Source organism: Drosophila sechellia, chromosome X (genome assembly GCF_004382195.2).
Source record: "Drosophila sechellia strain sech25 chromosome X, ASM438219v1, whole genome shotgun sequence".
NCBI lineage: Eukaryota > Metazoa > Arthropoda > Insecta > Diptera > Drosophilidae > Drosophila > Drosophila sechellia.
The window spans coordinates 6,999,599-7,138,173 of record NC_045954.1 but is presented as its reverse complement, the minus strand read 5'-3'; the positions used below and the strand labels follow the sequence as shown (position 1 = coordinate 7,138,173).

General features: G+C 40.8%; 20 protein-coding genes across 22 annotated transcripts; 8 read left to right on the top strand and 12 right to left on the bottom strand.

The window, feature by feature from the left end:
• Positions 1–8,456: 8,456 nt before the first annotated feature.
• LOC116802121 lies at positions 8,457–8,867 on the top strand. Its single transcript, XM_032725339.1, has 2 exons — positions 8,457–8,538; positions 8,605–8,867. Exons 1-2 carry the CDS (start codon positions 8,491–8,493, stop codon positions 8,737–8,739), a joined length of 183 nt encoding a protein of 60 aa, XP_032581230.1. The 5' UTR covers positions 8,457–8,490; the 3' UTR covers positions 8,740–8,867.
• A 525-nt stretch (positions 8,868–9,392) lies between these two features.
• On the top strand, positions 9,393–10,259 carry LOC6618988 (probable helicase DDB_G0274399). Its single transcript, XM_032725461.1, has one exon. It carries the CDS (start codon positions 9,413–9,415, stop codon positions 9,623–9,625), a length of 213 nt encoding a protein of 70 aa, XP_032581352.1. The 5' UTR covers positions 9,393–9,412; the 3' UTR covers positions 9,626–10,259.
• A 2,297-nt stretch (positions 10,260–12,556) lies between these two features.
• On the bottom strand, positions 12,557–15,622 carry LOC6618987 (sodium-coupled monocarboxylate transporter 1). Its single transcript, XM_002043196.2, has 5 exons — positions 15,250–15,622; positions 14,273–14,432; positions 14,149–14,214; positions 12,995–14,085; positions 12,557–12,924 (listed from the first exon to the last, which is right to left on the bottom strand). The coding sequence occupies exons 1-5, from the start codon at positions 15,486–15,488 to the stop codon at positions 12,675–12,677; spliced, it is 1,806 nt and encodes a 601-aa protein (XP_002043232.1). The 5' UTR covers positions 15,489–15,622; the 3' UTR covers positions 12,557–12,674.
• An 885-nt stretch (positions 15,623–16,507) lies between these two features.
• On the bottom strand, positions 16,508–16,917 carry LOC6618986. Its single transcript, XM_002043195.2, has 2 exons — positions 16,742–16,917; positions 16,508–16,682 (listed from the first exon to the last, which is right to left on the bottom strand). Exons 1-2 carry the CDS (start codon positions 16,905–16,907, stop codon positions 16,633–16,635), a joined length of 216 nt encoding a protein of 71 aa, XP_002043231.1. The 5' UTR covers positions 16,908–16,917; the 3' UTR covers positions 16,508–16,632.
• A 2,809-nt stretch (positions 16,918–19,726) lies between these two features.
• Positions 19,727–20,242, bottom strand: LOC116802152. The gene is made up of 2 exons (XM_032725477.1): positions 20,148–20,242; positions 19,727–20,094 (listed from the first exon to the last, which is right to left on the bottom strand). The coding sequence occupies exons 1-2, from the start codon at positions 20,217–20,219 to the stop codon at positions 19,870–19,872; spliced, it is 297 nt and encodes a 98-aa protein (XP_032581368.1). The 5' UTR covers positions 20,220–20,242; the 3' UTR covers positions 19,727–19,869.
• Positions 20,243–20,819: 577 nt separating this feature from the next.
• On the bottom strand, positions 20,820–21,480 carry LOC116802132. The gene is made up of 3 exons (XM_032725389.1): positions 21,373–21,480; positions 21,225–21,314; positions 20,820–21,155 (listed from the first exon to the last, which is right to left on the bottom strand). The coding sequence occupies exons 1-3, from the start codon at positions 21,442–21,444 to the stop codon at positions 20,958–20,960; spliced, it is 360 nt and encodes a 119-aa protein (XP_032581280.1). The 5' UTR covers positions 21,445–21,480; the 3' UTR covers positions 20,820–20,957.
• Positions 21,481–22,182: 702 nt separating this feature from the next.
• LOC6618985 lies at positions 22,183–22,866 on the top strand. Its single transcript, XM_002043194.2, has 2 exons — positions 22,183–22,330; positions 22,395–22,866. Exons 1-2 carry the CDS (start codon positions 22,271–22,273, stop codon positions 22,602–22,604), a joined length of 270 nt encoding a protein of 89 aa, XP_002043230.1. The 5' UTR covers positions 22,183–22,270; the 3' UTR covers positions 22,605–22,866.
• Positions 22,867–26,205: 3,339 nt separating this feature from the next.
• On the bottom strand, positions 26,206–26,849 carry LOC6618984 (mitochondrial import inner membrane translocase subunit TIM14-3). Its single transcript, XM_002043193.2, has 2 exons — positions 26,552–26,849; positions 26,206–26,492 (listed from the first exon to the last, which is right to left on the bottom strand). Exons 1-2 carry the CDS (start codon positions 26,744–26,746, stop codon positions 26,313–26,315), a joined length of 375 nt encoding a protein of 124 aa, XP_002043229.1. The 5' UTR covers positions 26,747–26,849; the 3' UTR covers positions 26,206–26,312.
• A 4,395-nt stretch (positions 26,850–31,244) lies between these two features.
• LOC6618983 (protein phosphatase PTC7 homolog) lies at positions 31,245–32,795 on the top strand. Its single transcript, XM_002043192.2, has one exon. It carries the CDS (start codon positions 31,362–31,364, stop codon positions 32,484–32,486), a length of 1,125 nt encoding a protein of 374 aa, XP_002043228.1. The 5' UTR covers positions 31,245–31,361; the 3' UTR covers positions 32,487–32,795.
• An 18,345-nt stretch (positions 32,796–51,140) lies between these two features.
• On the top strand, positions 51,141–51,473 carry LOC116802275. The gene has a single exon (XM_032726198.1). It carries the CDS (start codon positions 51,246–51,248, stop codon positions 51,363–51,365), a length of 120 nt encoding a protein of 39 aa, XP_032582089.1. The 5' UTR covers positions 51,141–51,245; the 3' UTR covers positions 51,366–51,473.
• Positions 51,474–55,170: 3,697 nt separating this feature from the next.
• On the bottom strand, positions 55,171–56,010 carry LOC6618982. Its single transcript, XM_002043191.2, has 2 exons — positions 55,756–56,010; positions 55,171–55,659 (listed from the first exon to the last, which is right to left on the bottom strand). Exons 1-2 carry the CDS (start codon positions 55,999–56,001, stop codon positions 55,348–55,350), a joined length of 558 nt encoding a protein of 185 aa, XP_002043227.1. The 5' UTR covers positions 56,002–56,010; the 3' UTR covers positions 55,171–55,347.
• A 17,863-nt stretch (positions 56,011–73,873) lies between these two features.
• LOC6618981 (ras-interacting protein RIP3) lies at positions 73,874–75,131 on the bottom strand. Its single transcript, XM_002043190.2, has 2 exons — positions 74,977–75,131; positions 73,874–74,796 (listed from the first exon to the last, which is right to left on the bottom strand). Exon 2 carries the CDS (start codon positions 74,790–74,792, stop codon positions 74,148–74,150), a length of 645 nt encoding a protein of 214 aa, XP_002043226.1. The 5' UTR covers positions 74,793–74,796; positions 74,977–75,131; the 3' UTR covers positions 73,874–74,147.
• Positions 75,132–86,544: 11,413 nt separating this feature from the next.
• On the top strand, positions 86,545–87,322 carry LOC6618980. The gene has a single exon (XM_002043189.2). It carries the CDS (start codon positions 86,732–86,734, stop codon positions 87,044–87,046), a length of 315 nt encoding a protein of 104 aa, XP_002043225.2. The 5' UTR covers positions 86,545–86,731; the 3' UTR covers positions 87,047–87,322.
• A 3,860-nt stretch (positions 87,323–91,182) lies between these two features.
• LOC6618978 (sarcoplasmic calcium-binding protein) lies at positions 91,183–96,392 on the bottom strand. 2 transcript variants are annotated; one of them, XM_002043187.2, is made up of 4 exons: positions 95,893–96,392; positions 93,377–93,589; positions 92,392–92,700; positions 91,183–92,325 (listed from the first exon to the last, which is right to left on the bottom strand). In XM_002043187.2, the coding sequence occupies exons 1-4, from the start codon at positions 96,031–96,033 to the stop codon at positions 92,092–92,094; spliced, it is 897 nt and encodes a 298-aa protein (XP_002043223.1). In that variant the 5' UTR covers positions 96,034–96,392; the 3' UTR covers positions 91,183–92,091. The 2 variants fall into 2 exon arrangements, with proteins under 2 accessions (XP_002043223.1, XP_032580203.1); XM_032724312.1 differs by lacking the exon at positions 95,893–96,392 and adding an exon at positions 93,720–93,896.
• Positions 91,339–91,914, bottom strand: LOC6618979. Its single transcript, XM_002043188.2, has one exon. It carries the CDS (start codon positions 91,912–91,914, stop codon positions 91,339–91,341), a length of 576 nt encoding a protein of 191 aa, XP_002043224.2.
• Positions 96,393–100,988: 4,596 nt separating the features above from the next.
• On the top strand, positions 100,989–102,285 carry LOC116801961 (antigen 5 like allergen Cul n 1). 2 transcript variants are annotated; one of them, XM_032724314.1, is made up of 3 exons: positions 100,989–101,513; positions 101,569–101,996; positions 102,054–102,285. In XM_032724314.1, exons 1-3 carry the CDS (start codon positions 101,403–101,405, stop codon positions 102,277–102,279), a joined length of 765 nt encoding a protein of 254 aa, XP_032580205.1. In that variant the 5' UTR covers positions 100,989–101,402; the 3' UTR covers positions 102,280–102,285. The 2 variants fall into 2 exon arrangements, with proteins under 2 accessions (XP_032580205.1, XP_032580204.1); XM_032724313.1 differs by having other exon boundaries at positions 100,992–101,513; positions 101,566–101,996.
• LOC6618977 (malonate--CoA ligase ACSF3, mitochondrial) lies at positions 102,105–104,458 on the bottom strand. The gene is made up of 3 exons (XM_002043186.2): positions 104,293–104,458; positions 104,037–104,226; positions 102,105–103,943 (listed from the first exon to the last, which is right to left on the bottom strand). The coding sequence occupies exons 1-3, from the start codon at positions 104,368–104,370 to the stop codon at positions 102,418–102,420; spliced, it is 1,794 nt and encodes a 597-aa protein (XP_002043222.2). The 5' UTR covers positions 104,371–104,458; the 3' UTR covers positions 102,105–102,417.
• A 96-nt stretch (positions 104,459–104,554) lies between these two features.
• LOC6618976 lies at positions 104,555–109,301 on the bottom strand. The gene is made up of 3 exons (XM_002043185.2): positions 108,863–109,301; positions 107,689–108,006; positions 104,555–107,397 (listed from the first exon to the last, which is right to left on the bottom strand). Exons 1-3 carry the CDS (start codon positions 108,944–108,946, stop codon positions 105,925–105,927), a joined length of 1,875 nt encoding a protein of 624 aa, XP_002043221.1. The 5' UTR covers positions 108,947–109,301; the 3' UTR covers positions 104,555–105,924.
• Positions 109,302–109,739: 438 nt separating this feature from the next.
• Positions 109,740–118,812, top strand: LOC6618975 (autophagy protein 5). Its single transcript, XM_002043184.2, has 6 exons — positions 109,740–109,982; positions 110,057–110,156; positions 110,233–110,338; positions 110,723–110,948; positions 111,033–111,138; positions 118,173–118,812. Exons 1-6 carry the CDS (start codon positions 109,830–109,832, stop codon positions 118,289–118,291), a joined length of 810 nt encoding a protein of 269 aa, XP_002043220.1. The 5' UTR covers positions 109,740–109,829; the 3' UTR covers positions 118,292–118,812.
• Positions 118,813–122,238: 3,426 nt separating this feature from the next.
• On the bottom strand, positions 122,239–125,417 carry LOC6618974 (la-related protein Larp4B). The gene has a single exon (XM_002043183.2). The coding sequence runs from the start codon at positions 124,873–124,875 to the stop codon at positions 122,797–122,799; it is 2,079 nt and encodes a 692-aa protein (XP_002043219.1). The 5' UTR covers positions 124,876–125,417; the 3' UTR covers positions 122,239–122,796.
• Between the last annotated feature and the right edge of the window lie 13,158 nt (positions 125,418–138,575).

Genomic DNA, 138,575 nt, shown 5'->3' with positions numbered 1-138,575 from the left:
AAATTATTGTAATACACACGCAATGCCCAGCAGTTGGTGGACACTTTGGTCTGGCCACGCCCACTGCCCCGCCGCCCCCTTCGGCGAGTCCAACTCATTCGAAAAAAAGCACCGCCGCCTGTCATGTGAACGGAATGGTTCGCTGAACAAATCAGGGCCACACTCGCAGTTGCAGAAAATCCAGGCAGGAAGCTGGAAAACGACGCTGCAAAAACTACTGAGAAAAATCTGGGAGTTTGAGGGAAAACCTACGACAAAAATTTCAGAAGGGGGAGGACGAGAAAGCGTCTGCTTGATGGCGGTAATTACAAGATAAGAACTATTTAAGTGGTTGGCCAACGAAATTCGGAGGAAATAAAAAGGCCTAAACGTTGTCAAGAGGTAAAAATAAATACTCAAGTATATCACTCTTTTTTTTCGGTGAAAAAGTTTTTATTAGTTTTATTGCCTTATCAAAATCCATTAATCAACAGCATCATTAACAGCATTACTCCTTCCTTAATTTTTCGTACGTTTCTTTTTCCTTTGATTTCGTTCAATAAATAAAAATAAAAAACTCTGGTTAAACAAAATAATTAAATCATATATTTAATTGATGGCGCGCAAGCGATTGCACAATATGTCGAATGTCGAATGCCCATTTGAGCAGCATCAAAGTGAAACCTCAAAAGGCGCCACCCTCCTCCGAGAACCCCCTACCAATACGCCCCTTTTGATACCCTGCAGCGGCACTTAAATTACGCACACATCGTTAAACGCGCGTTTGCAAATTGAACAATATTTGAAAAATTACACGAAAAAAAATGGAAATCGATGGGTGGGGTGAAAAAATGCCAGGGCCATGAAGTGCAAAGCAAAAAAAAAAAATTGCAAAAATTGTTGTATTCCTGCTTCCTTTTATTTTTATTAATGTTGCGCCAGCCGCCGATGGCAAGAAGCCGCGCACAGCTCGTTAGCAACTTAAGTCGAGCTGTTTGACGACGCCGATATGGAGCTGAATCTAAAGTTATATACGAGTATTTCGAGCAATGCTGAAAATCGCGGGGTGTTGTGGGGTGTGGCGGTACGTCGTGGGTGAGTCGTCAAACAAAAGGCAAACGTCAATGCGCCGCCGAATTGGCAACATATTTGCGAACAGCCGCGAGTCGAAAGCGCGAAACGCCCCCTCTCATAATCAGTTACCCCTCCTGTTTCTTTTTTTTTTTTTTTGCTACTCAAAAGCCTGTGGCATATGCGAAAAAAATAAAGAGAGAGCTCAGCGAGCTAAGCAGAGTGCTCTGATTTTGAAAAGTAATCGAAGTGACGACACCCTGGGAAAGAAGATTCAGGGGCCAAGGTTCCACAGAATCTTTTCATTTTGGTTTATTATAGTATGTGTTGCAACCTGAATTAGCCTAAAAACGGTAGTCTCATTATCAATACAAGTTCACGAATACCGTTCATGCTGCAATGCCTAACAACAAAGCATACCCTGAAACATCATTAAAGGGTACAACCTTGCTAGTCTGGAAAAAAATGAAAATAAAGGCGAACGAAAGCCGCGACATTGACGACGGCACGCCAAAGCCAAGGCTAAACCAGCAGCTACCCGCAGCACCACCGACCATCCACTTGCCCCATCCGTCCCCCTACCCCTTCCCCCTGCGCCCTTTGCCCTTGCCAACGAAATGCGGATAGCGGGACGCTCTGCGTGCTTGATTACCACGCGCGGTTACACGCAAAACAGCGCAATTTTCGGCATGCATGCCGCCGCAGCACCGCCCAAGCAACCACCCACCGCCAACCCCAACGCACTGCCAAGACAAGGTCGCGGGGTCGGGGGTGGTGGATTGGGCACCGTTCGATCCGGGGGTCGCGCTCGCTTACAAGAAAAATCGCACAAAATCCCACTTGACAGGCGTAGTTAGCGGGCATCATGCAAATATCAGTCATGATGCCAACAACTGGCGAGGGTTGACACAAAGATTGCTGTTCAGCAAGGACAAAGAGAAACTTTAAATTATACATATAAAAATTAAAGAAACAACTTTATTATAAATACTGAGTCAATGAGCAGTTTTCCAATTGCATATCAATGTGTCAATCAATTATTGCATGTATCGTATTAAATATATCAAGAATTATATTCTAAAAAATTTAAAACATAATCAACAGTAATTTTCGAAGAAACCCTCGGCACCATTTGAAACTGCTTGTGATATATTGAACATCGGCGACCGAGTAACAAGGACCCAAAAGGACAGGCGACGGGCGACTTTCGCCCCCTTGGCCCGACTGCGGTTAATGGCTTATTTAAATTTGCGGCGCTGGGCGCTGCTATTTTGAAAAATTGGCAAACCTCTGGCGAAATTGATACGCGGCAATCAGTGCCCGCAAAGTGGGCGGGGGGAGTGGCACCGCGGCTTTAAATCATAATCAGTAAAATGGAAAAAATATAAATAATGAAAATGACGCCAGAGACGAGCCAACGAGCAGCCAAATTGAAAGTAGAGCTCAGAGGGTTGCCAAAATTGTGAGTAGAAAGTAGAGACGGCAGGGGCGAAAAAACGAAAAATTTGCATAACCAAAAAATGGGGGGACGGGATTTTCGAGATGTTTTGAATCAACAGGATGAACGTACTGGCAAAAAATAAAACTCAAATGAAATTAATCTAATAAGGCAACTTTGTAGCGCGGTGAGGGCAACTTTGTTGCCTTGGCGGCTTTCTGTTGCTTTTTTTGTTGGGCCAAGTCAATTTTACAAACCATTGATGCAGAAGATCAAACTTCCGCACAAATGTTGTTAATGAAATATTAATGCGAAAAGGATATGCAATTGACAATTGTCGCTGCCCACTTCGTTCTTTCCCTCGATTTTTCCCATCCGCATTTCCCAACTCCCCAGCTTTTCCTGTACTTAGTCTCCAGCTTAAAACACAAAGCCGCTCATTTGCATAGGGCTCTTGTGGGTGGGCAGTTAGCTGCCTCTAAATTATATTACAATTCCAAAACTCCCGCAGATAATGTGAAAAAATCACAGCCATTAATCATGACATCCTCCTGTAAAACTGCAGCCTCAATTGACATTTTCCATTTGCCGGCTGAGGAAACGTCTTATGCAAATTATGTCGACCTCCCCATTGGGCTGCAGTTAAAAGCATTGATAAATCATAACCACAAAACGCTGAGGAGCAGATTTGTTCTTCAAGCGAATTCAAGCTAATTTACTGTTTTGTTTTTTAGAAAATGGTTACGCAAGAGGTTAGCTACAATGTCTGGTTCTCTCTTCGCTTGCGTTTTAAAACCACCTTTAATGATAGCATAAGTAGCTTCAATTTTAATGAAGCATAATTATTTTTTTTACAGTGTGCTCTTCAAATATCTCATTCAAAGGACTTTCAAGTAGAGAGCATTATGCAAAGTGCTCGGCAAGTGAGAATGCTTTGTGGTAACCGGACAAGAGCTTTAAATAATCCCTTTTCCACCATTCTATATACATATATAGCATATATGTATATGTACCACGAAACAGAGCAGAAATTTTCTATCACTCGATCGCAAAACACTTTCGTGATTTTCCCGAAACAACCGGCCGAAAACTAGAAACCACACACTCACGCGGCGGAAAATCGGGGAATGGGATCGATTGCGTGTGTGAGCTAAGCAAACTGTCAATATTTGATGTATGTTAACACCCAGGAGCAGGAAAACAAGGAGCAGGATTCGGGAGGCAGGGGCCATGTGTCAACATGGATGGATAGATGGATGGATGGATGGATGGATGGTTGCTTGGTTGGTTGGATGAATTTTGGCATATTTTTGCATGTGCACCATTTGGCAGCTGAATGCCAAAATGCCAGCCACAAACATGCGCGCCAGTGGAGCCGCAAAATTGAAGGGGGGAGGACTCCTCTCGATTCCGCAGCATCCCGAATCCTGCCAGACGTCTGTCATGTTGTCTGGCTGCCGCAGGAGGCCACATTTCACTGCTATTCAATATGTCAAAATCGTGTCGATAACGTTCAAACAAGCCAAAGTTAGTCGGAGGTCGAGGGTTAAAGGGTATTGGCCATAGGGTTAACAGGCAGAATGTGGCAGGCTGACGATGCCGCCATTTGTGGCTGCAAAATGCGGTTGTCGCCTGCCAAAAAGGAAGCCAGCAGCCAGGACATTTGGTCCGATCCAAGGACACTGGCGCAGGGTGTGTGAAAATTAGCAGGCTTCAATTTGCATACCCCAAATATTCATGCAGCCGATCTGCCATCAACGCTATTAATTTAATAAACTTTTTAGTTTGCCATGTACATTGAACTGTTGAACCACACAAGTCGTGCTCCGATTAATTATTTGCCCAGCTAAATAGCAATAAAATACACTTCCCTCTTTAAAGGGTTTCATTCTTTAAAAGTGAGACACCATAAATTCGATTGCCCAAAAGGCGGCACACCCCAATGGCACAGTCATCGTTTACGTTGCAGCCTAGAGGGGGAGAATTAATTAATCAATTTCAAATCAATTACCACAAATTTGTTACCAATATGCAAAGACATGAATCACGGGTATCCCAGACTTCCGGCAAGATAAGGACACATCTCTCAGACGCAGGCTAATGGGTTAAGAGTGGAGGTGGCTGTCGGGAGAGAAGGACTGCTGGTTTGGGCATAAACAAATCTTAGCTGTCAAAAGTGCTCAAAGCCATTGTGCTAATCTCAGAGTTTTGGGTTCTGGGCAGACAGCGAGGACATGGCCAAAAGCAATTGCAACAATGCGATTGCAATTGCAATTGCAGCAGTGGAGAAACAACGACAACTCTAACGGCATTCAATAAATCACTAAACACTTGAATGACGCTGCCAATGCAACTTGCAACACATTGCACACAGGCAGAAGCAGCAACAACAATAGCAAGACCAAAATCAGCACCAACACCAAATGCATAGCAGCAACATTGCGGGGGTTAAACGGAAACGGATGCCAGGATCCAAAAGGCAAGGCAGGCCTCATAATTCAAAATTGAAATTGCAACAATCAATTGCAACAACATGCAACAAATCGTTTGTAGCCTGGTAGCCTAATCACTGCACGTCCATTCAGGGGGACATTGGGGCAACGAGGGGCTAGGCCGCCCACCCTTTGGCTGACATATAAATCTCAGTTGGAGTCGCAGTTGGCAAAGACGATGGCCAGAAATGGCAGAGAAAGTGCGGAAGGACATGTGCCACTGGTGGGCTAAGGCGAACGGGGGTTAAGCGGACAGCGGGTGGCAAAGTTCAATTGTTTGAGTCTGCAGGTCCTCTGCTGGTTTGGAACTTCGAGCCTTGCAGAAGATGATGATGAAGGAGCTTCGCTTGGCTTAATTCTGTCGGTTTGCTGATATCTCAAAGATGCTCTACACCCTGTACGAAAAAAGTGCCAAATTAATGACAACCCATAGGTTGACTTAGGTTTATGCAAAGTCTGAGGTACCATAACCTAACCAATTAAAATTGCTCAATTTATAGGTTGACATTTTTGGCAATTTACATTTTAGAACCGAATAGTCACTTTGTTAGGCAGTACTGAAATGTGACAACAGAAGATGTCCTTTATTTTCTTTAAATTATTTTTTACGCAACTAAAACACATATACCAATGCCCTCTACTTAATCTCTTGTATGCAATTAGTACCGATTTACATGACAAAGTGCAAAGAAGTGCGGCATTTACCCAAAGGTATGAGAGCAGAATGAGTGTGTCGCAGGTGCTTTCCCAATCAGCCGTAGGGTATAATTAGTCCTGCTCTCGGCTGCTAATCTGTGATTTTCCAAATTGTTTCACAAGTGTCATAAATCAATGAAATACCAATAAGTCGTCGTCGTTGTCGTTGTCCTGCTGCTCTTCCTGCTGTTTTGCTCCCTCTGCTGCTACTGCCGTTGCTGCTGCCGTTTGCAATTGTTCGAAAATGCAAATTTTGCAAAAGGATATGCCCATGCATAAATGCTGGGCTGCCGGAGGGGGGTTCCAAGGGGCCAAAGAGGCTAAGAGGCTAAGGGGCTAAGGGGGCACACGGAAGGACTCTCAGGTCCTCCGGCAACGACAGCAGCCAGAAGCCAGACACGAAGCAAACATATTTCATGCAGTCTCAATTGGAATTCTAAATCAATCAGATTGAGACGACGCCGCCGTCTCCACTCAGCTAACAGCTAACCAGTTCAGTTCTGTGCCGTTGGGCACTGTTGTTACACAGCGGCAAAATTTGGGTAACTTTCATATATCAAAATATATGCAATATTTTATTTGCTATATCCATTGATCAGAATAACTCTTCTTAATATTATATTGAGCATACTTATTAGTATTTTAATGAAGAATTCCCACATTTAAATTTTGAAACTTTTCATTTCGCAAAGTGTTCAAAATTCGTAGGACTCTGTGCATTAAGTAAGACACAAATCATAATCGTATGCGTGGTGAGAGCGGGGGAATTCCGGGCGAAGGAATGGTTATATCTAGGTGCCAGCTGGGCAAGGATCTGTGGCCTCGGCCTCGTCCTCGTCCTCGTCCTCGTTTCCCGTCCTGTTAGGAAATGCAAAATTTCAAATATGAATTGAACTGATATATTAATGGCCACTTGAGTTGCACTCTCTTCAGATCCTGGGGACGTTTGTCAGCCAAAAGTAACTGCAGCTTCCTGGGGGAAATTTCGAAAATGCGGGAGGGATGAGGGGGCTGTTGCTGGTGGTACAACCTGCTCGGTGTTGGCATTTATAAATCAAAATGTTGGGCCAACAACCTGCAAACACACGCACACCGAAGGACATTCTGCATCCGTGTATCATTGTATCTGTGCTTGTGTAATTGCCAGGACCTGGACTGCATCCTGTTTTGGGGTGGGGGCTTGCGGATTGGGGATTGGGGTTTTGGGGTTCTGTTTTAAGGGGGTGCCACAATTGCAGCAACTTATCTCTCGCCTGCCCATATAAATAATGACAAGCACGACGACAAATAATAACCAAACGCACACAGGACATGCCGCAGGACAATAGGCCTGGGAGAAAAATAGGGTCGAGGTAAGGACGACTACTGTCTGTGAGTGAGTGTGCATAATATGAAAATTTATGTGCGGAAAGGATTGAAAATAAATTTATGAATTATATTGGTTAGAAAATTGCATCTACTCAAGGATATCCTTAATGTCTCCAGGATATGCATGTGTTCAGCTAGGCTTGCTCATTGTTTTTGGGGCTATCTGTTACATTCAACAATGTCCTGATTCAATTTATTGTTTGTTTGATTTGCATTCTGACCGGAGACACTCGCCAGATTTGTGCCTGTATATCCCTCTTTACTCGTATATATAAAGTCCTGCGTCCTTTGTGCCATTTGATTAGCGATAACAGCTGCAATTTGCGCCGAAAGTGCTTTTCGAATTATCATTGACAAAAATAAGAATCCTAAAAAGTAACACACGCAGCCAGGCTTATCGTAAAAATCCAATAAAAGTGGGCCACAGAATTCGGTTTGGGGGCTTTTATGATCTTTTCCCCTGTTCCTGCTGACATTTGGTAGTTTATGACTAGATTTGGTTTCGATACAGAGAGAACAAAATAAAATAATTCAGTTATACGTTTAAATTTCCTGTGGATATAATAATAATAATCACATTAGTATCTGCTAGTTTTATATCTTTTGAATATTTTAAAGGAATTTTATTGTTTTGATATAAAATCATTTAATATTGCTTGCTTGCTATGGAGAAAGTTGTTTTTTTTTTCAGTGTTGCAAATATGTCAAAGTTCAGTAGCCGTATTCGATGGGGGATTTTGAGTAAGGTAAAAGGAACTGGTCATAAAACTTTCCCGACACGTTTATGCCTATCTGGGTTGTGGATCTGAAATCTCAATGCCAATCCAAATATATCCACATTCTGTGGCAGTTCATCAAATGCTCGACGACAAGTCACGAGCGCTGCAATCTGGAGTGGCTTATGGCATTAGTTATTAGTCGGGGGTTGTTGGTATATCTTATAAGGAAGATACATTTCATTAGTCAGACATCACAAGGGCTTTTTATTGAGACGTGTTTCACTAAGGGACCATGTGAATAAAATGAATACGGTGTTGGTACTTTTGATTAAAAAAACAGGCATAAAAACAATCGCCAAGGGCAGGGCATAAATATTACATGTCTCTAGTTTCTGGAAGCTTTTAAAATAGTTCAATAAAATGCTATTCGCATTGGAATAAGCTATATAGCCTCGACCTAGACCGAAAGAATTGAGTACATTTGAACTACAACCGATACACAGTTGTGTGATCGAAAACGAGAGAGCTCCAGTGCACATGATAATTGCAGACGAGTTGAAATAATGTTATTAAAAAATCAACACCTCAATTAGATATTTAATGTGACATACCAATTACGTAAGCAATTACAGATGTACTCTTTATATTTTTGTTTGAAATCGTATAAACAATTGGGGGCCCATAAAAGCGAGGTTTTCGAGGCCAATGTCAACCATTCCACATCAAGATGCGTTTCTGTCTACTGTTCTTTTTGGCCCTGAGCTGCTGTCTGCTGGTAACTTAAATGGCCGATAACATTACAGATTGTGGATATTCGAAATATTCGTGCTCTTTATTCTAGCAATTCTCCGTGGCTGGAGTGAATTTGGTGCGCGGACTGGAGGCTGCCGGTCATCATCGCAACTCCACCGGCTCACCACCACCGCGTGGTGCTCCTCCACCACCTCGGACCACCACCGCCAGCTCTTCGGGTTAAATGGATTGAAAACAAAACATGAGAAATCTGGCAAAATTCCCATTGACGGACCATTTAAATGAAACCTACCATTATGTAATCCTTTAGCTTCAAAAAATATAGAAACACGATTCCAGCAAAAAAAAAAATAGTTCCAGTGTTTTAAACCACAGTTTTAGTAAATATTCGTTTTGGTGTATTTATTAACTTATTTCTTCGTAATTGGAAATATATCAATCTTATCTCGCTTAAAGATACTGAAATGAAAGCATTGAAATATAAAATTCTACATTTTGCACAATTTGCATTATTTATTATCTAAAATCTCTTCGCTTTTGTGAGACTTTCATTATTGATATCTAACGTCTATGACCATTTAACCGGACTTCCCGCCGCGAAGTGATTAAAATCGGCATTAATTTGACAAAAGTTCAACGACAAAAAATGACATTAAAGCTATCTGATGTTGGAGAGAAAATACGATATACATATATAGGCTGGGCCATACCACATCGCCCATGGTCAGAGGTGAGGCTGCAATTTGTGATCGTATTTGTTGATACAACGTATCCAATTGTCCGTCGCCATTGTGGCCAATTGAATGGAGTTGCAAGAAAAGCGAACTATAAAAATGAATGGAACCGCCGTTGAACACGATCAGTTGTTTGGGGGACTTCTCGGACCGAGGATCACGATGAGGCAATCCATAAAGTACATATTTGCACTGTTGTTTGCCCTGGAGTGTTTGAGCCTTGGCGACACGGCTCCCATCGGTGAGCATCCGGATCATGCCGGATGTATACGGATAACGATCATCAAGCGACCTTTGGCCACTACCACCACGACAACAACAACAACTACAACCACAACAACCACCACAACCAGAGCCACAACCATGGCTGGTTAAAAAGGAGTATACTACATTCAACACAAACAATGTGTAGAAATACACTTAGTCCTCTGGTCCACAACTATAGTGATCAACGGTTAAGAATAGTTTCGAAATTTTATAATCTCTGGTTTATCAGGATATAACAGCATATAACCATTTCTGCCGTATTAAATCAAATTGCTTAATATCCAATTAGTTTCTTGAATACCGTACTTTTTTCGAAATTCTACCTTTATCGCATGGTAATCTTCATTTAATCTGTTGAAAACGTTATAAGGCTCATTCCTTCCACTTTTCAAATGGAAAAGGCATCCGAAATCATTGCATACTTTGCGGCAGACACTCGAAATGCAATTTCAGCCACGCCCACTCCCCAAGGTGATGTAAAATGGGCTAAAAAGGCTGTGAAAGGCCACCGCACAATGCACAAACGAAGCTGCCGAATATAATTAAATATTTTATCGCATAAAAGTGCCAAAAATGAAACGACAACAAGAAAATAAGCAGCCGGCATGCGTTTTTCCATCTGGCTCCTCTGACCATTGTGCTTTGCGTACACTACAAAAAAATATATTTTTTATGAATAATATTCCGTATATTGCAATTTCGAATCACAGTATTCAAATAAACTTAATTGGATAATCCCTAACAGCATCAAAAATTGTTTTAGCCTTTAGTGATTTAAGCTTTAGTGGTAACTAGAATACAGTATGTCTAAAGTATGTAGATGGAACATTTTCTTCAGTGCTTTTGGCTATGTGTGTGGTGCACAGGTAGAGACCACCCCTTCTTTCCTCTGGACCTTCCCTTGTAACCCCTTTTGGAGCTCTTCTAATTCTGTAAGCTGACATTGTTTTGGCACGGAAAAGATTGAGGGAAACTCGAAGGGGAAGGGGATTGCTGGAGAAACACATGTTCTCCGCAAACAATAAACCCGCAGCTCGGCGTCCCTCTTTTTCGACCACTGCATTTCTTGGGTCTCTTTTAGATGAAATCTTTTGGTCAACAACAACATCAGCGGGCCATTGTTCTCGCCTTCCATTTTGTAGTGGCTGCTTTTTTCGACAATTTCCATATGAATTTTAATTATAATTTTTCTATGCTCATTTTCATGAAAACAATCAAAAATGACTTTTGTGCCGCTTGCCCTCTCCTCCCACCAAAAAGAAACGAATGTTGGTTGTGGGGTTAAGGAGCTTGAGGTGGGCCCGTTGCAAATTATAACTAGCATTTATATGGCCACCAGGCATCTGAAAATTAGGAAACGGAACTACATACGCGAAGGCTTTGTTTTTCGAAAATTATTGCATTGGGAAAAAGTCAAATAGTTTATATACCCTTTAATGTTGAAATATAGTTGAAAATTATAACATATACCAACATAAATAAATAATTGCTGACAGTCCTTAAGGCGAAAAACTGCTTGAAAAAAAATGTTATATATTTGCATAGAAATTAAACTTATTAATTTTAACCATTATATTTTTACACATTTTTTTATAAGTTAATATTTTGAATCTTAACTTAAGGTTCGATTTTAAATGATATGACATTACTCACAACCAAAGGGTAATGAGTGGGAGATTGGGATGAGGAGCAAGCAAATTATATTTGAGCATAAAAAGTAACACAAAAGCAACACGGCGACATAAACAAGTTAACAGAGCGAGGAGTTGTTGGCTTTTGTAGTTGGCAGTTTGGCACGTTAGCGCAGCCAGCTTCCGTTTCCTGCCGTGGCCAAAAAACAATCCACCCATATGACAACTGTCGCTGTGCCCCCTTTGCCTGGCCCCTGACCCTTAACCCCCTAACCCCTTAGCCCCTAGCCCCACAACCCTTAACCCCTGTCACTGGCCATGCATACAGCATAGTTTTTGAATATGCCGCGAGGTGGCGCACCTGTGTCATCTACGCTTTTGTCCAGATTTTCCAAAAACAAAAAAAAAACTAAAAACCCACACAGCCCGGAAACTGTCATTATGCATTCTGATGATATTTTCGCCGCCGTCTCTTCTTTGTGGAAAATTAATTTTGTAGTCGGCTAATTAAGAGACAAAAAACATGGGAGTGTGTTGTACCTGTATATGGCAACATGGCATATGTCGTCTTCATCATCGATAAAAGTTTTGGAGCAAGTAAGTAGATGAAGGAGTTGCACAGACTGAGGCAAAAACTAATTTCGCAAACATTTGTCAGCTCATTAACAATTCAATTTGCTGCATAAACGACCTAAACATACAAATAAAGATGGGGGGTTTTGTGACCCCAACGAAATAGTTGGGCCCACTCGGATGCAGACTGACCGACCACACATGAAAAGCAGTAAATATTCAATTAACGGCACAGGGTAAAACTAATGTGAAAACGGAACTCTTTGGGTTAGCCACACCCCTTGTTGGGCGCCCCCACCCAACCCACTTGACCTTGGCCAGACAGAGTTCACTGGCCAATCACTTGTGCCTGGCACTTGAAAGCGGAACGGAACCCTTACTTAAAACAGGGGTTTTCTAGTTCTGGTCATTTTAATAGCCGCTCGCTCGTAGAGTATTAAGGTATACTAAATTCGTTGATAAGTACGTATATAAACATTTAGAAGAAAGCGTTTTCGATCCTGAAAAATTTATATATTCTTGATTAGATGGGTGCGTGGTGCAGGGTCTCCGCCGGGTGCACGTTCTTCAGCAAATAAAAAAGAGTATAGAAATCTTCGACTTTGTAAGCAGCAATTTGTTACCCGTACTTTTTTCTTGTTTGTGATTTTCCGTCTATTTGGGCAGCCGGCGTTTTGATTTGTCGGGTTAGGTTATATGTACCCACACCCGCTCCTTTCTGCACTTGCTCATTTTTCGAAACCTGGGCCATAACTGCGGGCATTTTTCTAATTACAGAGAAAGCAGCACAGGAAACTGCTTTGAACCCATTTCGCACAGGACACAGGAGCCCAAATAATTATGAATTGTGTTTTATTTTAAATATTTGCTAAGCTACCGAAAGGAACTTTGCCAGGATGATGCCGGTCAGCCTTCTCCTTCTCCTTCCCCTTGAACCGCCATCCAAATCCCCTTCACGTTTTCGTCTCCTGTTTGTTGCTGGACTTTTGACCAGGATCTGGTATCTTTGATCGGCGATGGCGACGCCGCTCTAACCAGCGTCTCACAAATGGTGTGAGCAGACGTGTGTCCACTCCATCCAAATCCGTCTCCCGGAGCAGGAGACTTGTGACCAGTGCCACTACAATCGTCACCAGGGCTCCAAAAAGCGTGAAATAGAGATACGATATGCGATACAGCCGGAAGGGAGCACTTGGACCGGAACTGCACAAAATAATATAAAAAGGGCTTAAGGAAACGAAATTTACCGATTATATTGTAGATAAATGCTTACCTGATGGCACCATCTAGTGCCAGGCTGGCAAACTCCCGTGGTTCTCCTGCGAATGTATAATTGCAGCCCATTGTTGAATATGGTTTCCTCTTATAGACGAAATCGCCGGTGACCAGATCCCGCTGGGCACTTACGCACATCCAGGCCATAACAATAAGTGAACTGAATCCTCCGAGCAAAGCTCCCTTTGAATTAACCCATGGCAACATAACTCCGGCGGTAAATATACCCAAGAGTGGTCCATTTGCCACCGACGAAAGAGTGATGGTCAGTTGCAGAACGGCACCTAATTTCTCCACGGCAAACACGAGAGCTACGAATATAATGCCAAATACAACGACCACACTGCGCATCACAAAAGCGGTTTGCCCCTCGGTCAGTGGACTCTTTCTAAAGGTCTTTACAAAATCTTCCAGAACGACTGCAGATAGAGAGTTCAACCCTGTCGATAACGAAGACAATGCCGCACTGAAAACACCGGCTACAAATACTCCTGGTAGACCCGGATATGAGCCCAAAGTGTCCATTACCAGAAGTGGCAAAAGTTGATCGTTTCTCTGGGCCAATTTCGTTTCCAAAGGATCACATTGAGAATAGGTGGCATAGATCAAAAGTCCCGTATAGCCGCAAATCATTAAAAAGGCCAAAACACCAGCGATAAAAGTCCATATTGCTATCCGGGCATCTCGAAGCGTGGGTAGCGATAAATATCTCTGGATCATATTTTGACTAATTGCATTTGACTTCAGCCAATGAGCTACACCGCCCAAAACCAGGGAATAAAAGGTATACCGCTCACTTAGATCCGCACTAAAATTGGGTACTTCCAATCGAGCTGTTTCTTGGGCTTTCTGCCACACAACTCCAGGCCCGCCGATATCCAGTGTGCCCTTGATCAAAACCAAAGCCATCGCACCGAACATGATCAACGTTTGGATGACATCCGTCCAAACCACCGCCTTCAAACCTCCAATGCAAGTATAGAAAATGCAAACCACACACACAATGGGCGTCACTATATGGATGTTCACTCCAGTGGCCTGATTGAATGCTATAGCCGGTACATAAATCACAATTGGAAGCCAAAGTAGCTTGGAATGAAAAAGAAAAGCAAATTATAAAAGAGAGACTAGCTATAATTGAGATTAACTCACCGAAGCCACAATGAACATGACAGATCCGAAAAGCCTTAAACTTCTGTTATATCGCTGTTCCAAATACTGAAATAAAAGCCTCCATTTCAAATTGATTCGTAATTCAAACAATATGCAAGCTTACCTTATAGGTGGATATCAAATTGAGTTCGTGGAAGACTGGAAGGAAGAAATAGTACATGCAGAAGCCCATTAAAACCAGTGATCCCATAATATACATGTACTGAGCTCCATAAAGATAAACCTCTGTGGGTGTACCCAAAAGAGTAATTCCAGATATAAAGCTAAAAAACCAAAATTGATTTTAGTAAATACATCAAAACTTAAGACTAATTAAATGGAATTTCTTCCTGGGTAGTGTCGCCTTGACCTTCGACAAAGGCCGATCATCCATCATCTGTAAGAGATCAAAGTGCGTTTTATACAATTCAATTAGCACCAATGTCGTCGTAATTCTCTGGTGTCCAAGTCAAGTTGCCATACATTCTTAGTTGCCACTTGGAGATCGGGTATTTGGGCTTCGGGGAAGTGGAAGTGGAAGTGGACTCTCGCAGTCGTAGTCGCCAATTGACCGTCGCCAATTTGAATGCCCTGCATATGCGGGTAGCTCGAATTGCCCGCGAACGTGGAAGCCAATTATTAATTATGAAACATTTTGATTTGGTGCGTTGATAGGAGCGAGCTGTACAAGTATGCTAAAAATAAGCGACCGACTATAACGGGTCCAAACTACGGGAGCAAACTACGACCTACACTATGTCGGCTTTTTTCCTGTATGGCTGTATGAATCTTCAGACAAGCTCTCTAGTTGAGGACCAACGGGGTTTTCCGCGGTACTTTGATTAATTCTATCTTATCTCTGGCACATTAAGCACTTAACAGTGAGAAGAGAATGGGGCTTTCCATCTCGACTTTATAATATACTTAGCAATTGGCTATAGTGGAAAAAGCTGTTTTTAATTAAGTTGGCTTGTGTCAAGTTGTTTATAGTTTCCTTAAACGTTTTTATCAGATTTATTTTCTTATAATAGTTAGTGAAAATGAGTGTAGTAAAAGAAATCGGTTTAATGATTTATCGTAGAGTTCTAAGCTATTCCTCACCTGGATATCAGTGACATTGTGATGGGAAAAATCTTCATCTGCCTGCCTCCAACCAAATACGAGGCAGCACTACTCGCCGCCTCCTCTGAGCCATTGGCCTTTTGTTTCCTGGACTCTCGGCGCAGTTGCAGGCAGAAATATATGCCGATTACGGCACAGATGGCCAACATCAGGCAAAAGACCAAATAATCCAGCCATCCAAAGCTCTGCAGGCTGGCTCTCAGCTCCTCCACGTGCATTTTCCCGGCACTTCACTTGCTCACTCAAAAAAAAAGAGAGAAAAAAGGAGAAAAACTAAAAGAACCGCAGCGATCGCACCGCTCGGAGGCACGCATCAGAGGTGACTGGTGGGTTATGGTTCGGATTTCAGATCCCAGATTCCAGATCACAGTGAGATGGAAGTGCAATTGTGCTGTTGCCACACAGCGAAAACCACCACCACCACCGACTATTATTGTTTTATATTTTTATTAACGATATTATGACATACACACACTCAACTGACGGCGAGATCGTCGTCACTTTTCGCGTGCCAGCTGCGATGGCGACTAAAACTTTGCCTGGATCTGGAGCAACAGCTGACTGGCCAGCTGATTCTTCCGTAGAAGCACCACCGCATGCCTCCATGCCACCATGCACAACCACCCACCTCAAAGACCCGCAAAGCCACCAGTCCAAACACCCACCCACCCAGTGGGCTAATTGAGTCAGTGGTTGCAGTATAGCAAATTGAGTCGCCAGCGGGGCACTTAAGCCAACGCGTTGTCTTTGCCTTGGAGAATGCACAGATCGAGGGACAAATTGTAGAAGTCAAATTGGTTACACTTAAAAATAACTTACATTATTTCCCATTAAAATATATGCACAAATTACAACTAAAGCTCCAAACTATCAACACTCTTCGGTTGTTTTTTCATAGATATTTTAAGTCTCTTGAATAATTGATTGTAACTTCGCAAATAGACCTACTTTGAATATTTCCAAGTGTAGGAGGAATGGGGTGCGACTGTGTAAATTAACTTTATTAGATTAGATTTAGTCGGCAATTTGTGACCGCCCCTCCTGCGTCGCACTCCAATTTTCTATAAATGCGATCGGCACTTGGATTGCGGCCTCTCGGATTTGCTTATGTAAACTGCGGGTGTCAAACGAAGCAAAGACAATGAGATTTGGAACCATCAAGGGGAATTTCTTTTCGCCGGTGTACCTAAAAATACACAGGAAATAATACGATTTTGGAAGAAAAAATGAACGCATGTACGTTTAAGTTGTGCCTAATATTTTATTACCCAAAAGAAAAAAAAAATATTTTTGCTAAATATTAAACTGCAGAACTGCTAAATACGATTTAGTAGACCGAGCTGACTGATTTTTGGCCACAACTTAAGCATGAAGTTCTTCAGGCCAAACATTATTAGCACCGGGTCTAAAGCCTGCAAATAAAAGAAATAAAATAAATAATTCACTTGATAATGTATGGATGTTAACCTACCGGGGGTAGCTTCACTCAAGGCCAGGATTGAACTGGTCAGCTCCTTGATGGAACGTTCCATTTCATCAAATTTGGCCAAATCATCGGCCGAGGGAGCCGCCAAGCAACTCTGGCCCATAAATAGGATACAAGTCAGGGCCAGAAAAATAACAATATTGTATTCCATTGCTTTGATGGTGAACGAAGAACTGTGCTATGGATGTTTCAGAACTTGGAACTTTTATAGACCCGCTCTAATCAAAATAATATCACGGTCGATTACAGAACAGAAAATGCTTTGCTCGTTATGGCTCAATACTTGTCAAATGACCCATAACTAAACCCGATTTATATCTCACATTTAATTTTTTAAAAGCAAACGGTATTTAATGTATGTTATATAAAAATAGAAAATAATTACTGGTAGAAAGCTAATATTTCGTATAATTTTCAAACACCATTTTTCCAACTAAAAAATCGGATTCAAAATGCAGATGCCTTGAGCTGCAGTTTTACGTTTTCAGTTTTCAGCTTCAGCTGTGGCAAAAAACGTCTGCACTTTAGCGGTAATCGAAGCATAAAATGAGCAGCAAGTGCCACTACACACACAGCTGGAGACACACTCACACAAATGCGCCGGCTCACGCATACACACAAACACAGAAACACACAGGTGAATCAGAATCAAAAATTGTATGCGTTTTGCACCTTGAAAATGCGTTGCAGTGGGTGAAGTGAATTTTTATTCACGCCACTCTTCAAATGAATACTGCAAATACTCTGAATGCGCTACATTTTCTATGTTGGCTTCATCAACGCTTCAAACATTTCTAAATAGGGTATTAACAAAAATTCCTTGGGGATGTCGGATTGACCAATGGAATAAATAATAATGTTAAGAGTAATTTTTACTGCGTAAAAACATAGCCATAACTAGAACTAGAAAATATTATTTTTTAATCATTATAAAGATTTTATTCAATTCGTCTTTTACTCATTCATTTGAATGGGTGTGTATCGCCGTATATATCTTTCTTGTTATTTTTTTTTACTTTTTGATTTCGCTGGCTGATTTTCTCCTGCATTTCTTGTTTATTTGTGTTTTTTTTTTTGCTCTACAGCGTCAACGGCAAATTAATTAATTCCAGTGGAGCGATTTTTCAAGAAAAAGCCCTTTTCGCACACATGTACGTATGTATATATATATATATATATATATATATATATGTATATATCCGTCCCCACTTTTGGTGGGCCACTCAAAACCGTTTCGCAGGTGTTGTAATATTATTTGGAATTATGTTGGAATTTCTTGTTTTCGTTCCCGCTTGCGAGTGTTTTTTTTTTTTTGCTCCTGTGCTCGGAAAATGCCATGAAAATTATTTGCTTTTTAATTTTGTTTCAAGTTGCATATGTCTCTCTGCACGAGTGTGTGTGTGTTCGTTGTTTATAGCTAACTTTACAGTTGAGAAAGCATTTGTTAAGTGGTTTTAATTAGTTGCCCCTAAATTCCCGCACCTGATTTTTCCTAAGCCTCATTTTGCCGTCCTTGTAATTTCATATCCTTCTGCCGAATTCCATAGTGTAAAATAATAATAATAATACCATTTTTATGAAGAATAATACTTTTGTTATCGAACTCCATTTGAAAAGAGCTCCTTACAAAAACCGTACCAACGTATTTTCGTACTATGCCACTGCAGCAATTAGATTTGAAACCACACCCTGTCGCAATGACACTCTACATATGCAAATGTCCACCCCCGGCGCAACGCCTCCATAAAAATCCTACCCCCTTTTTAGCGAGCCACTGTCATTCACACTTCGGTCATCATCAGTGAGAATGGCATGTAATGGGTGCTGCCATTTACAATATTTATCAAGTGCGCGAAACACACCCAAAAACTGGGATAGCGATTAGCTGGTGGAACTGAAAATGGAAAGTGGAACTCAGGGAGCAGGACTCATATATTATGGGCTTTGGCATCGTCATCGTCATCGGGCCTATGCGTGGTCCCTAATTACATCGCATTGTCATAACAAAATTGAGCGCATTTGACACGCAATTGCCCCACAGTTGGTGATGTACTGAGAGAAAAATATACTACGCAACTCAGACAATCATTATGTATATGGAAACTTGAATTATGCCAATTGAGTTTCTAGCTATGGTTGTATAATATTGCCTATGAGAATTAAAATTAACTTATTTTTATTTAGGCTTAGTCGGTTTATGTGTGATTTTTCTAACAGTTCTCTTCACGATGACATGTGAGAAATGCCACCGAGGTCCGCACTCAGTACTCGAAAGTCAGCAGTCAGGGGTCAGGGGTCAAAAGTCGGAGGGACTGTTGCATCAGCCCAACTAGATAAGAATTAATTGTTCAATGGCACGCATTGCACTAAATATTTGAATATATACACCCGTTAGTTGGCTCTTCCCGTTAATCGGATAAAATTCATAATTATTGTTATTACTGTCATTTTTCTAATGACCCGACCGCGCACCCAAATTGCGTGTACTTTTCTATTAAGATGAGCTATCAAACGCACTTTTCCGACTGCGCTTGACTTGTTTGTTTTATTTTCGGCTCTTTAGCCTTTGGCTTTGACCAAGAATCTCCGATTCGGTGGCCTAATGTAACCATCCCCCGGATCTTCGATGGCCACGCAACGCACGCGTAAATTATGTAATTAAAATTCCGCACCTTAATTCGGGCAATTTATTACACGAGCTTTTGACTAATTGGATAACGATCTTTAACTATGTCCACTAAATACGGGGCACAGTGTGTAATAAGTTGATGTTGGAAAAAATGGAGGGCGCTGATGTGCTTATGAGTTCATAACCGATTGCATTCGCCGATAGAGCTCGCAATTAATTGAATTTTTACCGAAAGACTTCTGGAAGGTGTGTGGAATCCAGCGGAGTGATTAAGTAGACGGAAATGTTTGGCTTTGGTGGTTGAATGGAGAATTTGACTAATAAATCACTGATTAGTTAGGTGGCGGTTTTATCAAGCAAATAAGTTTTGATTCTCCACTTTGATTTGCAATGTTCGGAAATTTTTATTTTCAGAAATTGGCATGCCAGGGTGCAAAAACTAAGGATTATTAGATATAATAGGGAGCGAGACTGATAATTAACATTATCCATGCATCAGGTCAGAAAAAACTTCAAATGGTGGAGTCAAAGAACGGGGTATGCCCCCTGCTGGTGTAGTTCCATTGCTGGTTGAATTTCCAGGTGTTACAGGTGTTGCAGGTGATGTCGAGTTCCCCGATCCATCTGATCCTCCATTATTATTTTTGTCACAAAAAATAAAATTAGGGAAATATTTGCAGAAAATATCCGGTGGCGGTGGAACGAAAAACTGAAAAACATAATTATATTATATAATTAAAAAAGTGATCTTTGGGTTATTACAGCTGATGTTGGCGTTTGTGAACTGAAGAAGAAAGTCAAAAAGAGGCCAAGAACGACTAGGGAAATATTCATATTGCCTCGAAAAAATTCCAACTGATTCTCTAACTTCCAAACGTCGGCTTTTATGGACAAGAATTTCTTTAATTTTGCTGTTAAATTTTCTGGTGATAAGAACTTAACTAAAGTCGTGTCTTAATACCAATCGTGAGACGTAAGTCAACTATCTTAATGGAAAAGCTTTGCCTTGTAATTCGCCTACGAACGGTTTAAGATAAAAAACATTTTACTTCTTTCTTGCTTCATCTAAAGTAGTTTAGTATTTTATAGTAGTTTACATAATACCGCCTTACAAAAACAGAAAAATTAATACATTAATATGATAATATTTCTGAAGTCAGTTGCTCAAACACAATGTTTGCATTTCACTTAAACTTTTTTTTAAGATCCCTAACGTGCGATTTTAGTGTTTGGAAATGTTTTGAAAGTTATTTACAACAACCTTATAATATTCTTAGATGAAACAATTTATCGTTTTTTATGCCTAGGAACTTTAAATAAATATTACTTAAAGCTTTAGTTTATTTCATTTATTCTAGCCCATTTAGTACAGTTTACAGTTCTTGCAAGTATGCTTAAATCTTTTCTTTGTTTATTTAATAAAAAAACATTGAATATGTTGCAATGCTTGGGTAATTTATTTAACGGCTGGCATGCCAAAGTGCAAACAGAATATGGTTTTTAGTACAATCTTATAAATTCAATATCCTTTCCAGTACAATTTTCCAGTTGTTTTCCAGTACATATGTTTGTTTAACGTGTTAGATCAGAAAGCTTCAAAGTTCGGGTGGCGTCTGCAGTTGAATTTCCGCTTGAAATCTTAGCATTCTGATCATTTGAGACAATCGTCGAAAAATCGCAGACTTTGCAAATTTCAGCAAAAAATGGTATTGCACACAAGATCTGCCGTTGCGACTGGAGCGTCTGAATAAATTTCTCGTTGCTGACACCCTAAACGTTAGAGGTTGTTGTATAATTTAAATAATAATATTCAATATTAATGTTAACATTATATCTTACGTAAGACAAGCCGGTACACAAGAATATGTTCGCAAAGAAGTTGATTTCGCAGTACTTTATGGTTTGATTATAAACTGCTTGGATATCACACTAGCGAAAATAAAATTTTACTAAAGGATATGATTTGATAGTTATTTAAAGATCTTACTGCTGTGGTTGGCGATTGCTGGGTGCAGATAAATGCCACAAAAAGTCCTAGAATTGCAATGGTAATTTTCATCTTGGCGTAACTGTTAATAGAAACTGAGCTAAGAGAGCTCGAAAAAGAGGTATTTATGGGAAAAATACTACATCCTTCAAATATTAAATTACTGCAAAGAATATAAGAAATGAAGTCGTGGACTTAATATAAATCGTGTTACAGATACGTTTAGACTTGAAGTTGTCTGTTTACTCACGTTTTAAATTGGCACACTTGAGTGGGTGTATCATATAACTATAACTATTTTAGCTTAAACAGTAAACAATTTAAAGTAAATATTCAATATTTGGCTGCCATATTCTAGCGATTAATCCAATTCAGTCCCCAATGGTCATAATTTACAGCCAAACATGACAACTGACACTTTTTGCGCTCCATACATCGCAAACAAATTGCACATCGTGTTATCATTATCGTGTTTTTCAACCGCGTTCTGGTCAATAATTCGCAAAGCCATTGATGGAAATTAAAACACAAATCAAATGGCAACAGCGGTAGTGGCATAAAAAAGCAATTTCCATTATTAAAGCGGGCAATTGAATGAGTCAACAGAGCCGACAGGTGAATCGTAAAGGTGAGAAGTGGGCGGAGGGTATGACGCCGTGGGCTAAAAATAAACCCTATATACTGTACACCACATACTATATAGTGTTAGGCAGGGTCAACGGAGCTTTTTCGGTATGCGGCACACGTGGGGCCCCGATTATAATGCCTTTCAGCCGATTTGCTGGGCTCAATCCGCTACTGAATTCCGATTTCAGTTCTCATTCGTCGTTCAACGTAAAATGTTCTGCGAGGCGTTTTAACTCTGGCCTTTATTTCTGACGATTTTTCTATTCCGGTCATGGCTTTTCTTTTTAAACTACTTACCCTCTTGGCAGTGGCCGCCATTTTTATCCAAATGGTAAGTGGTAAATCAATACAAGAAGGGTGTTTTTTTTTTTAAGTTAACATCTTATTTTGTGCAGACACTTGCACTGGAGTTTATGGATGAAGACTTCCTGGCCAACGATGATGGTCATCACTTGGACGAAGAGTCCGCTGAAGTACCTGGAATTTTGACTGGTTATACCAGAGATACGATCGCTCACTTTAATCCTCGCAAAGTAGATGGGGGATTTCGACAATTGTGGGAACGTGTTCCTCTCCAAAAAGTCGATGATATTAAGCGAAGATAGGAACACTTACTCATTCCTTATACTCGATACTCCAAATGATGATTACGTACAATTTAAAAAATACCATTTTCATCAACTTTTTTTTGAATATGCTATTTATGATATTATTTTAAATGAAAATCTTAAGAAAACAATGTTTAATGTTTTCTTAAGCTTTTCATTTAAAATAATATCATAACTAACTAATATTTATTATATACATTTTAATCGTACTAGGTGGTTGGAATGCTTGAAGCCTATATTAAAAGAACTTTAATCCAAATTAATATTAAAAAATCTATATATTTATAAATATATTTCTACGTAATGAAAATGAGTTTTTGACTACTATAGAAATATTACAAGACACCATAGATGTGGTAAAAGAGCAATTCCTTCGAGGATTTTTGGGTCAAACCTTTTTGCTTCGAGCCCGAGGGCTAAACCGACTTACCACCAATAACCCAGCCACGGTTGTGGTTATCCCCACCAAACCAAAGCAACCTTCTGCCCAAGTAGTTCTTAGAAAAGTAATAAAAAAAAACCGTGGAAAAAGCGGCCCTCCTAGGAAAAACTTTTTTATTTGCATTTTGTTTTAAGCAATGGAAAGAGACTGAAAAAAGTGAGACCAACTCTGTTTCTGTTTCGGGTGTATTTTATCCATTTTTTTTTTCTTTTGCTGGTTGTTTCGTCTTTGTTTTGTAGAAAAATGCACAAGTTTTATGGTAGCATAAAAGTTTTTGTGGGGAAAACTTTGCACTTGTCTTGCCGAAAGGGTTTTACAATGATGCGCTATATGCGACACGCCCCCGAACTGTCCAAGTGGGCGTGTCGAGCACTTAATATTTCTGGCATATCATTAGGCGAACACAATATCCACGAAAACTGATTTGGGATGGGTGCTCTATAAACTTTTTTCGCTCTCTTGGACCAGAATGTGACACTCAGTCATTCAGTTAAACATCGCGGTTACTTAACCCTAGAAAGCAACTTTCGGCTGACCACTCTGAATGACTAGCATGCATTATCATTAAAATAAATTATTAGAGTCCAGTGTGGCCACAAACTAAAACGCATTTTGCACGTTTTGTGTGCGAGAATTTTTTACACGATTTTTACAACTTTTTTTGCGGTTCCGCTAAGTACACAAAAGCATTCTGTCTACAAAGAGGGGGCAACGGAAGAGGGGATATGGATGTGTATGGGGTGGTAGAAGATAAAAAGTCAAGTTGAATGCGTTTAGAGTTAGGATGTAGCATTTAGTTAACCCGCAAGACGCACACAAGAAATAACTTTGCATACTTTTAGGCAGCAGCAGCTCATGTTAAATACTAATGCAGGAAATGGGCCCTTCCACCATCGCCATCAAAAAAGACAATGAAAACGGGGTGGAAAGTGCGCTGAAAGCCACGTAATTTCTCAAGTAACCTAACCACGTAAAGCATAAAATATTTGCCTTTGAGTCGGGGTCCAAAGTATGTCCAAGAAGTTGCCCAGTTGCCGCAAAAACAAGTTGCAAGCCGCTCATTTGAATACCCGGCTACGAACTCGGACATGCAAACAACTTTGACCACGCATTTGTTGGAAGCTGTAGATGCAAATGTTAAACAAAATGCCGGCAGGTCGAACCTAATAATACTCTTGAAGATGATAACCATACATTCTTGGAGACTTTAGTGAATTATGGATATTATCATAGTTAAATAGTTTGGCTTATATTTTATACTACCTTTAAAAACGTAATACTTCCAATAGTTTGGAACGCTCATGTCTATAACTCTTGTCTATAGAATTAATATAGATGTCCTTCAGATTGATGAATACAGAATAATAAGTGCGTGAAGTACTATTCGTTTTATGTTGCAAAATTTGTCCCGAAAACAGTGGGACCCCCTGAACAAGCATTATAAATAGGCAAAAGGAGCTGGACGAAGGTGACGATGCCAAGTCAGGGACAGAAGAGCAACATTCTCGGCAGGAGTCAGCCAGTTGACTGGCCACATGCTTCATGCTGCCAGGCACATGCAATTTGTAAGCCAAAGCGCATAATTTACAACAGGGGGAGCCTCGTCTTCTAGGTCTTGAGACACAGTTAGAAACTGAAACCCATACCCATACTCAAACCGTAAAACCCGTATCCAGTGCCCCGTTTGCCGTCTTGGCCAATGAAGCGCCGGTTGCGGCCAGTTCATCTTGGGTACCCCAACGAGAACCATTCGAAGTTTTGACCCAAGGAGGCAACTAACACCGATTGTGGTTGCCCTCAAGAAAAACAGTGCTTATGTTGGTAGAAGAGCTATAATTAATAGTCCAGAATAACAAAAATATTTACTTAGTTTACCTAACGCCAATATCTGATTTGAATTTTATACTACATTGCTTATTATGTACATACTTACAACTAAACGATTTCTGATCGTGTAGACAAGAAAGCTACATGTAATATCAATATCAAATTAAAAAACTTAAAAACTCGTTATATGAAGATATTTGTTTAAATGAATAGTTTACTCCTTCAAAACTATCTGGAAATGGAAGTCTCGGAATCGCACTCATTTGCATGCCAGTGAATTGTCCCCCTGTCACAGGACTACTTACTAAGAGCTATCTACCGACTTAGTTTTTGAGTTTATTCTTTTTCGGGGGATCCTTCGACCCTCGTGTTTCGGTACAGCGAAAACTCTCGAAAATAAGAGGGCAGGATTCGCGTGGGCTTAAGTGTTCTGGCCGAAAGGAGTGGCGAGTCAAGTGGCCACGGTCATAAAAAGACAGTGGAAGTGGTAGTACGAGTAAGCGGTGTCCGCAAGAAAATAACTTGTAGCAAATTAAGTTTGTTAGTAATTAGAACACCACTAAGGACACCTGAGCGCCGGTAGAATTTATACTCGTGCCCGGGCCAAAAGGCAGGACAACACACAACAATTAAACTTGCCGCCTCTAATTCCACCTCCTTTTTCGGTTGCCGACTTGAGTCCTTCGCTCCTTTCTCAGGTAAAGGTAAAGTAACAAAAGTTCCACCAAGTCCAACCCTGCCTTGTCGAAAATTCCTCAACTCGAAAGTTGCCAACTTTGATGTACCAAGAAGACTGGAAAAGGAGATGCATTTTTTAGAGGCGGGGAGAGCAACCGTCAAGTGCATGCCTGGACATTGGCCAGTTGCCCCGTGCGCATTAACCCATTAATAACCAGAAGTCAGAAATGTCAACGATTGTTTACCCCTCAGTGTTCATAAGAAACAATATTATCTATATTATAAAGTTTAGTCTACGACAAAAGTTGAAATACAAATCCCAATAATGTTAAAAATAGATTCATGGACAATAATTTAGCAGATACAAGGGGTTAACCCTGCAAAGCCCGCCCTCACACACTCAACGAGCCATGTGGCCAAGTGGCAAAAGTTTGGCAGCTTAAGGAGCAGCAGAAAGCAGTTCAGTTGACCCAAGTACACAACGCTTCCAAAGCGAACAGGTACTTTGTGGCGTGCGTGGGACAGGAAAAAGGATCGGAAAAGTAGCAGGCGGAACTCGGAGAACAGGACATTAGCAGCAGTCTTTCATAGGTATACATACCACATACTTAGAAATGTTTACACACTTAGATGAAGCAAATAATACTCGTTGCTTAATAATTTAATAACCTGCCATGATGGGAATGATTTACATTTAATTTAGACCAACTGCCCACACTTTGTTGAACTTCAATTCCTGCCACCTAATCTTTCGATTTCTATCTGAACCGATTTCTTTCGTCCAACAGCCCATTCTTGGGCTTGTGGATTTTTCCTGCCAGATATGGTGAGCCGCTTCGATCCAGATCTTTAGCCAGCATGACTCGTCGGATCCATAGAGCTTTAGGACTAGTCTTAGTACCCAGCATTTTAGATACTTCACGGTGTGTCATCCGTTTCTGATGACATAATTATGTTAGGAAAATGAATTTGTTTGAACAAAAGGTGCAGCAATTACCTGAAAACATCCGCTATAAAAGCGTTCGGTTCCTAGATTTCCAAAACATAACCTCAGCAGACCAATCGTCTTGGTGCTGTTGGGCGATCTGTAGACCTGGACTGCAACGCAGCAGGTGGTCACGCCCATTGCCACAAACGTGCCCGCCAGAGGTAGATAGTCACTAAGAGACGGAGAGACTTTACTGGCTTGCATTTTGATTCTGTATAGTTTTCGCCCGAATCGAAATAAATATTTATGGTATGAAAAATTTTAAAAAGAATATTCAAGGTATGGTAAATGTTATGCTTGACGTTAAAACCTGATGTACATTGAGCATTTGTATTCAAACAAAAACTAACGAGCCTATCCAAGCCGTAAAACTTAAATTTAAACTTTTCTAAGTAGACCAATCCAAATGGGCTCTTTAATGTTTTAAGGGGCCAATCAATTTAAGCCTTCTTTAACTTAAAGTCTCCATAACACAGACAAAAGGCTGAAGCCTGGCCGCACTTTCACTTTATTAACACCAAATTAATTTTGTCTCGAAACAAACACCCAAGTATATGTACACACATACGTATAGTTTATATATATTTGTATGTAGAATTCAAAAACCCCCAAACTAATGTTACACACATGAATACATTTCTCGTGCACAGTTGAGTGCAGCGATTGAATTTTAAACAAGAACGAGAAATGCCGGCAATCAAGTCAAGTCAAGAAGGAAAATGAACTTGGAAAGGAAACTCCAAGGCGACGGGTGCTATAATCAATATGCAGCAGTCAATAAGAAGGAGCAACAATTACACAGGACCTGGGGAATAGATGGGAATTAAGGCTGGGGAATGGATGGGGTGGTGGTTCGGGCTTGCCCCATAGTTTTGCAATGTGCCTCGGTTAAATGATGTGTAATCGTCTTATGTGCACTCGAATGCCTTTTGGCTTCTAATATGGCTGGGCATCAAGGACCCAGGACAACAGGACTTCAACACACACACACACAGCAGGACAGCTGAGGACAAAGGCTGGACCCAAGGACCCAAGATCCCCACACGCCCACACACACAAAAGAAAACTTTGCCATAGGCTGACCTCAAAATGCACAACGACACAAACTTTAATTTACAATCAATTCAGGCGTGAATAATAAACCACAAGAAACCAAACAGAGAGTTTTCCCCGAGACGAAGTGAAAGTGTTGCCGTTGCCCTTTGTCCTCTCGAAAATTTAGTTACAACACACAACACCAAAAGTTTGCCAAGTTTTCGAGGCAAACAAACAAAACTCTGGAGTAGCAACTCACTCGTACCCCAATGAATTTACCCAAAAACCGCAACACTTCCGCATTTCGAGCATCTACTCCTGGACAGGAAATTCCGCCCAAGTGCTCCTCCTCGGCCATCAATATTGTTTTCCTATTAAATTGATCATTGGTCAGTCAACAATTGCGGCGAGCTGCTTTGTCCACTTGACCATGACAACCCATTCATCGTCTGGCATTTTCAAAGCACTGACGAAAATTCGGGAACATTTATTTCTTTTGTTTGTTGAGCAGTGTTACGAAGAGAACATTTCGAAGATCGATCGAACTTTTACCGTTTTCCTTGCGTGAGGTGTGGCGCTCTTCCACATTCTCTCCTTCACCTCCTTTCAGTTTTCATTTTCGCGAGCGTGAGTGAGGTGCGCAGTTGTTTGACAAAAACGGAAATAATCGAAATTTCGCGTGTTTTCGGCTCTAAAATTGTTTAAAACGCAATAAACATTAAGATTAAATGTGATCGCACAACTGCGTAGTGAATTCGGTAACAAATTTCAAGTTTAAATGGTATATTTCGCATATTTTTCGTGAGTGACGCTTCTTTTCACATGGCAGCAAACCTTCCAATGCAGGAACCGTTACTTTTCTTTTGTGCGCGTGCTTCGTAAGTGCGCACTTGTTCGATCTCTGTGCATTTGTTGTTTTAACCTAACGGTTAAAAGATAAATTGTTAATTTGTATACACATGTATATGTGTATATGTAGTGAAAGTTTACTATTTTGTATTCTTTGAGCCAGAAACTCTCGTTGCACAGGAAATGCAGATCCAAAATTCCTTTTGTGTTAAATATTAGTGGCAAACTGGCGGCAATGACAATAAATTGCGGACGAATCGAGAATGTGTGGTCCTCAAGTGGGTAAACAAAAACAATTGCCTGTAATATAAATAATCGAAATTCCGCGTGTTTTCGGCTATAAAATTGTTAAAAAAAAAAAAAATTTAAATTAAATGTAATCGAACAACTGCGTAGTGAATTCGGTAACAAATTTCAAGTTTAAATTGTAGATTTCTCATATTTTTCGTGAGTGACTTCTTCTTTTCCCATGGCAGCAAACCTTCCAATGCAGGAACCGTTACTTTTCTTTTGTGCGCGTGTTTCGTAAGTGCGCGTGTTTTGTAAGTGCGCGTGTTTCGATCTCTGTGGATTTGTTGTTTATCCTAACATATCTTTACCTAACGGTAAGTTAACTCCAAATTATATTTACATATATGTATACACAAAATGTTGCATTTTTAAATTGGGCATTTTACAGAATATCAATCATAAATATAGATTAATTATTAATTGGTATACACATGTACATATACATATATACACATATACGTATACATATATATGTGTGTAGTGAGCATATTTTTGGAAAGTGACGCTTCTTTTCACATGGCAGCAAACCTTCCAATGCAGGAACCGTTACTTTTCTTTTGTGCGCGTGTTTCGTAAGTGCGCGTGTTTCGATCTCTGTGGATTTGTTGTTTTAACCTAACCTATTTTTACATAACGTTAAGTTAACTCCATATTATATTTACATATGTACACGAAATGTAGCATTATTAAATTGGGAATTTCACAGAAAATCAATCATAAATAAAGATTAATTATTAATTGGTATACACTTAAATATGTATATATTTAGTGTGCGCTTACTTTTTTTACTGTAAGCCAGAAACTCTTGTTGCACAGGAAATACAGAAATGCAGATCCAAACATCCTTTTGTGTCAGATATTTGTGGCAAACCGGCAACGACAATCAATTGCGAACGAATCGATAATGTGGGGTCCTCAAGTGGGTAAACAAAAACAGTTGCCTACTTACCGGCATCAGGACACCAGACATCAGGATATCAGGACATCAGGACATCGAGTGGAGCAGTCAATCAGTCAGTTCCTGGTTCGCTGATCTGTGAGCCTCTGATTCCTGCGTGTCCTGAGGGTCCTAAGAGTTGCTCTACGAGTATTTGCCTCAACACTCACTGGAAATTAAATTCATTAGTCAACTTCCGGCTGGTAAATCTGGTATATGGGAAAACGAGAGTGAGAATAGTATGTGTTGCCATCTGCTGGCTGCTGTCAATTCAGACGGATTTGAAGTCAACTCAATTTGAAATCAATAGTGTGTGAATAATCCTTTCACACCGACACACCGACGCACATGGTTGGTGTGCATCTAATATTCCCATTCTCCAAGCCCCAGTGGAAAAGACACGTTTTTGGGGACTGGGAGTAAAATGCATCTGGTGCTGGGATTGTCTAGTCTGGATGGTTGGATAAATGGCTGGATGGATGGCTGACTAACTGACTAACTGGATGCTGGGCACTTGAAAACGTTTTTGCATTGATTGCACTTCATATCAGCCATCCAATCCAGTCGGTGATTCGTTCACTCATTCATTCATTCACTCGTTCAAGCAGGCCGTTTATTCATGCCACTCGCATATGTTGCATCGCCATTTTTTGGGTTGGAGCAATCCCAAACCCAAACTGAAACCGAAAACACGAACCCAAGTAGACATGGCAACCAAAAAAGGCAAGCCATTAAGCGATGACGACGATGAATGTATTTAAGCAATTCAATGGTATTTCAAAAACAGCACACAGTACAAAAAAAAATTAAAAAAAAAGAAAAATTTTTTAATTAAATTATTAATTTTAATTAGAAAAGTAATGTTGCATCATAAAAAGTGGATGAACTAATTTATAATGTTATGTATTTAGTGTACCCATATAATACTTTACATAGAACAACTACTTACAAAAAATCATACGAGGATTTATAAATATAAAAATTAATTAAAATGAATACAAATTTTTTTGAGTGCAGCGCCACCTGCACCACCCACATCGCAGCTGCCCCACTTCATCCCAGTCGAGTGGCAAGCAATGAGCTATGCATGCAATTCAAGTGCCACATCTGCAAGTGCAACTGGAAATGCAACTGCAATTGCAGTGACTGCCTTCCGATTCCCAGACAACAACCAAAAAAGTGCGCAGTCCACGGGGAAGCCCCAAAAATTTCGGTTGGTTTGATGGGGCTTGCAGGCTCCAGCTTCCATTCCCATGTGGCACCACTTGGTATCTGTTTGTGTCCGTAATTGTGCATAATTGAGTTGAGCCCTCCATTTTCAGAGGTATCTTTGTGGCACGGGCAAATGGTATAGAGGAATAAAGGCGGGTGGGCAAAGTGCTTTATATCTATGTTCCAAAATGATTATAGGCAGTTTAAATTCACTAAGTATTTAAATAGGTGGGATTCGATTGGATAAGCAAAATGGTTGAAATTATGAAGAAATACATAACAAAATAAAGGTTTATATAACAATACACTATGTTGGGTGGAATCTTAAACAACTTATACATTTTAGATGGCGTTGATTCAGTCCAAATATATGTCAGATTGATGTGACACACCTTCAATTTAGTTTTTTTTTGTGGCATTTGTTTGAATAGCACACAATCGCGGAGATTTCGTATTACATATACACATACTTTTGTATAAGGAAAAGCGCAGGCTATGGATGTCGAAACAAGTCTGGATATCGAAGGAACTCTCCGAACGATTCAGCAAGCCATCATCAGTTGCTGCGAGCAACTGCTTGAAATAGCCACGATTTTAACCAATAAAGGTGGCCAGATATTGCGCCGTTTGAGGGGAGCATCAGTCCCGGAGCCCTTCCAAAATAGTCAAAATATCGGTGATGGTTCAATGTCTGAAAATCCTTATCAAAGGCTCAATCCCATGATAGATGCACAATATAGTATATTAGGATCCGAAAACTTGGTTGGCGAGGGTGACTACTTGCGGCTGGAGAATAATATCAACAATCAACTTCCGCGTCTTGTAAGCGTGACTTGCGGCTTTGCCAAGGATCACATAAGATATCCGGAATATAATCGTGGAAAGTTTGGTGAGGATGCCTGGTTCATGTCCTCCAGTCCACAGGCGTATATAATGGGCGTGGCCGATGGAGTGGGCGGTTGGCGAAATTATGGCGTTGATCCCGGAAAATTCAGTATGTCCCTTATGCGATCCTGTGAACGAATATCACATGCTCCCGATTTTGAGCCGAAAAGACCGGAAATACTGCTGGAACGAGGCTATTGTGATCTCCTAGACCAAAAGTGTTCCATTGTTGGCAGCTGTACAGCATGTATTTTATCTTTTAATCGAGATAATAACACCTTATATGCAGCAAATATTGGAGACAGTGGTTTTTTGGTGGTGCGATCTGGTAAGGTGGTTTGCCGGTCCCAGGAACAGCAGCATCAATTTAACACCCCTTATCAATTGGCATCGCCGCCTCCGGGTTATGAATTCCATGTACTATCGGATGGACCCGAATCGGCGGATACCATTAAATTCCCGATGCAACAGGGCGACGTCATTCTGCTGGCCACCGATGGGGTCTACGATAATGTACTTGAAAGCGTTCTCGTGGAGGTTCTTACGGAAATGTCTGGCATATCGAATTCCGTACAGCTTCAAATGGCCGCCAATACGGTGGCTCTAATGGCGCGTACTTTGAGCTTCAATCGGAATCACGATTCTCCATTTAGTCAAAATGCCCGGAAACTCAACATCGATGCATGGGGTGGAAAACCGGATGACATTACGGTCCTATTGGCCATTGTCGTCTAGAATAGCCACCCGGAGAATCAAATAGGGAAACAAAGGAAGATCGGATATCCAAGGTTATATACAATCATTGAACGGCCTCTTCCAAGCAGATTTTACTGACGAAAACCCACAATTGTTTGTAGCAGGTATTCGGAGAAGTTGGCGCAAAAAAACTTACAGAAATAATCACTGGTAGTAGATAATTTATCATTTAAAACTACTTTTTTTCATTTCTGGCATCACAAACCAATTTTTTTGTACCTCTTTTCGTTTCAAGTTCGGCCTACAACTATGCCATTTATCGAACAAAATTGTTAAGGTGTAATAAAATTTTTGTTTTATCATATGCTACTGATGTTGGTATTATTAAGGTGCTTGCGCTGTTCATATTCTCTCCAAAATAAAGTGGTCAATAAACTATGAAAAAGTTGAGAAACAAAATCTGTGCAAAATGTCAAGTGTCGTGGCCCTGATAAACTTAATCAAATTTTTACCATCTCCGTGCACTGCTTGCACCGATGTCCTTTTTGCTTCCTTTTTTGGTCCTGCCAATGTGTGACGTGACATATGATATTTGAGTTTGGAGTTTTGTGGCTTTTAACTTGATTTTTTTTACTTCCTCACCCCCGCTTTTGTGTCTGCCATCTATGAGGTGTTAATGCTTTGTAAAGTTTGTAGAAAAAAAAAACAAAAAAAAAAGAAGCCAAAGTTGAAGAATTCCGAGCGTGAGTTTGGGGATGGGACACAAAAACCTTGCCATCAAACAATAAAAAAAAAAACAGCAAAAAAATAAAAGAGAAAAGAAATTCCAAACCACAAAGAATTTTTATGAGTTTCGTTGTGTGTGTGAGTAATTCGGTCTCTCACATTTCTCTTTCTTTTGGAATCACGACTGCACTTTTTTATTTTAAGTGGCTTTTTACTTAGTACGGCCACAACTTCGGATTTACTTTGGGAAAAAACTTAGTACTACGGTGAAAGAGTGTCGAACAAGAATTTGAAATTATTGGAAGGTTGATCTTCTAATCAGTTGATGCGACGGTGGCATTTACTTCTCAGGAAATCAAAACTAATACAAATTTCTAGTCCATCAGTTACAATCGCTACAAATATCTTGAAAACTGTGGTGTGTAGTATTTTAGTATTTATTATTTGGGTTCGTTCAAACTTTTGCAACCCCAAAACAAATGAAAAGTTTCTGCCTCAAAGCCCAAGTTGTTTAAGGGGTCAAAGGAGATGGAGTTGAAATAGTTTTATTTCAATTAACAAGAGAAATTCGATGAGTTTATTTGTTGTGCGTGCTGGAAATGTGGAAAAGTCGCTCGGCGTTTTATGCGACACAAGATAAGAGCGATGGCGACGGCCAAGAATTTAATGCCCGTTTCGGTTGACTGTGTGTGCGATAATGTTGACAGATAATAAACTGAGAAAATTACAAAATTACAATCAAACATGGAGAAGGGATGGCGGGGTGGAGGGACGGAAAAGCGTAACCCATATGAGAGGGACATTTGCAAAAATGTTTTACAGAGAAGGGGTTTTATAGAGGGGTTAATTTAGAGGACTTTATAGACCGGGGGTCCAAGGGGACGTTGAAATGGCACAGGGCGCCCTAGAAGAATAATGCTGCTAATGGCGGACCATTGTCGAGCGGAAATGCCGGTTGTACTCAGTCCACTGTTTTAACGGCCACAGAATTTCTCACCCGTTCTACGACGAACGTGAATTTGCCGCCACAAAACTATTCAATTGAAAGTTATTTACGTTTATTGTTTTATTCCAGCTGTTCGTATGGCATGCAAAGGATAGCCAGTCCCTTTAATTAATAAAAGGTTGGGTATCAATTGGGTAAAATTTTAAGTATGTCAAAAACTAATTACAAAATATCCTTTATCCTTAGTCTACAAAAATGTCTGAGATCTTTAACATATTTTCCCTTGTGCACCGCTAAGCAAACGTTTCTTTATTGCTGGACAATTAGTCGGCGATTTGATTTATGGCGAAATGCCATTAAGTGCTCTGCCAAGGCCATCGATTCGTCGTGCCTTCATCTTCATATCCATTCTCATTGCCAGTTCCTCATCCACAAAAATATATATTCCAGACTCGTAGGCCAAATCTATACTTCCGTTGTTAATCATTGGCATCACTTAATGGCCCCTTCCGACTTCCTTTCGAGGAATGCAATCAGCTAGACAAGCGCATGGATCCAGTTCCATTTTCATTTCCATTTCTATTTCTTTTTACACTCCCAACTCACCGCTCGGCGAGTGCTTTTCCTTTTTCGGGGAACAGCGAACACGCCCTTCAATTACAAATCACGGGATATACGCAGGACTCGCCTGCCCAGATAATCTGCTAAAGGACTTCCGACCGGTGCGTGGAAAAGCAAAGAAACGGGGAAAAATCTAGATACATATATATTATGCGAAGCAACTGGCACGGGACTCTGTAACTGAAATCGCAATGATATACGGCCGTGAAATCGAATCGCTACCGGATGAGGGGGACTACTGCACAAAAGGCTTTAAGTTTCACTACCAGGAATCCCGATCCTTGGGCTGCTCGACAAAATCAACAGACTATGGCCACGGACCGCCAGACTCGAAGGCTTCTCAGTTGGCATCGCCATTGTGCATTCGATGCACCGTGAAAAAATATTGGAACTGCACTTCAGCATTAGACCATACAAATTGTTGTATACTAAATTTTTTAAGAACTCATTTTATGGTGTCTTAAGCCCTTGATTCTGGTGAATTTTCGGACAGTGCTTGGATTTCTTGGCCGACGTACTCAGAAAGAATTTATTGTTCCTTGAGGCCGTGTAGCGTGTCCAAAGGACTCAGCGGGTTGCATGTTCCCCGCTCATTCGTTTCTTGTCTGGAAGTCCTGCGAACAGAGAGTTCGTCGTTCGTTGTCCTTTGGCCATTTTAGGCGTTGGCATTGCGTTTTCGGCGGCCGTGTTGAAATTGACAGCAAAATAATTGCTTGCTTATTTATGAGACGCAACTTTGGCCAGACAGAAGGCAACTTTGAAAGCGTTTGTCTTAGCAGAGGTACAAAACGCAACAGGATTTGTGGTGTGGTGTAGTTGCGATTGGGATTGTGATGTGTGCCCCATCCATTAGGCCTCATCATCTGCCTGTGATTCTTATCCAAATAGTTATTCAAGAAATTCAAATTGTGGTAATTAAAAATGGTTACACACATGCTGGCCGGAGCACTTGACATATGGGTAGTCATAGCCAGAAACAGAATCAGAATCCTCATCCGAATCAGGAGCAGAAAACAGGACTAGAAAACCGGTGACGTGGCCTGGGCAAAAACAGAGCTCTTTGGCTTCGCCTGCGGCTGGCTGTTATTATTTTTGTCACTGACAAAGCAAATCACCAGAAACCAACAAAGGGTCTCTGGTCCACCTCCTTTTGTAGCCCCGCAATCCCCAATCTCTGACCACCGAAACTCAGCCTCACTCTTGGCACGCAAAACCGGAGGCGTAACAAACGATGCCGCAGAAAAACCTCATAGGCCCGGGCTCAGTTTCAGGCCCCTAAAACTCCTAGCAACCCTGTGCATGCACTTGACAAAAATATGGCTCAACTAGAGTCAATTCAGACATTGATATAATATATTTCACCGATTATATTACACATATTAAATGTTGTATATTTAAAAATGTGCATTTAAATTCATTTTACGTCTAATAAAAAACGAATGATCCATTTGAATGTTTCTCGCCGAGTGCATCCTTCAGGGTCTGCCAACTGCGGGCAATTTTCCTGTTGAATTATGAGGATATTTGTTTCGTCATGAAAGATTGGCCCCGCTACCGGTACCAGTTTCCATTTCCTCTCACTCTAATCCTTTGGCCAACCAACGGGGCCAACTGTACATTTCTTTCCCCGGCTTTCATCTTCTTCAGATGGGAGGGGTGGCTTTCCACGTATCCACCTAAATGGGGGATGGAGAAATGGTGTTTTCAATTTGCATTGCCTGGTAGACCCAAGCCTGGCGACAAAAACAGAGCTGGAGGAGAATCGTCAACTTTGCCTTCGTCGTGAGCTTACCAAATGCACTGCAAGTGAAATGCACTCGACTGACTTTTGGGGTCGGTTGGGTTCGTGAACCATAACCCCAGCGGTAGAAGGGGGCTCTCCGAGGGCTTTTCCAAGGGGTTGGGTAAGGGGCTTCAGGCACACATGTAACACATGAGTCTTAGGCAGCACCCATGGCCTGGACGATTGCATCTACAATTCATAGAAATTTCAAACGATGCGTAAACGAAAACGGAAAATGCAACCCGGCAACGTCTGAGGAAGATGATTGTCCCTAGGAAAAACCCCAACGGGGGAGGCTTCCAGGAGGAAAAGTAGCAGTACCAGTAGTATTTGGGGAGTGGTGCTGCGAAAACCAAGAGAAGGACTACGGCTCCGACTGGGCATCCACTGCAGCCAGTAGTTGAAAGTAAACGAATTGTGGCCATGGCCAAAAATTGCGTTTACTGTTGCGTTTCTGAAATGCATGTGAAAAGACGGGGGCAAGTGTGGGTCAAGAGTGGGTTAAGGTGGCGGGGAAGCAGGCATCCAAAATCCGACTTTGGTTGATGATGAGTGTCGTTATCGTTTTGCGGAGTTTTGTTTTGTGTTGACCCTTAACCCACCCACTCAGCAGACTCCGCCTTAACCCCCCCACAGCCCCTAGGATATTCTAACTGCAAGTTGAATTTGCATTTCGATATGTGGCACTGGTCCAGCCAGCAGTAGCAGTACCAGTAGCTATACAGCTATACTTCAGCCCACAAAACAATCAAGAAAAGCAATTGGTGCACTCTGTTTTCGTTAGGGGTCTAGAACTGGGCTGAGTTAGGGGCCAAGGGTTAAGAGCGGACCTGAACAGAGCCGGAAATGCGTCGTCAGTCGGACGATGATGTAGCTGCACGGATTGATTTACGTTCGAAAAGATTTCTCAACTGTGCAAAACTCAACTTGGGCGCCACTTACCCCGTTCGTTTTTCTATATGTTTTCTAGGGCTTTCTAGTTTTTCGTCCCCCCTCCTAAAGCGACGACTGAGATTTATCAAAAGGTAATTTATATATGTGGGTGTGTAATTTATATATGCAACTAGCCGGCAAGGCTCCGAAATCCAAAATCCAAGCTGTTTGCCCTGCTGTCTGTTTGGCTTTCGGGTGCACTCACATCCTCACATCTTTTCAGACCCTTTGCATTGCATTTTGCATTTTATGTACGCAACATTTTTAAGAGTATTTCGTTGAGAATAAATCGCCTGCCCAAGCATGACATATGACCGAAAAGCTTTGAGTTAAAAGTGCTGAAGAAATGGAAGTGCAGGCAGGGAGAATACTTTCATATGGCATCTCTGAGCGATATCCTTTCGTACTCTGCACTACCCGGAAAAAGACAAAAGGATTGAATAACAATTAAAGCTATCGAAGGAAAAGATTTTCAGCCGAAAAGTAATATCAATTCAGCCAGAACATTCACCCGTTTTTGTTCTCTTGCACCGCACCCTAACCTTAAGAGGAAATGCATAAATTCAATTTGCCGAAAGCAAAAAAAAGCATAATTTACCGCTGACACTCCCTGAAATTCCCCAAAGGACAATGCCGCATATCTATGTGCATTTCGATGGTGGTCAGTGGAATGGGGATATTGTATAAAAAATTGCAAATCGAATTGGTAGCCAAACGAGAAGGGTGGCATACAAAAATGTGAACCGGGAATGGGAACTACATACCGAAACGTCAAGAGCACTCCGACGACAGTTACACGCCTAAGCCCTCGACAGGACCAAAAACGCAAGGACCAAGGTCCGAGGACCCTGCCGATGGTATAAACATTGTTGACATTTGCCAAACCTACTTTAATCACTTTTTAACCCCATTTGATACAGTGTCAACATGCATGGGGCGGCGGCTCATAAAATGGACAAACCCCCTTCGCCATTCTCCTCGAAAAAAAAAAAAATCCTTGCGATTTTCGCGACGTGGGGAAATATCGCAGCCAGAATGGCGAAAAAATGCCAATGACAAACGCAGAAAGAAAGCAAAACCTACTAAAGCAAACAGCAATGGGTCAAAAAAAAGTGTGTCCACCAAAAGGGAATTAACCCATCAATGGTCCCGGGTTCAAAGACACCAAATTGCCAAATATATATAGGATATAAAATTATTTTTATTGGTTTCAATGTCGATATATAAAAATATGCTTTCTAAATATTATATGTTTTCTTGTATGTTGTATAATATGTTTTCTTATTAAAAAGTTTTAAATTATTTAAATCTACTTTTTTTATCCTACGAGTACTAAATATACTTACTATTGACAACATACAAACTATCGAAAATTGCTGAACTCAATATAGTAAGTATACTGTCATCGAGGCTGACATTATTTTCAGCGATTTCAATGGGTTAAGCCCTGTCCGACCGGCGTTAAAGGGCAGCTCTGATGGTCATGCCATGACCCGTTGGCCCAGCTGCCAAAGCAATTGATTTACTGCACTTTGTTTGCCAAAAATTAATTGAGTTGATGACAAGTGCAATTGATTTATGCGGGACTCAAATGAGTGCGGACACAAATGGATAGATGGATGGATGGATGGGACAGACACATAAAAGAGTCCGCAAAGGGCCAAAAAGGGGGTTAACTCGGCAATAGATGGGGTTAATGTAATGGGCTTCCATTGCCAGTTGCAACACATGCGGGCCCTTCCTTTTTGGATTGCCACTATCCTATCCAACACTTCCGATAGCCAACTGAGGATATATATTACCCACATTCACGGACAGGTGTTGGCTGCCAGAAATTCAGAAGCGAAAAAAGAAATGGCGGAACAACTCTTGCAAAGATTTTCCGAAACAAAATAAAAAATGAAAAACAAAACATAAAATCTCCCCACCTGATCCTGGATTTTGGTTCGTGTTTTGTCACGGAAGCGTGCCGTGCACACATGTCCTCGAAAAACCCCGGCGAAACCGGGGACCGGGTTTTAGGCCGAAAAATTCGTTTGGAAATGGTGGAAAATTGGCAAAACGTCGAGGTTGGGAAAGACGCAACGGAAATAAGCGCCAAGCGGATGCCAACAAACGAAGCAAATGATTCATTTCCGATGATGCGACAGCGACCTGCGTCCTGCGTCCTTGCCGGGCGGATCTGCCGTCCACCGCCCCCTGAGCTTGCCCTGTCGTCTGCCCAACAAAAATTTGCATGAAATGTGAAATCAAACGGCTCGCGACTCGCTGCAAATAAAATGAAACTTTAACAGTGGGCAAATAGCAAAGCGGACACCGCGGGAAAATCATATGAATGGGTGCTGGAAATATATGTCAGTTATAATATTTTATCACATCATTGTGTATCTATTAATCGTATAATATGGCCACAGCTCGATGCTTATCAAGCATGATATGATATTATGCTCGAATTTTATTCACAAGCTACATTTTATTTCTCAGTGCCAACAAAAGGGGCGTGACTGGTAGGCTAGAGGGACAGTGGCTCACTACCAGGCGTCGCTGGTGTCACGTTCTCATTCACGTGCAGGTTGACGGACGCCCGTTGCCATATTTTATGGGTCCCCCGTCTGGATCCGTATCCAAATCCGAATCTGAATCTGAATCCGATGCCCATTCCCCTGCCGTCAAAAGTTCAACGCCGCTGTGTGTGTTATTGATATGCTAACGGTAAATGCGGCACATAAAATTGTTGGTTGAGGGGGGCTGGGCAGCTTTCAGGGGGTTTCCATAGGACAACCTCTGCATTTGACGGCTGTGCGGAAGTGGTTAAAACCAAAGGGGCGGCAGTGACCAGAAAGGAGCGGCAACATATGTCGCGGGCGACGTGTGAAATTTGTAGCCAAAAATATTCGCACTCCACACATACTGGCCATTTATTAAAAGGGCAACCAAAAACGACAGGCAAAACAGCAGCATTCAGCAAGGACGACATATTGGAAATCAAAAATGTTGACAAGCAGCGGGGACAACACTTTTCAATTAAACCGATGACACAACAAAACGCCCAAGTTGGAAAATTGGTGGGATTGGGATTTTCGAATGGAGGATTGCAACAGTAGAAAAGGGGTGCCACCAAATGTGTATCACAATTTTTACTTTTTACACAATTTTCGTTATTTTATTTGGTTTTAACGTTGTCATTCCTTCAAAACAAGGCGCAAAACTTTAAGGCATATAGTTTTGTTCAGCTAACAACCTCAGCAAACAATGCCTATTGTTTTTGAGGTGATCTTGAAAAAAATTTTTTTTTTCCAAATTTTCGCTTTTTTATAATAACTTTTTTTTTGTCGAAAAATTGACAAATTTTAATATTTTTAACTGTGAATGCCATTTGATAGGAAATTAAGATACGAATTCAAGAAAGTATGGCTTTCCAAATTTAAGCAACTATTACAAGAGTTGTGGGTAAAATTCCGACAATTTTGTTACAAAAAATCAAAACCCATGTTTCTGTTTTTGCCAAAATAATGGGATTTTAAATTGTTGTTATAGTTGTAACTTTGCTAGATTTCAACACGAACGATTCATATTAATTTTTAGAATCATTTGGTAAAAAGAATTTTTTGTCAAATTTTCGCCTTATTTATAAGGGGTTAAAATCATGTCAACTTGGTGACTTCAGTATCAAACTTTCTGCTAATTGTTTCCAAATTATCAATTCAAATCACGTTATTCTTCTTCTTATTCACCGCCCTGCAAAGTGAGGAAAAAAATTATCATGCAGCACGCTTAAATGGCTTTTCAATTAGATTATGTCATTCAAGTGCCAGCGACGACGGCTTTTCCCCACTTTACCGCCACCCTGGCCACATTAAACGTATCAATTTCCGTTAAGGAATTTTCTCCGAAAATAACAAGGAGAAAAAACAAGGGAAACCCTCCCGAAAACAACAGCAAACAACTTGAGTTCATTAATTTTGTGCGAGGCGCAACAATTAGCACGAAACCGAATCGAGGGGTTGGTGGCTTGGGCGTTGGGTGTTTTTTCGGGGAGCATCACCCAAACGAATAAAAAAAAAAATACAATATTCAACAATATGCTTGCCCAATCTTTAACTTCCCCCCTTGTACCGCAAAACGTGACGCTGCTAATTAAGTTGACGCATTTGCCGCCTCGCTGGCTCAGCTTTTCCCACTTTCCCGCTTTTCCTGTTTTGTGCCTCGCGGACTTTTTTGTCTAGTGGGTGGCGTTGTTTTCCCCGCTTTTCCGAAAGGGCGGCACCGCCTTGTGGTGAGCTTAAGAAATTTGCATGGTTGATTTGGTGTTCAACTCGAGAAAGTGGAGATGGAGGCGACAAGCGGATTTTCCAGGGCAACAGAGTGGGGAGGCATTATGGAGCCCCAGGTCAAAAATCTGTGGGAGGGGCAACAGGTTATTAGTTACAAGAAAGGAGTACGTAAAAGGGGTGTACAAAAAACGAATAATGAATAAGAACAATTACTAAGGTAACACATTAACACCATTCAGTCAGTTAAATTGTTGGATTTCAAAATGTATTTAGTACAAGCATTATTTAATATTAATGGTTCATTAAATTAATGAATATTGAAAATCTACGGAATCACATCACTTGCGAACAAATGAAATAAAAGAAGTCGAACCTAAACAACACTTCAAAGTTCCCCGCTTAAATAATTTCAATACGAGAGTAATAATAGCACCCAAAGTACCAAAAATCCGAACAAATCAGAAACAACAACAGAGAAACACTTGAGAATTTTATTGAAAATGCGTGCAGAAAAGCGCTTGAGTTTTGGATTTCTCTCCTTTATATTTGCGTATTTTGCTTAGCGTTTTTTTATTCGGCTCGCCTATTATTGTTGTTCTGGAAAAGTCAAGTATGGGAGAAGAGTTTTTTTTTCCGATTGTTGTTCTCTAACTGCCGATCGCCTTTTGTGGGCCGCACATCAAACGAAACTGGGTGTTGCACAGAGGTTGAGCAATGGGTGGGAGTTGTGTTATGAAAATGGGGGCAGGTGGCGAGCACAAAGACATTGAGTCCACTTGTGGGCGTGTACGGGCAGAAGTGCTCAAGTACACACGGGCTTTGATTTCTTTTCGCATATAATTAGTTTAGTCAAAAGTTGAAACCAACTGACGGCTGGCTGCCTTGTGTTTTTCCTGCTGTTTTTCGCCCTTAACCCTTACCCTTACCTCACCTTTTTGCCAAGTCCAGAAATATGTTGCATTCAAACAGGCGCAGCAAAAGTCTCACCTGAGTTTCTGGGCGAAACTTATATAGGAGTATCCCCCTCCACACGCTCTTTGCACCGTCCTCCATGTTTTTTCAACTGTCTTTTTGACAGCTGCTTCAGCTTGTGATGTTACTTTTTACCTGTAACCTGCAAGCAGTGCAAGTTCTTGTTCTCAACTTTATTATTTTTTTTTTTTCTTAACCTTTTGGTACTAGACAAGCTGAAGAATCTGCAGGATGAAGAACTGGCAAATCAGCTGTTTCCTACACAAAAAGAGAAGAACACCAGAGGCATTTAGCTGGCCAGGCTGGCGTGGTGTTACCGGGGGTTAGGGGTCATACATATGTACATGCAGCTGTCAAAGCCCAGCCACCAAGTTTCAAAACTTTCAAAAGAACTTGGAAAAATATTTAAATGGTATGGGTGATGGATGGTACTTGCTAAAGATTTTAATGGAAAATGCAAGGATTAATGTACCAAAATTATAAAACCCACAATGGATTCCTATCGTTTTTTACTTATTATCCTTATTTATAACCCGAAACCTTTTTCGATATAATGTTAAGGCAATCAACGAGCACTCAAAAAATGACCAGCAACTTGAGATCCAATCAAGAGGACTTAATCCTGAGGTGGGCATCCAAACAACTTTTTAAACTTTCCGCTTCGTTTCCATAACGTATAAATATTCTATAAATACCAATAAAAGTGTTGGGAAAAGTTGAGCCAAAAAAGATAAGAAAAAAATAAAACAAAAACTTTCGGTCGTCGCAAAAAAAAATAGAAGGAAAATACTTAAAAATCTCATCGACAGCAGTGTGCAAAGCAACAACTTGGGGCGGAAGTGGCTCAACAATTTTCAACACGTTTTCCCCACCAGCCAGGAAAATCATAAAATTTTAACGAACCTATTGAAAGTTTACACATTGCTGCTTGATTTCACTGGGCCAATGGGGCTACGGCTAAGGTCCGGAAAGTGTGAAAAGCACCATCGAACGGCAAAGATTTTCACACTTAGACATTAAGGAAATTTATAAACATACATACACACACGCAGGGTCGCACCAGTGATGTTGGATTTGGCCACTTTTGAACACCTTTTGGGTTGAAATATTAGCAATTTATACTGCTATATGTGAATGCTTCTATTACACTGATAATTCCACCCATTTAACATGTTTTATAATAATACATCTACGAATTCTATAGCACTATCTAAATAATAATCAGTAACACCACTAATCTTACAAAAGATAGAAACTGCAAGTTTAACAGCAGAAATTGGTGATTTTTGGCGGTCAAAAAGTGGCATCGCTGGGACGCACATGTTTCATGATTGGCGCCGAAAAGTGTGCTACAGGAAAATTAAACTTACCTATGTAAATAAGCCCAAGAAAAGGTATCCTGTGAGTATGAGAGTGCGTGTAAGTGTGTTTGCCAGTGTGCGGCTGAGGCGGAAGTTATGTTCAAACTTAATTTAAGGTTCAATACCGTAACCAAAGAAAACCACACGAACTTTGGCTAGAAAGGCGACGACGACGATGAACGAGTTTCGTGTAACATAAAATCTTGTGGTTTATTAGATTTTAATAATTCACACGCTTCGAGTGTGTGTGTGCGTGTGCTGGTGTAGAAGACACATGACAGCCTCACAAAAAGATGGGCGGAGCGTGGCTAGAGAGAATTGCTGTGCATTTGAAGTCAACAAAAAACTAACTTTTATCTACCGCTCGTCTCAACTTTGTATCGCTTCAGCCAGAATCCCTCCGAAAAGACACCAAAAATCACCTGCCACCACCCACTTGAAAGAACACCCGAAGGTGTGTTTGTCTTAGCAGCAAAACAACAACAAAGGCAACGACAAATTTGTGGCATATCAGCGGTGTGTCGTGTGGGTTGTTGTGTCCGTATCCAATTGGTTGGGGATAAGTTTTGGGGCCCGGGAACTAGTGGGTTAAGACGGTGCTGCAAGTGCATACTTAAGAGTATGTGGAAAATGCCACTAAAGGGAATTGATTTGCCCAAGACTTGGCTAAAGATTGCATAATAAGTTGACAATGTCTGCCATAAGTTTTAAGCTTAAGATTAGTTGAAATTTGTGTGTTTCATATGAAGCGGGAATATTTCCAAGCTACTTTATTATGTTCAGCCTTATTTTTATCAAATGCTAACCCAACGTCCTTTGGTGGTTCATCAACAACATTTCACCTGCTTAACCCTTAATCTAATCCACTCTGTGCACTCCGCAACATGCACTTTTGCCCGGTACTCTTTCCTGTTTTTGGTGACCCTTCATGCCGTCGACGGACATTCCACTAGTTCCCCGCCTCCTCCGACCAATCGATGGATTAACCCTCTGAGACCGCAGAGGATGTGACATACGAGTTAACCCCATGCCATGCCATGCCTGGCATTCCTCGGCTTTATCTACCTTGCAAAAGTTGGCAACTTTGGCTACTCGCTTAACAGGCGTATCGCTCATGGCCCAAAAGAGCTTGTTGGCCAAAGTCAAGTGCCAGGACATCAACAACGAATAAAGGGGGTGAAATGCACGGCAGGAAGGACAGGAATCACAAGGAGCACAAGGAGCTGAAACAAGGTTTCCGCTTCCGGCGGACTCTATAAATTTTTGCCATCTACCTGGGAGTATGCAAAAGATGATGATGCTACGAACAAAACAAAAAAAAGAAAAAAAAACTGCAGGGGAAGGCCAGAATAAATCAGTGAAAAATGTGCAACTTATGATCAAGTGTTCCCACAAGAATTGCAAACTTTGCACAGGCCAACCAAGATGCTTTTCCTTTTCTGCACTCTTTGTTGTCTCGGGAACTGAACGTCGAAGACATAATCGAAGTTATGTGCCCAGAAAAAAGAGGTTGCATAGTTGAGTTGACCCTTTTTTATGTTGTACGGTCCATAAATAGTTTATAAACTATGCTTAAACCAAAGGAGACTGCTTCAAAATATGAAGGTGAAGTATGGAGGAAATCACTTGTAAGAAGATAATTGCATTTCACACCAATTAATTTCATTCAGGACGGAACGCAAAGAAAAAACACACCGAGAAGCCAATGAAAAACAAACAAAAATTGTAAAATGGGCAGCGACAGAATCAATTTGAATTTCAAATTAACAGAAAATAGTAGAAGGAGATCGGGGTCACCACTCGAGAAGGACAGCCTAAGATTTGCGACTTTACAATGGGGGTTGTACTACCCAAATGCAATGGCATCAAATGTCGTCTACAACTCAGTTTCCCCTCTTTTTTCCTCACGAAATACAAATTGAATTTTCCATTTAAAGACAATAGGTTGGCAAATTTTCATGCGCCGCAGGATGGGCAGGCAAAATGCCATTGTCGTCATTTGTTATTTTGTCGAAAAATAAAATTATTATTCCCAGTGGAAAGGAAACGCAAGTTCATTGTTTGGAGATCTTTAAACAACATAGACATCCCGCAGATATCGAAAAAGTTTGGCCGTATATTGATTTAGCTGGAGAATCAAAGATGTAATAGAATATTAAATTATATAAACATGAAAATAATTTACGAAATTTTGAATGCTAATAATTAGTGCAAATTATTGCTTATTTACAGTTTAAGTGTAGGTTTTTTCGTTTTTATGCTGTACAGAAAAAAGCATTAACGTTTAAAAATCTTGAAAATAGGGCATCTGCGCATAGACTGTTTAGGCCAGTCTGGCATTTTCCCCGCCAGACTTCGGTTTCCATTTTTCCATTTAACAGAAATTAATTTATTACATCAATATTTATGTTTCACTTAAATTATAATGCGTGAATGCAGTCATCCCCCTGTCTAAACTTTTACAATATTTTTTTTTCCGTTCTCCACTTTCCACTTCTTCGACCATTTTTGCCCGCCGCAAAGCAAACAGAAAGGGGGGATCCTTTGGTCTGACTCCCACTGACTTTTTCGAGGAATCGCAATCAACCATAATAAATATTAAAAAATAGCGCATAAAGTCAAACATTTTGGGGGAGCTGTCCGGATCGTTGATGGAAACTTTTCTAATAAAATAGTGAGCGTGGAAGCAATTGCAATTGTGAATTTCTGCAATTGCACAACTTTTCGGGCATATTCAAAAACCATTTTCGCCTATCAGAAAGTGTTTCAACAAATATTGACAGACGAAAAATGGAGGGCGGGTTGTAGGATGGAAATTGGGGGCGGGGCTATGGGTGAAAATGGCTGCCATAATTAACAGTTAATATTGCAGAAGCGGCAAACAAAGTTTGTTCCGGTTGTTTCTATTTCTGCTATTTGACTAGAACTCCCTTCGCCCGCCTCCTTTGTAAAAAGGGGGGCGTCTGGCGTTTAATAAGCTCACAGTTTGTGTTTGTGTTTTCCAACACTGCAAACACATACATATGAGGAAAATCTCCTCCACGCAAGCGAAACTCAAACAGAGGGGTTAGGAAAACGGTGAGGGGGCGCTGAAAAGCACTTGAACCCCTTCCCTTATATTCTTCCTTGGCCTTTTTTATGCTGGCACGCTTTTTGCTCATTTTTTGGTGTCAATGAACAGTTTTAACATATTAGCAAAGTTTCTTAAAGTACACATAAATATGTTTGATGTGTGAGAGAACGCCAAGGAAAAAGGGAGAATTGGTATGGGAAACCTCCGGAAAAAAGGTCTGGGTATGAGTATGGAAAAAGGCGGGAGACACAAGTGCAAAGGCAAACGGAATATTATGTAAGATGCCGGGGCCAAAGTGGCGGATGAGTATCGCATTTTCAAGTGCCCCTGGGTGGAAAAAAATATAAAATATAAAACGACGACGACTATGACTGCCCAAGCTAGCTGCATTGAAAAGCGTGGATATTCCACATTTTTCATGCGATTTTACCATGTGGCTCAGGGGAGCCATCTTCCACAGGGATATTGAAAGCTGCCTTAAATAATTCGCAAAGTTTGACTGATGAACACAGCGAAAAAAATACACATTATTTGAGCCTAAAAGTTGTTAGTGGTTCTAGGAAAATGCATTTTATACTTTATTTTTATGATTGAATTCCAAATACTCACGGAATTTTAAGTACCTTTGTAAGCTCACTCCAATTTCAAATCAACTCACAAATTAACTCAATAAAAACAATTTTCGATATTAAATTATCATTTTCCCCATTACCTCCCTGGATAGTTGAAAAACTTTCTCCTCGCCTCTAACCCCTTCCCCACTATTACCACACACACGCACACATTCATATAAAATATGGATGTATGTTTGTATGTATATATTCCTCCACTACAACTACAACAAAAGGATGTCGTGTCGTGCCGCGTCGCTTAATCATGTCAATGATTTATAACGCTTTCAAGGAGCGCACCAAAACTCGAACTTGTCGACGCCAACTTCCCCTCTCTCGCTTTCCCACCCAAATTCCCCAACCATTTTCCTCAAGGTGAGCGAAGGGACGTCAAGGGGCGGGAGGCCACTGAATGACTTGCCAGACAAAAGCATAGTAACTAGCTTAGGAACCGGAGTTTGGCCAGGTCAGAACATAAGTTTTCCAGCTACTTATATGCCGCCATAGTCGAGGCGAAATTTATCTCACGAAAAATGATTTGGCTCATTATCAACAGGAGCTAAAGTGCAGCCAGTACACAGGAAATAATATATTTAACATCTTTAAATTCAAAAGGAAATATAAGGATGTTCAAAAACCAAAACTTACATTTAAAAAATGGATTTGATTGATTTTAACCGAATATATCAACAACTAATAAAAGATTTATGTAAAATATACAAAATATTGATATTACACATATCAAACAATAAATTACATATTTTAAGTGTACAAAAAACCAGAGATACATTTATAGACAAAAGAAGAAAGACGATTTCGGAGGGAGGGACATCGAATAAACGCATAAATCAACAACAAAAACAGAAAAAATGATTTATTTTTCTTGGCTGCTTCTTCAGCTGCTGCGTCTACTTCTTTCGCTCCACCAAAAATACACCCCAACTCCCAAACACTTTTTTTTGCGACGGGGTTGGACCCGTTGTATGATTGCTTCTAATAAGTAAAGTGGGATAATACCAGGAATTTGTGGTGGAATGGGAAGTGAAGGCTACGTCGAAGGGGAAGTACCATAATCAGTGGGGAAAAATCGGGGGAAATAAATAATGTAGGAGGGGGCGGCAAGGTGTGCATGCCCACCAATAATAAAGTAATCAAAGTGATATGGTGTTGATGTCAGGAGGGAAGGATGAAATGCTCGCAAGTTCATATAGGGCTGCTGTGCGAGGACAGGATGAAAGGAAGCCCCAAACAATGTGTGTTGTTATTGTTGCCAGGATTATGCCATTAAGACATGAGGCAATCGAATTATGATCCTGGCCTGCAAATGAAATTGAATAAGCAACGCCAGAGGAGGAGGCACTGGGAAAATCCAGCTGAACAATGGAACAAAGGAGCAGGCATTTAAGAGGCCAATCTGGCTGAGAGATCTGGCTATAATAACTATTGGCAGGGGGAGTTATGAATGGTAAACTGTTTAAAATGTAAAAGCATACATATGTAAGATATATGATATATGTATGAATATGATATATATTGAAAAATGCGTGCATTGAACTTCTGGATTTTAAAGGACGCCTTCACATATGTGGTAATGTAAAAAAAAATGTTTTAGATTGTATTGAACAATTTGAAATGCAAATTTCGTACCAATTTGCTTGGTTCTTTCGCTGGAGGAACTTTTCACTACATGTGTTTGGTGTCTCTGCGCCAAAACCCCATAAATAGTTGCTTAATTACCTTCTCAAGTGCCAAGTGCACTCACCTGGCCGGGGAAATAATATCCCTCTCCTCCCTACTCATCCCATTTTTCGCTGTTTGCAAAAAACTTCCTGCACAAAGAAAACCCAAACACACAAAACAGTAAGGAGAAGTTGAGGCAAAAGCCGAAGACAAAGTATAAAACATATGCCAAAACACCGATTGCAATTAATCTTGTGCATGTTTTAGCGCTCTTCACCCCTTTCCAAAATTTCCACAAGCGGTAAACTGTATTGGTAAACAACAAAACGGAAAACTTGTGCTGCATTTGGCTTTCGGTACTGGGTTCTCCCCTTTTTTCCGTCAGAGTTGCCACCTGCAAAAAGGAAGCAACCAATTTAGTGTGGTTGTGTTTGGGTGCTGTGATCTATTGTTGGCAAAGCAAACTTTGCAGCATACTTGAAGGCGCCACCCACATACATAGCTCTTATTCCCTGGATTTGTCTGTGTATATTTCGGTGTATACGTGTATGTGTGCTATAGACATTTGTGAGGTATCCCTTAAATACCAATTTATGGCACAAGCAGATAAAGTCCCAAATCTGCACTTAATCTTTTGCATTGTTTAATTTCGACTCATTGAGTTGGAGCGCCAAAAATGCCCCACACTTGGATTTCTCTATTTCCTAGCAAGATTGTATATGGGTGATTGTGTTTGAGGGGGCGTGTGGGCGTGGCCATATGAATGGGCATTGTTCCGGGCCGAAAAGCGGCGTACTTAAGTTGCCTGGGAAATAAATCGCTGTTGACGTCTACAATGTGCTACACAGAGAAGAAAAAAGTTATAAAATGTGCGCAGTTTTACATCTATAATGTGATACACATATCCATCATATACCAAAATTGTATCAAAAATTACCATAAATCATATTAGCCAAAACTAGTTGTAATATAAATATATTTATGCGTAATTTTTTCTTCTGTTCTTTGGAAATCAAAGGGAAATGAAGTGAGGAGAAAGTTTAGACGGTGGGGGCTATCCGGTTTGCTTGTGTGCAATATTCGATGCTTCATTGCAAGCACGGCAACAACAAAGACACGTCCTTGCTCAACAGGCGCAACAGTCGTCCTTGCTTCCTTCTTCCTTCCTTGCATTCAGCCTTCCTTAACACCGGTTTGCCCGCTTCTCGGGCTCGATTTCGCGGTTTCCATGGGCGGCGTTTGCACAAGGATACGGAGAAGGGGGTCCTGAATCCGGGTCTTGGTCCAACGCAAGTTGTTCGCTAGTTAAAACTTACAACTTGCGCGTTATTTCCTGCCACACACACACACTAACACACACTTTCTCTTTGAGAAAGGGGTTCGCTTCACCCTTCTTCCGACCGCAACGCCCTCCGTACTTAAGGTGTTAACGCAAAAGCTTGACTCATAAAATATTGAAAAAGCCGCAAAAACTTTGCACCAAAAAAGGTCGGGAAAATACACATAGGTAATACAGAGTAAAATGGTAGGGGATAAAGGGAAATAGGGGGCCAATTGTGGCGGATTGTTGGAACCCCAAATTGAACGGTTAAGAGGCGGAGTCAGTGAAACATGCTTCTTCTTGTTTTTTGCTAAGGAATTATGTTATATTGATATTTATTAAATTTATAATTTAATTAACATTTATACAACACTTGTTCACTTTGTCTAGAACGTCAGAATAATTTCGTTCCTGGAAAGAAAAATGTGGAAGTAGGACCCCGTTCGTAATTGGTTCAAGTTTTAATTGACTTCGAGATCTCAAACAATCCACCAGCCATGTCCCCTGGCCACTTAGTCCTACTACAGTTCAGCATGCACTGTTTCAAGATCATTTTCATCTATTGCATCTGTGTTAATGTCCTGGAACATCTAGTCCAAAGGGTCCAGGAACACTGAGCTGGATAATCCTGGGGGCCAGAGTACGGAATCAATAAAAATGCGGCATCTATTTCAAAATTGTATTGTTCTTTTTTTTTCCTCTTTTTGATGGCAAATATTGCATTTATACCCGCAAAATGTGGGCTGACTTTTTTCATCTCCACTCGAGTTGAAAATCGATACGATTTACGTAAATTACACATAATTTTTAATAGGCTTTTTCATCAGGCATAAATTATTTCCAGCATGCAAAAGCAGTCGCGGAAAAAACCCGAAACGGAAATTTAAATTACCTGCAACGTAATTACACAAAAGAATATGCCAATAAAAATGACTTATGTATCAATTTCCTTTACGACACAATCCCTGACGAAATGGGGAAGATGATGACGATGATGATGATGATAACAATAAAAAGGCAACGTAGCACAAAGCGAAAAATTTTCAATTTTATTTTTATTGCCTTATTGTGTATCAAATATTTACAATTATTTGCCCCAAGTACCAGGAAAATGAGCCAAAGAGGCGCTCAGACGAGCCGCGGCAGATATTGTTGGGGTAGCAGATAAATTCAAATAAATTCTTGGCATTGCACTGTAACCAAGGTGGAAATGATGAGCCGTTTTCGTGGAAAGCGGGCGGGGGGCAACGCCCCCACAAAACTACAGACGTGAAAAAGTTTTCGATCAAAAATGCGCCAGAGAAATTACACCCGCTCTTCGCTTTCTTCACTTTCTACGAGTATTCGTTTAGTGCGCCGCCTTTCTCCCGGTGGCGGCATTAAAATTTTATTTTAATGTCATCGAGACGTTGATTTACAGCCACGAGATTCTCGGTCTGTGCTTTTGTGTGCGCACGGCGAAATATAATTTTAATAATATTTTATTGCTTCGAAAAGTGGTAATAGCGCGTAAAATGCCAGGGCTGGATAAATTGTTTTGCAAAGGGGAAGAATTCGGCGCTGCCAAATGTGGTAAATATCCTGTAGGACTTGTTAGAAAACATGGGAAAGAACACAAAAAAATTACTAATTAATAGTGTGTATTTATAACCTATTTCAAGTACTTTAGTTATCTACGCATTGAATCACTTTAAATGGAAATAGACTTTCTCGTCTTTGTCCCTTCAGGATACATTTTCCCCCCCATTTTCTTTCATCCATGTTAACTGTTTATTTCTGTTGCCATTTTCGCCGGCAAAGGAAACCTTGCCAATTGAACGGGTTTCCATCAATTGGAAACACATTTGCCGTGAGCTTTTCCGCATTTCCTCGCTCCACTTCCGTCTGCCTTCGCTATTTGGTTCATTTAACAACAATTATAATGGTTTCCACTTTTGGTATTACTTTTAACGGTTGTCTACATTGGTTTTCCTCGGCTTTCTGTTTCTTGTACAAATTCTTTTTCTTTTTACCTTTTGCGAGGCAATCGAAGAGCTTGTAAAACTTAATGAAATGAAACCTTTGAAAAAGCCAACCGGAAAAGGTGAATGAAGAGATTGGCTTGGCACTTTTCGGCTTTTTCGAATCTATTTTAAGTAATATTTATGTGACTTTACCTCCCACTTCATCCTTCGCGCGCACTCTCTTCACCAATTAATTTTTATTTATGTCTGTATGCGTTAATATATATTTTTTGGTTCGCTTTTCCCTTATCAAACAAACAGTTGGCAAAATGATAAATGCCCTTCACCCTAAACCCCCTCTCTTTGGTAATTTAATATTTTTCATTTTTTTCCAAAGTTGGGGGGCTGCTAAAAAATGACAATTTTTAATTATCAAATGCGTTTAATGATAAAAATTGTCTAAGCGAACGAACGGACGGGGGTGTGGCAGCCACTTTCCCAGCTTTTAATTTATGATTTATTTGTGTGGGTGGCGGGGCGCCCATAATAATTAATATTGCACACAAGAAAATGCCAGAAAATACAAAAAAAAAAAGCGAAGCGAACCTAAGAGAAAACAACGAAACAGAAGGTGGGCAAAGGCGTCGAAAACAATTCCCCCGAGGGGGTGGGAACATTTTTTCATAAATCTTGAAGGCGAAGACAGTAAGTGCAATGTCATTGAGGAAAAAAAATATAAAGGGGTAGTAGGGGGAATAGAAAACAAAACCCAAGCCCCCCTTGAAACCCCTGCCCCCATCGCGACCACATGTCGTCTTGAGCCTGCCGCGAACACAAAATTAAAAGTATTTCTCGAATTATTGTTAATGATGATTAAAAATATGTGTACCTGCGGAAATGAAATGGCAAGAAGGTGTGGATTGTGCAGGGACTACACCTGTCCCCAAAGCGAACACATGCTGCCATCTCCATCTTGACTGAATCCGAGTTCACATTTGACTTTGACTTTTGGTGAGGTGGAGAAAAAAGCGTTTTCTTTAAGGAAATAATATAATAAATATACATTCTAGAATACGCAACGGATAAGGCAGAGAAAAAAAATATGTACACATTCATTTTTAAACATACACATAATTTTTTATTAATTTATGCTGACATCCCTCAAGTTAAAATATATCTTCCTTATGATTAAAATGAGCCTGTTTGCCATTTATGGATTCGCCAAGGGAAGATCCATTCTGTGGGTGGTAAAGGGTTGAATGCGGCGTGTGGCGGCACTCGATAACATAATTATCTGTCATAATCAGTAGGCGTTGAAATGTGCAATTTAAAGAGCAATTTAATGCGCGCCAGCAGCCAAAAACAACAACACCGATGCAGATACAGCCGCAGCAATATAGATACAGATATGGATACGGTTATGGATGGCGGATACAACTACACGTACAGATGCAGATATAAACACAAATCACCAGGCAGTTGCAGTTGCACAAAAGCGCAAGGGCGTCGCTGCAACAGAACCGGTTGCACGGGGGTGGAAATCAGGGAGGTTGCCTAGTGCCACGGCTGTGGGGTTTTAACAGTGGCGTAGTGGGTTAATTAACAATGGGGCAGCATCTTTGCCAAGCAATCAAAAGCCCTTGTTTACAAGAAAATCAGTTGTGCATAAGTATTTTTCCGTATTCAACTACTTCTTCAATGCTTTCCTCTTACACGTTTCACAACATATTAGACCTTGATTAACTTTACCCTTTTGACACTACGCCACTGCAGGTGTTTGCCAACGTCTAAAGCATTTCGGTGATTGTGTCAGTTTGAGTTTTTGCAAATTTGCATCGGATTATTGCAATAAACATAATTATGCGCGCTGCATATGATTTTTCAATTAAACACATGCCAACCCTGCGTGAAAAATCCCCTCTTTGAGGGGTTATCATTGTGGACTCCTGGGTCTTTCTGCTGGGGCGTGGCAAATAAAGGGTTAAGCTGGCTTTTTCGGTGATGGAAAACGGGGGACTAGATATTTGATACCGAGGGATTCTGGGATGACATGACCAATCAATTGCTGCTCGTTGCGGGTGTTTGTAATGCATATTTGTTAATTAAGTGTCGCATGTGTGTGAAAAACCCCCAAACACCCAGCATGTGGTGCCATTCTAGCTGTGCTTAAGTGGAATCAATGGATTGTAATGCAAAGATAATCATTTTTAGCAAAAAAAAAAACCTAACGAAAAAAAGTGGCGCACATATAATTATATTTATTCTGAAGAGCCTTTGCCTTGAGTGGGAAAATGACAGAATAGGGCGTTGCCAATGAGACATATGCAAACGCACTCAACAGGATATTCCAGAAATTTCAATTAGATGAGGTGTTGAAGCTGAAATTTTGCGGTGCAATTGGATTTGTATTTGTCATTTCAAGCGTATTGCACTTGATGACTAGCTACCCCATACTTATTCCCAGCAGATCGTAAGCCATAACGAAATGTTTTTGTCTTTGAAAGTGAAGTCATTATATTGATATTCAAGGTAAAAGTAAACTTAAATATGAAGAAGAACGCTTGTCGTGTCATATGGATCCACCCGGAACATATCAAAAATCACTATATAAAAAAAAAATAAGAAAAAAAAGTTTATACTCTTAGGTCAGTTACCCTTAGGTCAGGGTAACAGTAGCCACAAGTCCAGCTACTGGGACCTCACGATCCAACAAGGATAACTGCAACAGGTAGTCGCCTTTGGGTGCATTGTCTGGTAGGAAATTGGTCTCCATTTCGTAGTTATCGATGGTATATTTGCCTTTCGGAAATGGGCATGTATCCTGATCCGGTAAATTGGAAACCTTTTTTATGCTTGGATAAGAGTCCTCATCCTCTTTAATGAACTGACAGAAAGGTTTTTTAACAGCCATTACCATCGAACCCCTCTGATTGGCATTGGCATCGTAGACATAAACCATGAGAACAATCTAAAATGAAATATATTAATGATTGTTTAATAAAAGATTGCAAGGAAAGCTGCTCGGAAGAAAGTATATTATATATACTACTGATAAGTCACTTACCTTCTGCTCATCGGCCATATTGAGTTTGAATTCAAAGTCCCCGCTAACCACAAATTGATTTCGTGAGACCTTTTTCATACTCAGCGTTCCCCAGTCCACCCAATTCTCCTGATTTTCGATGGTGTCGTCCATCGTAAAGGTGTTTAGCTCCACACTGTATGGCTTTTCGGCTCCACAACTGTGAACCAAGAGTATCGAAAGCAATAGAGTAATCGGACCCATTCTGAAACGGATGGACCCAGCCATTGTGCTACTGTCACTACAATGTCGGTTGATCGAATAAATCTCCAAATATATATGTCTACAAAGTACTGAGGAAATCCCATCTCGCACGCCAAATCGTTGTTTGAATCCTATTATGTGACTCTATCTGGATGTATCTTATAACCGTAATTTTTATGACTTTTAATTGTGGTTGTCATTTCGTGCATCGCACAAATTTTGCGACAAGGCTAAAACTAGTTTATGAACATAGCTCGTAATAGTTGTTTGAAATCTGTGAACACCATTTAAGTGACCTTACTAGAACTCGTCTCGTCAATACAAAGTTTAAAATATATAGATCATCTAATGCGTTTGTGTACTACTGACGTATTTGAATTGGCTCAGTTGAGGTGTATAATTGTATTTGTCCTCTTTCAAATCCCCGTTTCACCTGTCCGCCAACAATTGATCCGCTGTCTGCTCAACTTTTCCGTTGAAATTCTGTAAATATTTTATGCCAACTAATCTCTTAACACTCTATTGAGACATGTAAACTTTTAATAGCATTTGCTTCACTCCGCCAAAGTCTGATGAAGTAAAACGATGGGGGAAAATGGGAAATATTGTAGGTCTGGAGACCTTGTTTTATGGCCAGCAGCAGTTTTCGTGTTTGAACATCAAAAGTAATAAATTCATCGAACCATTACAGGCTAGAAATTCAGCGGCTAAGGATTTTGTTGTTTTAGGTCGTTGCTCAATAACTTTCCGCCGGCTTTTCCCACTTTTCTTGCTTTTCCATCGGTCTTGCCGTTAATTTTCCGCGTACTCCTCTGCGTTGTTTGCCGTTGTTTTTGCCTCGTTTTCCACCGTTTTTCCTCCTTGACTGTTGCTGCTGCTGCTGCAAAGTTATTTAGGTAACTGTCTTGACTTGTTTCTTTTGGCCCTCTGCATTGATTGCCCCTGGAATTCTGAAGCTGGGGTGAAAGTTTCGCTGGGGTCACCATAAATATCCCAGTTCCCGAAACAAGCCAGAAGTTAAGTGTCTCTGAAAGTTAGTTGCAAATATTTTAGGCTTATTTATTGGTTTCTAATCGAAATGCCAGTAAGTAGTCAGTTGCACTTGATGAAACTAGTTGGTAGTGAAATAATTATAATTACTACAATTCTCTTGTTGCATATCAATGGACTTTTAACTTATTTGAATTACTATTATTATTAATATTATTGAACGCATATTTTGACCTTCTTTTCAAGTGTGCTTCACCTTTACCTGAAATGTTTATATTTGTTTATATTTCCTTGCCGAATATTTATTTAATTAAAGCTATGTCAGCAATAATTAGACGCTAAATGCTTGACAATTTTAGTGAAATGAAAGTCACGTGACAAAATACACGGGACATCATTTCAATAAAAAATACACACCAACAAAACAGAAAAAAATACTTCAAGAACAGCGCTGGGTTCATAAAGAGAACCAGTTGTGTGTAAGAAGGAGATGGACTCAAAAGACAGAAAGGGACAGAACGGCAGGAGTGTGCTAAAAGAATTGCAGCGAAATTAAAATAAAATAAAATTTACGTTGAATTAAAAGCAGCAAAAGCAACAACAGTGGCAGGAGAACACTGAAGAATGTAAGGAGATTTTCTTAAGATAACGAATTATTTATGCCCAGTGATTTTTGGTTTTTGATTTAATTTTTGCTTTGTATTAAGTCAAATATTATCCTTAAATGAACTCAAATGTGAATAATAACAAATTTCAAAGAAATTATTTTTTTTTTTTGTGTAAAATCAATGCCAAATCAACAATATACAATATAAAATGTAGCAATTGTTGCAGATATTGAACACTATGAACATCCTTAATTACAAAACTACTCCTTTTCCGCAATTAAATCTGTACAGGGTATCTGATAAGCAAAAGCAAAGGAAAAATAACGAAACTGACAAAAGTGGGAGGACGAGTCGTGACTTCATTTGCTTGACACTTGGAAAAAGGGCGATGGAAAAGTGTGGAAATGCAGGGGAGTGGCGTTGTGGCATCAAGTGTGTGCCATAAAGGAAAGGGAAAAACAGAGAGGGTGCGAAAAGAAAAGGCTGCAAACGATTCCTAATTGAAAACTATTAAATTCTTTTTCCCTTTGCCCGCTGCTACTTAATTTCTCCTTGGCACCCAATCTTTTCCCATTTTCCGCGCTATTTTCCACCGCCTCCTCCCCCCATATTTTTTTTTTTTGCCTGGTGGGTCCAAATTGGAACTTGAATTTCATTTCGAATGACATTCGCTCCATCACGCGTCAACTGCAGCCAACTCATGGCACGTAGTTGGGATGGTTTTAAAAAAAGAAAGGAAAGCGAACAAGTCCTGGACAGGGGAGAGCAAAAAAAAAAGAAAGAAAAGCGGACATTTTCATTTGAGCATATTTAATTAGATGCAATTATTTATGGTATTAAATAGATGAGGCAGTAAATGTGCTGTACACTGCGTTGACTCCTCTAACTCCCCGAACCCAAGGAAAATTGAAATAAAATGCTAAAGAATTGCGTCGTTGTCTGTCGCCAAAGAAAAAATTGGATAGACCCGCCAGAGAAGTGGGAAAAAATACTCGGAAGAGAGAAAGGCGAGGAGAAATATTCAATTCTTGGCTCACTCAAAAAGGCACAATTCTGCAGCGAATGCCACGATGTCCAACCAACCCCCCTTGCGCATCATTTACCAGCCAACCATAACAATGGGGACCTCGGACACCCCATACCCACAGCCCCTCCCCCTGGAAAATCCCTCGGACGAAGGAGTGCATTTAAATGGCAGGAAATTTGAAAAAAATTGAAATTTAAGTCTTTGATATATTGAAACCGATTTATTAGCCGCCCTTTTTACGTTTTTCATTTTAGCCACACCCATTGTTAGTCATTTTCCTTTTTAACGAAAAGAGAAGAACTTGTCCTACGCTTTGCCTTCGTTTTATGTTTTTGTCTCTTAAAAAACAGAGAGGAACCGAGATATAGAGGGCAACCTACTTGAAAAATCCGCCCAAAACTAAAACATTTTTACATGTATTACTTTTCTACACACAAGGAAATCTATAAATACAGTGCATTATCTTAGACCTCAAAATAATTGAACATGGCCACAAATCCACACCTCGGACAACCAACCCCATTTTTTTTTTGACATTTATTGGAGTTAATAGCGCGTGACCATGGACGGGTTAACCCCTTTCGCACCTTTTGCCTTTCGACAGACAAGACACAAATTGACAAACGTTTAACATAATTTACACAGCAAAGCCGTAACGACTTACACTTGACCAAAACACCCAACCAATATTGACCCTTTCGCCTGTCCCTGGAAAACGAAAACCCTTGTCAACATTGCGTAACCGAAACTATTAAAAAGATCAGCCGGACACTTGACTGCAAAAAAGGAAGAAGAAAAAACAAGAAATGGTAAGAAAAAAGGGGCGAAAAAATGGGGAAATAAAATTGAAGAGGATGGCCCACCCACTTGCCCCCGGAAATTTGGTTCATTTTTCACACGCCCAGACCAAAAAGGACATATGTTCATGGTCAAATCGATTAAATAAATCATTAGCATCTTTTGTGGCCAATTCCCGTGTCCCTTGTGTCCTTTTTTTTTTGCAATGCGTGTCGCAAGTTTTCTCATGTGTTATTCGTTTTTTTTTTTTCTGGCCAGCAAATTGTTTTTTAATACAAGGCGAAGAAAAGACGACAGGAGCCCTTCTTTCGTTTCCGAAGTGAGAATTTTTCGTTATTTATTTTTTATTTGTCCTGTGGACCCCTTGTCGTTTGACATTTAATTTGTTGAGGCAAAGGAGCTGCAAAGAATGAAGGCTTATGTATTGCCGTGTACTTTGAGATGAGAATGAATAGAACGAAATTAACGACTCGCAAAGGCGGGATGTTTAAGCTAATTCAGGGCTATAGTAGATTGTTCAAGATACATTTTTAGGTAAAACCAGGTAATAATTAACATTAATATTATTACTTCGTAGACAAGTAATTCCATAAAATCCTTTAAAGAATTTAAAATCAAACGCCTATAATCACTGTTTTGTTTGAAAACCAAGCATATCATTTTCATTCTTTTCAACTTCAGCATCCTTTACCAATTTTTGTATCCCTCTTCATATATCATTCTTGTTGATTTTTTTTGTGATTTTTGTGCTGTTAGTGTTTATTTTCTATAAATATAAATTAAATGGGTGGCGTGCGACTGTCCAATAAATTTAGCTATTTTTATATATTACTAGATACCTTTTTCGGTTTCGGTTTCTTGCATTCGTGTTTCCTCATTTTTTTTTTTGCGCCTTGTTTGTCAGACGTGCCATTGTGGTGGTCCTTTTGTGCGCCATCTCATTCCGGCTCGAAACTCCGGTTCCACGGATCCTGAATCCTGGATCCCAGATCCTGCTCCGGTGTCGAACCCTTTTCATTGTGCATCACCCGACTGGGCGTGGCAGGCTACAAAATATTGCCCCAGCTGGGCCAAATCATGTGACAATAGTTGCTTTATACGCGGCTTTTCAGCGGACGACCATCCACATTTATGCCTTCTTCTTCTCACTTTTTTTTTTTTTTGCTAATAAAATGCAATTTGTTTTATGAAAGAAGCAACAGGGTGTGGAGTTGCATAGGTGAAGCCAGAGCTTCAGTTTAATTGTTCGCTTAGTAGTTCATTGCCACTACAGAGTCATGTGTGGAAAAATCGTTGCTGATAAATAGGCAAGATAAATATGCACACTAAAATAATAAAATTGGAATGTGCACTTATCATTCTGAATATCTATTTAATACGTGTGTTAAAAGGAAAACATTATCACGACATCATGTCTGAACCAACGATATTATCATTCATATTTAATTGTCGAAGAAAATTCGATTTTGGTTTTGTGATGCCTTTTCCATGCTCATACATACATAAGTATATCACGTGTTTACATAGAAATCATAACGCAGTCTTTTGTTTTAGTCCAACGCTGTCCCCCGAAATCTTTTGTAAAGCTAGCAGTAGCGAAAAAAAGCATACAATTTCTTGTAATTAAAATCCATGGCCTTTTCAGTCCCCAGCCCACTTGGGGTGGCGTTGGGTGGTGCTGCGAGTGGGTGGAACTGGGTGGTTCAGTCAGGTGCTCAGCTGCGCCAATCAGTCACAGACCAGTCAACCACCGAAGCTACCAGGTCCGGCTGTACTTGTCACTGCAGGAGGAAAAGGAAAGCGCCGGAAAATGGGAAATAGGGGTGGGGAAAACGGTGGGAGATGGCAGCCCAAAGGCAGACAGCGACCGACCTTTGCCAAGAGATTTCTCTGGTTTTTTTATATCGTTTTTCCTTATTTTTTTGTTCAAGAATTACTGATTATTAATTCATTTTGAACCGGTGAGGCATTCATATTTCTGCTGCAGCCCAGAGTGGGACGTCCTTCGACACGCACACTGTGGTCCAGGCAATGCTGATGCACTGGAAAAAGCATTCACTTGCTTTGGTTTTCGTAGAAATAAAATATCTAAGGCAGATACTTGAAGTATTCGGATTGTTACAGAAATCACTTAAGGTTAAGGTTTACTTTGGTGGCTACTTTACTGATACCTCTTACCATTTTTTTTTTGAGTGTACTTCGGACTGGCAGCAGCATCCTTTCGGTCCTTCATGTTGTCTGTCAATGTTTTGCTTTCATTTTTTTTATTCTGTGACTTGCATATATTTGTATAGCTTGCTGGCTCGCTTTTACCGGCTGCTCCGATGTTCTGAAGCCCCGAAGCTCCGATGTACTGATGTTCTGGGTGCGTCTCGCGATGGCTGGCTGCATTCATTGTTAAATCATTGAGTTTTTACTGCAGTTTGGCGAACGGCATTCGACGCTGCCAACCTCATATCAACCTCAATTTTCTGTCTGCCGTTGCCCGGCGCTATAGCCTCAGCTTTCTGCCTCCTGACTTGACTGTCCATGTAAATAAAGTCAGCGCGGTAAGAAAACAAAATGTGAACTGTGACCGGGCCTGCACCTGGACACGAGAAAAGTCCGGAACACTGCGAGAAATATATCACATATATATCCAAAACTAATCGACAAAAGGATACGTTCTGAAATATCCATAACGCTTTATTTTGTTAATAACCTTTGGAAAGACAATCAGAGCAGCAATTGGCCACCAGGGACAGGGACGTGTTTTACATATTAGTTAGGTGACACTGTTTTTACCTATGTGTTGGGATTGGGCATCACTTGTTCTTAGCTTAACCCTTTTGTAGTTACCAGTTATGCCCAGCAATTGGCGAATTTTTCCTTGCGGTGCAGGGGCAGCGCAAGACATCTGCTATGAAATGCAAGCCTGGGACTCCGAGTCGGGCTTGTTAGTGTGATTGGGTGGCTGATTGGTTGGAACGGCTCGCGCTGGATCTCTGAATCTCAACTGAGAGCTGTGACAGTTTCCCGCCCCGGATCCCGAGACCCCGGACCTGAGACTCGTGAACAGGACCCAGGTTCTAACAATAAAGCGGAAACAATGTTTACTATTTTCTTTCTTCACCCCGCCAACATCCTCGTTCTTCTTCGGTACCAAAACAGACAGCATATATATGTATGTGTGTATGCCGACGTTTTCGTTTTTATTCGGTTTTTTTTTTTTTTTTTTGGTCGAGTATTTTTGCTTCTTCGTTCGGTTCATATTTTGTGTTTGCCTTGTTATGCTTTGTGTGTTGTATACACATTGTACCTGGACCACCTGCGCCCCACCTCTCCAGAATCTTCTAGCTGTGCCATGTTTGACTGTATTTAGCCAGCGGTCATAAAGTTAATTTGTACAAATGTTGCAAATAATTCAAACAGTTTTGCTACGCTTCTCCGTCCCTCGGTCATTGCTTTTATCTGTTTTGATGAATGCATTTCTTATATTGTGGTGACCGAATTGGCCGAGTGGTAGCACTGGCAATCGATTTGCGTACAGGGGCTTGGCAAGCTTCCATTTCCAAACTATATTCTCCTTTTATCTGTTAAACAGTAGTTTGAATTTGATAACCCTAATTTGTGTAATAACCTTTTCACTCGCATTAAATCTCGATAGGGCCTCACTGTCCGCCGATTAGTGTGGCCACCTGCCACAATGACACCAAATGGCGCCCACAGCCATTAGACGGTGCCACATAAAATTTCTAATTAACCAAAAAGCCTATTAGCAGCGACACAACGAACACTATTTTATTATTAGGCAAAAGCAGATGCAGCAACAACGCCAACCGACAACAAAAAATACCCGAAAACATTCAACACCTTTTAAGATGGGCATAATGAAAGCCTCGCACATCCGAAGCGGGAAACATAATTTTACTTATTACAATTTCGTATACGTATACGTATACATATATATATATATGTTTATATAAAATGGTGGCAAGAGGATGGGGGTGCGTGTCCCGCAGCAAAACATATTCCCAAAAATTACCAATTTTGTTGCTTACGATTATTACCTTGGCAATGGTTTGGTGATGTTGCTGATGTGCCGATGGTGTTGCACGTTCCACTTGCCACGTTAGGCTTTTTGCGGCACTCTGGAGATGACTTAACACGTAGCACATCATTAAAAATTTTGTGCCATTAATGCGTAACACACACAACAACAATTTGGGAGTGGTGCAAGTAGGAACAGTTGCGGTAAAACAGGAAAATCAATCATTTTAGAGGTTTTTATAAACATATAATATATATTATGAGGATTTATATAATTTACAAAAAAAAAAGAAAATGAGTACATTTGCAAGCATTTGAAGACGTTGTAGGATTATATCTTCGTGGTGCTAAAGCATCAAACAGTGTTGCTACTATTATTGTGCCGCAGACTGTACCCCACATGGCTTGATCAAATTGCCAATATGTCACACACATCCTTTGGAAGGGTTCCATGTGTGTGTGTGAGTGTGCGAAACTAAACCAAAGCGACATCATAATCTTATTTACGTCTTTTTAACACCTTTGCACCACCCACTCTGGGGCGCAGCACCGCCACCATCGTATAGCGTTGAACAATTAACAAAAGGTAATGTAAAATTATAATTATCACACAAAAGCACATTTGTTAATTTAACCTAAAACAAACACGGCCAAAGGAGATATAGTGGGTGGCAAGGTGGTGCTGAGCTAACGTCGTCTAAGACATTGTCAACAGTGGAAGGTTGTGGGTGGTGTGTTCGGTGTGTTGGCAAACGACCGATGCGTAACAATGAAAAGTCCCCAATGTAATAAATATAAAAACAGCCGAAAAATATGCTATAAAATTATTTCGCAGCCAAGATGCCCGCCGAAGAAACTTCATTTTCACTCTCCGGCGGCCACCATGACAAACACATTGATACTCTCTTCTTCGTCCTTGGCACTCTCATCTGGTTTGGCTGTCGTTGATTTTTGGTCCTTTTTTTGCGGCCCATAAATTTAATGGCTCTCCCTAACCCAAACGCACACACACTAAACCCTTTTTCGGGCCGGATTCTATTTGCGTTTGAGCTTCAGCTCATTAATGCTCCGGCCTGATAATGTATTATCATTTCTGTTGGGGCGTGGGGACTATTTTAGTGGTCCAGGGAAGCACTTTCATTATTAGTCCTTAAATGGGATAGTATATTTGAAAGGTTTTCCCATTTTCATAAATTAATCTACTTTAAATTTGATACTGCATCTGTATCGTCTTTCCAAATGAATCTTCAATGGGGATTACAAGTTTTTTTTAGCCAAAATAATTCAAAGTTAATATCTTTTATAAATAAGTACACAGTAATCATTAGTCCATAAAGATTCCCATTTAAACGCTTAATTCTTTTGCACATACTCTTCGTATGTTATTAATTATTTTTTTTTTTACATTTTCCCCGTTTATTTTGACTGTGCCATTTAATTTATGACCTGCTACATAGTAGCAAACACATTGGCATTTTAATGGACCTTTATGGGCGATAGAGGAAGGTAGTTGTTCTTCTCTGGTCTAGATGGTTGGAATAGGAGGCACGAATATAGGAGGTCTGCAAAAAGACATTAAAATTATTGAAGCCGACAAAGGGCCATTAATTCGTTGCGCTTAGCTAGCAATAACGGGGCACATAATTGTTTATTAATGAAGTTTAAGTATTTTTATTGGCACATTTACGTACACTCTGGGACAACAGGAGAAAATTAGAGACGCATTCGAAAGGGAATGCTTACATAGAATGGAATTTGATTGACCCAGCATTGATAATATATGGACTTCAACCAAGTACAAGTATTTCCACTCAATATCCGTACCCAACCTATACGCATGCACTCAATGTGCCAATATACCCACGCCAAAGGGTTGAACGAGTGCAGTCCGTATTTTCACCCCCCATATATCCATATGGATATAAGGATATGGATATAGAGACGCGTGCGCGAGTCTCCTCCGCATCGAAACCTATTGAATACGCATCAGATATCAATCGCCACACACATACGCACATGCTCGTACATGGGAATTGTGAGGGAGATGGCAGATGGACGGAAGAAAGAGACGGTCTGCGAGGTCCTGTCTTCGATTTCGGCTCCCCGAGTGCGAGGACAGCCAATCGTGCGACTGCAGGCAGCTGATTGGACGCATTTCCCTTTTTGGTAAAGAGGAAAATTCGCCCACACACACACAGAGCACGATAAAAAAAAGAAGCATAATGGAAACCCCAAGGAAAGAAGATGGAGCTGAAGAAAAAAATCAAAAAAAAAGAAAACGGTCAGTTAGGTCGGTGGAGAAATGTGAAAAATTACATAATATGCGCTGAAAAATGTTCCTTCCTTTTTTTTATCCAAAAAGCTGACCAAGTAGAGTCGTTCATTCGCTTCCCACACTCCTATCCATATATTTCTTGTTTTATGCAAAACTTTTGCGTTTTACAATGCATTGCATATTCAATTTGGTTAGGTTTTCGGGTTCGGGTTTGAGTTTTTCGGGTTCTTTGCAGGACATCAAGGGCGTCCAAATAGCACACAGCAAAGGTCCAAGGCATATTAATAAGGATTTCATTAGTTTTATATGCTACGCTCTTTACATTCTATTCCATTTTTTTTTTTTGTATATGCTCTCTAATGGGTCGATACTGTTGTTTCCCTTTTTATTATCCTTTGGGGCGGGGAAGGCCCTAATAAATGGCTAAACGGTTGGACAAATGTTTCTTATTTTGTATTATCGCTGTTGTTTAAAATGCAAAGTTCCGCCGTACGAGAAATCTGTTGGGAGCTATCGCCTCTCAAGCGGTCAGTTGGGTAATCTGGAACATAGAAGTTTTAGTATTCCCCAGCTTGTTACACATTACCTACATATGAACATATGATTATGGATCTCCAAATCAGTTTTATCATTGAATCGAAAACTGTAGGAACTGCATTTATTTTATTACAATTTTATATTAATTGTAAGGATTCATTAAGTTTATGTTCGGTATTTAAAAAAATTGGTATATTTTCTCTGTATATTGAAGGGAGCTCCAATATCTCTAGGTCACACTTGTTCGGATCTTAACAAGTACTAGGCCTGCAGGGCTATATATGCTTATGTATATTTCTTTGTCCCTCTTTCCAATTTTTTTGTTTTTTGTTTAAGCCTCACCCCAAAATTCCCATTTCATTCGCTTACGGTTACGAACTCCGAGGCTCGTTTGTGTGCGAAGGCTTTTTGTCTCTATTAAATTAATCGACGCTCATTTTTCCAACTTAACAAACGCAGAAATAAAAAGTATAAGCGATAAAACATTTGCCGGCCACTGCCACCCTACAAAAAAAAATAAATAAAAAATAAAACCCACCCCACAGCCACTTTTCATTTCTTCGCCGCTTGTTTCTGTTTTACTTTTCACTTTTAAGTAGCACTATTTTTTAAGGATTCTATTTTTGGGCGTCCATCAGACCCGCACATATCCTTACACCCCCTAAAACAATCTTGTGTCTTTTTTTTGCCATTTTTTCATGCTTATCAAATACAAAACAAACGCGCATGGAAAGGGGGTTTCGGATTTTACGGGTTGCGGTTCCCCCTTTGTCGTTCGTTTTTCAACGCTCCTGAATCCCTGTGACATTTATGTTTCATTTGGTATTTTTGATGCGTTTTTTCCTTATTTTTTCTTCTCTGTGCTTTTAAATGGCAGCGGCAGCGCATTTAGTGTGACATTTCAATCAATCAGCTGGCTTTGGTCGAGTGATTTGATTAAACACCAGATTTATGGCCCTGTCAGGGTATTAAGATGGCCGGAAAAATGTTAATGGGGATGGGTGATCACATCTAGAGTGTGAGTTGAATTCGAAAAGAAAACTAAAATACTCTTTAGAGCCACGGGAAAAATGTTGGATTAGTTAGGCTTATTTTGTAAAAAACCCTAATTGCATCAGATTGAGTTAATAAAGATAAATAAATAAAGATTTCCCAGTCTTAACCAATAAAAAACTTACAAAACAATGGAACATCGTGAAAATACTCAGCGAGAGCCGAAAATTTCTGTGGTCGTGTGAATTGTTACTGCAAATCACTAGAATCATGAGCAAAAGAGTCGGCATAAATAAACACATCAACACAAAAGGCAAAAGTTTTACAGCCTGCCGGCAACATCAACTCCTTCCCCTCCCTTCCCCCTCCACATCCAATCTTTCATAACCTTAACCCTTAAGAAGCTCACATATGAGATTTCTAGCGTCTTTGTTGTTGGACGACTGACGATGTCGTCGTCTGTAAAACGGAAACAGAAACAAAAATGCTCACAAAAACAAAAAACAAAAAGGAACATTTTTTAATTGCCTCAGATAAGAAGTACACATAACTTTCTGCCACTCAACATTTAATCCTGCCACGCCCCCTTGCAGCCCCTCCGTCAGGAAGGCGACAATTTTACAATTCAGCGCACATTTCTGATGAGCTTCATAATTTTTTGCTGCTCATTGATGTTCTCACTCATATCACATTGAATGGAATAATTAGGGGGATCCACATTTTTATCAGAAAATTGTGGGTAAGGAATTTATTCACGCGTAGGTGGAAATAAACTAAAAATCCAGTGAAACTAACATAAATAACAAACGATGTACACGAATTTAAATATAGACCTAAACATTCGTAATAAAATATATCACAATATGTAGTATTAAAATTAAGTAATGATATTTTCTTTTCAACTTTAAAATACAAAATCTTCATGATATTTTCGAAGAGTATCTATAAATCTGCACGACTGCAAAAAGCCAAGCAAAACTGACTTTGCAACTTATACAACTCGTCCGCCACTCTTTCCATTCATTTCACATATATGTCACACAATTATCAAAGCTGTATCTATGCATCACCGCCCACCAAAAAATAAAATATAAGACAAAAAGGAGCAGCCTACGAGGAGAGCGTTTTGTTTACACGAATTACATGCATTTTACGCAACATAAACGAGATTAGTGCTCACATTTAAGAGAAAACAGAAATGGCAAACCTGCTAGAGATGCGCACTTTGAAATCATGTCACGATTATTCATATAAATTTGAATATTTCGGTACCATATTTATTTATGAACTCTATGAAATTAATTGATTATTTGTTGCTGCATGTAAAATGGAGTTTCATTTTGGCATCTAATCAAAAGAGATATCTAAATCTGTAACGCATCTCTACCGATGTTAAGCAACCCTTTTTTTTTTGCAGCTCCACCTCATAAAATGGCCCACCCCTTCACATTTTTCCTAGACAAGAGAACTTGACTAAGATACGACTGAGAAACATTGCGAAAACGAAGGAGTTGGGCGCCAATTGCTTTTGTTTTTACTTGCCTTGAACTTTTCCCGCCATCGTACCGCCCACTTTCAACCCCCCCCTTTCGACCATTCCACTCAACCCGTGTGATGTGTAATTGTTGTGGGGGCAAGGTTATACTCATATACAGTATGTGTATATATGTATGTGTTTGCATTGTTAACAAGCGTAGAAATTTTTCTCATCTTTCTGTTAGACACAAAAATTTCTATAGACAATGTCGACGTTTTTCGAGTGTCCTACGTTCCAGCTGCAAATACATATGTATTGTATGTGTATGTGTACATTCTTATATCTATATTTTTTATGACTTTCTGTTGATCTTGGCAGCTAGGGCAGTTCTCCAAAAACGGTTAGTGGGTGTAGTTGGGGGCATGTTTATGCTTTACAATCCCTATCAGAAGTTCTATAAAACGGATGCATCTTATTGTTTAAGACGGCGAAAAGTTGGCGGAACAACTTTTAAATCTTATGCTTGGCCATAAAAAGTATTTCTTTTATTGTGTGTTTAACTGCAATCGTGATTTTTAATTGGGGTTGGAGTGCAAAATGCCTATCTTACCGAATTGGCGTAATTTGATATTTGAAACATAGTAAGTTACTATAAGCTATAACCTAAGTATACAAAAGTAAAGTTAATGGACTTTAAGAACCGCAGCCAGAACCAAAACGTTATATTTTTGCAAACGTGCAAGACTCGGAGGTTTTTCACATCCAAAAATCGACAGGAGGAGTGGGGCAAGGCAACAGCTGGAGTCAACTATGGGAAAAGAAAGGACAAGCAGGGAAAAGTCAAGGAAGAGCCGGGCCAAAGTGGAAAATCTCAAATCAAAATGCCATTAAAGCGTGTACCGCTTGACTATAACGGTAAAGTGGAAGTAAATATTGTCATTACTCAAGCTTAAAATTAAAATTACCCACCTGAATGGATAGAGTGGGTGGGGATGGGGATAATGGGGCGCGTTGCAAAAATGATAAAGTGCATAAGGCAAAACGGCAGCGCAACAACAGACGAACGAACGAACGAACGAACCAGAATTTCAAATGCAAAACTTTATTTTTTCGCCCGTGTGTAGGGGGTACGCTCCGCATGGCCCCGCCTCCAATTTTTGCAGCCGCCTCTTTTCCATAAATGCCGCAGCGGCAGCAAAGAGCAAAGTAATTTTCATAACGACAACAACAAAGTCGCCGAACTTGGCAAAAGGTGCGCACAGCAAAATCTCCTGATGAGCTGCAACCCAGTCCAGAAAAATATAAACCCATCACCGTGCTCCCCCTCTTCACCCACCCAAAAACGAACCCCAATCCCACTTCCTTCGGAATGTGCCACGTTAAGCACATCTGTTTTTTATTGCTTTTAATTTGCCATTAATAAACCATTCCAAGGCGACCGTCGGTCGTCGAAAAATGCTAATTTATATATAGATAGATGTACTCTCTCGCCGTCAGTATATATAGTAATAAGTAAAATATATATCTCTGTGCATTCCGGGGAATCCAATTTGAATTTTAGCCCAACGCTGCCAATTTATTTTGGTGGGGGTACTATAGCCTGGCTAATGCCTCATAAGTCAATGAGTTTTTGGCATTTTTATGGCTTATGAACAGACACCAAAGTGGCGAGCAATGGGGTCAGGTGGTGTCCCGCAGCTGTTGGCGGAAAAACTCTACTCAAGTTGAGGAAAACTTTCCCAGACGGAGTAATTTCTGTCTCACATTTACATTCCCGCATCTAAGCCGTTGAAAACTACAGTATTTTCCAACACATACATTTGAATTACTTAGTATTGATTTACTACATCATAACTACATCAAGAACTTTTCCAATATATTCTAAATCAAGTCTAGCAAAAGGATGTTGAAAATTATGCATTTAACACTAATTTTTAATGGTATGAGAATCTTAACTGCCCTTTTTGTTCGAAACAAAAACTCCCTGGACTGAGCAACATCAAAGATTCAGTCGAGCGGCCTAAACAAGGAAACCTTTAGTTCTCGAGGCTGTCCACCGGCCCTCAGGCATTGGCAAAAAGCAGTGCGAAATTAGCCAAAAGTAATCCTTTAAGTTTAGTACCCAAAAATTGCACACAATTGTTAGAGTCTTAGTGTCCTTCCTCCGCTTTCCAGCCACATCCAAAAATGGCCCACATCCCAGCCCACATCCAACATTGTCAGCCACCGTTGATGACATTGTGTAAAATTTTGTTGCTGCTGTCGTCGCTTCGTGTTGCCGTTGTCGTTGATGTTGCTGCTGCTGCACTTTAAAACTTGCTGGCGCAACTTTCAGATGTTTTTCCAAAATAATCCATTCAAAAATAGGCAACATCTTAAGATCTCGCCATTTTGTATTTTTTTTGGTTTAGCAATCTTTCTAAAATTCGTATTTATCTAAGTTAGCCATGATGATAACTTATAACTAAACTATTATTTCAATACCAGTTTAGGCTGCATATTATAGATTTTTCTGTGGCTGGGTGCATCAGAATATTTTCTCAATGTGTAATTTTCGCGGATGCTTCCACTGGCTGGCTATAAAACTTTTATAGTAAAAAGTAAATGCCACAAATGAGCAATCGAAAATTTCGCATTATAATGCAAACTGTGTGCATTTTTCGGGGTTATTGTAGTCGGCTTTCGGGCGAAAAGACAAACGCATACCGGCAGCAAGGAACATAGAACAAGGAGCCAAATACAAGGACCAAAATCCAAAAGCCAAGGCAGTCGTCATGGTCGCCTCGCTCAATGCCGCCGACTTTTCCCGCTCACACTCTCCCTCGCCTCTATTAATAATAATAGAATTTTTGGAAAATTTCGCAGCACTGGAAAGAGGAAAAAGGAAAAGGAAGCGCTGCCTTTCGGCTCGCGATTTTTGCATTTGACAACGAAAACGAAATGAACGAGTTGGGTTTTCTCACCATTCCCATCGCTAAAAATGAAAATGAGTACCCAAACGCCCCATTTCCCCCCGGACTGCATTGCATAATTCAGCTGAGTCTGCTGCTCCACCAGCCCGTCCGCCCGTTCGTTCATTCGTCCGTCCTGGCTGACAATAATGCTAATAATGATAATGATTATAATGCATGAACAAAATATTCCCGGAGATGCCGTCCTTTGTCTATCGAACCATGGACTCCACGGAGCTCCGTTTCCCCGCTGTTTTTGGCATCTAATGAACTTCTTTATGGCTGCATCATTCGCATAGTTAATGCGGAGTGTCTATTGCGCCCTGTTTGGCCCAGGAGAAATTCAACAAATTCGTTTCGAAAATGCAAGAGAATTTCAGAAATACGATTTCAAACAGTTTCTCTTAAACTTTAAATACTACTTAAAAATTTAATTTTTAACACAACCACCGTAATAGTCCAATTACTGCTATAGATTATCGATAACGTAGTGGCACTGAGACGGCAAACACCTTCGCTACGCCCATTAAGTTTTACTGCTTTTGGGTTTTCAATTTTCCCGAGCTCGTGGAAAAGCCACGTGGACCAGAATGCCATTTAACGCTGCATAGGAAATCAAACGCGCGAAAGGTCAAAGACAAAAAGGCGGGGGGTTATGGGTTTATGGATGGGTTGGTTGTGGTAGCTGGGTGGGTGGATGGATGGGTGGGTTAGGTTATCACCTTGTGATATATGCCAAAAATGGAGTTTCCTCCTGTGTGTCTGTAGCATCTTCGTGTGCCATCCCAGCCAGCCGCCCTCTTGAAAATCCGGGTATCCGGTGAACCACCGAAAATGGACTGGACCAGTAACCCTTCATCGAACTGGTTTGAGGTGGGAGGGAGCCCAAAAAACCAGCAGTGTTGATTTAGGGTTGCAAACAGAAATTATGATAATGCCTGTGAAAACAACGGGCACGCGGAGATAGAAACGAGGAGTAGCCGAAAGCAAAGGAAAATATATTAAATGTTATTGAGAGGAACTAATTTTCATTAAAAGGATTAAAAAGCATTTGGCGAAAAGAAGAAGGAGTCTGCCGAAAGGGTGGAGATGGCCGATGGTTTCGAGAACTGGCAACCGCGACGTTGTCGCTGGCTCCGAATTAACATAAAAATCATAAAAATATGACACTATGAGATGGCGGCACACCACCAGGACCATCAGCATTATCATTTTTTACAGAGGCGCCGAGGAAGGGGTGGTCAAAGCTTTATTCTGTATTTTGTATTATTTTTAATTAAAATTGCCATATCAAATTGACATCTATCAATTAAATTAATTTAAAACAAAATGTTTTTTCCTCTTTTCTCTTCCTCTTTTTGGGTTTTCAATTTATATTAAAAACAAGATTTGTCTTTGGGTATATTTTCTCAGTGGAACCCCTTTCTTCGTTTGCGAGCCTCTGGTTATTATCATTATGATGATGACGAACGCATGATGCTCATTAGAGAGGGGAGTCCACAAAAAAGGGGCAACGACTTGAGTTTGAGGAAAAGTCAGTGACGGTGGCTAGCAGGGGGTTCCCATTGATGGCAACGCGCGACAATCAACACGAGGCGGTGCTGATATCGCAGAGCAGTGGGTGGCTGGGTGGTGTGGGTGGACTTTCAGTGTTGTTCGAGTACAGAGTTACTTGGATTTCGGGTTCGGTTCGGTTGGGCTGGAGGATTAGTAATGGCCAGGACTGTGTGGGACAAAGGTGGGTAGAGGAGCAGCATCATTTTGATGATACCAAATACCGTCCTCCACGAAACATCATCCGCCAACCCATCAACCTGCCTCGCCGCCCAATCCAAATACCATTTCCTTTTGGAGTGGGGACGTTGTTTGCTTTTTTGTGGGCGTCGCTGCTGCCACTTAGTAACTCACCCGCAGTTTATTATTTTCAAAATATTTAAATTTTTTGGTAATAAGCGAAAAATGGTTTTAATATAACCGAATGGGCGTACCGAAGCGAACGTGCCTGATGAGGATGACGATGTTCATGATGCTGCTTATGTTTCGTAGGTAATCCACCTGGAAGAGTTTTGGGAATAGGGCGAGCTTTGAGGACATTACGGTGATGATTAGTCTACGGTACACGCACAGATTATCTCACGCACAGTCTTTTCAAATTAGAAAGTATTTCCCAAATAGCCGAAATTATACATATACTTATATAATAAAAATCTATTTTTTAAAAATACCTAAGATTTATATATATTTCCAAAAATCATATCTTTGATCATGTGATTCGATTTACATCTCGTTGTGCAAGCATTCAACTTTAGCTATCAACATCTGAACAAACTTAACAAATGTTAACTCTGACGGAATTAAGATATGAATCACTGTTAGGAGTTCAACTCTGCTTGACTGGGATATACACACATATATATATTATATATATATATATATGTGATATATTGGGGGAATTAGGCTGAAGTCTATTGATCTCGGGCCGTAATTATTGATCCTCGGGGGACTCCACACTCCTGCCCCAATGGTTGTACTGCTGCTGATTTTTCTTCTGTTGTTGCTGTTGCTTTTGTTGCTGCTCTTGTTGGTGTTGCATGTGCAGCAATTGCAAATGTTGCTGGCGATTACGTTTGTTATCCGCAGATTGCCGCTCCTCTGTATGCGCCACAATGTGTCTGCTCCGGACGTTGCGTTTATAGGTCCTGACCGTTTCCTCCCAATCCCGACCCATCACCTCACGGGATATTTCATCCGGACTGCGCATGAACTGCTTGCGCAACGATGTCGGCTCTGTTGGACGGAAATTCGGTCGATAGGCAGTGGGATCGCGAGGATTTAACCATTTTGTATCGATATAGCTCTGATCCCTCCACATATTATCCTCCCGATTGATGCGTCGCTCGAAAGCACCAGTGTTAACGCCACGCGAGTAGGAGCTGGCATTACTCATCACCGTCGATGTGGCACTGGCACGCGGAACGCCAGCTTTTGACGATTTGGGATCGTTATTGCCGTCACCCCGTCCCCACGAATCTGAGGCCATAGTCCTTCGGAGGTCAATCCATCCGCCGCCTAAAAGCCCAGTCAAGCTGGGTCGCACAATGTGGCGTAGAGGATAAGACGAACGCTGCATGATTCTGTAACCGAAAACGAAAACGAAGTTATTATACGACGCACGCGTTTTTTTTTTTTTTTTTTTTTTTTTTGTTGAAACTCTACGCTTTTTATGTCTAGAAATAAATATCATTTTTCAGGACGTAATGCCCACACAGAAAATTTTTGTAACACTTCCGCGATTCCGAAATCGTAAAACGTACCTAGATATATACAAATGATTTTGTTTACAAAATCTTATTTCACCATATGTTTGTAAAATTTTGAATTTTAGTTAACTTTTTTACGGTAAGATTTAGAGTCCGGTCTTGCCGGTTGAAATTTCTAAGACTGAATGAGAAAATCTCAGTCTCTGCCAAATGTCTTGACAGGCAAAGTAACACTAAAGTCAAGGCTATCTAATTCCAGGAAATGTAACTTTCGTTAGGAAGTTTATATAATGTCATCAATATATATGTATATCTTATCTTATCTTATCTTATCTTATATGATTATATAACGATTTTATTTTATATTTTCAGATAAACTTGTGCCATTCGTAAACGGTATTCAACCATTTTGGTAAGTCACATATATTTATTTTTTTACAAGCAAATTCTTTAAGCCTGTGGAGTAAAATCGCTGAAATGTTCCCGAATTCCCTTTATTTTCCACAACAAAGCAAAATTCATATACATTTCCCCATGTATGTGAGTATAATTATAGGGACCAGGTCTTGAAGCAATTGCAATTTTGTGGCAGTACATCCGCCTGGGAAAATCCAACTGAACACGGGCACTACTGACGACCATTAACTGCCTGAGCTGGTACTTTCGAGCCACCCTTTTTGGACTTAAACGTTGACACTTGAACTCTTTTTGATTTCGCATATGTGCGTGGTCTCTGAACAATGGCACAATTATGTTAAATATCGACAAGTGGCCATCCAACTGCTGCTTTTGTTGTGGGGAAATATTAAACACTCGTGGGGCGGCCGCCAACAATCGAAATTCTTGGGGCAAAACAAAATTAAAATTAAAAATGGTAAAATGTTTAAAAAAGAGGTTAATCGCCTCGAGGGGGCAAAGTTGAAGTTAGGGCGAAAAAACGGTTTCATTTATTGTTTTTTCAAAGGATACGAAACTATATATAAAAGTTTTAAAAAGCATTTTTTTATGAAATATTGTATCTTTCTTTCTTTAATACCATTAGAACTTTGTCACTTTCAACATAATTTTGTGTACAGGACAAACCCTTTCTTTTACTTCCATCGATCTGCAACGTGGAATTTCAAAAGAGAGCATTTTCCTGTTGGATATAACTTAATTATGCAATCTAAATGCATTAAATCACCTCAACCAAATGACAATAATCATAAAGACAGTGGGTGGATGGGGGTGATGAAAATTGTTATCCACCAAAATGTTAACTCATTTGTTGTCCTTTTTCAGTTGGCTCGCTGACAGCCAAGAAAACCACACAGAAGGGCAGGTGAAAATGGTCGGGGGCTTTCCCTCGCAATTTTCCCATCATCGTTTCTTACCGAAAAGAAGAGAGAACGACAAATCTTCGCAATTTATTTACGTGCCATTTCGTAGCAAACATTTTCGTTAGATTTTCCTCATTCGCCTTGCGGAATTCCAAGACAACTTCAGTCAGGAGGTCCAGGTTACCCCGTGCCCACCATTCGGAATTTTTCAGGGCGCTCCTCTCGAGGGTTTCCCCGGCCACCAGCATCTTCTTTGGTTTTTTGGCGACGACAAAAGTCATGACGCGCTGATGACGTTGCCAGTGGAAGGATTTAATGGCACATTAAGAATTTTATTACCGCCCAGCAACAACAACGTGATAAGGTGCTTGGGTGGGGGCAAGGAAGGTGCTGTAGAAAGGGTATGATGGGTGCTGGAGAAATGGGGCTATGGAAAACCCTCTCGCTTACCTTGGTAGAAAAATTTTTCGCGCGCGTACACACAAAATTTTTGACTGGCATTTGCCATGAAAATCTTTCGGTGTCAACAGAAAATTTTCATTTCATTTTGGTTCATTTTCATTGGTTTTTGTTGGTGTTGTTGTTTTTTCGCTTCTTTATTTTTGCGTTGATTTTCGGTCCGCGTCAGCGAAAGGGTGTGGCTGTTTAGGGAGTTCACAGGAGCTTTGTGGGGGCTTCATCTTCACTTCCTTAGCCGGGAGTTTTCGTCGTCTCGTTGGCTAAGACGATTGTCATTATTACAAGTTTTGCATAAATGAATGAATGACATTTATGTATTTCATTTAGCCAAAGCCAAGGACTCGACTTAAGGAGCTGAATGGTGGCTACAAAGAATGGATAAGAGAGGCTTGGTAGAAAGAGAGGTGGTAGCTCAGATATGTTAAAGATGCGTTCCCGAACCGATGCTTACGAACTAGCGTTTTTGTTTTGTTTTATCATAATCTTGTTCAAAACTGAAGAACTGATATATGTATTTCGAAAATAACCAAAAATTACCGACCGCCTATTTTTGAATGAAATAAAATTAAAGTTCTTTCGGTGACTATTTTGCAATATCAATTTAAGCTGAAAAGAGCATCACTGGTTGATAAAAAGGTAGTAAGGTCGTGAAAAGAGGCAAGTAAGGTGGTAATAAGATGGTGGAGGCCATTTGGTTGCCTGACATGATGCGCGAGTTTTTCAAATCTTTATGTCCTTTGTTTGATCAACTTTTGCCAGAGCTCCTTCAAGATTTTTAGACAAATGAGTGGATGGGGTGTATTTAGGATGAGGTCAGGTGAATTCGTTGTGCCATTTAACCATTATGTGTCAGCGAAAATTTCAATCCAACCACAATTTCATCATGACATTTGTGCATAATTGAATTAATTCCGAAATGGAATTCAGACGTTTTCGGTGGCTTGGCAATGGAGTGGTTGGAGGGCTTTTAAAGGATTTTGGATAAACATAAAGATTCTTAATTGCTGACGCTTACAATTTGAGGTAGAAAAAAGGATTTACCTACAAATGTATTTTGATGAAAAGGAATCTAGTTGTGTTTTTTTGTTTTACATCTAGACTTCTAGTTTACATCTAGAAATCTGAACCAAACAAAAATATTGAAATTAATGATCTGGACCTCCGGGCGACCACCCAACCAATTAAAAAAGTATGTGACCTAAAAGAGCAGCTGCTGGATATGCGAAATAATCCCCAAACCAGCCAATTAACGTCGATCCGTAAAACATCTGGAATGGAATGTTACGGATAATAGAAGTTCTTTTTTCCGCCCCTGTTATTTATATGCAATTTAGGCATATTCTTCTGCTTTTTTCTTCAATTTTTGTATGTGCAACCCTTTTGAGGCTCGACCTCACCCTTTCTGCTTAATTTGAATGCATTTAAAAATGTTAAAATATGAGAATTACCAAGGCAAACGAAAAAAAGAGGCTGAATTTATCTACAGAGACACGCACTTTGAACGTTAACTTAAGCGAGGGAGATGGCCATACAGTTCGGCCAGGCCTCGGTACACAAAAGATTTGTACGTGTTCCCACTTGATGAGGCCAACTCCCCCCCTAAACCCGTCTTTATCAGCCCCATGCCTATGACAAATACTACGCGAAAAAATTCCTTAAAAAACCAGCGAACGGAGCGAAGGAAAAAGAGTTAGGAGAGGATAAGGGCTATGGTAAAGGAAATGGAAAGGGGATATACACTACAAAATCATCTTTGAAATTGAGACCTAATTAGGATCAAATAATTCATCAATCGAAAATTATTAAAAAATCTGCTTTCGGAATATGCATTGTTATTAGATAAATTTATACTGAATTGTAAGTGGGCAAAAGATTGATTTTTGTTTCGTATAACATGTTTCTTAAGCACAAATATTTAGAAATATTTTTTCTGTGCAAGCATAGGCATTATTATAAAAAAAAGCGGAGTACACAGAAAGGGGGTGGCGCATTACAAGGTCCTTCATTCCCCCATCCCCTTCGCCAGTGGCTCACGTTACTCCGAAAAAGAGATAATTTTATTTCATTAATCCTTTTTTGGGACAAATTCTCTGTCGCTTCTTTTTTTTTCTGTCCGTCTCGCGTTTTGTTTGTTGCCCTCTTGTTCTTTTGGTTCTTTTGCAGGATTCAGCTTCTGTTTTTTCTTGTATTCCAGCTCGGATATTCTGGGGCGTGGCTCGAACGTAATATTAGCTTAAAATTGTGTAAATAAAAATTACATTCGTAAGAAGGTTCCCGTAGCAGTGGCAGCAGCTGCTTCAGTCCCCATCCTCGGACATTGTACGTATAGCCAGTTATTTTTTTGTTTCCATCCCATTTCGGGATGGGGATCACATGAATCAGTGACCGCAAGTTCTGGGTTCCATCCGCGGGATTCGATGTTGCGCTGCTGTCGTCGCCATTTTGAGTACAGTCAAGCTCTATTTGTATCTATATAGTGCTTAAAAAATAGAATCGTCTCAACAAATTTCTTTAATAATTTATATTACTTTTAAAAATACCTTAAATAATATATTTCCTGTTAGACTCTTACTTGGTAAACGCGTCCTTAAGCGAAGATAAAGGAGTTTAAAGTCGTTACCCCATACCCCAAATCGTGATCAATATTAACACCTTGGCCAGTCATTTGTCTGGCAATTTACAACACTTTTTCGGCCAATATAATTCGCGCTTAATGGCCTTTCGGCAGACTCTTTGGCAATGGCCGGTAAAAGTGGTAAACTGGCAAACCCTTTGGCACGCATAATTCAAACGGCGCAAAGTTCAGAAAATGCCCGCCCCTCACTTGCAAATTAATGTTACATTTTATTTGAAGAAGAAAATATAAATATTTTCGCAGCGCTACAAATAAATTTGCCAGGCGGCCCAGGAGTGCGAGCCGTGTGCTTCTTTTTCGCATTTTCGTAAAAATTATAAACAGTTGTGTGTCCCCGGGTGTCCTTGCCGCCAGTTACGACTCCTGGTTGGGTATATAACTCCGCTCATTAGTTGCCCTACACGCAATTAAGCACAAATGGCTTTCGAGGCGGGCACACGTAGTCCTGAGTCCTTTGGCTCCCCATCTCTGCTGCCTTTTTGGCAGGAGCTAAAGCTCGCTGCCTATGGATGTGCTGCTGCTCCATCGCTATGACAACTCGCTTTTAGCCAAGCTCCGAGGATCTAGCTCCTGCTTCTCCCACTCGCTCAACTATAAATCCTTGGGCAAAAGTTATTCGCAGCGGAAACATTGTCATTGCTTGCTGGCGTTGTCGTTGCCAGCGCCGTAGAAACTTTGACTTTTCATATTTCTTGGGGAAAACCAAAGTCGAGGCAGCCGAATGGTCGCGACTGTACCTTTGTTTCAAATTGATTGATCAACGAAAAGTTGTATATACCAAACAGCAAAATCAATAATATTTTTAAAGCCCTTAGGTCTTGAAGATGTTTTTACGAAGTAACCACTTTGCGTAAAACTATAAAGTAATCAGATGTTTCTTTTTGACCACCACCTTTCTTATACATGCTCCAATACATCGAATACGTTGGAAACCCTGTATTTCTTTTTGCGAGGTCACCATTCGACATTCAGGGCTTTTTCGCTCCTGAAGCCGAGCCGCATTAAAATTTGTCGTTCGTAACTTTGGCGGACGGGTGCATCCGTTGCTTCGTCTGGGACTATCCTTCCCCTATATCCTACCACCCAAAACAACCGCCCGCCAATTTTCGTTGTAACATTCTGGGCAAAGCCAAAAAATTTATTACACGTAAAATTTCACCTGCGCAAGACATTGCTTTGCCCATTTTAACGGTTAAATAAACTTTTGGCGCCCATTCCCCTCTGAGCTTTATTATATTTTATTTTTTTTTTATTTCTGACATAAATATACATAAACGCGAAGAGGATAAGAGAGGGGCAGACAGTCACACACAAAGGATTCATAAATTTTATAATTGTGAAATGTGCATTTTAATGTGCTCGCAAATGAGTTGAAGACAAATTTTTGAATTATTTGCAAAATTTTGTTGATTTATTGAAATTGCCCGGCTCTGCCACCACTCTAGGAGCCCCAGGAATTATCCTGGCTGCACTGCTTGGTTTGAGTAACCAAATGCTTGTTGATCAGTGAAAAACTATGAGTCTCCAACTTAATAACCATTTTCAAACTGTTGCGCCGGAGAAGTCCAAAAATGAAACTGAAGCTGAAATAGAATAAATTTCAGATTTAAAAATCTGTTTTTTATTAAGCATCTTTTCAAGGGGTATATGACTTTTTGAAATGGCTGAAAGCTCAAAATATAAGTGGGTTTTCCACAGAACTGAACTGGATGTCGAATTTCTATTGAAACGTTGATAGTTTTAGTTACACTCTTTTGCGATTAATTTTAAAACAATATTAATATGATCTTATACTTAAATTGGTATAGTAATATAGTTATTAGCATAGGACATCCAAAGGTCCATCAGTAATTTCCTTGCTCGGCTGGGACGAAAATTCAGCCATGTGCATGATTCGTTTATGCCTTTGTCAGGTTCGTCAGTGAGCAGCAGTGAAAGCGGATGGAGAAGGCTGGAGCAATGTGGTAGCGGCAGTTTGCTGCACCTGTCTGACCAAGTAGCCACCACCCGCCGCCCACTAGCACCATCCAATCCTCCCACTCAGTCTATCCGTCGAGTCAGTTGTTTGATTTTACAGTTGTAGTCCAATTACGATTTTGAGCGCATACCAACCGCACAGATTTCTGCCTTCAGCTATATGTGTACGACCGCAGTTGCGGTCAAAATAATAGAACAAATTTTAAAAGCTCAAATAAAATGTTTAGGGACTAAAATTAAAGAGAAAATCAATGATGACACATTTTTAATGAACAAATGACAAAACGCATCATTATTACAAGTATCAAGTAAAAGTAATTTTAACCTGGAATTCACCTGGAATTCTAGTGTTCGAATTGCATTCCGCTTTCAAATGTTGTAGAACCTTTGTGTAATATTCTATTATTATGAGCACATGTGTCCCGTGCTTGTAACTGTCTGTCAGCGCTGCAACATCGTCCTTTTCGTCCTTGTTTCTCGTCCTCAGTCGGTCATGCTCCTTCCGAACGGTTTGCACGCGGTTTTCGGCCAGCTCACCACCTGGATTCTAGATGGGTTCGTCCTGGCCTGCTAGTCCTGCTAAATTACATTTTAGCAAGTTAATTGAAATGGAAATTAGTTGAAATTGTAAAATGAATTGAATTGTATGTGATTAGCTGCAGCATTTTCGAATTGGTTAAACAGCAGTAGCAGCAGCAACAGGAGGTAGGCTTGATTTCCACCTGAAGAACTTTTGGACAAGACGGTTCTTAATATTTGAAAGCACAACTGTACCTATAAAGGAATAAAACTCCCGTCCGGCCTCATTAAAATACTTAGATTATTTCCCTGTGAGGATTTCTTAACTATTAAATTGAACCCCAAACTTAGCAAATAATAAAACAAATTTCCCCTAAATAGAAAACGCCTGTGTTTAATCTAAAAAGTTACTATCTATTTGCATTCTTCCCCCTGACTTCGAAATACTTACTCTCTTCCTGTTTCACAACGACCGCAGACAAACGTAGCGTACAGCTCGCATATATTTAACCATAAGTAATATTAATACCCATTTTTGTTAACCGAAAAAAAGTGAGGACTATGCTTTATGTGTGGGTTACTTGGTGGATGGGTTGTGGGGTGTGGGTGGTGTGTGTAAAATTATTATCCTTCACGCTTAATATGCACAAGCGGAAGCCGTCATTTGTACGCCACGGAGAGATGACGATGACCAAAACCCAGGGCCGCTGGCCATTTAGCATACGCAACTGTGTGTGAGTGTATCCTGGTGTCTTTTTTTCTATTTTTTTAGCCAGGCGTTTTTTATGTCATCGTCCTAGTCGTCGTCTACTTATGTACCACATGCTTCGCTTTGCACTCGGAAAAATTAATTAGAATATTAATATTGGCTTTGTATTAGAGTGTCCTGAAGCAAGACCCATAACTTTTTTTATTGACTTCCGATTTCAATGTGGCATACCTCTAAAAGTTTGTAATTAAATTATCTAAAAATCTGTATTCAAATTTTTGATTTCGATTTTTTGAAATTTTTTAGTAATTTTTTTTATTCTATCCCCATAAAAAATATAAAAAAATATTGACCAAAAATTTTGTTTTCTGATATTGACACCACATGAAAGTACTCATTGAGCAGAGCTGCGGAAGGTATAACATTCAATGATCCGACTGTCTTTAGCCGAGTTATAATATGCTGATACTGACCTTTTTTGACGAATTACTCTTGGATTGGGATGACCCGAAACTGGACTTGTAACAGTTTAATTATCTAGGAGCCTACATTATACTTTTAAATTTTAATTGTTGGAATTTTCTCACAATTTTAATGTAGCGACTTCTGTCAAAAATGAACGAAAACTTGTTCAAAACATATGCAACTAGTTCTTGACTTTAGATACAATTAGTGCATGCCCTGAGTTGCGCATGTGATAACATTTAATGATCCAACCATTTTTAGCTAAGTTATAATGTGCCAAAGATGTATTTCGGTAATTAATTGTTCGTGCTTATTTTCTACAGTGCTTTCTCCTGCTTGATACGTGAGTTGTCCGTTGTCCAAGGGAGAGCGTGTCCTTACAAAATTAGTGCTCTTTTACATTCATATGCACACATGCATCTATCCCAAATATATACGATTTTTTTCACAATACTCGTACATTATTTCGGTTGTACATTTAGCATGGGCTAAAAAAAATGTGTAAAAAGAATTATAAAAAAATGAGAAGGAGCAGCGGACAACCGGACAGCAATCGCAACGCTGATATATAATATTATATTTTTTTTGCAACTGTTTGCGCCACTTTGGCGGAAGTATCGCAGCGACATCAGCACGAATAGACCCCTTCCCCTTCGCCCCTTATGTCCCACCCAAAACCCCTTTTTTTACAGGACACTCTCGAGCATTATGCGTTTTTTGTGTGTTTAGCAAAGCATAGAAAAGTGAGCGCATAAAAAATTGAAACCATTTTCTCATATTAAATGTGTGCCGACCGAAGAGGCGGTGGGGGCGTGACAGCAGCAGTTAATAATGAGTGTAGCCCCCCCCATCGGCCAGCGTTTGCATCTGCTCGCAAGCAGTCAAGAACTTGAGTGCAAGCAGTCCTCCCAAAGCAATGCAAACATACATATCAAGGAGTTGCTGATGTAACCATCCTTAGATTTCGGTTACCCTTACTTTTGAAAATTGATCACATTCTACGTATTTATTCAAAAAGTTCCAATCCTTTCTGTAACTTGTGATCATCCCTAGAGCCTTTAAAAAGGGTCATATCCGTTTCCTGGTTATGTCCACCGAAACGTTGATCTGTCTATTCTGGTACTCTGCTATGTATTTCTCCTATTTCCCGCCATTTTACACTATCCTCCTTTGGTTGGCAGTACGTGTCTCCTTGTCAGATATATGTATTTATATATATCCACATATATATATCTGAGACACTGAGACGCGACTGCTGATTATTATTCCGCTGACCGTTTCGTATTTATTTGAAAGGCATTTGCCGGCAGCCACCAACACACATGCAGGCGCGCAGGACACACATCTGTGTGGTGGGTTTGGTATTTTTGTCCTGCAGGCGAGGAACAAAACGACATATTCGCCCTGCATAAATGATGTAATTACAGCGCAAGATTTTTGCTATGAGCAATTTTTATTTTAATTTCTTCCCCCGGCTTCTTCTTTCTCTCCATTACCCCACTCATTTATTTTCCTCGTTTCCTTTTTCTTTATTTTTTTTTTTTTTTTGCCCTGTTTGTGTACCCTCTGATATGCAAGTACGTATGCTACACAGCACTTGGTCACACACAAGTCTGCCAGCTTGTGAAATATTTTGCATGCTTTTATCATAATTTTAATTAAATGCAAAAATTACTATAATATTTATATATTCATACGGCTGAGATCTTATTTTAAATCCATTGACTTAAAACTTTAGATAGACAACGGATTGGTGAGCACTTTTCTATGCTATTTCGTAGATTTTGTTGTACTCTATCCCGGGGCTTTTCAAGATACTTTAAAAGTGATAGCTTGCTGTCCTTCAAGAATATTTTTAATTAACCCCATTTCATGGTTGACTTTCTACCATTTGTGTTTACCAGTCAAAGTCTCGAATAAAATCAACAAACAAGTGCTTATTTTTCCCACCTTTTTTTGGTAAACCTTTTTTTTGAAATGGAACGCTGATATTTTATGGCTCCAAAACGAGACCCAAAAATATTAACCCACCTGCCAAACAGACTCTAATGCATTTCTAACATGGGTTAAATGTGAGATGTGGGAGGGGCAGTGACCAAAAAGGGGGCGGTCGCGATTTGTTGACACAGCCAACGCCGCAAAAACATTGGCGGGCGTGTTAAATGAAATGAAAAGCCAAACGCGCGACCGCGAAAATCAAACAACAATAAAAAATAAAGGGGAAAACCGCAGAAAGGTAGCTACAACAACAGCAGCCAAACTGGACCAGGAAAATTGCGATGGCAGCGGAAAAAAAAGAACAACACACTCGCAAATACACAAACAAAAACAAGCGAAAAAATAGTAGTTAAACCCAATTTGTAATTTGTTTGGCAAATCGCGGGAATGACGGTAAAAACACACCGAAAAAAATGTACAATCATGTATATGCCAATATAGAGCATATTGTATGGACACATCTGAAGCATTAAAGCTTGTAAGCAGGTATACAAGTTTTTTTTTCGAAACAATAAATGTTTGATATTTCTATACAAAAAAACGTTTTTCTCAGTGCGCCAATATAGCAACAGCAACAGGAAAAGCCACAAAGCTAAAAACAGCTAACGGGTAAACGGTAAACCAGCGACCGCCCGAATCCCGAGTCCTCAATCCTTTCCCCCTGTTTCTGTGTGTGAGAGTGGTGTAGCTGTGTGTGTGTTGTCGCGATGAGAAACGTGCCGATTCATAATCATTGAGGCCATTATCATTTATTTCACTCAAAGGTGTCGTTGCCGTTTCGCTTCCGTTTTGCGCCGTGTGCCACCTGCAAAAATCAAAAACACACGCACCGCTAACAGAACGGAAGTAAAAACAAAAACCCAAAGCTTACCTATGTATGGCCAGGAGATTTTTGGCCCTAAGCTTCACAGTCTGATTTGATAAATTCTGGAAAATACAATTTAACGGCAATTTTGCAACATTCACATATTAAGTGGATTTTAGAAATTATGTACACGAAACTTAAAAACAGCGAACATATCTATTTATTTTTATCTTACATATTCAAAGCATATTTTTAAGATAGAACCTCAAGATCGCACCTGAAATATTAAGCACTCAAACCGCTTTGTGCAATGCCACAAAACCACAAAATCCGTTAACTATTATTAAATTTCCGTACACATCCACAAAAAACAGCGCACAAATGTCATACTGCTCTAAAAATGTATGAACCCATATGCTACGGTAACCCACGCAACCAAGCTAATAATTCTGCAAAACCCCTAGTCCTTTTGGGTGGACAGTGTACGCGATTTTTGGCCTATTTGTTTAGGTCACAACTATAAAAATCTAACAAACTATAGCGTAATGAAATCAAAATAAAACGGGACCCATATTTCCGCGAATAAGTCAACACAAAAAGAGGCAACCTTATATTGTGTTGATAAAATAGCTTTACGACCGTGGTAATAATACATTTTGGTTGGATCATAAAAATGAATGTGATTCACTCAATACTGGAAATAAACATAGATACCATAGCTAGAAACGTAAGTTGATTGTCAGAGTCCTACGGCTCGAACATCTGGATATAGTTTAGTTTTCTCTGACCCGCTGAACGATAAGCAACCAAAAATTTATGAATACAATTCTTTATTTAAAAATTTGTTTTCTTTATAAATTCGCAAACAACAGTATCTAAGAAAATCCAATATAATCCAATTCAATCCAGAGGGGACTGAAGTCATGGCGTTAAAAATGAATCAATACCAGAACCAGGTCAAGATAAACTACGTGCAGCAATATGTGGGTAGGGTGGCAGGTCCCCTAGTCGAGCCCATTTTCCCCGTGCCGCAAATGTCATCGGCAACCCTACGAGTCCGTAGAGCTGTCGTCGAATCCTATCGCGGACCCCAAATTGCTCCCGATGATGCCATGCTCCCGATGCCGCCCCACAACAAGGCTCAAAATGTGGGTGAGATTCTGCACGACCTTCAATTCAAGCTGAAAGATTTCAAGCTGTGGAATCAAGTCATTCGTCTTCTGAAGAAGCGGGTCTAGTCTGGATGTATAGATGTAATGCGCAATTGACGGATCGGAGACTACGTCTTATTCCCCCGTCTACTCTCAGAATCACAACTAAAAAAGTTCGAATTCCGTTCGGTGTTTGGTTATATCCATTATAATCACCGTAAAATCGATTACATGTACTTTTAGTCTGGCGTCCTCTCCAAATTTGTATACACAAATTATTTACCAAATGTTTCTCAAAATTGATTTTAAAAAAGTGCAAGGAATAAAGGGTGCAAGCAATGCTAACAATGTGTAGCTATCTATTCTTGACTCTCAAGATACTACATTTAACGCTATACGTTAACCAACGATTTGAACACCATTCCACATAGCGAGCAATTTAAATGTATTAAGAGTGGAGTTGGGACATCTGGCCAGGCCCAAATCGCAGAAGGCCAACGCTTGCAAACTGGAACAATAACAATGGCGAAAAGTGCAAAAAAAATTAAATTCCAACATTAAAATAAGTTTTTAAAACTAAGCAACGTGGCTTATGTCACAAAAAGAGTGTCACAAAACAAAGCAGCAAAAAAGCCCAGCAGAACCACAGGACAGACGGCATTTAGAATATAAATTTAGTTAAACAAATCTCGGACGAGGCGACCTCCCCAAGGTAGGAATGCGGCCAGAGTTGCCACTGACATGTACAAGTTTTCTCGCGAAAAACTGGGCTGTACGAAAATGCAGCATCACCTATAGTTTTCTATTCACAAAATGTTATTATAAATATAATTCAATAATTAATATCTTAAAGTTTTGGGTTTTTAAAGAAAAAGATTAGGTTTTTGTTGTGATTGTGTATACATATACAAAACTAATAGAACGCTGTTTAAATCCTAATTAATATTATTTTAATGTTAAATTTAAGAAAATAATAATGCCGACTGTAGGGCACTGGCAAAAGCTTTCGACTCCAGACCCCCAAAGTGCATTTCATACGTTTTAGGGTTAGGGTTACCTCGGCACTGTGCCTGCGACCTCCCTAAACCCTATATACTTCTGCACTTTCTTGTTTTGCTTCTTTATCTTTTTGCCATGTAGGCTTCTCTGGCTCGTATTTCCCACCTCTTTTTCCGCGCCGCCAACCGCTGACAAACGTCAAAATATAATTTTTGCGTGGATTTGCGTTGGCCCAACAACAGCAACAGTAATAAATGTGAGAGGGTACGAAACCTCCCACCAAAAAAAAAAAGAAGAGTGAAACAATTTTTGCAACTGCTGCCTGCTCCTTATCTCAGGCACGTTAATGTGGCCTATGTGGGGAAAGGGTTGCCAGCATTGCATGTCCTACTGTGAGACATAATTTTTAATAATCTACAACACAGCCCGGCCACAAAAGGGGTGGCGCAAAGAGGGGGGCCGACGCCCAAAAATACGCGCATGCAAATGGCTTAATTTAATATATAATTATACCCTGACATCTCAGGAAGGCACCCATAGAAGATAGGGCTACATCAGTTAGGGTATGCATTTATATCATAAGGAATTCGAGAGTTTTTAATACCATTAGTATTTTTATATATCAGTATCTAAGAAATATACTCATTATGTTTTCAGCGCCTTCCTATGCGATTCTCAAATTTTGAATATGAGCAGTGCCCTTGTATGCGATTATATCAACCTTCTTATGTGACTACGAAATGTATTTAAGCGAGTTTTCTTATATATTCAACTAGGGCATTCATTCGTCTTCCATTATTAATTTCTTAACGCCAACCCCGGCAGTGATTTTCTCGGTTCCGGTTGTACACCGTGTGCTTGTTCCTTTTTTATCTGACTCGTAAGGTTGGCCAAACGGTGTTAAGACCAAGATGCCATATACTCATGTGGAAGATTGTCTTGTCTAAGCTCCAGATTGATGCCGCTTTTGCCGCAAAACCCAATCCCAGAGCTGTAATTAAATTATCATGCCAACAGCATAACGCTGCCTTAGCCGCATCGCATGTGTTTTTGGAATGTGGGCGGTGTTGTAATTCAAACAGGAGCCAACGGGTTAACATTAGCGCACTTTTATGGCCTCCGTTGGATAAGTATATGTCCTTTAACCCCCCGCCAGTTGAGTCTCTTTTTTCTATGATTAGCTGCGAAATTTATGCCAGCCGCAAAGGCATTCTGCGGCAAAGAGTTAAAAACAGCAATACCTGCAGTGCCTATTTAGAAGGACATGAGCTAAGTATAGTCCATGAAAAATGTGATGGATTGCGAAAGTTTCCACTTAAGTTTTCTATATTGAAAGCAAGTAATTTCACAAAATATAGAGATTGGATCAAGCTTCAGTAGACTGTAACTAAAATTAAATAAAAAAAAAAGGAGAAATAGGGAGAAAAAGCAATGGTCGCTTTTCCATCTTGGACAGCAGCTGTTGACCAAATGTGGACTTAGGACGTGCTTTTAATTTTTAAAAACTGCTCTTAAAACGCGATAAAACACGTTGAAATGGCAAATAGAGGACGGAAGAGGGTGGACCACGAAAAAAATCAAGCGAAGGAGAGTAAAAGATGTAAATTAGTAGAAGAGTCGACGAAGGCGGGTTACATATGTACTTAACCAGTTACATGTGAGTATGTGATATATATTTTATTCATATAGAACCACAAACACACACTCGGCCAAATCCCAAGTTGGGGAAATAAAAAATATGGTTAAAAAATGGGGGGTTGGGGGTGGTGGGTTGGTCTGCCAGAGTGGACAGTGCATCTGAAAAAAAAATTGTGTAAAGCGTGCATTTACATAATGAAAGATGTAGCAGTGCAAGTGTGTGATTTTTTCCTAGAGTATATATGACGGAAAAGGATTAGCGATGGTCGTCATGTGCGTGGCACGGCCAAAAAAAAGCAAGGAAAAAAATTAAATTATAAAATATTGAAGCAAGTAAGAAATGCGCAAAAGGGACAGAAAGCAGAACACTGCTTGCTCACAAATGCACTGGAAGATAATTTCGTTTTTCAAATTTTTGGGTTGCATGATTGCATTCCTTAAGTAAAGAAAACGATCATTGCAAAGGCAAATCTTTCAGAAATTAATAGTACTTCTTTAGATTTAAAAACCCCTGTAAGTGTTTTATTGTGTTCAGAAATGAAAAAGAAAGGCTGATTTTTCTAACGTGCAACCAAAATTAATGTCCTTTTAGATACAAATGCAATTTATAAGCGCCAGCTCGTGTGTGTGAGAGGTCCCGAAAAAAGCTTTCACATGGCTTCCATCGCCCACTCAGCCCTCCCTTCTTAAATATAAATATATATTCTTTTTTTTCAACATAATTTTGAATAGCATTAAAATTATTAGCTACAAATGAATAAAAAACGAGCGCCGTGGGGGGGGGGGGGGGGGGGGGGGAAGAAGAGGCTGCGGGGCAGCTGGAAAAAAATTAGTGCGAAGGACTAGAAGTAAAAGAAAGAAACGGGCGTACCTTCCTTATGTCGGGGGAAGCCCTCTGGAACCCCCATTCTATCCCGCCCAGCACAAATGCGCATAATGAGCTCTGGTCAGCCAGCCTAGACGGCTGTGGGAGGTTGCCATCGCAGAGATTTACGCGCGACAAGTTTTTCTTGCCCTTTTCCACAACGTAATTCTTTTTCATGCCCTATTTATAGAGTTTGGGCGTATGCCTTGCCAAGTTCCATTTTGTATCAAAATAAGAGGTATGTCTTATATTTTTATACTATATGTTACAACCAAATATTACTCACCACTTATGTGATGGAGACATAAACTAGTTCCTAGCATTTCATTTAAGCGTATAGTCTTATTAAAATGTAGTGTATTGAAAACTTTGCGCAACCCGTCTTCAATTTTAGGTAACATTTTTTGTAGCCTCGCAACATCCAGCTAAACACTTTTCAGTTGATATCGCAAATCCTTTTCGCTGGCGCTTACATAATGATATGTGGCCGCGGATGCCAAGGGAGGGAACATTTAAAAAAAAAATCATTTAAAAATAAAATGAGAAGGAAGTAGCGTCTGCTGGCTTGCCTTTCTCCATTTGCAAGCAATTTGCGTAAAATGGGCTTCCTCAAATCGAATGAATTAAATATAAACCTGCTGCAGCATAATTATAAGCAAATCAGTGAGCAACATCAGCAACATTTTTGTCGCATGATCACCCAATAATTAAAATATAAATGTATGGTATATTTAAAAATCAGTTTTATTCCGTTATATCATGCTTGCTGTATTGTGTAATATATCAGTTAAACGTAACTCTTAACTAGACAAAAAAATAATCGATTATATGGTAAATAGGGTGACCGTGAATAGTATGTAGCTCCACTTTTCAGAGTTTATAAATGGTGCATTTGATCCTCGACCAGCTTTTTGGGCCTTCGCTTGCGGCGCTTTCTTGCCTTTCGCCGTAGGCGATCGAATTTCCGGATCCGGTCGCAAATGAAATGCTTGAGGTCATCGCCCTCGGCGGCCGATTGACGACTGCACGACATTGTGAATAATATTAGCGAGTTAAGGTAGAAAAAGAATCTTATATCGTAGTCATCTAATGATGGTTTGCCCTTGGTTCGATGATTATTATTATTATCTTTCCGCCGGTCTTCCCTTTCCCGTTCCTTTTGGTAGTTAGTAAAGTTGTGCTTGCGCAACTTGGAGGCGGGATACGTACTGGGCGAAGGATGGGGCTCAAAGGTCGAGCTCTGGCGCTTCGAACTGGCCAAGTGTTGCCGAAAATAGTCGTAAATGCTCATGTTCCTTATAACGATCGTGGTGGTGGTGTTGCTAATGTTTATTATCGGTCCCGATTTATGCGGCGCCACATGCTGTAGATTTAGCCAACTGCCGCCTGCCGCCTGCACGCGAGTTGGCAACGAAGTGGCCACGATCTTATTGTAATTGTTACTGGCCAACATCGTTGTCGTGTTTAATGTATAATATAGCATTGGCTCATTGGTGTTATTGTTGCCGATGTTATGGCATCGGTCATTGTTGTGTTGATGGTTCTGATAATCTTGATTGTAGTAAGGATTTTTTTGTTGGGTTATTGTTGATTTGGTTGTATTGTAATCTACAGCAGTGACTGCAACCCGTCAATGATCAGCGACCAGCGGTCCCCAGAACATTTTCGATATCTTCGAGTCGTCCTCGGTTAAAAAGAACTGACGGCCCAAATGCACAAACTCCTTGAGCGACAATTGGCCATCGCCGTTCTTGTCTATCACAGCGAATGAAACGGCAGCATCGTCTTCGGTCAGTCCCAGACAACGGAAGAAGAGCTTGTATTGTTCGAGATCCAAATGGCCAGTGTGATCAAAGTCCACAGCCTAAGAAAAAACCGAAAAATTATTTTTCTGATTATCGGATAATAGCAACTTAACAATGAAACGAACCTTAAACAAGTAGGGCAGGAAGCGACCGATGCGTTTGGCCATCTTCTTGTCGTTGAGACGATGGTGCAGATCGGTGAGGAACTGCTCGGCAGTCACCAGATTGTATGGGGTTATCTCCCCGAACTGCTCTTCCCAAGTATGCTTGATCACATCGTTGAACTCGGCAGCGACCTCTGGGGTCAAATGGCCCAGATCGCTGAAGCGTTTGGCCAGCAAACTAAAGTCGTCGAAGGACACGACGCCGTCGTGGTTAACGTCCAAAATGCGGTGTAGAGTACGCATTTTGCGGCGCCAGAAGGCTGAGTCGCCCTAAAAATGAGGAAAAACATACATATTAATTGGTTTTCTTTACGTTTTAATTAGAAATATTTATGATATTTGATTTAAAACATACACAGGGCGTGCTGAAAGCTTCTTAAACTATAAAGCTCATTCCAATTCTTTAACCGAGCCCTTTGCTCTTTTCAAACTACCTAAAAAGGACTTGAAAAGTAAAGCTTGAAAGCTTTGAAGATTTGGCTGTCCTTATGAAAATGCGTTTTACATTTTCTAGCTTTTGTCATAGACCGGCAGCGACTGCTTGAGAGCTTTTAGAAGCTTTTACCTAAAGGATTTCCAAGGACTTTAAGGAACTGCTTGATGACTTGTACAGTCAGGATTCATTTTTATCAAGCACATGCTTTAAGCTTCAATTCGCTTCGCTTTTTTTTTGAGAAAGCTGAAATTTTTTATTCATAACCAAAACCAAAGCTTTGATCTTAAAATAGTCCGCACTCAAACCAGTTACTACTGTTAAATGGCCACTGTTAATCAGGTTACAATGTTGAACTATTTTTTAAATGCCGCTGAGCAGGTTCAAAAAACGACATTGAGCACGGCAAACAAATTTCGAAACACGTTTCTCACACACAATTGAAATTTCTCAGCCACGTGGACCGTGTGTTTTATGGGTCTATTTAATGGATTTCTCAAGCAGTTCACTCACCCGTTCGCTGCGCTTGGAATCCATTTTCTGGCGACGACGCTCGAACTCATCATCCGAGTCGGAATCGCTATCACTTTCCACCTCCCGTCGCAGTTTGGCCGCTCCGGCCTTCTTTGAATATTGACGGACTGCCTGGACCACGGCAGTTGGCATTTGATGCCAAAGCAGTGAATGTGCTCCATGTCCACAGATATTGCCACCAGATGCCAGGCGCTGAAATCAGAAGGAAATGAGAAATTAGAAAAATTTGAATGTAAAATGTATTGGATAAGTTTCCTATCATGAAAGTCATTTTGATTGTGCTTTATAAAAAGAGATGCTAACGTGTCATTAATAATATTACCCAATCATTATGATGTTGTTTTGTATTGTTTGTGTTTATTTCGGTTCTCACAGCCCCATGCTGAATGCTCTTTTTGTTGTTGATACGGTTGCTAGATGCCCTTCGGTGTGTAAGCAAGCATTATGTTTTTAATTACAACTCAACGCACTGCTGTTTTCCTGTGTTTTTGTTGTGCTTGTTATTTTTCCCATTGTTAAGGTCAGTACTGTTTACTCACAAAACAATTCTAAACCCGATTCGTCGTTATCTGTTTTTTTACGAGTTTTCCATCTTCGGTTCGCCTTAAAAGGGCCAAAGAGTGACTGTATCTCAAAAAACTCGGTTTACAGTTTGAGAGGCGCTTGGTAATGGTAAAAAAAACACGTGGCGATCATGTAACGAATTTAAAAGAAGAAATTGTAAACCAGTTGGAAAAGAGTTTCCAATATATATAAGAATTACAAATATAATACATTCAATGCCCTTTTGCCAACATTGCAACTTTGAAAATTAAAAAAAATAAATATTGATGCCAAAAAGCAGGTTTTTTCCATTATCTGTGCTTCTGTCAATGCCATTGGGAAAAGATAAAAAGTTCGCTACTTTTTTAATTACAAGAAACCGAATTCCCTTGTAAACGTTTTGAATTTCAATGGCTCTCGATAAGAAAGAATCCAAGTACAGATGTTGCCAGCCACCGACGACGATGATATCATGCATCATACCATATAGCATTATCATAAAGCCCGCTCACTTATTGTATTTGACTGTTTTGGGACCTTTTGCGGTTCCAGTTGCTTCGTTTGGTTAAACGAACTTTGGATTGTTTCTGTTTTTCGATTTTTTTTGTAAACAAGTTTCTCCAATATACGAATTAATGAATGCAAAAAACGGGCCTCCTTTCATTTGAATGTCTGCGCGTCTCGAAAATAAAGAGAAACACGTTTCGACTATAAGAAAATAAAACAAAAAACAATGCCAATGATTTATGTGGAAGACGCAGAGAGTAACAAGACGGCAAATAAAAATCAAAGTCGAGCAACAGGTCAATGTTAATTCAGCAGCAAACAAGAAGTAGAAAAATCGCGAACTTTAATCATTTCCTGTGATTTTAAAACTGCTTTTTCCGGGGCGGTTAGAGAAAAAGTAAATTGGGGAGAGGGACTTTTGTTGTTATAATTTCCAATGCTTTTGCGCAAGATTTTCCTGCTACAGAATTTGCGCAGTTTTCCGACTTTCAAAATGAGGCGGTTGTTGTCGGTGAGAAAGGAAAACAAGCTTTCACCTGAATACACGGTGGAAAATACCAATAAGTATTAATATTGGATTAGCTGGTTACATTAATGTATGTTGTGTCAACATAATATCATAAATTTCGTTTCGAAACCGAAACATTTATGCAAATACTGTTGGCCGGTATTTTCAAAGATAACAACAACATAGGTGTAAGATGAAACGTGTTTATATATTAACTGAACTATTTTGTTAATGTATTGATTCAATAACAACATTTTTTTGTGTGTAATTTCCATTTGTTTATCTTACTGTATCTTGTTTTATTTGTTTCATTGAGGGATACGCCTCTTTCGGCACCGGCTTTTCAATGTCTTATTGATTGATTGAAGTGCGGCGCCCTTTAATGATTGATTTGCAAGAAATTTGCCATTACCTAGAAGTATTTAATAGTTGAAAAATAATGCGGGAATGAAAAGTTAATGAAAATTAGAGAATTAATAATACTAATCTCTTTCGTATTGCTAAAATTACAGTTGGGAATATCTATTATTTTTAATCAAGTATTGAGTTCGAGTTCTTACAGTTTCGAATGCACTTCTACAGTTTATTTAGCACTGGCCTCGTTTCGTGAACATTCCCGCTCCCAATTTTCATTCTCCGTTTCTCCACTCTTCCTCCCCATTTTCAGTTCTCCTTCCACCACTTACTGTTTTTCGAATTGCGATTCTATTTCTCTGATTTGTTTTGAGTTTATATCTTGGGGAAGTTGCTTTTTGGTGGAACATCTTTTGTGGAACTGGTTTTAAACTCTTTATTTTATAACTGTTGCTTTTTAGTTTGGTTTAGAAACTGTTCTTTTCTGTCCGCTTTTATGATCCTACGTTTATCTAACTGCTTGTTTCTTTCAATTAAATTAGTCACCTTAACTACAATGCACTGAAAGAAAAACTGCACTTACGTGACAATCGCTGTGCGAAATGGGCGTGTTTGGGGGCGGGGAGGCGGTCTGGTGCAGAACGCCGACAGTTGCGGCCATGTTGCGTTCCAGAACTTCTCTTGAAGTGCGCAAAATACCACGGCTCACGATGGAGAATGCCATTTTGTTTTTCGCTCAAGTTTTAACCTCGGTTTTGTTTAATTTTTCCTCAATTTTCGCTACGTTTCCCTTACAGTTTTAACTGCACTCGAGAAAATGTGCAACGTTGCTTTTATTAGGGATTTTGTTGTGGAACTCTTGTTATTATTTCGATTGCAACGCGCATTTAACAACCGGTTTTTTCGAAGATGCACCACAAAAAAATGTTTGCTTTATTTTTCTGCTTTGTTTCGTTACACTTTGTTTTTGAGTCCGCTAATTTGTATTTTGATTTCTCTGGGGTTTCAGTTTTTTTTTTTTTTGGATATCTTTGCTTGGGAGTAAACACAACCGTTCGCTTAAGCGTTCGAATTCGTTTTGAAAACCATCGCTGCGCAAAGAAAAGAAGTCGACGTCGACGCCTGTAAAAGCAGAGCGGTCTTTCTGAGTGTGTGTGAGCGGGAGTGCGAGTGTGTGTGTGTTTTTGTGCGAGGGAGAGGACAGCATAGGAAGGGAGCAGGGAGAACAGCTGCTACTTGGAATGGTTACCACAAACAGGCAATACACACTATTGAAGCCAACATCATAGTAGTTACATTTTTAAATTTTCACGAAGTCATACTTTGAACTGCATAAATATGTGTTTCAAGAATACTTTGAATATGAGCGTTCCCAAATGTTTAAACCAGATGCGGAGCAATTCGTATTTAAGTTTTCTAGATCATAATTTTGCGTCCTTGGCTGTACATAAGTACAAACACACAGGCAAGACCATGTAAGCCGGTTGAAGAAGAAAATGGAGAGGAAGCAGGAGCACAAGAAGGAGCAAAAACAAACAAACACAAAACCCAGTGATTGTCAAACCTCGCTTAAATGGAGAACTTTATTCACTTTCAAATAAATGCCCAAAAGAAAATGCACTATATAAACATGGGATTACACACACATATATACATACATGGATTACAGTTTTCCATTGATAACGTAAACGAGGGAATCCAAAAACAAACGCCAAAACTCAAAATGAAAATATCATAAAGTGTGCGTATTTAGGTCGCTGCGTGTGACAAACTGTCGGTCCAATACAATATGCCCCAAGACACCCTTCCCCCCTCACGGCGCACTTCCCCCAAAAGTGCCCTCTACGCACACACATACCCATGAAGAAGCACACATACCTACGCACTAATAGTTTCTGTTTTTCCGTTGCTGTTCTACTTCATTGCTCCACAGCAAAACGCATGTTTACACCCACACGTGTGCGGTAAATGTTATAGGATCATTACAACACTTTACAGCTAATAATAACATTGAAAGATCGTTTTTAGTAACCAATTTCATCCAAGCGCTGGGCATTTTGCCACCATTAAAATTATCTTAAACTATTTTTTATTACCCAAAGTGTCGAAAAGCATAATACTAAGCTGATCATTCTACGCAACGCAGCACTATTTCTAGTACCTTCACTGTGGACACACAGACATACATACAGCTGTACATACGTGTAAGATTGTATAATAGTCTCTTGATCAAATAAGCGCCAGTGGACTTGGACCCAAAAAACATTGCATCGAAACGAAAACAAAAAAGAAACCACCGAAAAATTAATAAGAGGGTAGTGATTTGAACTGGATATATCAGTGGCCGGCAAAAATTAAAAGAAATTATCAGCTCCACTAATTCCCTTTAATCTTGGTTCGTTTTAATAGTTTTTACTGCCCATCAAGATCAATGCTTTCATAAATCCCCATAGTTTTGCAAGCACTGGTCCCCCCAAGAAGTGCAACATTTTACGGACAAAATAAAAAAAAATCGAAGGCCCCCCACTTTGCCGTTTCGAATGCGGCAAGCGGAGTGCACTGCACTCTGTGGAGGCAAAAACTTGAAATTACAGACGGAAAACCAAAACATGTGAGCGACCGGGAAGTTTCCAAAGCGGATTATGCGGCGGTGAACTCAAGATAAATTGAACATAATCCGTTTATAAAGATAATGGATATCTATACATATACATATGTGCTAGAACGTTCTGCTTCTGCATTTAATGTATTTGAAGTCGAAATATTATTTCTATTATATTATTATTGTGACATAGATGCGTAGATGCGAAAATAACTATTCATAATAATATCTACAATAATGCATAAACGTCACTTGTTTCGGGGTGGACGTGTGCTTGGAACGAGAACAACCGGCGCATCGGCTGTCTGCTGACTTTCCGACCGTCACGTAACACCAGGTCCAGGGACAACAAAAGCAACACAAAACAACTGCAAACATATGACCACCAAAACAGGGTCTCAACCATGTAGTATATATGTATGTATATAGAGTGTGTGTAGTTTAGCATGCGCCCGCTACAAATACATAAATTATAATCTATTTGCTGCTGCACCTGCAAACAAATAAACAAATAAGCAAATAAAGAACGAAAATTGGAGACACACGACTAATGACGTCAGAAATAGCTTTTAACATTACACCCACGATCCACATGACGTCTACCATAATACATTCATAATATATAGCTCCAAAACTCAATTGCCGAAAATAAAAATGCGTAATTTAAACGCGCGCGCGAAAGAGGTGCAAAAGAAAACAGTAGAAATCCGCACGTTTACCTTTACGAAAACTTTCCTACTTAATTAATAGACTTCAAATCATTAAATTTAATACTTTAATTTAATATTACATGGATACATACATATGTATGTATCTATAATCAAGAGTTCTTAAAAAATAATTGAAAATATTTATAACTTTATATTACAATTTGACTGCCATCTTAGCTAGTGCCCACTGTATTGTAATTGTAAGTCCGCTCCCAAGATTTTGCTTCTGTTTCATGTGTTTTTTGGGCGTGTGCCGGGGATCCAATCGAAATGGGTGGATCGTTGTCGAGCGAACACGCACACACGTGTGCGGTTCGAGGTACCCGAGAATATTGGACGAGATCGTTTCGTCTCGTCTCGAAGTGGAAGCCTTGTGCTCCATGCTCCACGAATTTGTGATGTTGTGTTTTCTGCTTCTGCGTTTCTAGTATTTCTTGTCGCGCTTTTCAAGGTCCGCAGTTCCACAGTTTTGATGCCATTTCAGATTTCCGCAACGCCATTTATATTGATGTGCGTGTGTGTGTGATGCGCGAGAGTTGTTGTTTTTCCTGCCTTTCTGTTTTTTGGCGTACGTGTTGCGCCCCAACGCCGGCTCAAAAAAAAGATTAAAAAAAGAATTAAGGCAGAAATTATTCTTGTTCGCATTGGATGCTAGTCTAACCCTCTAAAATGAAAACAGTTAAACATAGTTGTTGTCGAATGTTGAAAGGAAATATTATTATCAAATGCATGGTCTAAAAACATTTTGAGTTCATTTACATAGTGGAAATTGTAATTTATTTTTGTTTTTTTTTTTCGGTCAGTGCGTAGAGTGTTTCACACGGGTCTTTGGAGGGTTAAGCAAAAGGGTTGTTTATGTTTCGGGTTCACTAGTTTTTCTTTCAGTATGCGGATTTTGGCACGTCGACACACCGGCGACAGAGGAACGACGCCGACGCCGGCAGAGAAGTCGTGCTGCGACTTTACATAAAATGTCATAAAATTTAATTGCGTCGTGCATTGGTGTGTGTGCGTGTGAGTTTTCCAGTTGCCTGCACCACCAGAAAACAAAAAAAAAAAGACAAGAAAAAAGCAGCGACTACGTGCCACTTGCAACGCATCCTTTTCCACGTTGTTGTCGTAGGTCTTCGATTTTTCAACTTCATTCCTTTAAATGGGAATGGAGAATTGCTTTTTAAAAAATGCTTTAATTACATATTTTTAATTTGAAAATGCGTGATTTGTAATCGTTCAGTTAGTTTAAATGTATTTTTTGTCGTGTAATTAATTAAATTACATCTGACGGTCGCCTTATCAGCAGCGACCTGCTTATAATGGCTGATAAAACCCCAAAAACAACAGCAACGCCCAAAACAAAAAATAACAACACATGACTTTCTGACCATCGCGGGTTACAAAACCCAAAAGGCTAGAGATAAAAGCCAGTCCAACTTTACGGTAAAGATTAGGCCAGAAAACAAATACGAAATGAAAATGAAGTAGGCAAACACAAAACAGATTTGAAAATTCGAAATTGCTTTTTGAAAATGTTCGGTAAATAGAGGAGCCTACAAATTTGGCGGGTAAACAAGGCTATTGATTTCCGATTACAGTTTGAGAGTCACTTAAGGTGATGGGTTTGAGTAATAATATATTTGGTAAACAATATTTGAATGTCCATGTTGCATTGCTTATGCAATATTTGCTTAATAACAACATTTTTGTTTCGAATAAAAAGGCAGATTTCATTAACTAAACTAAAGACAATTGTCATTTTCATTGCAATATAATTTATTTGTAAGTTCAGTAGTATGGTATTTAAAAACGTAAAATTGATAGAATGATGTCGCTTGCATTCGTCTTTATCGGTAATGATAAATAAACCAAATTAATCTTTTATTTATGGCCAATAAACACACTTTTAGGGCTTGTGTAATTGGCCTTCAAACACAACAGCATTCTAAGAAAGGAAAACAAAAATCAACAACGTGGCCCAGAAAAACAAAACCAAAACAAAAACATGCTAAAAATCTAAACAAACATAAGAGGCATGTGAGTTTTTTTTGTGGTAATCCACACCGGCATATAACATTTAACCCTGATGTCGGGCGATTGAAAGCTCCTTAAGTGGCAAGTGGAGATCCACCACACTGAACAAAAAACAAGATCACTTCGATTATTTTTGTAGCATCACTTGTTGCGTTTTTGAGTTTTAAGCTATTTCGGGCTATTGTTTTAAAACTTGGTAAAACTTATAAGGCATTCGATCACACTATGCTTTCATTATTAAGCACTATTCAATATTTTTTCCCCTGTGCAGTGTGAACTGCCATTTGAAATAATTGTAAATAGGTTTTTGTTTTTCCCATCGTCTGCTATTTTTAGCCGCCAATTAGAATTTGCTTAGGGCTTTATCTGGCTCCCAAGAAGAAAAGTTCGAAAAGGGTAACGACTACGTTGTTCCCGGCACGTTAACACAAAAATTCTGCGTAAACAAAATTGTAAACAACGATTACGAAGTAATCTACCATATCTCTGCATGCTTTTGTAATATGTGGGCGCTAGAGTGGGCGTGGTCTTTGGCATTGAAACATTGTATTGGCAAAAAAAGAGCTATTGCTAGTTTTTGCAGGTTGTAGGCGATAGTGTAAAATTAATATAGGTTATAACTTATATACTAGATCTATATATACTAGATTTAAGTACTGTCGTGCAAATTGTAAGCAGATAACACTAATTGGAACACCATAGCATGCATATAAGAGCAAATTGTATTTGTGAAAGTCCAGACAAAATCTTAAAATGTCAGTCTTTACGGTCACTATATTCGTACTATCACTAGTTCTCCATAGTCTGGCTGAGAATTTTTGCAGGCAGGATCTCTGTTCCAAAGGAACCACCCATATAGCGTGTGTAAGTGACCTTTCGAAAACTTAGCGACAAATTTCAATATTTATGTGAGCAGCAGAATGTAAACGGATCCTTTGGTAGCTCTTGTCCCAAAGATGCAACCGTGATTAAACTCAATCTTGGGGATAAAAATGCTCTGATCAAGGTCCACAACTTGGTGAGACAAAAGTGGGCTAGTGGCAAGGCAAAAATTAAAAGGACCGCCTGCAAAATGGCCAAAATGGAATGGAATAAGGACCTGGAAATGATGGCACTCTTAAATGCCAAAACATGTCTTATGGGGCATGCTGAGTGTCACAATACGGAAAAGTTTCGGCTATCTGGACAGAATCTATTCGCCATGGGATTTTGGCATACTGGGATAACGAAAACTAAAATGAATATGACGTTAAGCATGCTCTTCGAGATGGCAGTTCAAAAGTGGGCAGGCGAGGAAAAGGACATTACCGCCGAGGACTTAAAGAAAACGCCCCTTAATCCACCAGAGTATGTCACTTACTTTCTTCCCCATTTTTTAGTTGCATCTTCTTTCACCCTTTTTAGAGTTATTGGCCACTTGACCGTTTTGATCAACGAGAAAAGTAATGCTGTGGGTTGTGGCTTAGTTTCATATAATCTGGGTGAAATCCGGCGATACAATCTGGCCTGTAACTACGCTTATACAAATGTTATTGGCGAGCGTGTTTATGAAGAATGCGCCAAGGCAGGCAGTGAGTGCCCAAAGGGAGTTGACTTAAAGTATCCACCGCTATGTGCTAAAATACAATGATTTTAAAGCGATTTAACAGCACTATTGCATAAGCTTAACATTTGTTTACTATCTTATTATTATTATTATTATTATTAGTATTATCATAACAGTCAGTAATCACTTAAATTTTCAGCTAAGTTCTAAGGGGTCTTATGTCTACTTGGAAACGAGGGTCTTGAAAACGGTAGGACATTTGTGGGCCGGTAGGTGGCGATAGCAGTATGTCTTGATCGCATCCAAATCAATATCCGCATCCGGCGATACAATGCATATGACGCCAAGACGATGGCCCCACATTTTATTGGGAATACCTAAGACAGCCACATCGTTGATATTAGGGTGTGAGATCAATACCTTTTTGATCTCCGATCCGTATACCTTATAACCGCCGACGGTGAAGATATCGCTGCTTTTACTCAGAAAATAAAAGTTTCCGTTCCGATAGGCGCAAATGTCACCGGTTTTAAAGAAACCATCTTGGGTGTTCTGCTGATTGTTACTAGCCAACGTGCTGGACACCAAATTGGAACCAGCAATTTGGAGTTCACCAATTATGGTTTCCGCCAAGGATGTATCGCCGCCGATATCCTCCACCGGTATTAAGCCATGATTCACGGATCCGCCGAGTTCGTTTTTGCAGGTTATAAGCTCGGCACCCTTATTGCTGATCAATCGGGCCGTGACCCCCTTCAAGGGTGAACCCAGCGTACCCGGTCGATGATCGTCGGGGGCGGTATTTTTGGCCGTAGAACCCGATGTTGGACCATTATGTGGAGCTTCGCGTTGTGGTTCATTCAATGGATGACCCAAAACCAAGCCTGTTTCCATCATTCCATAGTATTCGTATATATTTCGACCCGTAATCTCGCGCCATCTGTAGAACACCGAATCCGGTAGCAAGGCAAAAGCTGTGGCCATCAATCGTATCTTTTGCCGGCAATGATTTACAATGTACTCAACCATTCTCGAATCCTTGGCAAACATTTTCTCATACTCGGTAATCAGTCGCTTGTAGACAATTGGCATGGCCAAAAAGAGGGTAACCCGCTGTTTGGATGGGCTATTTATGCCCAATAGAGCACTCCACGCATTGTGACCATCGAATTTTTGCTGCAGCACCACATTACCGCCCACATTGAGCACTGCTGCCAAGGCGGCATGCATTCGATTCATGGATAGAATTGGCAGCATACAGTCTGTAGGTCCCAAATGCCAACTGCCGATCAAACATCGCACCTGAGCTTCGATATTCCGGTGGGTCAACATCACTGACTTGGGACTATTGACCGCATTGGGCGTATAGATCAGCATGGCTGGTGCCTTGGAATAGAAATCATTTGGAAACGTACTTTCCGTTAGGATAACTCCCTGGCACGCCACCAGTTGTTTGGCATACATCGATGTCGAGGACACACTCTCCGCCGTTGGGACAAATGAGTGATCCAATATGATGGTAGCTGATTTCACACCCTGCGACAATTCCTGGGCAAGTGACTCAAATTCCTTAGTGGCTATTAGTAGCTTGGTCTTGCAGTTCGATGCCTGCTGATGCAGTTGATCCTTCGCCTGGCCGGATTCCAGTGGAACTGCCACTTGTCCGGAGATCCAACAGCTCCATTGTATAGCTATCCACAGGGCGTTGTTCGAGCACAAGTATGTCACATTCGAAAGCGCAGCGCTGCCTGCGAAAAAGAGAAGAATTTGCGAACTTTTTGAAATTTAACCGAACATAATCTGAACCTGACGAACCTATCTGAAATAGGTTTCTCGCTTACCACATATATTTGAGATCTGAATGGCCAGACGTTTGGCGGCCATGTACAATTGGAAATAAGTGTACTCCCCATTGATGTCTTTCACGGCGATCTCATCCGGATAAAGCATAGCCTTCTTGAACGTGGGCACCACCAGATTACTACGCTCCTCTTCCTCGAAACTGCGGCGCAGCTTCTCGATGAAGCCATCCTGCAAAGATTCAATAGAAATCGTGGAATTACAACTACTTAAATATTATATATATAAGTATATTACCTTATGTATCAATTCGGCGGAGCAAAAGCGTACCAATGCACTTAACTTTAACTTGTGGGAACGGCGAAAAAGCAGCATCTTATTTTTGTTTTTTTTTTTTATAGATTACTTGGAGGTGTGAGCGCGAATTCAGTTATTTTATGTAATAGCACGAAGAGCAAAATTTAACTCCGATTTTCAGTTGCTATCGCTTGAAAAGCCAAAACGATTCTGAGATTCATAACATGACATACTTGAAATGACACAATTGAAAGTCGTTTAATTCGATTGGTTTGATTTTTTGTTGGTCTTTATTTACACAATAATAGTTTGCAGACACAAAAATTAATAACTACAATAGTCATAATCGTGAACGTAAGGTAAGTAAAAAAAAAAATGATATATTTCAAGTAAAATGAACGTCACAATTTTTCTTTTGGTATTTTTCTTATTTGTGTTCGCCTTCGTTTGTTCGTTTGTTTGTTTTTTATACATTTTTTTGTTGTGACCTTTGCATTATACTCGAAACTGTCTTTTACAACAATCCTGGCTTGAGAACTCGAACGTGCATGGGGTAACGATGGGTGTTTTTATTTGGGTTATGAGAGAGGAGGTGCAATCGAAAACAACACTTAAGAAACCTATATTTACAGTCTAAGATTGAACAAAAAAGAGTCAACTATTTTGGGAGATTTTTGAGAATGGCATCACACCGTGGCTGCTATATGATCTATCATACAAGAACGTATAGGAATAACAATTCGAATAACCGATATATATGGCAGCAAAACCTTGAGAAGACGGACGGATAAACGGAAACAAGTACAATTGCAGTGTATTTAAAATCTAGTTCCATTAAATATACAAAAACACATATATTTAGCACAAATCGCATACACAATGTGTAAGTTTTCGTTACGTCCAGGATTCGATTGAGTTTCTTTTTTCTCTTGCTTTAATTTAACTCTACATTTTAAGTAAGAGCCGGGGGAATTTTTTGAGTGCGATAAAGTGGCGGGCAGTGCTTGCTAAAAATGTAACAGTTTTACAATTAACAATATACAATCACAGATTACGAATTTAACATAATTAACGAAAAACAATTACAAAAAAAAATTGAACGATTCGAATGGTATTTCTTTTGGCTTGTCGAAGGGAAGGACAAATTCTGGGATTTTTCGGAGATTCGACGCACTTCCTTCCCTCGATTTCCAGCCTGGATTTTCTTTCTTTTTGTAGAACTGTAAGGCACTCGGCAGTCTCTTCTTTTTCACTTATACTCAAAATGCGATTAATGAAAATATGTAGAAAGTTACTGGCACGTTACTGTTTTCAATATATCGAAATTTTTTGAACATACATATACATTTGTTTCTTACTGGCAAATGTTATCGCAACACTTAAAATGAATCGCGAAAAGCACACAAGCTTATTCATCTGGCGTCCAATAACGAAATAGTCATGAGTTTGACTACTGGGAAAATCCAAATTAACATGTCAACAAGTTTGTTGAATTAAATTGAAAACAGCAACAGTTCTGGGACAAATAAAAACTAGGACTATCTCCTCCCGATCCACCCCAAACCCCACTGCACCCAGTTCGATGCCAGGATCTCTGGATCCTCGCTACCGGATCTGAAATCCTTAGATATTTTACACTCGCTTCGGTTTGCTGACCATAGTGTAGTTGAGGCCATTGTAGCTGCGATGATCAATGGCTGCCGCATCGAGGTTGCCTTTGTTGTTGACCGTGGCAGTTGTGATGGTGCTACTACCGCCGCTGATATTGCTATTGGAGATTCCTAGATTATTGTTGTTCGTAGTGCTGCTAGCCTTTCGCAGCACCCCGTAGCCGCGATGACTGTCATCGGCTTTGCGGAAGCTCTCCGTATCGGGACTAGCGATCAATTCGTATTCATTGGGTGGCGGTGGACTGCATCGGATGCGATTACCGGGTGTGACATTCACAATGGTCTTATAGCCACTCGATGTCTTGTTGTTCGGCGATAGAAAGTCCAAGCGATCGTAATTGGATTCACTAATGGATGTGGCGCTTGTGCAACCCTCACCGATGTCGATGTCTATGATCTTGGGTGTGTTTTGGGTGCCACAGGTGGCTTTCGATACTGATCGCTGGCGTACAAATTCTGAGGTATCGCAGAGTATGGGCATACGTTCGCTATGCCTAACATCGCCCACGCCCCTTGTGCGCCACGCCTCTGTGATATTTTCGATGCACTCGTAATCCCGCTCCGGAGGCGGTGCTTTCGAGGCGCTCTCATTTCGCAGCGGCAAGTCGGGCGGTAAGTCGGGTGCTGTCTCCGGCAGGGATATCGATTCACCTTCCAGGGGTTTCAGTATCACTGAACTGTTCACATCGGAGGTGGCGGATGGCGAAGATATCGTAGTTATGGCCACAGGCTCATATTTCACAATGTTCCTGTATTTATCACAATGGGTTGTCGGGCTTTTGCGTGGCGGTTTGTTGGGAATGTGTTTACTGCTGCTGTTGCTATTGCTATTTGCGGGTACGGATAGCGTGATTCCTCCTGTACTTCCTAAAACGCATCCACCGCCACCACCCGTTGCTGTGGCGCCACTTGCTCCACCTCCACCTGCCGAGAAGTTGTTAAGAGAATCGTTGGAGCTAATGAAGCCCCTCAGGGATATGCAACTTTGCGTCGAGTTGATCTCGAACTCTCCACCGTGGGGATTACTCGACGGAGATGGTGGCAGGGGGCTTCGCGAGCCGGGCTCCATGCCAGCTGCCGCACTAAACTGATTCTCACCGCACTCCAAGGTGCTCAGACTATCTCCGCTAATCAGTTTCTTCATCGACTTCATCTTGGCGGACATGCAGCGGAATACCTCCTGCGGATTGGTGTGATCCAGGGTGAAAACGCCCTCGCCGGTGGTGCATTTTCTGCCCGCTTCAAAGGTGAACTTGCCATCGCGATAGCCGTACTTCCTAATGAAACGATATGGCCACATGGCGATTGTGGCGCCCAAATCCTCCGATTTCAGCTGAAGTTCAGTGGGCGTCATTTGGAGCATATACGTCTTAGGTTCAATGCAGCAGCGAATGGAGGCCTCGGATGGAATCAACGTGATAATGAACAAGCCGTCCTGCAAATTTTTAAAAGGGAAGGATTATTATGGATTATTTTATGAGGTTCCGTTTTTTTTGTATTTAAGTTTTCGCTATTTCTACAACTGCTTTCGAGCTTATTCCGGCGACTGCTGCCCAGTTCGATGGTCGGTCCTTTGTGATCATGTATCTTTGGGCTCTAGAGCCATTCGAAACGATAGAGGTGCTTTTCACCTTAGTTTGTTAAGAACGCTTAAGCAACTATAAGATTACGCAAATATAACGAAACACCCCAGAATGTTTTCGCTTATACAGAGATGATCACTCACAAAGGAGCTGCAGTAGAGGTCGTTGTCCTCTTCGATGGCCCCAATTCCCCCCGATGGTGAGGTGTCACAGAAGGCCACCGTTTGCAGGGCGGTGATCCAGTCCTTGAGCTCCTCCTCGCTACTTGTGCTCAGTGTGAGGGTAGCCTGCCGCTTGACAATGTGGATGAGGCGTTCGGGAGGCGGCTCCTGAGTGATTTTCACACAGTTCTCGAGGGTGAAGATCTTGGGGTTTCGGTCCTCCTTGCTCTCGCACATCTCCAGGCGGGCAATCCCATGTCGACTGGCCTTGAATAGCAAACAGTAGCGATTGCATGCTTTCTGCAAACAAGAATTGGGATTCGATTACATCGGTTACATACATCATCTTAGTAACGTACTGAAGAAGATGTATTGTTTATTATATATGTATATGAAATTCAGTGTATAAATAACCACAACTAATTCAAATTTGTCTTGAGATTTTGTAGTATTCTGCCTTGGATAATGCTAAAAATATAAAAGTAGAGTATGAGCATAATGGGCTAAGCCGTAAAGTACTCATTCGCCCTCACTCTGCCCCTTCTTTGCGACCCCCTCCACCACCCTTTTTTCACAGTTTTCTGCTGGCTTAAGAATTTCCTGTCGCACATAAACACAAATACCACGAAGTAGCATGAATCGCCAGCTGTGTGTGCCATCTGAAACTCCAACGCTGGGGGTAAAGTTATTAGGACATCATACAAGATCACTACATAGCATGTTATTCGAGTTTTACTTTAACTTAATAACATCACATTGTTACTGCTTAATATATTGTTTATAAATATGGTTTCACTTAATTCATTTAAAGATTTGTAGAAAATGCAACGTAGGATTGCTTAGGTGTTGAAATATTAATATTATCAAAAATGATATGCTAATATTATGGCCTTAGCTGTATGAAGTCGGCCCCTCTCTCGCTAACTCCCTCTACCGCGTATCGCTGTCTCACTCCCACTCGCACAGTGATCCTCATTTGTATGCAACAAGTATGCAGACAGAAACACACGCACACACTCACATAACACATAGGTCCTGTTTGGTTTATCGAAAACTACGCACTTGTAGGACAATTACAAACAGAAAGTAACTTCTTTAACACTGATAAATGGGGAAATATTTATATAGAAGGGCGGAATACGGCGATTTTCCATACCTTTTTCGAGATGCGATTTAGCGAAAATCCAGTTTGGGTCGGCACATTAAGATATCCAGCCAAAACAGGTATTTCAACATCCATTCTGTGCACCACTCCTCCACCTCTCCTCTCCTTCTTCCCACTCTCCTTCGTCTCCTGCTCTCTTTCCCTCTCCTTCGCCGATCTAGCTCACACAATGCGCCTCCGATTCCGAATTGTTGTTGTTGTTGCTGGAGTTGGACTATGCGAAAATGGAGTTTTCCTTCAATTCATCCGATTTTCTGTGCTTTACGATAGCTTCGCGGTCGCATTTAGTTGATCACTTCATAGTAAACATCACATCATACCGCACAGCGAATACGGAGATTCGAATTTCGAAAAGCGCAGCCGCAGCATAAAAAAAAATCACCAAAAAGCGAGCAGAGGCAAGTCGACTTTATTTATTTATGCGCTGCACGGTTGCATGCAGCTGCTGCAATCGTCATCGATAACTAATGGCGATCGATAAGTTATGGTTTTTGGAAACAAACCGGTTTAATTATTTCTTAGGTCTAAAGTTATAAATGAATATCATATTTTTATAATCTGGGTATGTTTTTCTCCCTATCGCGCTATTTTAATTACTCATAATTGCGTTTTTGGAGTTATCAACTTTTCGATCAATGCGAAAAACTTGTTTGCTTACAAATCGGATATTATTTTGAATGAAAATATATTTTTAAGTTACATATTTATGGTGAAAAAATTTTCTGTGAGCAAATATTTTAGTGGCTGTGAAGTGTGTGTTTAAAAAATTGGAATCAATGAAAACAAATCAAACAGTCTGGCAACGCAGTAGCGTGCGATAGTTCAGCGTTGCCATCATCGAATGCCCAGTGCCATCACTATTATCAAATATGATTGTTTCACCCATCTGGTAACACCGCAAGTCGTATTGTGCAAAAAGGAAATATAATTTAGCCAAAACAAAAGCCAAATAAGGAACATGGCCCACGACCGCGAGGTGCTGCGAATGATCTGGGAGGGCCAGATAGGCATATGCTTCCAGGCGGATCGGGACGAGATCGTGGGCATCAAGCCGGAGCCTTTCTATCTGATGATATCGCGACTCAGCTACTTGCCTTTGGTGACCGACAAGGTAAACAATGGCTTCAAATGGGAATGACCGTACCAATAATAAGATCCCAATGACTGTCGTACATATCCTGGCAGGTTCGCAAGTACTTCTCACGCTATATAAGCGCCGAACACCAGGACGGAGCTGTGTGGTTCGACTTCAATGGAACGCCCCTGCGCCTTCACTATCCAATTGGTGGGGTTTACATTCACGAGATGATATCATAACATGCCAATTTGATACTAATGGTACTGTCTTGAACCCTGGTTAGGTGTCCTATACGATCTGCTGCATCCGGAGGAGGACAGCACGCCCTGGTGCCTCACCATTCACTTCTCCAAGTTCCCCGAGGACACGCTCGTCAAGCTCAACTCCAAGTATTTATTAATTAAATCGTCATAGCAGTTTGTGTACCCCACAGTCGTGATTGCGAAATCTTATCTTTAACATGTCGTAACTTGAGCACAGAGTGCTATATAGTTTGCCTATTCGAATCTCAGTGTACAGACAACGTGAATATCAAATAACAGGGTAAACAATTGACCATCAAGCAAGTCCCGTGTTATAAGAAACAATGCCATATAAAAGTTGGACCAAATGTGTCCCATATGAAATATAGAGAATAATTGACATCTTCGCACAAAGATAAACGTACCACAACGATATATAGTTTCAAATATTTGAAAAGCATAGGTACATCGCCAAGAGTACACAAACTGTTGTTTCCAACTGAATTTTTACTGATGATCCGCCACTTTTAGGGAGCTGCTGGAATCGCACTACATGTCCTGCCTGAAGGAGGCAGATGTGCTTAAGCACCGCGGTCTGGTCATATCCGCGATGCAGAAGAAGGACCACAATCAGCTGTGGCTGGGATTGGTCAACGAAAAGTTTGATCAGTTCTGGGCTGTCAATCGGAGGCTAATGGAACCGTATGGCGATCTGGAGTCCTTCAAAAACATTCCCCTGCGAATCTACACAGACGATGTGAGTGGAAAAGCAGGATCAGATCCGTTCAGCTTAAATTGATGGATTTTCGTCTTGCTTCTCTTTTATCTCCATTATTGATAGGACTTCACGTACACCCAGAAACTGATTTCGCCGATCAGCGTGGGCGGACAAAAGAAGAGTTTGGCCGATTTAATGGCCGAATTATCGACACCTGTGCGCAAAGCGGGTGAGTTGGGATTTTCGTTTTTAGCCTTTAGATCCGGCTATCAATTACCACAGGCACTCTAAAAAACTGAATACCAAACTCAAAGTCGTATCTAAAAGAAAATGAAAACGAGAAAAACCCATTGTCTGCGCAGACGCAGCGTCTCTTGGAAATTAGGGAAAAGGTGCCAGTCAGTCTGGCATGGCCAAGTGCATGTCTATCTGTATCTCTTTCAGATGACCCACCCGTCTGACTTATTTATTTTTCTATTGAATAACACAAACGAGCCGAGCCGAGCCGAACCGAAAAATCCGCCCTGAGCGGCACTCTCCGGCAATCATTCTTCAATTCATCAATGTCCCATCTGAACAAAAAGCCGAAAAAAAAATACAAATACAAATAGGAATAGAAGATATAAAAGGAGATTCTACCATACTCTCGGGCTGAAAACAATGCCCCCGGGGTGGAAAAGCGACCCGGAGCGGATCGGATCGGATCGCAGGTCTTTTTGGTCATCTCGCTTGCCCCCATGAAAATCCTGGCCATAAATGTGCCCTGTTTCCCTCTAGCTCGTCACATTTTCCTTTTTGGCCATTCAGACCAAGTGCGTCGAACACAAACGAATGAAAAATTCTTTGTCTGCCGGCTGAAAATTTGTCGACAATGAAAATGTGCGTGTGGATTTTCGGGAGAGCAACAAAATCAGCCAGCGAAGCAATTGAACGAAAAACAACATCCGAAAAACCATAAGCGATTTAAACGAAAACAACATGGGCAATAGTTTGAAATTTAACAGCCATTTTGGAAGAATTAAGTCGGGCAAATCTATATATATATTTGACTCATTTTATGAGCAAGATTGAATATAAAACAAGTTTTAAGCAGTAATAGTAGAAACATGGGTAATCTGAAACACCCATCAGAATTGACAACCTATGTATAAAATCTATGCAGCTTTATGAAAACTACAGGAACATAGGTGCAATACAATAGCCGACAGACTTGCAACATATGCAGGCGCAGCCCCTGCAACATTAGTAGACTTGATACTAGCAACAATTATACCAACAGAGAGTGCAACTGATGCCAAGAAATTTGCAGTTTTAGCCTAAACCTAAAGCCACTTGCTTAAGCAATCAAGCAACAACAAATTAGTTATCAATAGAAGTTGCAGCATTAGCTATGCAACCTGCAACATCGACGGAAAACCCCTAGTGGCAGATACATATAACAAATGCAAGCGTCATAGAAACTGCAGCAACTGCCACAAAACCGGCAACCTGCGACAACAGCAGCAACTGTTGGAAAATGCCACACATCGCTGTTGACCTGCGGCGCCGGCGACAGCAGGAGCACGAACCAGAGCGGGACAGAGAGAGCAGAGAGAGAGAGAGAGATGGCGAGTTGCGGCCAGACAGAGATGGGACGATTTCGATGTGTTGCTCACCGGCAGCAACTTGCAACGCGCACACACACTGCAAAACCTCCCACTCCAGTGGCTTAGGTGCAATAATAGCATTGGGAATTCCAAAGATGGACAAAAGGCGGAACTAAATACCTGCGGCTGGGATTTACGAATTATATTGTGAGGGTTTTTTTTCGGGAACCACTTGGATGGTTGGATGGTTGGTTTTTGGCTAGTGCCTATAGAGTTTTGCTTTCCATTCAGAGCGAGAGATCCCTCCTGTGTGCGTCCATATGTTTCGGGCAGGTTGGGTATTTCCCAGGTGTCCCGATCTCCATGCATTTCGTTTCGTGTCCTTTGGCTATGCTGAGACTATGCTGCACCATGCACCCTAGTGCGCTGGCCGAGGTGTGAAATCTTTATTTGCATGCTTATGAACGGCCTTCTCTGCCCAGCTCGATGATCCTAAGGAATTTCCCATTCGAAAGGTGAGAGATTTCCGACGATCCCAAACAATTGCCGATGGATGTCGATCAACACGTATTTTCCCAAAGGTCATTCGGCACTCGGCGGTGCTTTGCATGGTGTCCTTGGCACAGGATTCCGATTCGGATTCGGCAAGGATTCCTCGGCTCCTTGCAGCCGCACGCCTGGCTTAAGTGGGCCATTCAAGGCAATCCTCTGACAATTTGGTTTTGGCTCGACTAGGTGGATTTTCAACTTTTAGGATCTTTCGGATCAGGTTAGAATGTTGCGTGTTTTGGGGGGATTTTGCGTGTTTAATTTGTACAGGTTGTGCTAATCAATGTGTGACTTCTAGGGAATACAACTCAGTAATATTATAAATTATAAGATTAGATCCGCATATGCCGTATAATTCTGATTTACCCCACCCATATGTCCATCCATTTTATACCCCAACTCAAATCAAAGAATCTTTCGCATTTTTGGAGTACACAAATCAAACAGAAATGCATTCAAAACATGATCAATTTTTTTCCTCGGGTTTTTCATGAAACTTGGATCGTATTATGTACATGGATGGGATAAAAAAAAACGGAGGAGGCAAAGAGCAGTTCGAGGCAAAGAGGAGGAGGAGGTGCCGATGGTTTGGATAACGATTGCACGTATTTGTGGTGCGTGCATTTTCATAGAAAATCGTATTTAAATTGAAATGAAATTCAAATATACAATGCAGTCGAGTCTCTGAGTCTTCCGTCGGAACGTGGAAGGTTCAAAGTAGATGCGATTCCAAGAAATCAAAAACAAAAAAAAAAAGTGAAAGAAAAAAAAGAGAGAAGAAGCGGCAGAGGAAGAATCTAAGACGCGTCAAAAATAAAAGAAACGCATTTCTTTTGGCTTTGCCTCTGGCTCCTGCTCCCTCTATCTCTATCCCACTCGTTCTTTCTGCCCGTCTCGCTCGCACTCGTTCTGCTCCTTGTGCATTGGCATTCGCTTCATTTGTTGTTGCTGCTTTCATGATTTGCCGCCGGCAGCGACGCCGACTGCGCTGCCTCGGCCGAATAGCAGCGAGAATAAATGCAAGTGGCTTTTAGTGTTGCCAAGCTTTAAAGTTTACAAAAATAAATCTTTTACGGAGTTAAAAGAGAGTACAAATCTAAGCAATGTCCAAACATTCCCTCAATTTTATTATCCTGTTGCATGCCGCGACTTTTCAATAGAATTTCTTTATATTACACAACAGTTTTTAAATATGTTCACCAACAAATATGTTGCATTATAAACAATGTCTTCTCGTATAAGTATTATATGTATATTTTTTTCTGTGTAAAAATCGCTAGATGTAGCGTGAAACAAGCTAAAACTGGCTGAGCTGCTTCGGCGTGAGTACATGCGTGTGTGTGTGTGTGCTTGCATTTGTGTAGGGTGCTCTCGAATGTGTGAAAAGGAAGTTCTGAGATATCACCTCCGCTTATTTGTATTTACACCTTCGCCGGCACCTCGATCCCCTGCCCCCTGCCCCTCATCTCCTCCTACTCCTACTCCATGACTCTCCTCTTCTCCCCCGCCTGCTGCATATTTTTTCTGCTTATTTTTTCTCGCTGCACTCCAACAAAACTCCGGTGAAAACGGCGGCGCACGGAAATCGCACCTCAATGTTTATCACTTTTTGCCCCTCTCTGTTGCTCCCTAGCCAAACAGCCGAACGCCCCATCCCCGTTTTTCGATCTCCCTCTTGCTCGCTCTTTCATCGGCGCATTTGCTTAGTCCCATTTCGACACATTTTTCGTTTGCATTTCGTCAATCAGACAAACAATACAAATACAAATGCCAACCTGCAAAATGCAACCTGGACAATGCCCATGTATGCGTCTGTATAAATGTATCCATGTGTCCATGTGTGCAGCAGGTGTGTGTGTTTCTTTTTGTTTGTGTTTGTGCGACAATTGGCGGTGCCACGCCCCGCTTTTTGGGTGGGCTGCAGCTGTGTGTGAGTGTGTGTGAGTGTTTGCCTGTTGATCTTCACAGCATCATTATTTAAACTCACCTTTTTTTTAACACCCGGTGATCATCAATCATACTTCATTTGAATGATACCCCAAACCTAAAAGAAACTTCAACAACATACGACCGCTTCAAAAGTAACCCTTATAAGGTTAAAACCGAAAATCTTAACAAGTTGTAACAGTTTGTTCTTTGACTAATCCATTGGATAGTGCTGTAAAGTTATCTCTATCGTTTCCATCATCGAAGTTGAAACACTGTTGCCATGCCAATAAAAAAATCACTTGAAAAGCCCCCGATTCTTGCACTTCCTGCCACGCCCCCTTGTTGTGCATCCACTTAAATTCCCACTTTCTGGTTTGTTTGTTTGTTTCTTTTTTGTCTGGTTGATCGGCCATTATCGGGTGCAATCTTCAGTCTTCAATTCACAATTCAACTGCACCGTCAACGAAATTCGATTTAATTTCTTTGTGCTAAACATCCGCAACCCCCGACTGCCACCCCTTTGATCGTAATTCCCCCACTTTGTAGCTGGATGAAAATAAACCGAAATTAAAATTAAAATTATGGGGCGCACAAAAAGAAAGAATTGACAGCAAGACAGGCAAACACAAGCAAAAACAATTGATTAGCACTTTTCGATTTCGCACTCTTCAATGGCGTCACTGAACTGCAAAAAAAGGCTGAGTTTTCCAAGTGCAATCGTGTCTTGGCGCGAAACGTTTGGAATCGTGGAACGGAGATAGAGTTTTATATATGTATGAATATTTTTTTGTATTTTACTGCTATTTAATGGCTTTATGGAACACAATCTATTAAGTGATTATAATGATTGGGGCGCCTTATCAGATCGATGGAGCGTTGTTATTTTTAGACATGAGCTATGCGCGATGTCGTTCGTTTTCCACCACACCTCCGCTTCTGCCAATCGTCATCGTACTTTCCACGTTGACGATAATAAAAATGGGATCAAAAAATTTTCAGACTGTTTGGCGCCACTCTCGCTCCCGCTCCCTCCTCTCCTTCTCTTCGCCGCTGTCTCGCTCACTCTTTCTGCGGGGGACCGCACAGACACACATACTCGTATCATCGAGATCAGAGGTGTATATATACACATATATATATGCTTGTCTGCGGGCCTGTCTCCCATTTAATAGTCTATATCGTTCGGGTCGGTTTCCTATTCAAGATTTATGATCTCTTTGGCGCTTTGGAGGTGTCTTTGGTTTTATAGTTTCTTCACAAATCGTCGGATGCATCGCCGATTGGACGACACATTGGAAGATATTACGTTTAATTGCTTTACGGTTTTTTTTTTAAACATAAAAGTGGATCAAGATATGGGTTTAGTAGGGTTAGGGCGATTTATAACGCATATAACCATTCTAAATCGTAATGCTTCAGCATTAGCTCTTAGTTTTTAAAAATTTCCCAACTAATGACTATATTATTAGCCTTCGTATTTTGTATATTACTTACTAGGTATGACTATTGTCATTAAACATTTTTATTTGAAAATGATTGTGAATTTTAATCACTCATTTACTTTTTACCACTCGGTCAACAGGAGAACTTTGGAACAATCTAATAGATTTACTTCCCCCGTTTCCACTTTAAGCGATTAAAATTTATTGCTTTGCTTTATTACATTTAACTAGTGCCTGGCCTTAAATATACAAATTTATTTATTTTCAGCTTGTAATTATATTAACTTTAAAACTAAAATACAGCCCTGCCGTGAAATTGATTGGTCACACATTCCAATATTTTAGCTTTGTGATCACTTCGTAGAATTCTTTGCATCTTCATGCCAATATCGTAGTGGAAGCATATACACACATACATATGTATTCTGAAACCACCTGAATATGCCCCTGTATCACCAATCAATTCGCTTCCCATATTTCCACTCGAGGCAATTGTATGCCGTTCATTTATTATTTTTGGGGTAGCGCCATTAGCTTGGTCATTAAACTCGTGACTTTCCCAACCGCAACGGATCGAAATGAAATGGAACGGTGTGTCGTTTGTGTAGTATAGTATCGCGGGTTCTATTTAGCTATAGAGCCTACTTGAACTCGCGTCCGTTGCACAAATCTTATCGCCACCGCCTCCCACCGCCTGTAATCAGCCATTATCAGCTCATCCACTTACACACATTCCACATCTGCCCAGTATACATGTGTACATGCATACATAAGTACATATAAGTTGATATATACATATATATATATATATGTATAAAGCCTTGTCCGTAACGCTAGTTTTAACCACCGGGCGATTGGCAATCGGCAATCTATAATTACACTTTATATGCTAAAATTAAAAATGACGAAATTTGTCACGATTGGTAGGTAGCCCGAAAAATAAGAATAGCAACACACACTTGTAGATAAGGCGCCAAACTTTGATTTCCAAGCCAGTTCAATTTCTGAAGAGCCCGCCCTCCCATCTTTTGGGTTCGATTGCCATAATCTTTATAGCCCGCAAATGTATCATGATCAGATGCGCTGTTTATGCGGCATATAGAAGCGACTGAGATACGGCCTTATCAGTGTGAAGTAATCGCTAGCTGATCTCATTCATTATAATATAGGTACTTGCATATGTAGGCTTCACATGACCGCTGTCTCATTAATAAAATATAAAATATTGATTGGTGATCTTTTACATAATGGTTAAGTACGCATTTAGCAAATGAAAGTACGGGTCATCAAAAATGTGTATGCTTTAAAAAATCGTTGACTTATGTGTGATTGGGTTTATTCGTTGGTATGGAACATGTTTAGTCATTGGAAAAGACTGGAATAATGACTTTGTTGTATTCCTGGACTCAGTGAACCGGTACAATCCTTTGTACTTTAAATAATCACATTAAATTTTATGAAGATCGATTATGTTCATAAACTGCCTTTTGCAGTCTTAGCAATGATCGATAATATTTTTGTTTGTCTAAAAACCAAAATAGAAACACTAAGGCAATTTACAAATTAAATTAGCCGCATTAAAGACTTCCAAGTTGATCCTTGGAAAAATAAATAAAATATATAATATAATTTACTTCAAGCTTTTAATTACGGAAGGTGAGGACTTGAGTTACGCTTGTATGGTTTTTTAGAGTGCCAATTTGTTGGGTGCCCGATATGGTGTTGCTATATTACTACTCCAATATTCTTATTTCCAGTTGGATGTCGCACTCACGGCATCGATCTTCACGAGGAGACCCAACTCCAATGGATGTCCGAACATCTGAGCTATCCCGACAACTTTTTGCATTTATCGGTGGACTACAAGGATGTTTAGCCTTATCCCTATATGTATATAGCCCTATGTTTTGCCCAGTTCGCGTCCGTGTATATTTATGCTTGTGTTCGTGTCCATGTGTGCTTGTGAGTGTGCGTGCAGTTCTATTTTTCGATTCCAGCAAATCCCAGGGCGATCCTCTGCGATCGATTTACATACGATTTACATACATATATACGGATCCATGTAAATATCCAAATATACGTCTAGTTTAGCTAATCTGTATGTTATATTTATGATATATGCCAGCATTTAAAAGAAGCGAGCAGCGCAAACCAAACGATTACTGAAACTACCCACTAACTAATAATACCAACATACAGTTAAACTTAACTTTTTTTTTTTATTTCGGAGCCCAATCTGCAAATTTTAGTTGCGGAAAACTTTATTGAAATTAAAGCACAGTTTTATTACGTTTATGTAATTATTTCATACACTAAAACAACATCACGCCACACTAATGATTAATGGAAGCTATTTTATATCGACCCAATCAAAAATATATATATATATATACGAAAGTTATAAAAGAATTGTATTTTTCCGGGGGTGGGAATAAAATAGGTCATTTAACTTGACAGATATTAAGAATCGATAAGTTATATATTCGCGAAGGGATCGAAAGATCTGTTCATGGCTGTGTTAATCAACCTCCTATGGTAATTTTTAAGCCTCCGGAAATTGGTCAAGACCCGCAAAAAAAAAATAGAGAGAAAAAGAACCGAGGGCGAGGTTATCAATTTCGTTCTCGATTTATCCGTCTGTCAAGATAGTGCCTGGAATTGAAAATTAGGTCTGGAGTGGTGGTGCTATATCTGTTTGCTATCTGTTTGCTTTATATACATATATATAAGTTAACACAATCACCAAACAGACGAAATATAGTCGTAAGCCTCAAGTGCTTTTCCCATTTATAGATCGAGCGAATCTATTAAAATGATAATTTATATATATATTTTTTTTTGTTATTTCTTTGCAACCTGACGGACCTTACACAATATGTTTTTGGCCAACCCCGAAATCGGAGATCTTCAGTGCGTCTCCTTTATTTGAAGAGCATCGATTTGACACTGTCAGTCGAACAGTAACAACCACATTGTCCTGATCTATAATTAGTTAACGCTTTTGCACCACTCGAGAATGATTTATTCGATTGTTATTTGTATCGTTTGTCTGGGCACGTTTGCCGTAGCGAGTCCAAAAATAAACTGTACGTACATCAGATAAAAAGCCAATCCAAATTAAAATCTATTTTCGTATGAATTATTAGCGCAAATCGAATGTGGGGATTTTTTTTTGAGACATTATGGGGTTAGCATTATCAGGAATCTGATGGATCCAACGAACTGGTGCCGTAACATTGATGGATATGTTCGCTAGTTCTAATTGATCAGGGATCTTAGGTTTATGGGCGCTGTACTCAACGATGATGTGTACTTATAGTACTCAATTTTTAGTATGTATTTTTTTTTTAGCCAGAAGCCAAAAGATTTAAGAAAGTACGAGAATTCATATAAGAGATTATGTCACGATTGTCGATGGGATCGCGCGAGATTCGTTCCTGTGATTACAACATCACACGGTGCGCAAAACTCGCTTGATCAATTACAAACTATATAAGCGTATATATGTGCATATAGAGATATCTGCCAGAGACGATCGCCATCTGCAAAGTACTCGAGAATCGTGATTCGAGTCTTGGGACTCAGGTGAATTCTGCTGCTGTGCTAGTGCCAGTGTCTTCGTCCCCTATTTACTTTGTAAAATTTGGCTGGCTGCAAATCAAAATATATATATATATTTTTTGTTACGTCCGAACGATCGAAATTTGTCACGTGGCATGAAAGGCAGCAACAAAAACCACATATTTTTGGGAGGTAAAAGAAAAGCGAGCAAAAGTTTACACGGGGCAACGCGGTTCGAAGAAAATAGCACGAAAATAAATTGAAATTTAGCAATCATCTGCGGTCGGTCGCTCCTCCCACAGTTTCCCGGTACCAATGGACCCCACCTCGACATATGCTCCTCTCGGGGATTCTGGCCCCTGATCTTAGCCGGTTTTTTGTACCTTCCCGTTTTGTTTCTGATCTTTTCCATTGATTCTTCTCCATAGTTTCATTTCCAACCAAGACTTCTTATCTTTCATAGTTTAAAGATTATATTACTGTATTTATACACTAAGTAAACTTTGGTACTGTTGGTACTTCCTAATCTGATTTAGTGTTCCATTTCGCTGTGTTCTTTTGACTTTTGTTGTACACTCCGCCCGAATTGATCCCCCGTTCCTATTTCTTTTGTTCCTCGTCCCTCCCACTTAAGTCCGTCCCTAGTTTGACTTGACTACGTGGGAACGATCACCTGAACGATCAAATCGCATAGATGCCAACAGTTCCGATCTGCCAGCCCAGTCCCCACCCCTTTTCTACACAGAGAAAAAATTGCAATGCAACAAACGTTGGATAAGTGATAAGAACATTATGGTATACAAGAGAGTATACCTTGTTCATATAATGGCAGCTGGTGTCTATGAAATTTTACTTTTCAATAAGTAGTGGAATATTTTTCGCCTTGTGCATGACTAGAGGGTATCCCGTGGGGTCTGCTTTCGCTCTGTCCGTCTATTTTGTCCGCAAATGTCGCAAAAATTCTTTGGCAGCGATCGCTCGGATTTGCCTTTTGCTCTGCAGAAGGGAAAGCGCGTCAAGTGAAAAACAATGAGTATGCCGCTCTGTCTCGAGAACCGATCCCCCAAACCGATCCAATCCGATCCGATACGATACGATACGATAGCTGCCGGCGGTGGCAGTTGCGGTGGTGCTGATGCTGATGCTGATGCTAATGCTAATGCTGATGTGGATGTGGATGTGGCTATGGATCGCAGTGGTGCTGAATGCTGCGGCTCGGGGCTCGTGATTGGCGCACACATTGGCAAACGAGAGCACTTTATTTTTAAACGTTTTAAAAATACGATCATTATAGAATTTGCGGCTTAGTCATACCCCGCCGTTGAAATGTGCCAAGCGAATTTGACCAGAAACCGAGTAGCTCGCGGAGGGCGGTGGGTGGTCTGTGGTGTGTGCGAGGGGCGGGAGCGGGGGGCGTGGCACAGGCAGTCGAAATGGAAAACCCCAAAGCCTTAAGCTATGCCCTGACTTGAGTGACTGACTGACTGACAACCCATGAGTTGTCACAATGAGGCACGCAAATAACGCACACACATTTGAATGGCACATTCACAAATGATCGCAAAGATCAAACGGCGATCGGTTCTATAAATGGGGCCTTAACCTCACACTGCCAGCTAAGAAGAATTACGAAGCTGAAGCAGGTCGATTTTTCTCGAATCTAGATTATCCCAATTGATGCGGAGAAAATATAATGTTTCAGAAACGAAAAAGATCTTATAGATCCCTGAAATATTTGCAGTCATCTAAAAATCGAATCACTTCATTCGAAACCCAACGCAAATGCAATAATAAAACCAGTTTAATTTAAAGTTTTTTAGTTTTCAGTTGTTAATTTAATCAATTCGTTTTCTTTTTGATTTTGTTGTTTGTTGGTTGTATGGTCACACAATTATTATTGTTGTTGTCAAATGTAATATATAAAAATACTGATTTTATATATATACATACATTTAGGTATATATCTCTCTTGTATAGGCGCATTTAATATTTCCCTTGGCAATGAAAAAAAAACGTTTTCCTCTTGTTTGTATATAAATATATTGTATATATGTATATTGTATATCATTATAATTAACTTTTAGATGTAACCCTTAATATTACGTTAAATTTCTTGCTCTCTTTTGTGTTTGTAAATATATATATATAAGTATATATAGCTATATATTCAATAAGCTTCAGTTTTCAACAATTTTATTACAATTTTGTTTTGTTGTTGTCATATCACAAGAATTTTCAATTTTCAATTTCCAAATAAAAAAGTGTGTATTGTAAAGGTGTGTATTTGTTTCGTTTTTAAAGCTTTACTCTTAACAATTTTCTCAGTTTTTCCAGTTGCATTTTTCACATTTTCTCTCTTAACATACTCTCTCATACAAGTTATACAAATGAAATGAAGCGTTGAAATTCTTAAGCAAATTCAAATGTTTCGCCTTGTTTTTTTACTTTTTGTACACAATTATTTACACAAGCTAATACAAGAAAAAAAAAAAGAAAAACTGAACTTAAGCTTAATTTGTTCTTAGTGTGTAACCAAAAAAAAGGTCTATACCTAGGGTTGGGGTTTTTTTTGCTGATATGCTTGGAAGATGTATGTTTGCGCTTAGATATACAATATTTCATTAAGGTAAACTTAGGTGGTAGGGCTAAAAAAAAACGTTTGTAAGTTTAAATATGGCTTAGGGAACTAAAAGGCCAGGCCCAGTGACTGCCATTATAACATCCGATTGGTGGGATTGCTGCTTCCTTAGTTTCTATTGTGTGTGTTGTTTGTTGTGTGGTTGTGTGTGTGTGTGTGTGTGTGTGTGTGTGTGTGTGTTCTTAGGCCACCAGGGTCAGGTTTGTGGGCGCAGTATCGGCCACGAGGATCAGGGGTCGGTTGACGGATGATGTCCTCGCAGTGGCCAAGGACTCCTGATCCAGCCAGCGCTGCAGGTGCTGCTGATGTTGCAGGTGATGCTGCTGTTGCTGCTGCTGCTGCATGTACATCAGATTGTCGTTGTAGACGGCGTGCAGCTGGAGATTGAGGCTGTAGTTGCTGCCGCTGTCGCTGTAGGTGGATGAGCTGCTCTCGTAACCGGAAACGGGCGATCCTTTGGGGCAACAGAAGCCGGTGGGCGAGAGGGCGGGCGCCGAGAATGGGCTGAGGGGCGTGGTGGCCTTGCTGGAGCTGCAGTTGTCCTGAAATTGCTGATTAGGACTCCCGCCGGTGACGGGAAATGTCTGCTGCTGTTGCATATTGGTGGGGCACTGAAAGCTGCTGGTGATCGAGCTGCCGGGCGATACACAGCCACCGGGATACGGATGGTTGCTCCAGATGATGGGCTCCCTTTGTTCGTTGATTGCCGATGACTTTTTCTTAAGGCGACGCTGTTTCTTGTCGGCCGCCTCCTTGGGGTCCACCTCATCATCGTCGGCATAGCGGGACTCTTCCTCGTCGTCCTGCTCCTCCTCGGCAGCTCCCTCATCCAAATCCTCTTGCCGATGGTGATGATGATGATGATCCTGCTCCTCATCGTCGTCCAGCAAATAGGGCTTGAATAGCTTGACCTGTTTGGAGGGCAGCTTGTGCTCATCGGGCTGCTCCGTCTCCGTCTCCACGTCCACCTCCACATCCTCGTTCTCCGTTTCCGTTTCGGGCTCCTTCTTAATCACCTCCTCCAGCTTACTAATCTTATCCGGCTGCATCGGACTAGTGATGACCTTACGTTTGCGGAAGGTGAGATCCACACCAGATGGATCCTTTTCGTTCAACTGCATTTGACGGCGGGCAGAGGATCCGAGGGAGAGGTCCATGGGGCCTGGTGTGGCAACCGCCTCCAGTCGATTCTCCAGATAGCCATGCAGATGGTGATGGTAGGCATAGGGCACATGTGGAATGTGACTGGCTGACGATGTGGATCCTGGGGATCCGCTCAGGATTGGCACTTGTATTGGCACTTGGTTGCTGTTGCAGCTATTGCTGCTGCTGCTGCTGCTGTTGTGGCAACTACTATTATTGCTGCTCGGCAATGTGTTGCTGCTGCTGGCGGGGATTGTTGCTGTCGGTGTGGGATTGCCATTGCTGGTGGCCATGGCGGCAGCAACAACAGCGGCTATTTTGGCCGCCGAAAGGACATTCGAGGACCCCTGATTGCTGCCATTTGTGGCAATGGTTGCAGGTGTCTCCTGCTGTGACTGCTGCTGATCCTGTTGCTGCTGCTCCTGCTGCAACTGCTGCTCCTTCTGATGCTGCATTTGAGGATGCATTGCCACCGGGACATGCAAGTGGGGATGGGCGGCCAGGGGGTGTGGAACCATGCCATTGGCCGCCAGCAAATGGTGGGCGGCATGATGGTGGGCTGCAGCTGCTGCTGCTGCCGCTGCTGCTGCCGCCGCTGCTGCTGCAGCGTGATGGTGATGGGCGGCATGGTGGTGGGCGGCATGATGATGATGATGACCCACCGCCGCGGCATGATGGTGATGCAACTGGTGCACCAGCGGATGGCTCAGCTGATGGAATACCTTGACCGCCGGTGTCGGCGATACCGACTGCTGTGGGAGTAGTTGCTGCTGCTGCTGTTGTTGCTGCTGTTGCTGCTGCTGCTGCTGTTGCTGATTGTTGGCCACCGATGATCGCAAATTTGACTCGCACTGCAACCATTTTTGGATTTGCCGGCGGTGAATGTTGTATTTCCTGGCCGTTGCCCGTTGATTGCCCTTGCAATCATTATCATTCCTGTATGATTCGAGGACTTGCAGCTTAAAGTGGGGCGTAAAAATCCGACGACTTCCCATTTTGGGGCTGCCCGAAGAATTGCCATTATTTGTGTGGCTGTTTGTGGCAATCTCCGAAGAATCCTTGGGCCGCTTGAAATTCAAAGCTCCCGATCCGTTCAACTGTTCACTGCTGCTATCCATGATTATGGTTTATTTTCGTGGCGTTCTCAACAGATTGTTTTTTTTTTTATTGTTTCCTAGATTCTGGTCAGTTTTGTATGTATTTTTGTTGATTTTGATTTAGCAAAAAAACAGTCATAAAAGTGTGTTTTGCAGTAGTAGTAGAAAGTAAGTTTTAGGTGCTTTTGTTGTAGCTGTTGTTGCTACTTGCGTGCGACGCTTGCGCTTTCATAACTCGCGATCTGGCAGCTCTGTCCCCAAAGCAGCGACGTCGACTGCGACGCGTCTCACATACACACACTGGCACACACTCGCTCAGATACTTTTTGGAGTTTATTTGAAAGCACTTTTCAAGATCCGTTTCAAATCTATATAGTTGTGTATATTTCGATTGGTATAGATCGGATAAATAAAACACAGTTAAAAAAATATATGTCTGCGTGCTGTTGCTTCTTCTGCTCTTTTCCTTTTCTTGTTAACTACTTCTCGTACGTTTTACTACGCTCTTCTCATAACTCGCGTTTGCGATCCGCACGGCAAGGAATCCAAAACACAATTGTTCTGCCCTCGGCGTTCTAGTTCGAAGATACGTTCTAGACTGCCGCTCCTCGGCCGGCGTCGCTGCCGGCGCCGCCGTCGACTGCGGTTCACTCAGAAATGCTCACGCACACAGGCGTAAAGTGCCTGCCTGTCTGCTGTGCGCTGCTGTTGTTGTTGCTGCTGTTCGTGTGGGTGTTCGTGTGCGTGCAGTGGGAGAGAGAGTGAGAGGGGGAGCTAGAGAGCGAGCAACAGAGAGAGAGCGCATGGCGCTGAAGCTGAGCATTGCAGACAAACTGACGACAATCGTGTCGCGAGGTGTCTGCGCTTGCATGTGTGCGTGCTTGGAGTGCAAGTGCGAGCGGGATGCCATAATACCAGTTCCCTGTTGCGGCGCTTTTGTTGCTGCTATTGCTGCTGTTGTTGTTGCTGCTGTGCCGTGCTGTGCTGAGTTGTGTGCACGGTGGGACCGAATGGACAACATGGGACGGAGCAACCCATTCCCCCACCCCTGTGCGCCCCCAGTCCTTGTCCACTCTTTTCGATTGCCACAGTCACCCGACTGACTGACTAACTGACAAACACCGCGAACAGCACAGTGGGACCAATTCGTATCGTATTGATATCGTATGAAAAAAATAATAAAAAATATAATGTGACTATTTCAACAATAATACTGTGAAACATAGAATAGAATAAATTAAAAAATAACATTTATAGCAGCGAAAAAATGTAAAACATTTTTCTTTTTATTTTAATAATTTATAATTGGTCATCAATAACATCAATAATCAAAAACATTGTTAGCTTTTTGCCAACAGCAGATTATTGTTTTAAGCATAACCCCAAATCTCTGTTTTTAATCTCTGTTTGCAAGAATGTTTTTTTTTTTAAATGTATTAGTAGGGCCAAACTTAACCCTTTGCTGGCAGCTTTTTGTGCCACTGTGCTGCGACTTTGGTTAGCGGCTGCGGTTGCTGTTGCCGTGTTGCGCTGTGTTGTTGTTTCTGGCTGCGCTACAAATTCGCTGGCTCTGCCAGTTGCTCATACAGATACACACACGCACACACACGTGTGCAAAAGGCACCTTTGAATGGTGTGCGTGTGTGCGCCAGAGTCGTGGCTGCCAGACATTCTGGCACTGCCACTCCACACGCCCCCCTCCCCCATACCCCCTTCCACGGTGGCCAGAGCCCCCCACCCCTTTTGACCCACACCCCTGTGCCCCCGCCCCACACCACCATGCACACACACACACATCCGTAGAAACGACGCAACAGATCGTCGAACGAACTTGTTGAGCGCCGCTCTCTCGCTAACCAAACCGCCCGCTCTCTTTTCCTTTTGCTCTCCCTTGAATCAACTGTTGAATGCATTGCTGCATTTTTTATATTTTAACACACACATAGAGCCAGGCGAACAGAGGTTTCCAACTATCATGGTTTTTTTTACTCGTTGTTATGGCCGTGGGTGCTTATATACCATATAGCTTTAGCTTATTTCTGTCGACGTTGCCGCCGTTCTGTCTAAGCTTAAAAAAATTGAAAAAATAAAGCAATGCAACGAAAAATAACTAAAAGGGCATGCAATAAGTGCAGCAACAATATGTGTACAAGAGAGCCTCTCCGCACTTGTTGCAAATGACAAACTGAAATGCTGCCTCTTCTTCGTTGCCAGCTTACTCTGCTTCTTCTTCTTCTGTTCTCCTGCCTCGGCAAAATCTGGATTCATGAATGAAACACACACACACACTGCCGCAGACACCTCGCTCTCTTTCGCTATTTGCATGCGTGTGTGGTTCTGTGTGTGCGTGATTTTTTTTGTCGGAGACAGTGGGCTGCTTCGCTTGCGTGTGTATGCAAATTTATGAAAATAAAAATAGAAAAAATGACATAAAACAAATCAAATATATGGTGTTGTTGTTGTTGAGCATCAATTTGCGCGTGCGGTATGGTAAGACGAAGTGGGAAAGGGACAGGACTAGCGATCTTTGAGTCACCTATGTAGCTCTTAAAAAAAAAATAACAAAAACCAGCAAAAGAAAAAAAACAACAACAATACATAGCTATCTGGGGTCCAGATTCCCACGTCTCTGCTGCCCCCGCTCCACTGTACCCTAAAACGAACCGCCGCCCCCGCCACTCGTCCCACTGTGCCTACGAATCAAAAGCCGACGACGGACTGTCTGGAAAGATCAAGGAAGCTGGAAAGGGACGGCAAGACAAGATGGAGCCTGCGAAGCGCCTGCACACGAAAAAAAAGGAATAACAACAAGCGGGAAGAACAGCGAGAAATAAACTTGGATGCACCGACAAAAAAGGGCTTAGAGCTATGATCATGACGTAAAAGAAGCTCCAAAATCGAACACGAACTAAATCCTAAAAACTAAAATGTTAAGTTCCAAAGTAATAAATTTAAAAATTACTTTATTTTAAACTTAAAATTCAATAACCAAGAATATTTAAAAACAATAGATATCACTAATTAACTAATTAGTATATTAATATTAAAAATTAATAAAAATTTTGAAAAAATCTGTAGGACAACCAAAGATAAAACCCTTTAAAAGAGGCGAGAGAAATACATTTTGGAATTGCATTTCCAAGTAAAGCGGCCACAAACAACCCAAAAATATGCCGAAAAACGCACACACACACTCGGGCCGAAAAAATTCAACCGACAAAAAGTTCAAAAGCAAAACACACACACTGGCACAGAAAAGTCAAAAGAATTCCATTTTTTTTTTATTTAGACCCCGTCGGCTTCTAAATCGATTTATCAAAAACAAAACAAAAAAAGAAGCGGAAAAGACGAAGGCAAAGAGATAAAAATTGAATATAAAAAGGTAACGTAAAAATCGAAGAAACCTATACACACATCCACCCATAGCCATGAATTGATTAAAAAGTTGAAGAAAAAAAGAAGTATAAAAAATTGGGAAAGGGAAAGGGCGCGGCAGCCGACGAAAAAGGAAAAGGAGGAGAACGACGTGCTGGGGCACTTATGATCTCCAATCTCGTAGAGAAGGGGCAGGAGATGGAGGTGAAGGCGGTGGTGTCGGAGACGGAAGACGAGTGGTAGGAGTAGAAGAACCTCAGGTTGCTTTTTTTCATCGACGCTGCCGCCGCGCTGTCTGCGTTTGAATAAGCCCACACAAACAAACAGAAAAAATGAAACAAGGAGAGATGAGGCAAGGAGAGGAGAACGAGCGCTTGAAGACTGAAGAATCGCAAGATGGAGCCCCAAGAAGATGAAGCACAAATGCCAGGATACGCGCTCAATGTTCCGAAACTGGAACCGAAGTATCGAAAACTATACCAATGTAAACCCTAGAAAGATATGGCGCTTTGCGTATCCTAGCATTAAAAAGATCATCTTGTAATCTATTTCCAGGATATAGTCAGAAGAATGTGTTCAGGATACGATCGAAAGTTTCTTATGTCCCCTCTTTTGTTTTTATATACCCATGTATTGAAGTTTGTGTTCTTAACTATTATTTTTGGACAGTCTTCTATCTTAAATGTTAGTCTTCCCAAGAAATCGTATGACATCTCTTTTGATTTATACCCACACCTACACCTTCTTATGAATCTGCGCCGAATTAAATAAATAAGAAAAAACTGTAAATTCCTCAACTGTGAAGGCAGGCACACTCATTTAGCCTATGACTAAACGGAAAGAGAACCAAAATATAGGTACATATGAGTCTTATCAGGTGATAAGATCAAACAAAGGCGATCCAAGTGCCAAGTTCTATTTGTCGGCCAATAAAAGTCGATTCTGTAAACAATTTTCGACGGAATGGGGTTCGAGCAATTACAAAGTGCACTATATAGTGGCATCCACAATCGAAATCGTGAATACATGGGGTGTATTTATATATATGTGTGTATGTGTATACATATGCGGCACTATCTATCCGAACACGTATTGCCCCCGGGTTATCGGTTGGGGGCCCCTGCTGCAATCTCTTCGCCACTGACCACACCGGTATCTTTATGGGGCTTTGGGGGTACGTCACCCCTCGAATAAGCCCTATTCGCTAGTGCCCCCACCGATCCACGTGGGTCGATCACGTTTCGGGCGGCGAACAAAAACTAGATTCAGGAAAACATTGTACGAGTGCTAAATTATATCAGTTGAAGGCCTAAATGATATAGTACGTACGAATAGTTGTTTCAAAGTGCAGGTTCCATTCTTGCACTCTTCGCGCCTACTCGTACTGTATGCCAAGCCATCTTGACTGGAACACGTCTCTTTGAGCATTCTGATAAATTCATATCAAACTGCTGGAATGTAAAAAGAGTAAACATTCTTAAAAATAACTGATTAGCTAAAACTAATCATTTTTTGTACAAAGTTTTGAAATGCTGCTATGATTACGTCTATTGGAAAGTCTAGCTGCCATCTAGGCTTTTAATAGCTCGTTATCGCAACGTTTTACGGCTAGTAACTAAAGCTTTTTAGTGTGAAATATATTATTTTCACTAATGAGATTAGTAAGCTTCTCAATCGGCGCACAAATGAGATGTAGTTTGGTCTCCTTTGAGTCTCCTGGGCTGTGAACATCACGAAGATCATGTGCCAATGACTGAATATTGCACACTCTTATGTTTTTCCTTCGATTGACGCTCGCATTTTCCGATTTTCCGGTTAATTATTTGCTATGCCACTGAGAATGTGTGAAATATCCATTTTCAGTTCATCTCCTCGAATGTTTATCTTCCCTTTTTCGAAGTACTGGTGTTTGCCCAATCTTAACGACTTCCAATGGTAACATTAAGGATCGTTCGCTGCACGATCGTTTCAACTTGGTACCCCATCCAGGGCCCATGCCTCATACCTCATGCCGCATGCCGCATGCCCCATTCTCCTCTTCCGATTCCCAATTCCCGATTCTCGATTCTCGAAGAATCGACTCGCAAGTCCGATTCCAGGTAACTACGAACCGAAGCGAACTCAGGCGCCTAATGGATAGTTCTTCTCGGAAAAGAAAGCGGCCTGCCAAAGCTGCGAGCCAAAAAGCCAACGTCATGGTAAAGTAACGTTGTCGTTGTCCCATCCCCAGTATCCATGCCCAGGTTCCCCCCTCTTGGATCCCCGTTGCTCCAAGCCCCGGCCCCTGTTCCTGCCCCTGCCCCCTGGAATCCCAAGACCCCCGTAGTCCCCCATGGTTTCTTGTGGCCCCTATGGGCCAGACATTTGGCCGCCTTGGCGGTTGGAAGGCGCATAAAAATGCACGCTGACCATATACAAAGGAAAAAAACCGCACCACATAACTACATACATATATGTATGTATATATAAAGAAGGAAGCGGAAAGAAGTGGCGGAGGGGGAGTGGTCAGGAGGGCTGCACTGTGATAAACAAAATAAATCTTTTTAAATCGCTAACCAGTTGTAAATTTTAGTTTAGCTAAGTTCCTATTTTTACTTTGATTCTTATACAATGCAGTTTGACTCCTAATTCGATCGATCATTTAATCTATTTCTGTATACATACAGAGTGTTTAACCCATCTTTTTGTTGCAGTGCACACATGAGAAAGGCAATGCGCGAAGGCAAAACTTTTATTAACTTTTCCGAGAATTGGAATTTCTTGGATCCTTGTGTTGCCTGTTTTCGCCTCGCTTCGCCTGACTTTTAATGCGCTGCCTCTGCCTCCTTTTTTTTCCTCTTCCACGGCTCCTTCTTATTTGCTCCCTCCTTCGCACAGACACAAACACGCACACACACATGCAAAGCTCAGCCTTTGAGCTTCAGGTGTTCTGTCGCTGCCGTCTTCTTCCTTTTGGCACCCCTTCACTTCTCGCCCGCCCCCCCTCTCTCACACTCTCTCTCTCTTTCTGACTCTCGTCCTCTTCTCATCCTTTTTTTTGTTCGTTGGCTAGTTAGCAAGCGTCGACGTCGGCGCTAGCTGCGCAGTCGCTGTTCGCGTCGCAGCTTTGCGGTTGCACTTTTCTGACCACGGGCGTCGTTAAAGGGGGGTTCGCAAAAAGGGGATGCAACGTCGATTTGAGTCAATTTCTGTTTTGCAGTCGAACGTGAACGCAGCGCATGAAAACGTGAAAAAACAACAAAAAACATACATGCATCCGTAAAGCCCCAAGAAAAGGGGGGGGGGCAACAGAAGAAGGCGCTGCCTGGGGCCTGTGCCTCAACAAAAATATTGGGAGCCCTCCAACGCCAACACACGCACACACACACACCCTCGCACATTGAAATAGAAGCACAGAAAGCAGGTGGGCCAAAGAAATTGAAAATCTTATTTTAACACATTTTGTATTACCTAATACCATTTGTTATATCATATTTTACTTATTTTTATCAGGCGGAGTGATTTACTCGTGCCCAAAGCACTAGTCATGCCATATGATGAATCAAAAATAGCAATTTAAATTGCCAGCAATTACGAAATTCTCAATATGCGTTAGCATTTAAAAATTACCCATAGGTCTTCTATCTATTTGACAGCGACTGTGACACAAATACTTATACATATGTATGTTTACAAAGATCATTTCATTTTTTTAAGGATGCTCAAGCTATCCATCGCTGCTTTAATATACGGTTATATTTTTGTGCCGGCGTCTGTGCTCACAGAAACAGACGAGCGGACGCCTACGTGCTCGCCCAGCAGCAACAACTACAACAACAGCGCACGATGCAGCTGTGTGCACAGCGGGCAGCGTTGTTGGTGTGTGGTGGGGGGAGGGGGTGCTAAGCGCGATAAAGGGGGGCAAGCGTCGGCGACAGTGGAGTGGGCGCAGAAGGGCTGGGGGGAACACAATCGAAGACTGTGTGGCGCACTCTTGGCAGACAAACTGGCAGGCGGCTCTTCCTCTTCTTCGTGGCTCTCCCCCTTCTCTCACTGTCTTTCTCTCTCGCTCTCACTCTTTGCATTCTGGCGCTGCTTCGGCTTCTTTGGCTCCTCTTCGGTCGCTTCTTCTTCTTCTTTCGGCTGCGCCCCAAGCAGTGCAGCATAAAGCGCCACACCGTGTGCGAGTGTGTGTGCGAGTGTTGTGTGCGAGTGCGATTACGAGTTCACTCTCGCACTCGTGCTCGTTGGTTTTGTTTTCTGCCGTTCTCTCTCCACCGCGTCTTCTTCTTCCACTTCACAGCTTTTGTGTGTGTATCTGTGTGTATTTTTAGTACAAAATTGTTGTTTAAACAAACAGGTTTTTTTTTACACCGCCAGCCACACATAACTCGTCTGTCGAGCTGTTCTCCCCCGTCCCCTCGTCCCCGTCACCGTCCCTCACACATGCCCTCTCACTCTTCCTCTTTTGCCGCCTCCTGCTACAGCTCTTTTGCAGCGCCACACTTTGTTGTTGTTGCGCCGTTGTCGATTTTCAATTGGAAAGACAGACAGAGCGGCAGCAAAAATGTAAAAGTGAGTGGGGGAGAAAGAGAGAGAGAAAGAAAGAGGGGAGCTTGGCTAATTTAATATGCCAGCCCTGGCGCCATGTTCCATGTTGGGCCTCCAGCCCTGGTAGCTGCACACAGGAAATAGCTGCGATCCCCCTCTCTCTTTCACACTATCTCGCTCCCACTCTTTTTCCCATTTCAGGAGCAAAGCAAAGCTTTGCAGGATCTTGGCTTTCGCCACGTTAACAACAACACAACAACGGCGCCTCTATGTCTGCGTCTGCTTCGGCTGCAAAAGAGAGGGAGAGCTAGCCAGAGAGAAAGAGAGCCGCACAGTGGCAATCGCAAGGTGTACCAAGCTAATGTTATTTAATTTATTTTCGTATTCACACATTGTGCTTGTACTACAAGGCGCTAGAGCGAGATGGCGCACAGAGAAGCGGACGTGGGCAGCAAGCGCCAAAGTGTAAGCGTGTAGGTGTGTGGCGATATGTGTGTGCGGATGAACGCCAGAGAGAATGAATAAGAGAATAAGGAGCACAGCACTGTGTGTGAGTGGGTGATGGGAAGAGGGGGACGGGGGCTGGAGTTGCCACACATTTATTTCATGTTCATCCACATTCATCGCTGACGTCGCTCTGTCTGCTCCCAAACGAGAAAGGGAGTGAGCAAGCGAGAGCGCCTAAACAGGTACTCGAGGAACAAGCGAGAGACAGAGAGCGAGCGAGCGAGCGAGCGAATTCAATGAAAAGTGGCAACGTTGCGGCGATCGCCACCAGACAGAATGTCGCCAGTCTTGCTACGCCGCCAGACACTCTGTCGTCGCTGCCGACGACTCTGCCGCTGTCGACGTCGACGCTCCGCGGTACAGGCGAAATTCCAAAAAGTGGCTTTTTTCTTGGGATCCCCACGAAACACATTCGATTCGTTTCCCCAACTCATTCAATTCTTCCCCCACTTTTTTTTTCAAAACATTTGATCGCCTCGATTTCATAGCACTACATGATGCTATGGAAATTGTAGGCCTATATTGAACCTTGCATATAACAAATCGGATACTAAATTGTTCTCGAGATCAACTTCAATCTTGAGTTCATTGTGAAGACTGCGTTAGAGGCTCCACTGTAGTTTTAGGCCCCCCTAGGCTTTTGTTTTTGCGCACATGCTCATGCCACCCCATGTATATACCCCCATTTATTCATACACAGATGTATATTTTAGTATATCCCCCTTTGTGGTGCGACCTCGACTTTGGCAAACTGATCGATCGATCGATTGCTGCACCACCACGCAACCACCAATCGCCGGCCAACTACAACTACTGAGTTCGGAATGTGGCTCGGTACTTTTCCACTTAAGGGGTATGACTATAGCGATGACTATGGTATATATATATATACTCATAAGAAGGTTCTTATTATGAATGGTTAACTCAAGCAATAAATTGATATCAGCCTAACTGAAAGGTAGGAAATGTGTGAAATTTATTTGAAAAAAAAACAGCACAATACAAGGTTCATCGTAATCCAAATAACTTTAACTAACTAACTATCTGTATGTATCTGTATAAACCAACGATAACACATGTACATAACTCTTTTATATGACTCATAGTCGCACTGTTTATTCTTACTGTGTGATTATAAAGTGTAACTCATTCTCATTTACTTGAAACTTTCATCTATAAACCCAAAAATTCCCTATTTGTTAACTTCCCCCTTCCGTGTCAAGAAATAAAATGCAATATGTTTGTATATAAGAACCTACTTTGTTGCCAAATGGCTGCAAATGAAGAACAGCCATATAAGGCATTTTGCTATGCAGTTCTTTTGGGGTCTCTCAGATACATATATTTTAAAACTTGCACACACATACATACATAATTTGCATTTGTGGGAGTACGTTCTGAATGAATTTGTGTATTCGCGATGGCCAGAATTGCAAAGTTTTTCTGTCCAGTCAACATAAAATTAGCTAAATATGTTTGTTTGTATAGCATGGCTTGCATGTATGTTTGTATGTATGAGGGGAAGTTCTTTCACTTTCACTCGCTTTTGCATTTCCACATTCCCCATTGGAGTTCAAACTTCCCACTTGGATCAGCAATATTTTCTGGTAATTTCAGCATTTTCCAGACTTTTTTAGGAGCGCGTGTGGGTGGGTGGCCTGGCCAACCAATCTTTTTTTGGTAATGCCCTGATCTATTCTACTTGGCCAAATATCATATATGTACAGAGTATGTAGATTTTAATTTTGCATAGGTTTGTGATTTTGTTTTCACCATATTGATTCGCTTAAGGTTTTTGAAAGTAACCTTAACCAAATCGTGGACCTCCGCTAAAAGATGAAATGTTGACCTTATTGCTTAATCGCATGATCATATTTAACGTCAACAAACTCCATCCCAGTTAATTGTGTAATCCGAAGGTGTGGAGAGGATGGTCAATCTTGGGTGTCTCCATTAAGAGCTTCTCCCTTTTCATCGGCCTGCACTTTCGTGATCAGTCAGAAAAGTAACTGGCAACGCGTGATCTGGCCGTATGGAGGTTAATTTACATAGTTACGAAACTTGTTTTCACACAGCCCCATCGATCGTCGATTGTCGATCAAAGTGACGTGAGAGAAGATCGAAGTGCACAGAAGAAATCGGATGTGAAATCAAAAAAAAAATCTACAAATCCCTATAATTGTGCAACGAAAGCCCAATGGTTTAAGAAGTCTATAGATCAGTTGGTGATCGTGTCTTAAGAAATCTGAGATCTCTACAAAGTACAAGCTGTGACTTACATATCCATCGTCAGTTTGTATAGTTTTTTGGAATGGGTTGATCATCATCGGTGGGTAGGTCTGTAGCTAAGATGTTTGTGTTATGTAATCCTGCTGTCGGCTGATCGCATAATGATATTTTCTTTTATATTAAAGAATAGCAAACTCTTTAGTTTATAAAGATCCTTCCCTTACGTTAAGATCAATGATCGGGTTTTTTTGGGCCTTTTTGGGTACATGTGCTTCTATATCCCCTTGATCGCACCAGTTTATTGTGTGGCGTTAGGGAGATATGGTGTGGTTGGAAAGTTGCGAGGTTCCCTAAACGCCACTTGATAGTTTCCTTGGATTTTTTCGGGACAAGTGGCTCCCGCGACGCCCGGTTGGACATGACCTGCTGCGGGTTGTGGGAAACTCCCAGAGGTGAATCCTTCCAGGGAATGTGAACCTGTGTCGGTCCTAACATGTGTTGCCGTTGGTCCAGCTTTAAAATGGGGCTTTCCCGTTCAAACCAAACACACATGTGTGCCTGTGCCTCTAACTTTGGCTTAAATCGAAGGAGCGAAGGATCGGGCTCGGGTTGTGTTTTGGATTTCCCGTCGGATTAAGCAACTTAGTGCACAATCCATAGCGCTGACCTGCCCTCAGTTTCCTTTAGTTTCCTTCAGTTCCGACTCCCGACAACCGTGTCTTTTTGCGGGTCAGCTCAGGTCAGTTTGTGTCCGTCCGGCTAATTGTAATCGTGGGAAAAACCAATCAGACGCAATATTCGGCCCTGGACCACGACCGTTTTTATTAGGGGGCAATATTAGCGTAATCCACATTTAGGGTTTGTGCCAGAGAAGCCGTAAAGAACTTGGCTTGCGTTTACGGCGACACCATAAATCACCAGGATGCGCAGGTATTTTGGCAACTAATATCGTACCTGTTCGATCTTTCATCGGTTCTTTGGATTCAGGAATCAATTTGGCTTTTGTTTTGATACAATAAAAGGTTATCAATGGTTGATTATTAGATTGATTTTCAGTTTGAATACCAATTTTCTTTCCATTTTAAGGTTTTGGATAATAAATATAACTCATTTCATCGTGGAAGATAGAAAATCTGATATTAACTACACCCAAAATAGTTAAAACCTTATTTCAAGTTTATTTGTTTAAACGTTAACAAGCTATAGATATTGTAATATTTTATACATTTTATTGACGTATGGCAATTGTAGTGGCACTTTCGGATGTCATCCCAAAACTAAAAAACCTTAGTCGTTTATCATAGCCGTCAAATGATGATGGGTCTACCGGAGATGTTCCGATGATGAATGGATCCATATCCGGTAGCTGGCAAGATTATTGGATACGTGGTCATGTTTATGCATATAGCGTCGATGTCGATATTTGGTGATTCAGCTGGGGACATCGCAGGTGGCCATAATTTAGGCGGCGGTATCTCTCGTTTAAAAGTTAAATGAGCCACCGGAGACCTCATTAGATACGCACCCCCCGTTGTCCGATTGTCCGCCTGTCTGGCTATCTACCAGTCTATCTATCTATCAATCCATCTCTCTATCTATATGCATGCCTCTATATCTGCGATATACGCGCGTGGCATGAACAATCGGCTGAGGAAATCATCGGGTGTACAGTAGCCAGCCGACATCGCCACCTGTCCATAAATCGCTCAGACCGAGGAGCCCATGGCACTATGGCACAATACGATGTATACGCAGTGTGTCAGAGGGGAAACGCACCCGAAATACTAATTATGGGTATGAAATCTATGGGGCGTCATAAATCAAATTCGAATTCCGTTCGCAGGCGTTACATTGGCACCAAATAGTAGGTGTTTTGGATCTATAACCGACGTACCATTTCGGGGATCCGAAAGAGAAAGGCAGAGATTGTAGATAAGAATCGGATGGGATCTCTGCCGCATACCAAACACTAGACACACCGGGAATGATTTGTGCCCAAGTGTTCCATGTCAACGGGGCATCGCATTAGTGAAGGCCAAAAAGAAAACCCTTCGCCGAGGATCGTTTTTGAGATTTAGGAAACCCCCCATATCTTTCAGTTGATTTGTGGTACTTTGTCGTGGTAGGGGGATTTGGGATTAGTCCTTCTTCAAAGTCGAAAGGATGTACTTGTCACTTTGTTCGCAGGATTGCATTCAACTAAAGCGAGATCGATATGATACATAGATTAAATCCTGATGAATTCTATGATTAAATTCTGAACAGATTATAAGTTTCAGTTGTAAGATTGTAGCATTGTAGCATGGACAGCTTTTTCGATCTGGTATTTATGTATCCCCCTGCTGTTTTCAGTACCTACCTCTTTAAGCACACTTCTCCAGTGCCTACTGTACGTGGGACATCCAACTGAGCTCCGGAATGGGGTTTGTTTATAGGGCTGGGGTCAACTATCTATGTAAATCCAATTTGGGTCCGATAACGCATGTGCGCTGAACATATGGGGCATAAAGCATGCTGCAAATGCAGCAGGCGGTTGTTGATGGTGGGTGTTTTTAGGTGGAAGGGGGACGGGGGCAGCGCGAGTTATGTTCGAGAGGAGGTGAACAAATAAAAGTTTATTTCTTGGGAGGGCAAACAAATAAACTTTCTGGCCCAGCTTGCGGACAGACATTATGTGCGCATTATTTCAAATACATATAGATTAATTATTTCCGAATATTTATGTGTGTACGCCTTTTCTTTGGTTCGCATTCGGTTTTTTAGATGTGTAAAGATGCTTTGGTATTTTCCACAAAAAGTATATGCTTATTTGGATCTATTTACTTGTCATTTTGCTGTACAGAAAGGTCTGCACTTTATAAGAATTTCCAGCAGAAGAATAGCGAATATTCAGGCAATTAAAGGCACTCCGGGACTTGAGCACCGGGTTTCCTTTTCCTTCTGAAGGTCAGAGTTTCAAAAGGGAGCAAGAGCAACCCTTTGAAAGGTAAAGTTCAAGCTCGACAAAATGTGCCCACTGTACATGTGACTGTGAGTGTTTGCGTTTTGGTTTCGGTATGGGTCTGGGTTTGGGTTTGAGT

What these genes read in the sequence shown, in the direction of transcription:
- LOC6618987 (XM_002043196.2), bottom strand. Translation starts at nt 15,488, where the DNA reads ATGCACGTGGAGGAGCTGAGAGCCAGCCTGCAGAGCTTTGGATGGCTG. An exon ending in ACAATGTCACTGATATCCAG is followed by an intron (nt 14,433 to 15,249) that starts GTGAGGAATAGC and finishes TTGGTTTTTTAG; the next exon opens with CTTTATATCTGGAATTACTC. An exon ending in GCACTAGATGGTGCCATCAG is followed by an intron (nt 12,925 to 12,994) that starts GTAAGCATTTAT and finishes TATTTTGTGCAG; the next exon opens with TTCCGGTCCAAGTGCTCCCT.
- LOC116801961 (XM_032724313.1), top strand. Translation starts at nt 101,403, where the DNA reads ATGTCAGTCTTTACGGTCACTATATTCGTACTATCACTAGTTCTCCAT. An exon ending in GAACCACCCATATAGCGTGT is followed by an intron (nt 101,514 to 101,565) that starts GTAAGTGACCTT and finishes TTATGTGAGCAG; the next exon opens with CAGAATGTAAACGGATCCTT. An exon ending in ACGCCCCTTAATCCACCAGA is followed by an intron (nt 101,997 to 102,053) that starts GTATGTCACTTA and finishes CACCCTTTTTAG; the next exon opens with AGTTATTGGCCACTTGACCG.
- LOC6618978 (XM_002043187.2), bottom strand. Translation starts at nt 96,033, where the DNA reads ATGGCATTCTCCATCGTGAGCCGTGGTATTTTGCGCACTTCAAGAGAA. An exon ending in ATTCCAAGCGCAGCGAACGG is followed by an intron (nt 92,701 to 93,376) that starts GTGAGTGAACTG and finishes CCTCATTTTTAG; the next exon opens with GGCGACTCAGCCTTCTGGCG. An exon ending in TCCTGCCCTACTTGTTTAAG is followed by an intron (nt 92,326 to 92,391) that starts GTTCGTTTCATT and finishes GTTTTTTCTTAG; the next exon opens with GCTGTGGACTTTGATCACAC.
- LOC6618981 (XM_002043190.2), bottom strand. Translation starts at nt 74,792, where the DNA reads ATGCAGCGTTCGTCTTATCCTCTACGCCACATTGTGCGACCCAGCTTG.
- LOC116802275 (XM_032726198.1), top strand. Translation starts at nt 51,246, where the DNA reads ATGTCCCCTGGCCACTTAGTCCTACTACAGTTCAGCATGCACTGTTTC.
- LOC116802152 (XM_032725477.1), bottom strand. Translation starts at nt 20,219, where the DNA reads ATGAATATTTCCCTAGTCGTTCTTGGCCTCTTTTTGACTTTCTTCTTC. An exon ending in CACAAACGCCAACATCAGCT is followed by an intron (nt 20,095 to 20,147) that starts GTAATAACCCAA and finishes TATGTTTTTCAG; the next exon opens with TTTTTCGTTCCACCGCCACC.
- LOC6618976 (XM_002043185.2), bottom strand. Translation starts at nt 108,946, where the DNA reads ATGGATGTTGAAATACCTGTTTTGGCTGGATATCTTAATGTGCCGACC. An exon ending in TAAATCGCATCTCGAAAAAG is followed by an intron (nt 108,007 to 108,862) that starts GTATGGAAAATC and finishes TCTTGTTTGCAG; the next exon opens with AAAGCATGCAATCGCTACTG. An exon ending in ACCTCTACTGCAGCTCCTTT is followed by an intron (nt 107,398 to 107,688) that starts GTGAGTGATCAT and finishes AAAAATTTGCAG; the next exon opens with GACGGCTTGTTCATTATCAC.
- LOC6618980 (XM_002043189.2), top strand. Translation starts at nt 86,732, where the DNA reads ATGGCGTTAAAAATGAATCAATACCAGAACCAGGTCAAGATAAACTAC.
- LOC6618988 (XM_032725461.1), top strand. Translation starts at nt 9,413, where the DNA reads ATGAGGCAATCCATAAAGTACATATTTGCACTGTTGTTTGCCCTGGAG.
- LOC6618982 (XM_002043191.2), bottom strand. Translation starts at nt 56,001, where the DNA reads ATGGCTGGGTCCATCCGTTTCAGAATGGGTCCGATTACTCTATTGCTT. An exon ending in ATATGGCCGATGAGCAGAAG is followed by an intron (nt 55,660 to 55,755) that starts GTAAGTGACTTA and finishes ATTTCATTTTAG; the next exon opens with ATTGTTCTCATGGTTTATGT.
- LOC116802121 (XM_032725339.1), top strand. Translation starts at nt 8,491, where the DNA reads ATGCGTTTCTGTCTACTGTTCTTTTTGGCCCTGAGCTGCTGTCTGCTG. An exon ending in CCCTGAGCTGCTGTCTGCTG is followed by an intron (nt 8,539 to 8,604) that starts GTAACTTAAATG and finishes TCTTTATTCTAG; the next exon opens with CAATTCTCCGTGGCTGGAGT.
- LOC6618975 (XM_002043184.2), top strand. Translation starts at nt 109,830, where the DNA reads ATGGCCCACGACCGCGAGGTGCTGCGAATGATCTGGGAGGGCCAGATA. An exon ending in GCGCCTTCACTATCCAATTG is followed by an intron (nt 110,157 to 110,232) that starts GTGGGGTTTACA and finishes AACCCTGGTTAG; the next exon opens with GTGTCCTATACGATCTGCTG. An exon ending in CTCGTCAAGCTCAACTCCAA is followed by an intron (nt 110,339 to 110,722) that starts GTATTTATTAAT and finishes CGCCACTTTTAG; the next exon opens with GGAGCTGCTGGAATCGCACT.
- LOC116802132 (XM_032725389.1), bottom strand. Translation starts at nt 21,444, where the DNA reads ATGAAAATTACCATTGCAATTCTAGGACTTTTTGTGGCATTTATCTGC. An exon ending in AGCAATCGCCAACCACAGCA is followed by an intron (nt 21,315 to 21,372) that starts GTAAGATCTTTA and finishes TATTTTCGCTAG; the next exon opens with TGTGATATCCAAGCAGTTTA. An exon ending in TGTGTACCGGCTTGTCTTAC is followed by an intron (nt 21,156 to 21,224) that starts GTAAGATATAAT and finishes TCTAACGTTTAG; the next exon opens with GGTGTCAGCAACGAGAAATT.
- LOC6618979 (XM_002043188.2), bottom strand. Translation starts at nt 91,914, where the DNA reads ATGTTGGCCAGTAACAATTACAATAAGATCGTGGCCACTTCGTTGCCA.
- LOC6618983 (XM_002043192.2), top strand. Translation starts at nt 31,362, where the DNA reads ATGGATGTCGAAACAAGTCTGGATATCGAAGGAACTCTCCGAACGATT.
- LOC6618977 (XM_002043186.2), bottom strand. Translation starts at nt 104,370, where the DNA reads ATGCTGCTTTTTCGCCGTTCCCACAAGTTAAAGTTAAGTGCATTGGTA. An exon ending in CCGCCGAATTGATACATAAG is followed by an intron (nt 104,227 to 104,292) that starts GTAATATACTTA and finishes GAATCTTTGCAG; the next exon opens with GATGGCTTCATCGAGAAGCT. An exon ending in TCAGATCTCAAATATATGTG is followed by an intron (nt 103,944 to 104,036) that starts GTAAGCGAGAAA and finishes TCTTTTTCGCAG; the next exon opens with GCAGCGCTGCGCTTTCGAAT.
- LOC6618986 (XM_002043195.2), bottom strand. Translation starts at nt 16,907, where the DNA reads ATGGAATACAATATTGTTATTTTTCTGGCCCTGACTTGTATCCTATTT. An exon ending in CTTGAGTGAAGCTACCCCCG is followed by an intron (nt 16,683 to 16,741) that starts GTAGGTTAACAT and finishes TTTTATTTGCAG; the next exon opens with GCTTTAGACCCGGTGCTAAT.
- LOC6618974 (XM_002043183.2), bottom strand. Translation starts at nt 124,875, where the DNA reads ATGGATAGCAGCAGTGAACAGTTGAACGGATCGGGAGCTTTGAATTTC.
- LOC6618985 (XM_002043194.2), top strand. Translation starts at nt 22,271, where the DNA reads ATGGCTTTTCTTTTTAAACTACTTACCCTCTTGGCAGTGGCCGCCATT. An exon ending in CCGCCATTTTTATCCAAATG is followed by an intron (nt 22,331 to 22,394) that starts GTAAGTGGTAAA and finishes TATTTTGTGCAG; the next exon opens with ACACTTGCACTGGAGTTTAT.
- LOC6618984 (XM_002043193.2), bottom strand. Translation starts at nt 26,746, where the DNA reads ATGCAAGCCAGTAAAGTCTCTCCGTCTCTTAGTGACTATCTACCTCTG. An exon ending in TTTATAGCGGATGTTTTCAG is followed by an intron (nt 26,493 to 26,551) that starts GTAATTGCTGCA and finishes TTATGTCATCAG; the next exon opens with AAACGGATGACACACCGTGA.